The following is a 144179-nucleotide window of genomic DNA, read 5'->3' on the forward strand; positions in this document are numbered from 1 at the left end:
CTGGCATTCATTAGTTAGGGTTAGGTTTAAAATCTAATTTCAGAAGATAAATTGTGGAAATGGGCAGGGTTTAGCAATCATTTTGACTTTATGACTGTGTTAAGTTGTCATGGTTGTCGTAAGGAGAGGACCAAAACGCAGCAGGGAAGTGTATACTCATCTTCTTTATTGACGGGAAAAGAAGGAAAAACCAAACAAACACGTATACAAAAATAACAAAACGATGAACGACGAACAACAGTCTTGAAGGCAACACAGCAATCCAAAAACAATCTCCCACAAACACTTAACCAAACACATACCCATATATAGGACTCTCAATCAGAGGCAACTAGAAAACACCTGCCTCCAATTGAGAGTCCAACCCCAATAAACTAGACATAGAAATACAAAAGACTAGAGACCACATAGAAATACAAACATAGAATATAAGCCCGGAACTAACTAAACCAACACCCTACTAAATAAATCACCACCCGAACCACATAAACAAAATACCCTCTGCCACGTCCTGACCAAACTACAATAACAAATAACCCTTATACTGGTCAGGACGTGACATAACTAGTGAAGATGACAAATACTTTACTCAGTAAGGTCACTCCTATATAATTGTATGGTCACTCCCACTAAGACCAATTTTGAATGGTTGATATCCTAGGCTTATTCATTATATGCTGTGTGTGCAAGAGCTTTTGGACGATGTTACGTCAAGAGACACTTACCTTGATGAAAGCCCCCAACATAAAGAAATTGAAAGTGTCTTCTGGAAGCAAGTTACAAGTTCCTCAGTACACAAACATGCACACAACAAAAACAAGCCCTACCGTGGGGTGCTGGGCCCATTCAGGTCTTTGACACATTCACCTACTCCCCAGCTTAAAGATCAGTCACAAAATGTTGTCACCATTGTAACAGATTGTAATCAAGCCCTGGTCTCCAGCATGGGAACAGAAGAGGGATACCTGGTGTGGTAGTCTCAGGTTGGAATACTCCAAATCATCTTGGTTCTAACCAGTGGCGTAAAGTACTTAACTATAAATACTTTAAAGTACTACTTAAGTAGTTTTTTTGGGGTATCTGTACTTTACTTGACTATTTATATTTTTGACACACTTTTACTTCATTACATTCCTAATGAAAATAATGTACTTTTTACTCCCTACATTTTTCTTGATACCCAAAAGTACTCGATACCGAATGCTTAGCAGCACAGGAAAATGGTCCAATTCTCGCACTTATCAAGAGAATATGTGGTCATCTCTACTGCTTCTGATCTGGTGGACTCACTAAACACATGCATCGTTTGTAAATTTTGTTGGAGTGTGCCCCTGGCTATCCATACATTTTAAAAATAAGAAACTGGTGCCGTCTGCTTTGCTTAATATAAAGAATTTGAAATGACTTTTACTTTTGATACTTAAGTATATTTGATCAATTCCATTTACTTTTGATACTTAAGTATATTTGATCAATTCCATTTACTTTTGATACTTAAGTATATTTAGAACAAAATACTTTTAGGCTTTTACTCAAGTAGTATTTTACTTTTACTTGAGTAACTTTCTATTAAGGTATCTATACTTTTACTCAAGTATGATAGTTGTGTACGTTTTCCACCACTGGTTCTGACACACACACACACACACACACACACACACACACACACACACACACACACACACACACACACACACACACACACACACACACACACACACACACACACACAAGTTTTGCAGGTCCATCAACCCATTTAAATACCTCTAACACCCTACAGTAACCTGTAGATTGATCATGAGATAACCTTCATAAATCAGCAGAACGTTAATAACCTATTTATTGACACTTTATGTAGTGTCCTGTAATACTTCGTTTGAAGTGAGACACCTTCGGTCTTTCATAACAAATCCATAAATCCTTAATGACGTAAACACAAATGTATATCTCTCATGACGCTGTACTTAATTTAAAGTCAGACCCCCTTGGTCATTTATAACGCATACATAAATGCCTTGTATCATATGACGCTGTACTTACTATAAAGTCACACACCTTTGGTCATTCATAACACATACATAAAGGCTTAATGACGTAAACCCAAATGTATTAACACTTAGGGAATTATCACTAACAGCCAAAACAAATAAACAAAGACATATTTAAACTATACATTTCCTTTTATCTGTACATTTTTAAACAATACAAATACATGAAGTTTCAAAAAGTCCAGCAATGTAATTACATTGAACATTACACAGGTCTGTGAATAGTGGAGGAATGGGTCTTGCCTCCCTTCCTGCTGGAGGCACTACATGTTGATTCCAACCTTAAAAGTAACAACAAAGAAAGTTAGCAGGTCTGTTAGGAAATGCCTTTGTCACACTATTTGGACAAGGGTATTCTGTGCTGCGCCAGAAACTCTAAATGGGAAGATGGGAAACTTCATTCAATTCGTATGATTATATTCCTCTTTCATTGACAAATCTCATGATGTGACTATGAGACGGGGCTGTATCTAGGGGATTTGTATTTAGCTGAGCTTGATAGCGAGCAAAATTTTGGCTAGCTAGCAATTGCTGTGAAGTCACACAAAATTATTTGAAATAGCGATTGAGTTAGCTACAGTATGTAATCTAACTCAACACTTAACTACTACAAACAAATTTAAATTACAATAAATAAAGGTTAACTTATTTGTTTTTCGCTGTCCAGTGGCAGCCCAAGTGGGCATTTGATTTGCGAACTCATCACATGATCAGCGTCTCAACAACAACACTAAAAAAGTACTACTGGGTCACAGAATTTCAGACATTTTCAAAATAAAAGTGCCCCACATAATAGTAGAAAAGTGTTAATAACCATTAATTCATGAAATATGAAAAATAATTGTCTTACATTAACAATCATTCATATTTGTTCCTATTTAAGTGACATTTGCATTTAATGTGGGGTTTAAAACATGTTCCAAGGTCAAATAAATGCCTCCAATGTGAATCACTGTATATGGAATACATATTGGCTTAGAGCAAGAACTGTTCTGGGTGCCGCAGTAAAAGTATTGCAGGGAATACTCAGAAGGGTCTGTAGAATTGATATATGGTGTCATTTCATGGGGCTCTGAATAATATGGAGTGTTGCTGGCCTTTTATTCCACCCATTCCATTGGTGGCCGAATCACATCACATGTGCGCTTACTGCACTACAGAAAACCCTTTAACCAAACAGTGCAGGGCATGCTCACTGAATTAAAGGGCAACTACACTCAAAACTACACTCCCAGACCCAAAAAGTCATCCTCTGAAGTGGTTTAAGCATTGTTGTGATCACAGAAAATCGAATTGTATTGTTTTTCTATTACAAATGTGTGAAAAAAACCTGGGGGAAACGAGAAAAAAATGGGGGAAATTCGAAACCTGGAAAAACAAAACCAAGAAAAAAAAAATTGTCCCAAAAAAAAACAGAAGTAGGCAAAAAATACAAATTGATTTTAAAAGGCCCTACCAACTTTTGAGTGTGTGTCATCCTGCAGCACAGCATTTTGGGGGAAGTTGAGGTCAGGTCCAATGTTGAATATGCACCCAAGAGGGAAAGAGGTTGCGTCATCCTAGAAATATTTTTGTGAAATATAATATATCATATTTAGTAGATGCTTTTATCCAAAGCTTGAGTCATGCGTGAATACATTTTTACATATAGGTGGTCCCGGGAATCGAACCCAATATCCTGGCATTGCAATTGTCTACCAAGATGCATGACAGGGTTATAAATGCTTTGTGAAGCCTCCATTTAATATGATTCATAAGGCCTTTATTAAGCGGTCCTTATGTCACCCTTTATAAAGCACAGGTTTATGCGTCACATAGGGCGGCGCACAATTAGCCCAGCATCGTACGGATTTGGCCGGTGTAGGCCGTCATTGTAAATAAGAATTTGTTCTTAACTGACTTGCCTAGTTAAATAAAGGTTAAATAAAACTTTTTTTTTAAATGTCATATTTGACATAGTGAGTTATGTCACATTTGACATTGTTTGTTATGTCACACAGTTATACCACAATTAGAGAACTCTTTATAAAGCATGACATATGATTATAGATGCTTTGTAAGACATTTATGTAGTTCTTATCAAGGCATTATGAATTCTTTATAAGCTGGACGCAATTTAAGCGGGACCGATTTAAGAAACAGGATTTGTTTACACTTCAAGGTTATCCATACAAGATGCGTTTTCGACTACCTCCGGAGTCAGGAAGATCTAATCACAATCGATCACAATTTATCTTTTGATTGTCTACACCTGTGTGCCTCTGCTACATAGCCTCTCTTTCTTACAGGTACATGTTATTTTCCTTTATTGTCAATGTAGCTCTTCAATGTAATTCAGTCTATTTTTTCATCCCTTGCTGTTACTCGAATGGACTTCTTCCCTTCTCTCACTTCCTTGGCTGCTCTCACAACAATCTCAAGGGGGGCCAGACCCCTGCTTGTTTTACATTTGTAACATGGGGCATGGTGATGTCTGCTCTGTAACAATACAAATGCACATCTTGAGTTCATATCTATAACACATTACAAAAATACTATGCATATTATGCATAAAACTGATCAAATCTACTTTGGTTTAGACACAAGCATTATGAAACCTATAACACAATAAATTCATTTGACTTCCTAGAAAATCAGTTTTGGACATAACTTCCTTACCACTTTTTCCATGTGGTTTCTTCCTTGACAAACTCCATGAAATGATGACCTCATCCTAAATATTTGGTCACATGATTAATTTTGTCTATGGTTTCCTAGAAACAAGGTGTGGCTCAACTAACCCTTTGGCTCAACTAACCCCACTCTCCCATACCATAAGCTCATGCCACAGCTAGCTTGAAATGTCGCCGATGGAGCTATTGAATTAGATTGTTTTTGATAGCTCAAACGGTTGGCATGTTGCCAAGGAGGGCCGTCACGTGTGCTAGCAAAGCAGAGGTCCTGGGTTCGAGCCTCGGTGTCAGCCAAATCAGGAGGAGGAGGCACTCGATAAGCAAGCAGCGTGATGTCTGTAACACTCACAAACCAGTCTTCAATTTCTGCTAACTGCCATGCCTCCTAACGATTAAATTTAGCATAGACTTGCATCTCCGCAAAGCCTGGGCTTAACAACTCAGTACCTCCACTGAGCTTGACAACTCCATCCACCCATGAAACATCTTGGCTCCATCCATCCTTGCCTATCAGCTCCACACAGCTTGTATTTAGAGACCCTATTTCTCTCCGGCAAGATCCAAGGAATAGGCTGCTGGAGCGGTTAATGCTAACTCAATTAGTCTGCAGTTCAGTCGTTATGCTACTGTAGCTAGCTAGCTACCTCAGGTCACCAGCCCTTCAAAGAGCGGGAGAATAGTCTATTGCACATTACAAGATTCCACACGCTAACTTCAGCACTCTCTCTGCCACATTGACCTTTCCGGTGCTTTTGTATTGTGTGACCTAATTAGCTTAGTGCAGCAGCTGCTACAACCCACCATTTCCCAATCATCCAACTCAGCCCCATTATGAATATACCACTAATGCCTCAGATCAAAGAAGACAACATTAACACGCACTGAAGGGTGGTGGCTGATAATTCTTCTCGTCCACCGTGGCATATACCAATTGCTCTCAACCTCTTTGAGGTCCGCCAGATAACTCCTATCTACGGATGTGTTAATTGGTCTTTCAGCAGGAAGTCGGCTTATTAAAGCAGTCTGAGGGGCTAGTGTACACACCAGACCAAAGCCTCGGGAAATGAGACGTGCTTTGAGCTGACCTTCAGCTAATGTGCAGTCGAAAGGACACGTCTAGGACTGGATTTGCATACACATATAGACGGAGTGGAATTAAATGCAGGGAAGAAGGGGGATAAACCAAGACATTCAGCCATTTGTAGATGTTAATGTTAATGCTAATGCGACTTTAATCGTCATTCTAACATTATATAAAAAGTTGGCATCAGTGGTGTACAGAAAGTTTTATTTGAACTCGATATTATACATTTTTATTTGTTTGCATGTTAAAGACATTATACATTTGTACATCTACATAATTCAACTGGCTGGTGAAGACCAGAGTAGGATCAGGACATAACTGGGGTAAACAGTAGGCTACTCAGTACAGAGCTAAAATCAACACTACACAATGTGATCATAATGCCTACACAACCTAATAACAGTCTGTGACAACTGACTTGACACTTATGACAACTGACATGACACTGTTCTGATGTATAAAGTTGTGCGATATTGAACAAAACTATAAATATTCACCATTTCATACAGCAAAACAGTGTATGTAATAAGTGTAAGGCTACACATAAGCAAGTTAAGCAAGCATTTGGACCGCCATTTCAAGTGTCTCTAGACTACCCCTGTCATTATCTACATTATTGCACAGACGGACAGTGGGACCTAAGGCAGAGCTATTAAACGTTCTTACAACCAATGGGAGACTGATGCTTCACCCTTTGAGTGATCACAGAAAAGCTGCGCCCAGATTGAGGTCTATGAACCATCGATCTCTGACTACGGTCACCCTTAAATTGTGACATCTGACCAGGGCACTGCAGGACTAGCAGGTAGGTGTTCTAGAGATGATGAATTGGACATATTTTACATAGCATATGTGATGGAATGAGACCGACTTTGATGAGAGAGTAGAGATAGTAGAACAGACATACTGTATAATCCATAGTGCCTTCAGAAAGTATTCATACCCCTTGACTTATTCCACATTTGCTGTGTTACTGCCTGAATTCATATTGGATAAAATATTTATTTTTCTCACCCACACAATACCCCATAATGACAAAGTGGAAACATCTTTCTAGAAATTCTTGCTAATTTATTGAAAATTAAATACAGAATTAAGTATTCACGCCCCTGAGTCAATACATGTTAGAATCACCTTTGGCAGCAATTACAGAGTCTTTCTAGGTAATTCTCTAAGAGCTTTGCACACCTGGATTGGACAATATTTGCACATTATTCTTTTTAAATTCTTCCAGCTCTGCAAAGTTTGTTGTTGATCATTGCTGGACAGCCATTTTCCAATCATGCCATAGATTTTCAAGCCTATTTAAGTCAAAATTGTAACTAGGTCAGGAACATTCAATGTCGTCTTGGTAAGCAACTCCAGTGTATATTTAGCATTGTGTTTTAGGTTATTGTCCTGCTGAAAGGTGAATTTGTCTCCCAGAGTTTGAACCAGGTTTACCCTAGGATTTTGCCTGTGCTTTGCTATATTCCGTTTATATTTATCCTAAGCAACTCCCTAGTCCTTGCCGATGAAAAGCATACCCATAACATGATGCAGTGCTTAAAAATATGACGAGTGGTGTGTTGGATTTGCGCCAAACATAACGCTTTGTATTCAGGGCATAAAGTTAATTTCTTTGCCACATTTTTTGCAGTTTTACATTAGTGCCTTATTGCAAACTGGATGCATGTTTTGGAATATTTTTTATCTGTACCGTCTTCCTTCTTTTCAGTCTGCGGTTTAGGTTCGTATCAATGTTGTTGATCCAGCCTCAGCTTCTCCTATCACAGCCATTCAAATTAAACTTTGAAACAGTTTTATAGTCACCATTGGCCTTATGGTGAAATCCCTGAGGAGTTTCCTTCCACTCGGGCAACTGAGTTATATCTTCCAAGTGACTGGGTGTATTGATACACCATCCAAAGTGCAATTAATAAGTCCACCTTGCTCAAAGGGATATTCAATGTCTGCTTTTTCTATTTTTACCCATCTACCAATAGTTGCCCTTCTTTGTTAAGCATTGGAAAACCACCCTGGTCTTTGTGGTTGAACCAGTGTTTGAAATTCACTGTTTGACAACTGAGGGACCTTACAGATAATTTTATGTGTAGGGTACAGAGATGAGGTAGTCATTCAAAAATCATGTTAAACACTATTATTGCACACAGAGTGAGCCCATGCAAATTATTATGTGACTTATTAGGCACATTTTTACTCCTGAACATATTTAGGCTTACCATAACAAAAGGTTTGACTACTTACTGTCTCAAAACATTTCAGCTTTACATTTTTATTTAATTTGTAAACATTTCTAAAAACATAATTCCACTTTGACATGATGGGGTTTTGTGTGTAGGCCAGTGACACAAAATATACACTTTATCCATTTTAGATTCAGGCTGTAACACAACAACATTTGGACAAAGTCAAGGGGTTGTGAACACTCTCTGAAGGCACTGACTACTATATATATGGTCATGACTACATGACCATATATATATTATATATATATATATATATATGACTACATGACCAAAAGTATGCGAACACCTGCTTGTTGCACATCTCATTCCAAAATCAAGGGCATTAATATGGAGTTGGTCCCTCCTTTGCTGCTATAACAGCCTCCACTCTTCTGGGAAGGCTTTACACTATATGTTGGAACATTGCTGCAGGGACTTGCTTCCCTTTAGCCACAAGAGCATCACTAAAGTCAAGCACTGATGTTGGGGGATTAGGCCTGGCTCTCAGTCGGCGTTCCAATTCATCCCAAAGGTGTTCGATGGGGTTGAGGTCAGGGCTCTGTGCAGGCCAGTAAAGTTCTTCCACACTGATATCAACAAACCATTTCTGTATGTACCTCATTTTGTGCACGGAGGCATTGTCATGCTGAAACAGGAAAGGGCCTTTCCCAAACGGTTGCCACAAAGTTGGAAGCACAGAATCGTCTAGAATGTCATTGTATGCTGTAGCATTAAGATTTCCCTTCACTGGAACTAAGGAGCCTAGCCCGAACCATGAAAAACTGCCCCAGACCGTTATTCCTCCTCCACCAAACTTTACAGTTGGCACTATGCATTGGGGCAGGTAGCGTTCCCCTGGCATCCACCAATCGCCGATTCGTCCATCGGACTGCCAGATGGTGAAGCGTGATTCATCACTCCAGAGAACGCATTTCCACTGCTCCAGAGTCCAACGGGGGCGAGCTTTAAACCACTCCAGCCGACGCTTGGCAATGAGCATGGTGATCTTAGGCATGTGTGTGGCTGCTCAGCCATGGAAACCCATTTGTTGCTCCTAGATGTTTACACTTCACAATAACAGCAATTACAGTTGACGGGGCAGCTCTATCAAGACAGGAATTTGACGAACTGACTTGTTGGAAAGGTGGCATCCTATGAAGGTTCCATGTTGAAAGTCACTGAGCTCTTCAGTAAGGCCATTCTATTGCCAATGTATATATACTGCTCAAAAAAAATAAAGGGAACACTTAAACAACACATCCTAGATCTGAATGAAATAAATAATCTTATTAAATACTTTTTTCTTTACATAGTTGAATGTGCTGACAACAAAATCACACAAAAATAATCAATGGAAATCCAATGTATCAACCCATGGAGGTCTGGATTTGGAGTCACACTCAAAATTAAAGTGGAAAACCACACTACAGGCTGATCCAACTTTGATGTAATGTCCTTAAAACAAGTCAAAATGAGGCTCAGTAGTGTGTGTGGCCTCCACGTGCCTGTATGACCTCCCTACAATGCCTGGGCATGCTCCTGATGAGGTGGCGGATGGTCTCCTGAGGGATCTCCTCCCAGACCTGGACTAAAGCATCCGCCAACTCCTGGACAGTCTGTGGTGCAAAGTGGCATTGGTGGATGAAGCGAGACATGATGTCCCAGATGTGCTCAATTGGATTCAGGTCTGGGGAACGGGCGGGCCAGTCCATAACATCAATGCCTTCCTCTTGCAGGAACTGCTGACACACTCCAGCCACATGAGGTCTAGCATTGTCTTGCATTAGGAGGACCCCAGGGCCAACCGCACCAGCATATGGTCTCACAAGGGGTCTGAGGATCTCATCTCGGTACCTAATGGCAGTCAGGCTACCTCTGGTGAGCACATGGAGGGCTGTGCGGCCCCCCAAAGAAATGCCACCCCACACCATGACTGACCCACCGCCAAACCGGTCATGCTGGAGGATGTTGCAGGCAGCAGAACGTTCTCCACGGCGTCTCCAGACTCTGTCACGTCTGTCACGTGCTCAGTGTGAACCTGCTTTCATCTGTGAAGAGCACAGGGCGCCAGTGGAGAATTTGCCAATCTTGGTGTTCTCTGGCAAATGCCAAACGTCCTGCACGGTGTTGGGCTGTCAGCTCAACCCCCACCTGTGGACGTCGGGTCCTCATACCACCTTCATGGAGTCTGTTTCTGACCGTTTGAGCAGACACATGCACATTTGTGGCCTGCTGGAGGTCATTTTGCATGGCTCTGGCAGTGCTTCTCCTGCTCCTCCTTGCACAAAGGCGGAGGTAGCAGTCCTGCTGCTGGGTTGTTGCCCTCCTACGGCCTCCTCCACGTCTCCTGATGTACTGGCCTGTCTCCTGGTAGCGCCTCCATGCTCTGGACACTTCGCTGACAGACACAGCAAACATTCTTGCCACAGCTCGCATTGATGTGCCATCCTGGATGAGCTGCACTACCTGAGCCACTTGTGTGGGTTGTAGACTCCGTCTCATGCTACCACTAGAGTGAAAGCACCGCCAGCATTCAAAAGTGACCAAAACATCAACCAGGAAGCATAGGAACTGAGAAGTGGTCTGTGGTCCCCACCTGCAGAACCACTCCTTTATTGGGGGTGTCTTGCTAATTGCCTATAATTTCCACCTGTTGTCTATTCCATTTGCACAACAGCATGTGAAATGTTTTGTCAATCAGTGTTGCTTCCTAAGTGGACAGTTTGATTTCACAGAAGTGTGATTGACTTGGAGTTACATTGTGTTGTTTAAGTGTTCCCTTTATTTTTTTGAGCAGTGTATATATAAACTCTGCAAAAAAAGAAACGTCCCTTTTTCAGGACCCTGTCTTTCAAAGATAATTCGTAAAAATCCAAATAACTTCACAGATTTTCATTGTAAAGGGTTTAAACACTGTTTCCCATGCTTGTTCATTGAACCATAAACAATTAATGAACATGCACCTGTGGAACGGTCGTTAAGACACTAACAGTTTACAGACAGTAGGCAATTAAGGTCACAGTTATGATAACTTAGGACACTGAAGAGGCCTTTCTACTGACTCTGAAAAACACCAAAAGAAAGATTCCCAGGGTCCCTGCTCATCTGGGTGAACGTGCCTTAGGCATGCTGCAAGGAGGCATGAGGACTGCAGATGTGGCCGGGGCAATAAATTGCAACGTCCATACTGTGAGACGCCTAAGACAGCGCTACAGGGAGACAGGACAGACAGCTGATCGTCCTCACAGTGGCAGACCACAACACCTGCACAGGACTGGTACATCCGAACATCACACATGCGGGACAGGTACAGGATGACAACAACAACTGCCCGAGTTACACCAGGAACGCATGGTCGGATTCGCATTTATCGTTGAAGGAATGAGCGTTACACCGAGGCCTGTACTCTGGAGCGGGATCGATTTGGAGGTGGAGGGTCCGTCATGGTCTGGGGCGTCGGTGTGTCACAGCATCATCGGACTGAGCGTGTTGTTATTGCAGGCAATCTCAATGCTGTGCGTTACAGGGAAGACATCCTCCTCCCTCATGTGGTACCCTTCCTGCAGGCTCATCCTGACATGACCCTCCAGCATGACAATGCCACCAGCCATACTGCTCGTTCTGTGCATGATTTCCCGCAAGACAGAAATGTCAATGTTCTGCCATGGCCAGCGAAGAGCCCGGATCTCAATCCCAATGAGCACGTCTAGGACCTATTGATCGGAGGATGAGGGCAAGGGCCATTCCCCCCAGAAATGTCTGGGTACTTGCAGGTGCCTTGGTGGAAGAGTGGGGTAACATCTCACAGCAAGAACTGGCAAATCTGGTGCAGTCCATGAGGAGGAGATGCACTGCAGTACTTAATGCAGCTGGTGGCCACACCAGATACTGACTGTTACTTTGATTTTGACCCCCCCTTTGTTCAGGGACACATTATTCAATTTCTGTTAGTCACATGTCTGTGGAACTTGTTCAGTTTATGTCTCAGTTGTTGAATCTTATGTTCATACAAATATTTACACATGTTAAGTTTCCTGAAAATAACACAGTTGACAGTGAGAGGACGTTTATTTTTTTGCTGTGTGTATATATATATATATATATATATACACACACACACACACACACACACACACACACACACACACACACATACAGTTGAAGTCGGAAGTTTACATACACTTAGGTTGGAGTCATTTAAACTCGTTTTTCAACCACTCCACAAATTTCTTGTTAACAAACTATAGTTTTGGCAAGTCGGTTAGGACATCTACTTTCCGCATGACACAAGTAATTTTTCAAACTATTGTTTACAGACAGATCATTTCACTTATAATTCACTTAGTCACAATTCCCGTGGGTCAGAAGATTACATACACTAAGTTAACTGTGCTTTTAAACAGCTTGAAAAATTCCAGATAACTGTTTGGAGGAAAAAGGGGGAGGCTTGTAAGCCGAAGAGCACCATCCCAACCGTGTAGCATGGGGTGCTTTGCTGCAGGCGGTACTGGTGCACTTCACAAAATAGATGACATCATGAGGGGGGAAATTATGTGGATATATTGCAACATCTCAAGATATCAGTCAGGAAGTTAAAGCTTGGTCGCAAATGGATCTTCCAAATGGACCAAATGCATACTTGCAAAGCTGTGGCAAAATGGTTTAAGGACAACAAAGTCAAGGTATTGGAGTGGCCATCACAAAGCCCTGACCTCAGTCCTATAGAAAATTTGTGGGCAGAACTGAAAAAGTGTGTGCAAGCAAGGAGGCCTACAAACCTGATTCAGTTACACCAGCTCTGTCAGGAGGAATGGGCCAAAATTCACCCAACGTATTGTGGGACGCTTGTGGAAGGCTATCCGAAACGTTTGACCCACGTTAAACAATTTAAAGGCAATGCTACCAAATACTAATTGAGTGTATGTAAACTTCTGACCCACTGGGAACGTGATGAAAGAAATAAAAGCTGAAATAAATCATTCTCTCTCCTATTATTCTGACATTTCACATTCTTAAAATAAAGTGGTGATCCTAACTGACCTAAGACAAGGAATTTTTACTACGATTAAATGTCAGGAATTGTGAAAAACTGAGTTTAAATGTATTTGGCTAAGGTGTATGTAAACTTCCGACTTCAACTGTATATACAGTACCAGTCAAAGGTTTGGACAGACCGACTTATTACAGGGTTTTTCTTTATTTTTGCTATTTTCTACAATGTAGAGTAATAGCGAAGACATCAAACCTATGAAATAACACATATGGAATCTTGTAGTAACCAAAAAACTGTTAAACAAATGAAAATATATTTTATATTTGAGATTCTTCAAAGTAGCCACCCTTTTCCTTGATGACAGCTTTGCACACTCTTGGCATTCTCTCAACCAGCTTCATGAGGTAGTCACCTGGAATGCATTTCAATTAACAGGAATGCCTTGTTAAAAGTTAATTTGTGGAATTTCTTTCCTTCTTATTCGTTTGAGCCAATCCGTTGAGTTGTGACAAGGTAGGGTTGATATACAGAAGATAGCCCTATCTGGTAAAAGACCAAGTCCATATTATGGCAAAAACAGTTCAAATAAGCAAAGAGAAACGACACTCCATTATTACTTTAAGACATGAAGGTCAGTCAATACGGAACATTTCAAAAACTTTTAAAGTTTCTTCAAGTGCAGTCGCAAAAACCATCAAGCGCTATGATGAAACTGTCTCTCATGAGGACCGCCACAGGAAAGGAAGACCCAGAGTTTCCTCTGCTGTAAAGGATAAGTTCATTAGAGTTATCAGCCTCAGAAATTGCAGCCCAGATAAATGCTTCACAGAGTTCAAGTAACAGACACATCTCAACATCAACTGTTCAGAGTAGACTGCGTGAATCAGGCTTTCATGGTCAAATTGCTGCAAAGAAACCACTACTAAAGGACACCAATAAGAAGAAGAGACTTCCTTGGGCCAAGAAACACGAACAATGCACATTAGACTGGTGGAAATATGTCCTTTGGTCTGATGAGTCCAAATTTCAGATTTTTGGTTCCAACCGCCGTGTCTTTGTGAGAGTATGTGAACGGATGATCTCCGCATCTGTGGTTCCCTCCGTGAAGCATGGAGGAGGAGGTGTGATGGTGTGGGGGTGCTTTGCTGGTGACACTGTCAGTGATTTATTTAGAATTCAAGGCACACTTAACCAGCATGGCTACCACAGCATTCTGCAGCGATACGCCATCCCATCTGGCTTGAGCTTCGTGGGACTATCATTTGTTTTTCAAAAGGACAATGACCCAACACACCTCAAGGCTGTGTAAGGGCTATATGACCAAGAAGGAAAGTGATGAAGTGCTGCATCAGATTACCTGGCCTCTACAATCACCCGACCTCAACCCAATTGAGATGGTTTGGGATAAGTTGGACCGAAGAGTGAAGGAAAAGCAGCCAACAAGTGCTCAGCAGATGTTGGAACTCCTTTAAGACTGTTGGAAAAGCATTCCAGGTGAAGCTGGTTGAGAGAATGCCAAGAGTGTGCAAAGCTGTCATCAAGGCAAAGGGTGGCTACTTTGAAGAATCTAAACACTTTTTCTAATGTAACACTTTTTTGGTTACTACATGATTCCATATGTGTTATTTCATAGTTTTGATGTCTTCACTATTATTCTACAATGTAGAAAATAGCATAAATAAAGAAAAACCCTTGAATGAGCAGGTGTGTCCAAACTATGTATACACACACACATACATACATACATACATACATACATACATACATACATACATACATACATACATACATACATACATACATACATACATACATACATACATACATACATACATACATACATACATACATACATACATACATACATACATACATACATGTGAAGACGGCAATTGCCATGAGAACTCATGGCTAGCAGGGTGGTGTTGTTATTCATACTTGGGAGGTGTTGTTGCAGAACAACCAGACAAGTCAATTATGTTTGATGTTTTGGGAGTGGACAGGAGCTGAGAAACTAACCAGAAAAACACTGACTGTCACTATAGCAACAGGGATGATGGTCTGTCATCATTGAAAGGAAGGAAGGGAAGGGTGAGATGCACTAACAAACAAACACATACACACACAAACACACACACACCTGTAAGACATAACAGTAGCGGCAGCTTAGCAGATAAATAGAGATGAACGCTCGATAAAGCAGCACACAGTGTGCTTTTTAGATGTTTATCTAGCACATGCGGATGTGTGAAACTTACACAGAAGCCAAACCGGCTGCACGCGTGCTCCATCTTGCATAAATGTATTTTGTCCCCCCAAATCAAACTTGCAGCGCGATCTGCGTCACAAATAGAACTGACTTCTATTTTAGCCCTTGGCAATGCAGACGCTCGTTGGCGTGCGCGAGCAGTGTGGGTGTAATAATTGAATAATATAGATTACAAAATGTATTTTGCAACGCTTGCGCACACGACGCGACCGGTGTAGTCAGGGTATTACTCCTCAACCTGTAGTGTTCCCACTTGCGCCAGCAAATAACTAGCTTTGGCGTGGCGCCGACGGGTAAAACACTTCAGGAGGGCGGTCATGTGTGCAGAGGTCCTGGGTTTGAGGAGGAAGCTGTACTCGCTAAGCAAGCAGCGTGACATCCTTTACACTTACGTAACTCGTTTTCTTTTTTTCTCGCCATGCAACAGCCTCTATTGATCATCAGCCCACAGCATGCCAAAGGGGGAGAGAGAGATCATCCCACCAGACAACACAACATGGCTCAGAGACTCATTCGCAGGAGAAAGACAGGCAGATGAGAGGGAGGAATGAGCGAGCGAGAGAGAAAGGAGAAAAAGGTGAAGGACAGAGAGTGGGAAAATTGGGTGGCTGGGGGTTTGAGGAGCCTGGAGTGAACATGGGATCTTTGAACACTTGTGTTGGAATTGCTTTGGTAATGTTATGCAGTATGAATGTGTGCAGTAATACAGTAAAGCAGTAATTCAGTAAAGTACTTGATTGAATTGAGTTGTGAGTAAGGCGAAGGGGACTATTGATGGTCAAGATGTGCTCAGGTCATGATGGGGTCACGGTGTTCAGAATGTGCTCAGGGAGAGACATTACAAGTGTTAAACAGTACTATTCCAATGGGCCCTGGTCCGATCCCTCCCAACACTCTAAAGGCTACTACTGTCCACCAAATATCGTCCCGGGCTCCTGCACCATGATTCACCACTACAGAGCATTATCTTTTTATAGCTTTCATATACTGTACATACTTTGCCATATTTCTTTGCTACATACAGTGCATTGCTCTAAAAAGAACATAAAATCCTGTAACCCCTCCCAGTAGTAAAACTAAATTAGTAAAGCTACATGGTTGAACTACCTGACGATAATACAGTGTACCACTTCACATATGAAATATTTACAGTATAAAGTCAATTTTCCCTTTTAACATCTCTCCCCCATTACAAAGAGCGTGTGATTTAGTTGTTCAAACACACACATACACACCCATATACATACACACCCACAGTCCCCCCCCCCCCCACACACACACACACACACACAAATAGCGGGTATAAAATAAGCAATCCCTGGACTCTATTCTATAACAGCTTCCAAGCATTTGAATGTCAATATAATAAATCATTTATTTTCACACCTGAAGATACCTGTGCCTGTATGAGCCAATGAGCACACAGTATGAAATGTGTCCTTTTAAACTGTTTGTCTACCAGAGGAAATCACTTGTAATCCTAATAAGGAAGTCATTGTGAGACAGGAAGTGACCCGCTAAGATGTCCTGAGATAATGGGGAATCTCATTTGGATTTGCTCAACTCCTGTGTCCTCTCTCCTGCGTCCTCCCTCTCTCGCTTACTATATATGAAACAAGACTCTCCACTCGCACAATATTAGGCAAATTATGTTTACATGGGTGGAATCATAGAGATATATGTTATATATCCATGGGTGGAATCCCCAAAATAAATGTTTGAAGTGATAAAAAACTAATTTAGATAGTTGTGCAAGACATTTTATAGATAAAAGGATAAGTAGCATATCGTTTTTAAATGTTTGCATGCTTTTCTCCTTCAAGAAAACAACAGCTGATTCAAAGGGGCAGGTATTAAAATACTTCCGCGCTTGCCACCACGAGGATACTCTTGTGCTTCCTCTGCAGAAGTAGGTAATCGAGGAGGTGAGCAGGCTCCTTCTTTCGCCTACTAACGAATTGACACTCTCCTCCACCACTCGAACACTTATTGGTTTTCGGATCATGGAGAGAGGATGGAGGAGTCGAGGAGAGGACGAACTTTTGCCCAAATTAGAATCTCTCGATGTCTGACAGCAAGGTCCTGTCTCAGTCCAGACAGTCTAGATGAGCAATGTCCTGTCGTCATAGTAACTGCTCCATTGGAGAGTCACTTTCAAATATTTTCTTCTTTTGAAAAACAATCCTTCTCCCCTATTGTCCATAGCTATTTTCACACTTTGGAATGTCCAGAAAATCTGTGAGATCCCATTGGTTCAGCAATATGTCAGCTAGAAGATCAGTTTTCCCTATTGGATCACTGGCCCTCAGATCAGCTACTTTAAGTCACCTGACCAGCTAACGTTTCGGCCTCCCGAGGTTAAATATATTCATAGAGAGAGAGAAGCGGAGGAAGAAAGAGAAAAAATTGAGAAATGAGGGAGAAAGGAGAGAATAGATGTGACGTCAGAGAGCATTGCGTCTTTCTACCAAACTCCTTGTTTTGAAATGGCTAGCGTTGTTCTTTTGTTAGCATCATTAGCAGTGTTACTGTGTGGGCTTAGAAGCAAAATGGCTGAACGGTGTCAGTCAGTGGACTCTTGAATGTTGCTTCTCCGACTCATAGGTCACAAATCAAAATGACAAACGCATGCTCTAGTGATGACTCGTCCTATAGTACGCTGCTGTGAGTGATGATACCAATTTCTGTGGCACAGTCAGGAATTTGACATTGGGGTTCTTCTCGGCAGCGTTGTAATACGTCAACCTTTCACTCCAGTCTCAATGGCAGTCGCTATTACTTTGCACAGCTTCCTATCGCTGTGGCAACAGCCACAAATACTGCTGCTCATCCCCTCATTCTCAGACACAGATCTCTATGGCAGTAGCCATCACCATCTGGCTCTTGGTCTTCTCCCGGCCCGGAGAAGAGTGGTGCTGGCCAGGAGACTCCTCCTGAGGGGAATGGGTGTCAGAGAGGACACTCCTCTTCAGGGGCGCTGGGCGCAGGAGTGAGGTCGTCCCAGGGGGGGTGGAGGGCTCTGGGTGTCTGTGGGAGCGTGATGAGGAGGAAGACGAAGAGGAGTTGGAGGTACAGCTTGCGGAGCATACGCCAGACGAACTGGACCTCTCGCCTCTCTTGGCTCGGCAGGAGGCGCGGCGTCGGAGCTCGCTGACCAGTTCGTACTTGACAAAGCAGAAGACGTCCTTCACGCCGCAGCGCTTCTCAGGCTCGGCAGCGAGCAGCCGCTGGAACATGCGTAGGGCGTCATCGGTGAAGCGGCGCCACTGGGACGGGTAGGCAGCTGTGGGGCAACCCGCTCGCTGCCAGCGACGGAATTCCTCGTAGAAGGCATCGGCGGGCAGCGCTGCCTCCCAAGGGAAGTTACCTGTCAGCATGCAGAAGACAAGCACACCGAAGGCCCACACGTCTAGACTGGTGGTCACCAGGAAGCCTTCGACACGACTGGCGCGGCACACCTCTGGCGCCGTGTACGGGATGGTGCCGCTCACACGCTTCACGCGACAGCCCACGCGCCGTGTCATGCCGAAGTCAGCCAGCTTGATGCGTCTGCACTCACGGTCGAAGAGGAGCACGTTCTCGGGCTTGACGTCACGGTGCACCAGATTCTTGCTGTGCATGAAGTCCAGAGCCAGACCCAGCTGCTGCATACAGCGCTTCACCATCTCCTCCGGAAGACCAACCTACAAGGAGGAGGATAGGAAAGGAGGAAGGAGGGAAGAAAGAAATAGGGGTGAACAGATTTGTTTTAGTGTACAGTGGAGGGGAGGAAAACTAAGTGCAATAAATTAAATGACAAAGAAACCGAATAGGGGTGTAGAGGGAGTAAAGTGGGACAAAATAGGTTTTGTTAAGCATTATATTTGCACTCAGCTTTAACAACCTAGAGTAAGAACCTTTGAGTCAAAGGTAGCCCTCCACTGAAAAGCACTGGAATTAAACGAGAGCCTTACAGTACACACTAAAGGAGCATGCAGCTCAAATCTGAGTAGGGACTTAGACAAGGCTCCAATCCCAGAAGGGCTTGTTAAAACCACATTGCTTTGAAACACTGCGCTTGATTGGCTAAGGTGTGGGAGAACAGTGATTGGTGGGCAGATGATAAGCATGATCCAGAACAGTACCTGGGGGGGAATGATGTCGAACAGGTCTCCCGCGGGGGCGTACTCCTGTCCGAAGACGTAGCTATCCTCGGTCTCGAAGAGTACATCCAGGACTTTGATGATGAAGGGGCTGCAGCTCAGTGTGCCCGTCAGGCTGTACTCCCTCAGGAAGCTCTTCAGCTTCGTCTTGCTCTTTGTCACAAACTTCAGAGCCATTTTGGTGCCTGATATGTTCACACAGAGAAGAACAGAATGAATGAATGAATACTTGAATGTCCCATGGGAAAAGATGTTTGGCAACACTTCAGAAGACAGACTGTATCAAAATACTGTACAGTATCAGAGCAATATTTTAGAGTCAAGGCAAATGTATAAACTAAACTGACATTTATTAAGTGAATTGAACTAAATATGCCAGTGCAATCTGATTCTGTGTATCTGAAACCTCCTCCACTCCCCTCTCTGTACCAGCTGCCTCTGTGCTCTGAAACACACCCTCAGCTGTTGACTAAGCACACAGCTGTGCAATCAGGGCTTCTTAGAAAGCTCCCACTGCACTTTAACCCGGTCTAGTGCCCTCTTCACCTTAATGGCATGTAACCTTTTAATGAACTCTCAACCTAAAGAGCCTTTTCACCCTAAAGTCTTACACTATCGTGACCTTTGACCTCACAAACACTCTGTCACTGTGGTGCCCAGTTTCATTGAACTCTTGATTTAGCCTACATTCTATTGCACCATCTGGCTCTCTGGTCCTGTTGTGGTATGACCGTGTAAACTCTATTGAAACCTTTGCTCCCAACAATGTCCCTTCGCCACACCCATGCATTCCCTCTGACTCACCCTGTGTGCGGTGTGCCACCAGGTCCACCTTGCCGTATGTGCCCTTGCCCAGCTTGCGAATGTGCTCGTAGTGTTTGGCCACATCTGCAGCCGACAGGGAGGTTATGGCCAGAGCCTGCATGTCCTCCACAGGCACACCGCCACCACCGCAGTAGCCAACCTTGGAGGTGGGAGAGCCCCTGCCGCTGCCCACCTGGCCCGGCCCCGACGGAGACAGAGACAGGCTCGCCTTGACACTGTGGGGCACACTGGGGACAGAAGAGAACACACAAACATAAGATTATGTCATGTCTGAGACAATAAAGAGTAGGAGAGTTTCCTGCTAAATACAGCAAGCTTATTGGCGATCCCACACACACGTGACAACTTTGACTTAGTTTGTGTGTGTGTTTGTGTGTGTATGCGTGTGTGTGTGCTTGTTTGCCTATGTGCAAGTGAATGACTACACTGAGGTGAGAGCTATGATCCCTTATTGATGTCACATGTTAAATCCACTTTAATCAGTGTAGATGAAGGGGAGGAGACAGGTTAAAGAAGGATTTTTAAGCCTTGAGTCATGGATTGTGTATGTGTGCCATTCAGAGTGTGAATGAGTAAGACAAATTATTTAAGTGCCTTTGAACAGGGTATGGTAGTAGGTGCCAGGCGCACCTGTTTGAGTCAGTCAAGAACTGCAACGCTGCTGGGTTTTTCACGCTCAACAGTTTTCCGTGTGTATCAAGAAAGGTCCACCACCCAAAGGACATACAGCCAACTTGATACTGTAGGAAACATGGTGCAGCATCCCTGTGGATGCTTTTGACACCTTGTAAAATCCGAATTGAGGCTGTTCTGAGGACAAAAGGGGCTGCAGCTCAATATTAGGAAGGTGTTCCTAATGTTTTGTCCACTCAGTGCATAACCGACAGGTTCGAGTACATCTTCATTTGCATACAATCAATGCAGTGGCAGGGGAGCAGAAGGGGATTGGGTTGTGTGCCTGGTAGTGGAGGCTGGTGGGAGGAGCTATAGGAAGACAGGCTCTGTGTAATGGCTGGAATGGAATTAATAGAATGGAATCAAACATGGTTTCTATATGTTTGATGTGTTTGATACGGTTCCATTGATTCCATTCCAGCCATTACAATGAGCCCGTCCTCCTATAGCTCCTCCCACCAGCCTCCTTTGGTGCCTGGTAAACATATTGGACATAGAGTCCCTCTGGGAAGTTAGACATGGGTCTTAGACTGGGTCTAAGGGTCGCTGATCTTCTAGGAACTCATGCAGATAATATTGACCTTGACAGTACACGAAAATGGAGCTGGGCAGTTGGATGTAGGGATAGAAACAGCTGACACAGAAATGGTAAAGACAGTGGTGGATATAATGTAATAATAATAATATAATCCAGATTATATTCAAGTGCCTTTTCCAATAGAAATGCATTTCCATACAATCGATAGCGTGAAGGAAGAAAAAGGGATTACTTTAGTTGTGCCCAGTAAATATATTTGGCTTGTAGTGGCTCTGGGCTAGCTGCCGACTCAATTTGCTGAACCCTGAAAAAGTTGTCGCTGAGATGTTTGGTAGTACTTTGCAATAGGGCGGACTGACCATTGGAGGACATTGTGGTCGTATAGGGCATCAACACTTTATTACACTCTATGACACAATAGATAAGCTTATTCGGAATGCAAGGCTGACCTAAAAAACAAACAAATGTATTCATCTCTACCATTGTCATTATGTGTGACTGTTTGTACGTGCTGTGTGTTTACTTGTACTGTACACACAGATAGGGTTATTGATAAGGCAAGGCTGATCTCACATGGAGATGTCGTCTATTGTGCATGAATATCAACACACACACAAACCCCAACAGTGTGTACTTCACACAGAGCTGGAACATTGGAAAGCGAGCACTCTGGCTCTCTCTCTCACACACACACAGACACACACAAGTTCACTGAAGGCTCTTTCTCCTCTCCCTCCCTCCACAGCCCAGCTTTTTGTTCTTCCTCTCGTCCATTTGAGATTACTCAGCTATATCTTATGAGAAGAAAGTAATAAATATTGTAAGATGAATTAGAGGGAGGAAACTGAAATAGGACACAGCTATTTGGAGCCACCTTAATTTCTAAGACGTTCACATTTTGTATTTGTTTTTGTTTAACCTTTATTTAACTAGGCAAGTCAGTTAAGAACAAATTCTTATTCACAATGATGGCCTACCCCGGCCTCCCCTAACCCAGACGACGCTGGGCCAATTGTGCGCCGCCCTATGGGACCCCCGATCACGGCCGATTGGGATACAGTTCGGGATCGAACCAGGGTCTGCAGTGACGCCTCTCAGGAGCCATGCTGAGAATAAACAAGGCCAAATGATAAAAGTGTGCCTCGCTAAATATCTTCCATAAGAACACAAATACTAATTTATCAGTCACGATTAGAGAGAGATATATAGACATACTGTAAGTCGCAGCATGTCTTCTACCTAGGAGTGAAAACTGTATTGCACATTGTCTATGCAGTGTATTTATTTTTTTATTTCACCTTTATTTAACCAGGTAGGCTAGTTGAGAACAAGTTCTCATTTGCAACTGCGACCTGGCCAAGATAAAGCGTAGCAATTCGACACATACAACAACACAGAGTTACACATGGAATAAACAAAACATACAGTCAATAATACAGTAGAACAAAAGAAAACAAAAAGTCTATATACAGTGAGTGCAAATGAGGTAAGTTAAGGCAATAAATAGGCCATGGTGGCGAAGTAATTACAATATAGCAATTAAATACTGGAATGGTAGATGTGCAGAAGATGAATGTGCAAGTAGGGATACTGGGGTGCAAAGGAGCAGGGTAAATAAATAAATACAGTATGGGGGTGAGGTAGGTAGATAGATGGGCTGTTTACAGATGGGCTATGTACAGGTGCAGTGATCTGTGAGCTGCTCTGACAGCTGGTGCTTAAAGCTAGTAAGGGAGATATGAGTCTCCAGCTTCAGAGATTTTTGCAGTTCGTTCTAGTCATTGGCAGCAGAGAACTGGAAAGAAAGGCGGCCAAAGGAGGAATTGGCTTTGGGGGTGACCAGTGAGATATACCTGCTGGAGCGCATGCTACGAGTGGGTGCTGCTATGGTGACCAGTGAGCTGAGATAAGGCGGGGCTTTACCTAGCAGAGACTTGTAGATAACCTTTAGCCAGTGGTTTTGGTGACGAGTATGAAGCGAGGGCCAACCAACGAGAGCGTACAGGTCGCAATGGTGGGTAGTGTATGGGGCTTTGGTGACAAAACGGATGGCACTGTGATAGACTGCATCCAGTTTGTTGAGTAGAGTGTTGGAGGCTATTTTATAGATTACATAACCGAAGTCGAGGATCGGTAGGATGGTCAGTTTTACGAGGGTGTGTTTGGCAGCATGAGTGAAGGATGCTTTGTTGCGATATAGGAAGCCGATTCTAGATTTAATTTTGGATTGGAGATGCTTACTGTGAGTCTGGAAGGAGAGTTTACAGTCTAACCAGACACCCAGGTATTTGTAGTTGTCCACGTATTCTAAGTCAGAGCCATCCAGAGTAGTGATGCTGGACAGGCGAGCAGGTGCGGTCAGTGATCGATTGAATAGCATGCATTTAGTTTTACCTGCGTTTAAGAGCAGTTGGAGGCCACGGAAGGAGAGTTGTATGGCATTGAAGCTCGTCTGGAGGTTAGTTAACAGAGTGTCCAAAGAGGGGCCAGAAGTATACAGAATGGTGTCGTCTGCGTAGAGGTGGATCAGAGAATCACCAGCAGCAAGAGCAATATCATTGATGTATACAGAGAAGAGAGTCGGCTAGAGAATTGAACACTGTGGCACACCCATAGAGACTGCCAGAGGTCCGGACAACAGGCCCTCCGATTTGACATACTGAACTCTATCAGAGAAGTAGTTGGTGAACCAGGCGAGGCAATCATTTGAGAAACCAAGGCTGTCGAGTCTGCCAATAAGAATGTGGTGAGCCTTGGCCAGGTCGATGAATACGGCTGCACAGTGATGTCTCTTATCGATGGTGGTTATGATATCGTTTAGGACCTTGAGCGTGGCTGAGGTGCACCCATGACCAGCGCTGAAACCAGATTGCATAGCAGAGAAGGTACGGTGGGATTCGATATGGTCGGTAATCTGTTTGTTAACTTGGCTTTCGAAGACCTTAGAAAGACAGGGTAGGATAGATATAGGTCTGTAGCAGTTTGGGTCTAGAGTGTCACCCCCTTTGAAGAGGGGGATGACCGCGGCAGCTTTCCAATCTTTGGGAATCTCAGACGATACGAAAGAGAGGTTGAACAGGCTAGTAATAGGGGTTGCAACAATTTCGGCAGATAATTTTAGAAAGAGAGGGTCCAGATTGTCTAGCCCGGCTGATTTGTATGGGTCCAGATTTTGCAGCTCTTTCAGAACATCAGCTATCTGGATTTGGGTGAAGGAAAAATGGTGGGGGCTTTGGCAGGTTGCTGTGGAGGGTGCCGGGCAGTTGACGGGGGTAGGGGTAGCCAGTTGGAAAGCATGGCCAGCCGTAGAGAAATGCTTATTGAAATTCTCAATTATAGTGGATTTATCGGTGGTAACAGTGTTTCCTAGCCTCAGAGCAGTGGGCAGCTGGGAGGAGGTGCTCTTATTCTCCATGGACTTTACAGTGTCCCAGAACTTTTTTGCGTTAGTACTACAGGATGCAAATTTCTGTTTGAAAAAGCTAGCCTAAGCTTTTCAAACTGCCTGTGTATATTTGTTCCTAACTTCGCTGAAAAGTTGCATATCACGGGGGCTATTCGATGCTAATGCAGAACGCCACAGGATGTTTTTGTGCTGGTCAAGGGCAGACAGGTCTGGAGTGAACCAAGGACTATATCTATTCCTAGTTCAACATTTTTTGAGTGGGGCATGCTTATTTAAGATGGTGAGGAAGGCACTTTTAAAGAATAGCCAGGCATCATCTACTGACGGAATGAGGTCAATGTCATTCCAGGATACCCCAGCCAGGTTGATTAGAAAGGCCTGCTCGCAGAAGTGTTTTAGGGAGCGTTAGACAGTGATGAGGCGTGGTCGTTTGGTCGCAGACCCATTACGGATGCAGGCAATGAGGCAGTGATCCCTGAGATCTTAATTGAAAACAGCAGAAGTGTATTTGGAGGGCGAGTTAGTTAGGATGACATCTATGAGGGTGCCCGTGTTTACGGATTTGGGGGTTGTACCTGGTAGGTTCATTTATAATTTGTGTGAGATTGAGGGCATCAAGCTTAGATTGTAGGATGGCCGGGGTGTTAAGCATGTCCCAGTTTATGTCACCTAGTAGGATAAGGGTACGGCTAAAGGCTATACGAACTGGCCGTCTAGCACGTTTGGAACAGAGTGTAAAAGGAGCAGGTTTCTGGGCACGATAGCATAGATTCAAGGCATAGTGTACAGACAATGTCACGTTCTCTATCTTCAAATTCCCTCCAAACCCTCAAGCTGCATACTGGACCCTATTCCAACTAAACTACTGAAAGAGCTGCCTCCTGTGCTTGGCCCTCCTATGTTGAACATAATAAACGGCTCTCTATCCACCGGATGTGTACCAAGCTCACTAAAAGTGGCAGTAATAAAGCCTCTCTTGAAAAAGCCGAATCTTGACCCAGAAATTATAAAAAACTATCGGCCTATATCGAATCTTCCATTCCTCTCAAAAATTTTAGAAAAAGCTGTTGCACAGCAACTCACTGCCTTACTGAAGACAAACAATGTATACGAAACGCTTCAGTCTGGTTTTAGACCCCATCATAGCTGCACTGGACCTCGGCGTTACTCTGGACCCTGATTTCTCTTTTGAAGAACATATCAAGACTGTTTCAAGGACAGCTTTTTTCCATCTACGTAACATTGCAAAAATCAGAAACTTTCTGTCCAAAAATGACGCAGAAAAATGTATCCATGCTTTTGTTACTTCTAGGCTGGACTACTGCAATGCTCTACTTTCCGGCTACCCGGATAAAGCACTAAACAAACTTCAGTTAGTGCTAAATACGGCTGCTAGAATCCTGACTAGAACCAAAAAATTTGATCATATTACTCCAGTGCTAGCCTCCCTACACTGGCTTCCTGTTAAGGCAAGGGCTGATTTCAAGGTTTTACTGCTAACCTACAAAGCATTACATGGGCTTGCTCCTACCTATCTTTCCGATTTGGTCCTGCCGTACATACCTACACGTACGCTACGGTCACAAGACACAGGCCTCATAATTGTCCCTAGAATTTCTAAGCAAACGGCTGGAGGTAGGGCTTTCTCCTATAGAGCTCCATTTTTATGGAATGGTCTGCCTACCAATGTGAGAGACGCAGACTCAGTCTCAACCTTTAAGTCTTTACTGAAGACTTATCTCTTCAGTAGGTCCTATGATTAAGTATAGTCTGGCCCACGAGTGTGAAGGTGAACGGAAAGGCTGGAGCAACGAACCGCCCTTGCTGTCTCTGCCTTGCCGGTTCCCCTCTTTCCACTGGGATTCTCTGCCTCTAACCCTTTTACAGGGGCTGAGTCACTGGCTTACTGGTGTTCTTCCATGCCGTCCATGGGAGGGGTGCGTCACTTGAGTGGGTTGAGTCACTGACGTGGTCTTGCTGTCTGGGTTGGCGCCCCCCCTTGGGTTGTGCCATGGCGGAGATCGTTGTGGGCTATACTCGGCCTTGTCTTAGGACGGTAAGTTGGTGGTTGGAGACATCCCTCTAGTGGTGTGGGGGCTGTGCTTTGGCAAAGTGGGCGGGGTTATAGCCTGCCTGTTTGGCCCTGTTCTGGGGTATCATCGGATGGGGCCACAGTGTCTTCTGATCCCTCCTGTCTCAGCCTCCAGTATTTATGCTGCAGTAGTTTATGTGTCGGGGGGCTAGGGTCAGTCTGTTACATCTGGAGTATTTCTCTTGTCTTATCCGGTGTCCTGTGTGAATTTAAATATGCTCTCTCTAATTCTCTCTTTCTCTCTTTCTGTCTTTCTCTCGGAGGACCTGAGCCCTAGGACCATGCCTCAGGACTACCTGGTATGATGACTCCTTGCTGTCCCCAGTCCACCTGGCCGTGCTGCTGCTCCAGTTTCAACTGTTCTGCCTGCGGCTATGGAACCCTGACCTGTTCACCGGACGTGCTTGTTGCCCCCTCGAAAACTAGTATGATTATTATTATTTGACCATGCTGGTCATTTATGAACATTTTAACATCTTGACCATGTTCTGTTATAATATCCACCCTGCACAGCCAGAAGAGGACTGGCCACCCCTCATAGCCTGGTTCCTCTCTAGGTTTCTTCCTAGGTTTTTGGCCTTTCTAGGGAGTTTTTCCTAGGGAGTTTTTCCTAGCCACCGTGCTTCTTTCACATGCATTGCTTGCTGTTTGGGGTTTTAGGCTGGGTTTCTGTACAGCACTTTGAGATATCAGCTGATGTACGAAGGGCTATATAAATACATTTGATTTGATTTGATTTGGTTCCGCGCCATGGATCATCACTGGAGGCTTTGTGCCATGGATCATCCCTACAGGCTCCTGGCCATGGATCATCACTGGAGGCTTCGTGCCATGGATTATCACTACAGGCTCCGGGCCATGGGTTATCATTACAGGCTCCGGGCCATGGATCATCACTGGAGGCTTCGTGCCATGGATTATCACTGGAGGCTTCGGACCATTGATCATAACTGGAGGCTTCCTACGGGGAGCTGGAACCGGTCTCACCAGACTGGGGAGACGCACAGGAAACTGGGTGCGCAGAGCAGGCACAGGGCACACTGGGCCGTGGAGGCGCACCGGAGGTCTGGAGCTCAGGGCTGGCACACCCTGTCCTGGCTGGATGGTCACTGTAGCCCAGCAAGGGCGGGGCGCTGGTACAGGACTAATAAGGTTTGTGCTGATGAATGGTGTTACCGTGCGTAGAGCTGGCGCAGGATAACCTGGGCCGAAGAGACGCGCTGGCGACCAGGAATGCTGAGCCGGCACACTTCTTCCTGGCTCACGGCCAACTCTAGCACGGGAACTGTGAGGAGCTTGCACCGAGTGCACCGGGCTGTAAGTGCGCACTGGCGACACAGTGCGAATCACCGCATAATATGGTGCTTGCTCGGTCACTCGCTCCCCACGGTAAGCACGGGGAGTTGGCTCAGGTCTCAACCCCGACTTCGCCAATCTCCCCGTGTGCCCCCCCCCCCAAATAATTTGCCGCTGCCTCTCGGGCTTCTGTTGTTGATTCACCCCGGTCCAGCTCGTCCTCCCAGTCAGCGCACGCTGCTTGGCCTTCTTGTGGTGGGTTATTCTATCACGTTCTCTATCTTCAAATTCCCTGTCATATATGAGCCAAGGCGCAGCGTGTCGGTAATTCCACATCTTTATTTGAAGAAAACCGAACCAAAACAATAAAAAGGTAAACAGCAAGAAACGTAACGCAACTGTGGCGTGTATACACACAACATGCACAGAAGTAATAATAACCCACAAACACAGGTGGGGAAAAGGCTGCCTAAGTATGATTCCCAATCAGAGACAACGAATGACAGCTGCCTCTGATTGGAAACCATACTCGGCCAATAAAGAAAAAACAACATAGACATACAACACATAGAATGCCAACCCCATGTCACACCCTGATCTAACCAAACAGAGAAAAACGACTCTCTCAGGTAGGGCGTGACAGACAAAGGTAAGGTAGGATGTGAGTACATTGGAGGTAAACCTAGGCATTGAGTAATGATGAGAGAGATAGAGTCTCTGGAGACGTTTAAACTAGGTGATGTCATCGCATATGTAGGAGGTGGAACAACATGGTTGGTTAAGGCATATTGAGCAGGGCTAGAGGCTCTACAGTGAAATAAGACAGTAATCACTAACCAGGACAGTAATGGACGAGGCATATTGATATTAGAGAGAGGCATGCATAGCCAAGTGAACATATGGGTCCAGTGATTGGTTGGGCTGACTGGGGACACGGCGATTCAGACAGTTAGCAGGCCGATGCTAACAAGCTAACAGTTAGTAGGCCGGGGCTAAACAAGCTAGCACTTAGCAGACCGGGGCTGGCAAGCTAGCAGTTAGCAGACCGGGTTAGCAAGCAAGCAGTTGGCAGACCGGGGCTAGCAGTTAGCAGACCGGGGCAGGCAAGCTAGCAGTTAGCAGACTGGGGCTAGCAAGTTAGCCTTTGGGGGAAGTTGCGATGGGGGTAAGTCTGTTTTTGCCTCTTCGTGCGGAGACGTCGATAGACCTGTTGTGGAATTAGTAGGGTTCCAAGTAGCTCTAGATTGCTAGCAGGCCGGTTAGCAGAATGGGCCTTCAGCGGACGTCGCGCCTGAGGGGCCTGTTGGAATCCTCGGGCAGATTATGTCGGTATATAATAGGTCCGTTAAGCTCTGGTTTGAGTCACGTTGTTCGAACTGGCGAGAGCTTTCTGAGCTAAAGGTTAGCTGATGACAGCTAGCAATGGTTTGATGACTGATAGCTGGTAGGTAGTTAGCTGGCTAGCTTCAGTTGAGGGATTCCAGATTCGAAGTAAATAGATCCACGCCACATTGGGTGAGGCGGGTTGCAGGAGAGTATTTAGAAGTTGAGGTTTAGGAAAATATTTTTTAAAGATATGCGAAGAAAAGGATGTAAAAATATATATACAAGGGACACGAAATGACAAAGACGTCTGACTGCTACGCCATCTTGGATTTATATCTATTTTGCTCATTTGTTGCTATCAAAAAACAGCTTTGAACAGGTTTGGTTCAATTGCCCAAATAGCCTTTGAAAGTTAGAAACAGATTGACTAGACCGGATCCCCCATCCCGCTCCTGATCCATCAATCATAATGAATGTTTGTTTACTGGCTCTCCTTCAGCTCTAGCTTGCTAGTTGCAGCCACCTAGGGCTCCACGGGGGAACATGTAACGCTCCGGCATCAAGTCTAATCGCATTACTCAGCCTCCACTAAGACAAAAACACCCCCGAACCAAAGACTCTGCTACCTCATTTCCTTTGCAGTGTATGATTAAGAGACCCAGAATGTGATGAAGGGAAGAGATACATCAGCTGCAGCCTAAAGTTCTAAATGGGAACCAGGAAATGGGAACCTGCAAAGTGCTTTGTGGGTGTGTTGATGGAGGGTTATGTGTGAGTCTGGGTTTGAATGAATGTGTGTGTGCATAAGTGTGTGACTGAGCTCAGTTTGCATGTGTATTGGTTTGTGTGTGAGCGTCTGTCTATGTGTGTCTGTGCACTCATTTGAATATGTGTGTGTGCCCCCATACACACAGTCCGGCAGTGACACTATCAAAGGGCCATTGTGTTTTCTATCTCTCCCAGAGAGCAGCTGCGACGCTGCATGAGGGAGGCAGAGCTTCTCCACCGGGTCTCTTTCCTCACGACTCAGCGTAAATGTTCAGTTAAGGCCACATGCCACACTGTGCTCCCATACTGCTCTCTGATCCCACTCTGTCTTCAGCAGCTATAAAAGAGTGGCACCATGGATATATACGGATTTCACGGGTGTGAGATCCTTATGTCCCTTGCTTTATTGAGCCAGTGTATATCATTAAAATAACTGAATAGAGTCTACACACTCAAATGATCCATACACATATGTACATTTGAAGTCGGAAGTTTACATACACCTTAGCCAAATACATTTAAACTCAGTTTTTCACAATTCCTGACATTTAATCAGAGTAAACATTCCCTGTCTTAGGTGAGTTAGGATCACCACTTTATTTTAAGAATGTGAAATGTCAGAATAATAGGAGAGAGAATGATTTATTTCAGCTTTTATTTCTTTCATCACATTCTCAGTGGGTCAGAAGTTTACATACACTCAATTAGTATTTGGTAACATTGCCTTTAAATTGTTTCACTTGGGTCAAATGTGTTGGGTAGCCTTCCACAAGCTTCCCACAATAAGTTGGGTGAATTTTGGCCCATTCCTCCTGACAGCTGGTGTAACTGAGTCAGGTTTGTAGGCCTCCTTGCTCGCACACGCTTTTTCAGTTCTGCCCACACATTTTCTATATGATTGAGGTCAGGGCTTTGTGATGGCCACTCCAATAGCTTGACTTTGTTGTCCTTAGTCCATTTTGCCACAACTTTGGAAGTATGCTTGGGGTAATTGTCCGTTTGGAAGCCCCATTTGCGACCAAGCTTTAACTTCCTGACTGATGTCTTGAGATGCTTCAATATATACACATCATTTTCCTCCCTCATGATGCCATCTCTTTGGTGAAGTGCACCAGTCCCTCCTGCAGCAAAGCACCCCCACAACATGATGCTGCTTCACGGTTGGGATGGTGTTCTTCGGCTTGCAAGCATCCCCTTTTTCCTCCAAACATAACAATGGTCATTATGGCCAAACAGTTCTATTTTTGTTTCATCAGACCAGAGGACATTTCTCCAAAGTGTACGATCTTTGTCCCCATGTGCAGTTGCAAACTGTAGTCTGGCTGTTTTATTGCGGTTTTGGAGCAGTGGCTTCTTCCTTGCTGAGCGGCCTTACAGGTTATGTCGATATATGACTTGTTTTACTGTGGATAGAGATACTTTTGTGCCTGTTTCCTCCAACATCTTCACAAGCTCCTTTGCTATTGTTCTGAGATTGATTTTCACTTTTCGCACCAAAGTACGTTCATCTCTAGGAGACAGAACTCCTCTCCTTCCTGAGCGGTATGACGGCTGCGTGGTCCCATGGTGTTTATACTTGCATACTATTGTTTGTACAGATGAACATAGTACCTTAAGGCATTTGGAAATTGCTCCCAAGGATGAACCAGACTTGTGGAGGTCTACAATTTCTTTTCTGAGGTCTTGGCTGATTTCTTTTGATTTTCCCATGATGTCAAGAAAAGAGGCACTGAGTTTGAAGGTAGGCTTTGAAATACATCCAGAGGTACACCTCCAATTGACTCAAATGATGTCAACTAGCCTATCAGAAGCTTCTGAAGCTATGCCATCATTTTCTGGAATTTTCCAAGCTGTTTAAAGGCACAGTCAACTTAGTGTATGTAAACTTCTGACCCACTGGAATTGTGATACAGTGAATTCTAAGTGAAATAATATGTCTGTAAACAATAGTTTGAAAAATTACTTGTGTCATGCGCAAAGTAGATGTCCTAACCGACTTGCCAAAACTATAGTTTGTTGACAAGAAATTTGTGGAGTGGTTGAAAAACTAGTTTTAATGACTCCAACCTAAGTGCATGTAAATTTCCGACTTCAACTGTATCTACTTAGATCAAAACACTTAAATAAAGGTATGTTAGTTAAATAATACAGTATGACTGCCATTAAAATGGGTGAGCAGATTGCAGTGAGAGATCTATTCCAGTTTCTCATTCCCAATTCATGTCATTCTTAGCACCTCTGAACCTTCATTGCTCTAGACCAGTGGTACTCATTACGTGTCCCGCAGTCCGCTTGCGGTCCGCAAGCCCTTAATTTCCGACTCACAGTGATTTTCCGATTTTCCATTCATAATACATAACAATGATACAATTTCAATTCAATGTGTTTAATGCAGGCCTGAATCACTTCATTGAATATATCTATTGTTCCCTGGATGGCAGATAGATGGCAGTATAGCACAGCTGTTGAACAGTAAGGCCGAAATAGAACATTTGCCGAAATAAAACGCAACTGCTCAGCTACAGCAACCGACACATATCAGTTTGCTACTAGCTAATTTTGCAGTCTGGCGACATGGATCGATTTATTGTAAAAAAGAAACGTAAATCTATTGACAAAGAAAATGAGGGGGAAGAGCTGGAGAATAACGTGACAGCTATGAACAAACAACCACCAGAGAACCAGGAAAATGAGGAAGATGGCGGCGGGGAAATGCAGCTAGCTAACATAGCTAACATAGCTAATGTGGCTTCGATGGCTAAGAGAAGGAAATCGACCAAAAGTTCCAAGAGAAATGGACAGACAAGTATTTTTTTCAACTGCATGATGGGACCAGCTCACTTTGTCTTATTTTCCCGAAGGCAGTCAATAGTTTTAAAGGAGCAAATGTAGAGTGACATTTCCAGTCACATCATGCCAACTTTGACAAAACATATCTGCCACAAAGCAACATCGGAAACAACAAAATAGCGCAGCTCAAAGGACAATAACAAATGATGGACAGATCTAGCACTGTTGCAGAGATTGCTTGGATATTCGCGAGAAACAAGGCCTTCACAGACGCGGAAATTGTCAAAGAATGTTTTTTTGGCCTCAGCCAAAATATTGTATGCTGATTTCACAAACAAGGAAGCTATTTTAAAGCAAATTAAGGGACTGCAACTCTCAGACTCGACAATAACAAGACGGATAGAAGACATTGACGAGGACATCGGTAAGCAACTGATAACTGACATATCCGTGGCGCTGTGTTTTAGTATTGCGCTTGACGAAAGCACTGATGTAAGTGACATTGCCCAATTATGTGTTTGGGTCCGCTTCCCTCAAAATGAGTCGTTCAGAGAGGAACTTCTATGTTCACTGCCTCTTTAGGGACAAACACTAGGAGAGGATATTCTGAAAGTCCTTGTTACATTTTTTGCTGATAATATTGACTGGTGAAATCTGGCATCTGTGTGCACTGACGGTGCCCCAAACATGCGAGGAAAGGAGAAAGGACTCATAGGTCTGATGAGAAAGAGAGAGGATATTCCCGAATTTGTTACGTTTCATTGTATCATTCATCAGGAAGCACTCAAAGACTTACAGAATGTGATGCAGAAAGTCGTGTGCGTGGGTGAACATTATTTTTGCGAGGGCACTGAATCACCGGCAATTCCGCGAGTTGCTGGAGGAATGCCAGACAGAATACGACGACTTGATAATTGACAACAAGGTGAGATGGCTGTCTCGTGGCAGAGTTTTTGGAAAGATTTCTCTCTCTCCTCCCTCAAATCCGTGAATTTGTTGCAAGCAAGGGGAGAGAGGAGTCAGAGCTGGATGATCCACAGTGGATATTAAAGCTTTCTTTTTTAACTGACATCACCTGCCACCTGAACATGGTGAATCTCCAGCTCCAAGGGAAAGCTAAAACTCCGGGCAAAATGCTGAGTGTGGTCACAGCATTTCAAAATAAAATCACCACACTGTTTGTTTGACAGACAGTTTGTTCATTTCCCAAAGCTCAGAGCAGTCACCACATCCAACCCAGACATACTGCAACATTTTAGCTATGATGCATTTGTGCGTGTGTTGGAAGAGTTGACAGAGTTTGAGTCAAGATTCAAGAATATCATGGAGTTCGAGTTTTTCAACTTCATTGAGAACCCCTTTCATGTGCCAGTGTCATCTCTGACCCCAGTCATCACAGCCCTCTGTCCTGACCGTGCTGGAATAGAGAGTGAGATAGTGGAGCTGCAGGCACATGACAAATTGCAAGGTGAACTAAGATCAGGTGTTACACATTTCTGGAGCCTTGTGTCAGACACAGTGTATCCACTTCTGAAGCAGTGTGTGCAAAAGGTGACACAATTTTTGGTCAGCACTTATTCACGTGAAGCAACATTTTCAACAATGAACATTGTGAAACAAAAACAGAGAAACAGACTGACCAATGCACACCTGGATTGCCTCACAAGGATAACAACAACAGACTACACATTTAGAATGAATTCAGTCAAGGAGCAGAAGGGACATTTTCGCTCATCCAACTACTGAGGTAACCCTTAATATGGGTCTTATACATGTGATGTAGCCTATTTGATGTGTGTATGTATATATTTGTGAAGTGCTGTACATCAAATCAATTGCATGTGCTCTATTGCTCTGAATTTTCTCTCAATTGATAATTGATAATATTGGAAGAAAAAGTACAACAAATGAAAGATCTGTGCGGCCCTCTGAATAATTGTCTCAACCCAAAGTGGCCCCCTTACAGAAAATAGCGAGTAACACTGCTCTAGACTCTAGAGATCACCACATGCAGCCATTAGGTATTTTCTGCAATGTTTCCTGTGCTGTGAACTGCAAAATGACCTCTAGCAGCCATCAGCGCAGAGGTCGTCTACTTCGCTAACCCTAACAGATAAGACATCCCCTTTAAAGCCCAGAATGCCCTAACAGACAAAAACATACCATTTAAGGTCCAGAATAGTCCACACTAACAGACAGAAGAAACTGCGTGAACAACACACACACACAAACATTTCTGCTAAATTGCAAAAACTGTATTATTATATTAAAATGGTCTACAGTAACAGCCTGGACCTCCATACGCCCAGACACGAGATGGCTAGTGAAATAGCCAGACGACCTTTACTGAACAAACTCTTGGCTTGAGATGAGAATAGAGATGAACCCTGCGAGACTAATGCCAAAATGTTTTATTTTTTGTTTCAGTTTGTATGGCTGGGACACTCAAGGACTTTCACATTCTTGTGAAGCCAATCCAGCATTGCTTTGGCTGTATGCTCGGGGGTCATTGTCCTGTTGGAACGTAAATCTTTGCCCCAGTCTAAGGTCGTTTGCACTCTGAAGCAGGTTCTCATCAAGGATTTCCCTGTATTTGGCATTCATTGTTCCCTCTATCCTTACCAGTCTCCCAGTCCCTGCCGCTGAAAATCATCCCAATAGCATGATGCTGCCACCACCATGCTTCACAGTAGGGATGGTGTTAGACGGGTGATGAGCTGTGCCTTGTTTTCTCCAGAAATAGCGCTTTGCATTCAGGCCAAAATGTTCAATAGTATCATCAGACCACAGAATATTTTGTCTTATCTCAGAGTCTTTCACGTGCTGTCATGTGCCTTTTTCTCAGGAGTGGCTTCCATCTGGCCACTCTCCCATAAAGCCCAGATTGGTGAAGTGCTGTAGAGACTGTTATCCTGGCCAAGGAACTCTGTAGTTCTGTTAGAGTGGTCATTGGGTTCCTGGTCAACTCTCTGACCAAGGTCCTTCTTGCCCGGTTGCCCAGTTTGGGCGGACAGCCAGCTCTAGGCAGAGTCTGCGTAGTTCCATATTTTTTTTACATTTTCATATGATGGAGACCACTGTGCTCTTGGAAACGGAACACTCTAGAAATTGTTTATGTAACGCCCTGGCCATAGAGAGGGTTTTTTGTTCTCTATTTTTGGTTAGGCCAGGGTGTGACATGGGTCGGCATTCTATGTCTGTTTTTCTATGTGTGGGATTGCTTTGTTTCAGCCGGGTATGGCTCCCAATCAGGAACAGCTGTACATCGTTGTTGCTGATTGGGAGTCATACTTAGGCAGCCTGTTTTTCCTTTGGGTTTTGGTGGGTGAATATTTTTCCTGTTTAGTTTTGTTAAACCTGACAGAACTGTTGCTGGTCGTTTTTGGTTTATTTTTGTAAAGTGTTCATTCGGTCCATTAAAATGATTCATGATGAACACATCCTCCGCTGCACCTTGGTCTCATTTTGACGACGGCCGTTACAGTTTAATAGCCATCCCTAGATTTATGCCTCATCCCAATTATATCTTGGAGATCTACGGACAGTTCCTTGGACTTTATGGGGGTATATTTTCTGCTCTGACATGCACTGTCAACTGTGGGACCTTATATAGACAGGTCATGTCCAAACAATTGAATTTACCACAGGTGGACTCCAATCAAGTTGTAGTGACATCTCAAGGATGATCAAAGAAATTGGATGCACCTGAGCTCAATTTGTAGTGTCATAGCAAGGAGTCTGAATACTTATGTAAATAAGGTATTTCTGTTTTTTATTTGTAATAAATGTGCAAACATTTCTGAAAACGTGTTTTCACTGTGTCATTATGGGGTATTGTCTATAGATGGGTGAGGATTTTTTAAATCTATTTAATCCATTTTGAATTCAGACTGTAACACAACAAAGTGTGGAAGAAGTCCAAGGGTATGAATTCTTTCTGAAGGTACTGTATGTCTCCTTTGTTCTTTACTAAACTTAGCGTTGTTTTGTGTAAAGATTGTTTTGTCTTGAATCTATAATTGATCCCTCGTGCCTCATCTCATCCTTTTCCCATATTCACTGTAATGTTCTATCTGTACAATATTGGCCTCGTGTTTGAGTGCCTATTCATCTCCATTCATCTCAACATGAGAACACATCAATAATTAGGCTCTTTTGTCTTTCATATTGGTGTTAAATTAAAGGCCCAGTGCAGTCAAAAATATGATTTCCTGTGTTTTATATATATGTCCACACTATGAGGTTGGAATAATACTGTGCAATTGTGAAAATTGATGATGCCATGTTAGTGTAAGAGCTGTTTGAAAAGACCGCCTGAATTTTAGCCTGTTTTGGTGGGACTGAGTTTTGGTCTGCCTGGTGACATCACCAGGCAGTATATTAGTTAATAAAACAATGGGAAAGAGAGTTTCAAACCTCTCTGCCAATAACAGCTAGTTTTCCGTTTTACCCTCCCCACGTTTTACCCTTAACCTCCTCTCCCCACGCACTGGGCACAGATGTCAGTGCAACGTCTAGTTTTGATTTACATTTGGTTGAGTTGTCAACTAACATGAATTCAATGTGAAATCAACCCAAAAATACGAAATTCCCTTACGTTGATGCGTTTTTGCAAATTCAATTAGTTTTCCACATCATCACCAAAGACATCATGCCCATAGGGGACACAGGGGCACATGCCCACTCAGATTTGTCCTGTTTAAAAAAAAAATGGTATTCGTATTTTTGGTTGTTGTTTCTCTGTAATATTACTAGCCACCTAGCAATTTTATGAAGTTGCCTTTAGGTAGCCCAGATAGGTTCCCAATCTCGCAACCTCATAACTAGCTACCAAGAAGCCATTTCAGGCTATCAATCAAGTTAGAGTAGCTGGCTTGTCTAACTATCTTAGCTGGCATGCCTGCTGGCAAGGTTGGTAGACTTTAGAAAAGCAATTACTAAATGTACTGAATAAGATTCACATTCCTTTCAATCATTTACAATTTTTGCAAAGATGCAGAGAAACATATTTAGTTTAAAAAAACAGTCAGGAGGATACAGACAGCTCAAGAGGTATGCTTAGATATGCAGAACAATATACTTTTTTACATGGAATTAAGCATAACGATTTTGTCTCTAGATAGCAGGAAAAAGCTGTTTCAGATTTTTGAAAAATGATGCCCCTGGTCATCACAATGAATTTTGGGTTGAAATGACTGGAAACAATGTTGATTCAACCAGTTTTTGTCCAGTGGGCACTCCCAGACAGTCCTAGCAAAATTCTTGCTTGAGAAATTGCTCTTTGCAAAGAAGCTATTTTTGTAAATTTTTGACCATTTTAATTGAAAACAATCACAGTAGGGTACTTAATTGTTACACAGAAATTATTTGATATTGAGATAAAAACGGCTGCATTGGACCTTTAACATTACATTTCCATGGGAACCGTCTCCCCTGATAATAGACGCAGCTTGGCAACTTCTAGTGGACAACTCTCTCTTAGACTTTAATACTGCAGTAGGGATCTCATCTTCACAGTAGCATCCTATACTCTGAGTCTGGCCATTTAATTAAAACTGTTTGAATAACGCAATCAGAGTTAATTGTAGCCTGTGAGAAAAAAGTTCATTCTGTGATGAAGGTCATGTCATAAGCTTGAGTTGAGGCGAATCAACCGATATAAAGAATATTTAAAAAAAAAGCTTAATTTAAACGCTATGGTGAATTGCCTGTAAACTGGGGCACTACTTTGGACAGCTCACGTTATTCAATCATAGCTGTATTAATGTCATCATTAGGTCTACTTTATCTGCTGTGTTAGAGTGGTCAAAAACCTTCAATGAAATGAAACAACATGGCCGCTCTTTACATTCCATTCTGAGGAAATGGCCTACTGATTCTAAAAAGTGGGTGTCTGACACAGCAAATGTCCACACAGCAAATCAATATGGAGAGTTTGCGCTCTTCATAGGTTCTAAAGTCCACCTTCTCAATTCCCTCTTCTCTATTCTTGAGAAATGTAAACAGGAGACTAATGAAAGAAATAATTTGATTTCATAGTCTGACTCACTTCTCTCTCCCAGGCCCTAATGGACTCTACCTTTTGTCTCAGCTGAAAATTCATAATCTCTCACTCACACACGCGCGTGCATGTCGGTAGGTGCCACTTTCTATTACAGCATATTGGATGACCGTCATTCATATGACATTGATAGGTGATAGGACTCACATTTGCCGTATACCCATCATGCGGTTGCTACAACCTAGCCTACAAATAAAAGTTCATAATGTAGGTGCACAGGTCGAGAGACAAATTGAAGTAATCAGGGTGACAGACAGTGACACGTTCAATACCGTTTTGCACACTCTTGCCTGTATCTAGCTGATCTGAGGGGTAATCATTAGTCCAAATAGTTGCATTCCGTTTTGCAACTAAAACGAGAGTTTCTATTGGACAAATTCAGGTAGGTTCATCCAAGTTTCGTTTCACTTGCTTCTGTTTAAGAAATGTTTTGCAACCGAATCAGCAGAATGAATACACCCCTGATCACCCGCACACACATTTCACTTTCATAGGAACCACATACAGCATCATCACTTTGCTCGTTGTGTAATTCTTTCTCGCATCTACGCACTCTCCTCCTCCCAGCTTTTCCCTTCACTTGTGGATTTCAGTGCACAACACAACGAAATATAGCTAGCTCTCTCCCTCTGCTGCATCTCCTTAATTTTGAAAGATAAATGAATTTGCTCAAAATTGTTAAACTATTGTCCTTCTCTCTCTTGAGTCAACAACTCACCATACTGCAGTGCTAGCTAGCTGTAGTTTATGCAGCTTATGCTTCCGTTAATAATAGAGTAATTTTCTGAACCTTTGATTGCGTGGACAACATTTCAGTTCATGCTGCAAGAGCTTTGGTAGGTTGGAGGACGTCCTCTGGATGTCGTCATAATTACTGTGTAAGCCTATGGAAGTGGGTGAGAACCATGAGCCTCCTAGGTTTTGTATACAAGTCAACCTACCCACCGGAGGACAGAAAATAGCTGTCCTCCGGCTACACCATTGGTCTACCCTAGAGGGTGCTGTTGAGCCTACTGTAGACCTTCATTGCAAAACAGTGTTTTAACCAGTTATTACTGACCATCCTACCGATCCTCGACTTCAATACCCTACTCAATAAATTGGATGCAGTCTATCACAGTGCCATCCGTTTTGTCACCAAAGCCCCCATATACTACCCACCACTGCGACCTGTACGCTCTCGTTGGCTGGCCCTCACTTCATACTCGTCGCCAATCCCACTGGCTCCAGGTCATCTACAAGACCCTGCTAGGTAAAGTTCCCCCTTATCTCAGCTCGCTGGTCACCATAGCAGCACCCACCTGTAGCACGCGCTCCAGCAGGTATATCTCTCTGGTCACCCCCAAAGCCAATTCCTCCTTCGGCCGCCTCTCCTTCCAGTTCTCTGCTGCCAATGACTGGTACGAACTACAAAAATCTCTGAAACTGGAAACACTTATCTCCCTCACTAGCTTTAAGCACCAGCTGTCAGAGCAGCTCCCAGATCACTGCACCTGTACATAGCCCATCTATAATTTAGCCCAAACAACTACCTCTTCCCCTACTGTATTTATTGATTTATTTTGCTCCTTTGCACCCCATTATTTCTATTTCTACTTTGCACTTTCTTCCACTGCAAATCTACCATTCCAGTGTTTTACTTGCTATATTGTATTTACTTCGCCACCATGGCCTTTTTTGCCTTTACCTCCTTTATCTCACCTCATTTGCTCACTTTGTATATAGACTTATTTTTCTACTATATTATTGACTGTATGTCTGTTTTACTCCATGTGTAACTCTGTGTTGTTGTATGTGTCAAACTGCTTGCTTTATCTTGGCCAGGTCGCAATTGTAAACGAGAACTTGTTCTCAACTTGCCTACCTGGTAAAATAAAGGTGAAATAAAAAAATAAAACATTTGGTGACGTGAATATGTTTAGTATAGTTTCAACTTAAAGAAAATAAAAAAGGAAATTCACTGAGTAGGATGGTCCTCCCCTTCCTTCTCTGAGGGGCCTCCACTGTCACACACAAACGCACTGTATCACAGTTTGTGAGCACCGAGGACATGCTTAAGAGGAACAACAAAACACTTTATTCAATATAACCTCAATAAACACCCTGTTCAATTGGAGCGCCCTGTGAGTGAGTGTTATCTAGCTCCGCGGTCCACCACTCAGTTGTAAATAACTGAATCATCTACCATAACAGCACGCGTGCCAGTAGAGCCAGGTACGAGGAGAGCCAGCTACAGTAGCACTCCTCAGTTCTCCTCACACAGGCCCGTAACCTTGGAGACTTCCTGCTGGCCGGTGATTGGACAGACCAGCAGCCGGGGCCACATCCACTCATTTTGACAAATCACCTTCACTCTGCTGATCCGGCTCTCTCTTCTCTGTCCTCCACCCCCCCACTGAGCCTGTGGGCCGTGCGGGCGCCACTTGACTCCCTCTCTCTTTCTCTCTCTCATGCCTGCCTCAACACCTGCTGCTGCTGCTGAGAGCTGTCAGGGACGGTCAGGGACGGTCAGGCACAGTAAGGCATCACCTCGCCACCACGCGGAGAGGGACTGGACAACACGGACCGCAGCACAGAGCGGTAACCCTACCCGAGGGTAAACACCCAGAGAGCAGTCAACTGTCCATCTATTATTGCTCTATTGTGAGCAGAGCAGCTAGATTCAAAGAAACTACACAGTCTGCTACTGCTAACTACAATGGATTGAACTACAAGGATGTAGTGCACCATTCAACATGAAATGACTAGTCTACATCATACAAAAGCAATTATCAAAACAGTAGAGCCACACAAAACCACTCAACAGACAAAAAGCTGTGCTCAGCCAGCCAATAGGAAAATATACTGTATACCCCCTCACCCTGTGTGCACACTACAGTGTAGGAATGTTTAATGTCATGACTGACACTATAGGATTGAGGACATGAAATGGGAGCGAAACACAGCAGCCTTCCCCAAGGCAGGGAGGATAATTAATCTCTTTGATATGAAATGGAAGGGTAACCGTGACTCCACAGCTGTACTGACAACAACTGTAGTAGACTAGAGTCTAGAAGAGTCTAATACAGGCTGGGAGAGAGACACAGTTTGGCTGTATTATGATGAGGAGGATCTAAAGAGAAACTTGGCCATTGGCTGGAGGGGACCACTGTAACCAGAGAATCAGGCCTTGATGTATTACCATGACGATGGGGGGATTCTACCGCCAAACACCAACCCTGTGGTGACATCAGGCTGGATTGATTGCTGAGGCTGCTGTGATCGCTGAACCAGATGGGCTGCAATCTAATCAAGTCCAATCCTCTCACTCGTTCCTTCCCCTTTCCTCTGGCCTCATTGACTTCGGATGGGATGCCGCCGCTGTAGATGCCGCTGATCTAACATCACGCCTTTCCATTCAGTTAAGCACATCAATTTATCTGCCACCAAAGTGTGTCATGATTTACCAGCCCACCAGGTCTCTCGTGTCCAACCTGCCCCCTGTCTACCCGCTACACAGGGCATAGGCTATACAGTAGGTGTACTGCTCAGTGCACTGTGTTAATTGCCAAACAGGGCAGAGTGGTGTGCATACTGTCGACAGTACAGCGTGTTCTATTATATATATGGTACGCTACAGTGTCTGATAGGCTACCATGAATTATACAGTATGGGATTTAACTATTTTCCAGTATATAGAGTGAAAATGTAGTGTGATTTATTCATATAGTCCAGTAACATACTGGCTTCACAAAGTTGTTAAAGAACACTTTACAAAGCTGTTAGTGAACAATGGTCCTGTGATTGCCCTGCAAGGTAAAGGAAGTAAAGGCTTTATCATCAAGCAATAAATGGTGAGTAAAATGAATGTCCAACTCTTCACCGTCATCATGTTCCATTACACCCCAGAAGGCTCACTGCTTTTATTGTTTTTTGTTCAATAAAGTCAGACACTCATTTAAATGTATTACATGCCATTATCAGTGAGACATTAACGCCACTAACCAGAGTGTACACTCGCTTTATGGTGCTTCCGAGTGCCCATTTTGTTACTCTGTTAGTGCATAATGGTGCTAAATAACAAATGCAAAGTGCTGGCTGGGAAAGGAAATCCTGCCTGATTTAAAATGTACATGCACTATGGAAATGTGTGGAGGGAAACTCAATCACATCCACCTAGAGAGAAACACACATTCAAGTTCACCTGGAGAATATACTGAATAGCCCGTCTACCTTGAAGGTATGCCTGTGCTCATCAAATCGTTTTTATTGTAAAAAAAAAAAAAAAAAAAAAAAAAAGGAGATAGGTACAATAGAGACAATTTTGAACCTTTTCCTCAAAGAAAACATATTGCATAGGTGAATAGTGAAAGCCTGGTGAATATGGTTCTTCAAATCTATGTGAAATAATGATCACAATTTGTTGAATGAATAGTCCACAATCCACTTGCAAATAAATAAAGTCCACTGAAAATCTTTAGAGACTAGGCTACACTAAAAATTATGCACATAGCCTAAAGCACAATACATAGAAACAAACAAGCAAACACAGACTGACCAATAAATAACGGTTCATTGCGTTTATGATTCAAGTTGCCATTGCATCATATTTCCCAAGATGTATGCATATGCTAATGATCTGTGTTTGTGATAATGAAGTCCAATCAGAGGTTGTAACTTAACTCACCTGCTGGCGACCTGTCTGTCTCCTCCATGGTCCTGCATTTGCGCAGCGCGAGGAGCCCCTGCGCTCTTCAACTGACCGGTTGATTCACCGGGGTTTGGTGGCAATAAACCGACGAGATCTCCTGGTTTTTTTTAACTATTCTATTTTAAATGAAATGAATCGTATTTCAACATCAACGAATGAGTCCATATATGACAGTTTTCTTTTTAAACTGCAGTTGTGTTTTTGTTTCAATTATGCAGGGTTCTCTTGTCTGAAAAATGAATAGCCTATAGTGTGAACTGACTTCGGGTCCGTCTTTGTGTCTTGTTTTCTCGTCTGTGTTGGTAGTAATTCTCTGTTCGGTTCCGTGCGTAAAGGCGCTCTTCTATTTAGGGTTATTCGGTGCCAATGGAGAATTGACTCCGTTATCTTCTATGGTTTGGCGATGGTCGGTAAGATTGCCCGTTCGTCTCTCGAAAGCGCACATCCACCCTCAACCTGCGAGGCAACTAGGGGCGGGTGTGTGTTTATCTTTCGCTCTTCTTGGGGTCTGTATGACCCAATTCAACATCACACCAAATCCATTCATTTGCACCATACTTTTCAGCCTGCGTGGAAAATGACCCGACTCTCTATCTGCACCTATTCACAGTTTCTCCATTTGTCCTCTTTGAATCAGGGTGCTATTGTTGCTTTTCACTCTCCCTTTCACAACTGTTCCCAATCTCTCTGCTGCTTAGCACTACCAGCCAGCTCTTTCATTGTTCCCCTCCCGTCTCGTCGTCTCCACCACTCCACCTTCTGGCAGCAGAAGCGCGCTCTCACGTGCACTGGGTCCTAGCGCCTGGGGTTTGTTCCCAATATGTCTTTGACTTACCACACCAATGACTGTTGCATAATTCAGTAGTTTATGGCCTCAAGTACTGTCAATGAATTTACTGGTTGGTGGTTCCCTGGCCATGTTTAACAACAGGCAGGCATGCAGGGATCTTTGTCATCCTGAATAGATTGGATTGGTGGAATGGGATTAGAATAACAGGGATAACCTTATCAACCTTAGCGCATAGTCCCCCACTAATCCTTTGTGAGCATCATCAGAAATCACGGATCAGAAAGGTTGACGAGTAGAGGAGTTGAATGGTTGGGAACTCGTCATCGCCATATCCCCCTCAGGCTGGCCATTTGTTCCACTCAAGACCCACTGCTCCAGAACTAAGACAGCCTAGGCCTGCAGGGTGTGGAAGATAAACTGGTTACACACATAACCAGGACAGGATCAGCCCATGGAAGAGGAAAGAAAAAGGAGCTTCAGCCTCTGTAACAACTACACGGCTAATTTATTAGGTACACCACCCCATTCACGAAAATGGATTGCTCCTACAGACAGTGACTCGCCTGGCCATGGCTTGCTATATAATGCAGGTAGACAGGCATTGAGGCATTCAGTTACTGTTTGATTGAACTTTAGAAGGGGGAAAAAGAGTGACCTAAGTAACTTTGATCGTGGTATGATCGTCGGTGCCAGGCTCGCCGGACCCAGTATCTCAGAAACGTCCGCCTTCCAGGGATTTTTACGCATGACAGTGTCTAGGTGTTACCGAGAGTTTTGCCACAAACAAAACATCGAGTCAGATGAAGTCCTGTGGGCGAAAACAGTTTGTTGATGACAGAGGTCGAAGGAGAATGGAAAGAATCGTGCAAGCTAACTGGCGGGCCACAAACCGACAAATAACGGTGCAGTACAACAGTGGTGTGCAGAACGGCACCTCGGAATGCACAACTCCTCAGTCATGGATGGGCTTACGCAGTAGATGACCACCCCGGGTTCCACTCCTATCAGCTAAAAACAAGAAGAAGCGGCTCCAGCGATCCCCAACACTGGACAACTGAGGAGTGAAAAAACATGGCCTGGAACATGACAGCAAGTTCAGTTAACTTGAGTGGCCTGAGCAGTCCCCAGATCTCAACCCAATAGATCATCTTTCAGATGAGATGGAACAGGCTGTTCGCAGCATGAATGTGCGGTCGTTCAATCTGCAGCAACTGTGTGATGCCATCGTGTCAGCAAGGACCAAGGGCCCTGTGGAACGATTCTGACACCTTGTAGAATGCCCCAAAGAATTCGGGCTGTTCTGGTGGCAAAGGGGGATCCGACCCGGTACTAGATGGGCGTACCTAATAAAACTGTTCGGTGAGTGTATGTCAGTACTGAGAGTATGTCTGCATCTACCTATGTCTTGAAACAATATCAGTGACCTCAGGGTATTCTATTGCAGTCTTTTCCTGTTCAAGTAACATGTATTGAAAAGACAGTTTGTTGATGAAGTATCATCAGTTCGATGATCTCACCTTTTGATAAGTTCAAGACTTCTCACACTCTTTGGGAATTGTGCAAGAAGCAGTGAGGCAGAGAGTGAGAACTAGGCTGTCATAAATCATGTTGAAGGTCAAGTACTGTGGACTGACAACAGGGAGCGGTGTGGGTGAAGTAAATCCAGGGGGGCTTGAGCCGTGAACAAATAGAGCAACACCACTTGTCTGCTCTCCCCTCTCTCCCTCTCTCTCACACTCTTTCTCTCTCCAGAGAAGTTGCTCTGTATCCTTCCTTCCTTCCTTCCTTCCTCCATCTCTCCCTCTCTCCTCTTTTTTCAGACACCAGACCTTCATTGCTCTTGTCCTAGTTTTCACTTTTGTGTGTCACCTCTTCCTCTCATTTACAGGGGTGGCCTCCTTTCTCTCTGTTCTCAAACTTGTTTTCTTGTTCAGCAAAGTGAACTATAAAACAGTGGACTGTTTCACTGCACTGTTTTTCTTTCTAAAAGGATATAATAACATCAGTGGCCTGTCATGCTTACATTTGTTCTCTAATTCCACTGAAAATAAATCAAAGCTTGGCAAAAAATGTCATCATGAAATGTAATCTTCCTAGCCTTTATTGTCTCTCTCTATTTCCTATTGCCAGTGCAAGAAGGTCTGTGGATATCCATCCTTGCCCCATACATTGTTTGTAATGTCCCAGTGTTATATAACAAGAGGAGAGTGATCAAGGGGAGGGTGGTCTAGATATGGAGAGCTTAGATGTGTGTTATAAACAGGGGTGCAACTTTGGTTTTAGAAGTGGTGGGGACATACTTTTTTAATATACTTTTTTATCCAGTCGGATAAACACTCCAAACAGCCTATCTGACCGCTCGGAGGTGTCCGCATGGTCCTAAAACACACTGTTGCCTCGTTTTGTATCACATTCCAATGATAAAACTGGGGGGGACAAAAATGCAATTTCAGAATGTGGGCGGGGGGGACATTTCCCCCCTGTCCCCAGTGAAAGTTGCACCCCTGGTTATAAATGTGGCTTAGACACTGAGCTGTTCTGACAGCATAGGAGACTTGTTTACTCCACTGATGTTGGGTCAGCTTGAGAGGACGTGTCTGGGATCATCAGCATCTCTTTAGAGAACATCAATAAGACATGTCCTAATGTACAATGCGGACAGGGGGTCACCCTGTACCAGAGAGAGAGAGAGAGAGCAAGTGAGAGCAAGAGCGAGCGAGAGAGAGAGACAGAGAGAGAGAGCGAGCGAGCAAGAGGTCATAATAATGGCGTTAGAGCCATAATAAGGAAAGAATAATAAAAGCCACATTTACATTTTACATTTAAGTCATTTAGCAGACGCTCTTATCCAGAGCGACTTACAAATTGGTGCATTCACCTTATAATATCCAGTGGAACAACCACTTTACAATAGTGCATCTAAATCTTTTAAGGGGGGGGTTAGAAGGATTACTTTATCGCCAAAATGTATTTTGTTTGCACTGGACCAAAGCCCTGTGTGGGTGTGACTGTTAAAGTTTTTTTTGTTAAAGGCACCTACCAGAGATAGTGTAACACCTACAGTAGATGTTAGTACAATAAACACATATTCAAATCAAATGTTATTTGGCACATGCTTCGTAAACAACAGGTGTAGACTAACAGTGAAATTCTTACTTATGGATCCTTTTCAAACAATGCAGAGTTAAGGATAAAAATAGAAATAATGACACGAGGAATAAATACACAGTGAATAACGAAAAACAATAACGAGTAAAAATAACATGGCTTTATACAGGGAGTACGAGTACCGAGTTGATGTGCAGGGGTACGAGGGAATTGAGCTAGCTATGTACATATAATAACGCTAAAGTGACTAGGGAAAAGGATAGACAATAAACAGCAGCAGCAGCGTGTGTGGTGAGTATGAAAAGTGTGTGTGTGTGTGAGTGTTTGTATGGCGTCAGTATGCATGTGTGCACGTTATGTGTGTGTGGGCATATGTAGTGTGTGTGTTTACCACAGGAGGTTGGTGGCACCTTAATTGGGGAGGACGGGCTCGTGGTAATGGCTGGAATGGTATCAAATGCATTAAACATATGGTTCCATGTGTTTGATGCCATTCCATTACTTCATTCCAGACATTATTATGAGCCGTCCTCCCCTCAGCAGCCTCCAGTGGTTTGTATGTATGTGTTAGTGTGTGGGTGGAGTCCAGTGTGTGTGCATAGAGTCAATGCAAGAGAGTCAGTGCAAAAAAGGGTCAATGCAGGTATTCTGGGTAGCCATTTGATAATTTATTTAGCAGTCTTGTTTAGTGGTCTTATGGCTTGGGGGGTAGAAGCTGTTCAGGGTCCTGTTGGTTCCAGACTTGGTGCACTGTTACCGCTTGCCGTGCAGTAGCAGAGAGAACATTCTATGGCTTGGGTTGCTGGAACCTTTGACAATAGTTTATGCCATCCTCTGACACCTCCTGGTATAGAGATCCTGGATGACAGTGAGCTCAGCCCCAGTGATGTACTGGGCCGTACTCACCACCCTGTGTAGCACCTTGCGATCGGGTGCCTTGCAGTTGCCGTACCAAGCGGTGATGCAGCCAGTCAAGATGCTCTCAATGGTGCAGCTGTAGAACTAGTGTTACACTTTCACAAAGATTTAATTGATGGTTGTTCTTAAAAAGCACTAAAAAACTGACAAACGATACAAATATAGAACAGCTGGGAAACATGTACAGACACTAGTTTATAACCCATCACAAGAGTGGGAATATCAAAATGTCACACCGCACTTCAGGCTTCTGCAGGGGTATTCGTCAGTTGGGACACCTACTCCAAAGACTTAGATTTAATACCAAGTAAGCCTAGTTCTTCTTCATTTGCTGAATTAGAATGTTAACATCATAGAGTTCCTATTAAGTATTCTAATGACTAATTCTGTGGTTAAAGGTGCAATATGTATCTTATTGTGCACATGTGAGTTATAAATCTGTCATTCTCATTGAAAGCAAGTCTAAGAAGAGGTAGATCTGTTCTATATGTGCTATTTTTATACTTCTGGTTCATAAGTTTAGTTTTTGGCCCTAATAATGGGATTCATTGTCCACAAGGCAGCACTATGGGCTGTCTATTTCCTGCCTATCCTTTCTTTAGATTGGTGGATGCATCTCCGCTGAATTGGGCCTCGCTCTTCCTCCTCCTCTCTAGCTGAAGAAGATTGTGTCATAGAACAAAATGTATAAGATCCTCCACAGCCCTTATTTTCGGGGTTTATTCAAAAACCCTACAAAAACGCCATTCAATTCCCCATTAGCTTTGTCCAACTAACCATTGTCGAGTTAGTGCCTACAAAAATACGTCATTACTATTTCTCTCCATAGCACCTTCAACATTTTGTCTTACAAGAGAGTAACGCCACAGTTCTAAATATATATATATATATATATATAAATAACACTATAAGTCCCATAATGCTATTGGCGAATGTTTTCGTTGTGATTGGTCAGACGCCTGTGAACTGGTTGACGTGTATTACCATGCGCCTTTAACCTTGTCCATGAGGATATTATGATAGTCTCCTGTTTGTTCGCGGTTTTATAACCTGTCTTATGTTATTTGTGTGTGTAAACCTTCGTAAACGATGAGCAAATATATTCTGCCCGTCTCGGTCTTTGGAACAGTGTTTGGGTGCGCTGTTTTATTGAAGTGAGTAGCATAAGAAATTCCTTCTCAAAAAGCTAGATGAATCTTAACAACTATACCATCTGCCATCAGCTGATACTTCTGTAGTATTATGCACCTGGTTGACAAAGCTCCCCAATCCATCAGGAGTTTGATGTTATGAAACTGCCAGTGTCACAGTTAAAGATATATAATGCACAGTGCTATTTAACATTGCATTGCATGTTGTAATGTGTAGCCAAAACCTTTCTAAACCATCTCTTACAGCTTGTGTGTCACTCTGAATTATGATTGTGTCATTCTCCCCATAGGAACCATGTTACTGGAGGCCCTTGTCCCAGTAAAGCTAAAATACCAGGGAAGACCGTAGTCATAACAGGAGCCAACACTGGGATCGGTAAAGAGACAGCCAAAGAACTGGCCAAGAGGGGTACAGAGCATTTGGCTACATCAGAGCGGCAACTAACCACTTATTTTACTCAAGGGCTTATTAGTAGGCTACAGAGCACATATTTAGACAATGCAATTATATTCCATTCTGGTCACTGGCTATTATTATAGTATTATTATTTAATGTTTGTCTTTACTATTTTGTGATTGGCTAGTTGTTACAAGTTATTCAAGCAAGCATAATTGCTTGAGAAAATAGCCAGAACGACTACCTTAGTATTCATTATGAGTTAACCTACAGTTGAAGTCGGAAGTTGACATACACCTTAGCCAAATACATTTAAACTCAGTTTTTCACAATTCCTGACATTTAATCCAAGTAACAATTCCCTGTCTTAGGTCAGTTAGGATCACCACTTTATTTTAAGAATGTGACATTTCAGAACAATAGGAGAGAGTGATTTATTTCAGGTTTTATTTCTTTCATCACATTCCCAGTGGGTCAGAAGTTTACATACACTCAATTAGTATTTGGTATAGTTGCCTTTAAATTGTTTAACTTGGGTCAAATGTTTTGGGTATCCTTCCACAAGCTTCCCACAATAAGTTGGGTGAATTTTGGCCCATTCCTCCTGACACAGATGGTGTTTGTAGGCCTCCTTGCTCGCACACGCTTTTTCAGTTCTGACCACACATTTTCTATGGGATTGAGGTCAGGGCTTTGTTGGCCACTCCAATACCTTGATTTTGCTGTCCTTAAGCCATTTTGCCACAACTTTGGAAGTATGCTTGGGGTCATTGTCCATTTGGAAGCCCCATTTGTGACCAAGCTTTAACTTCCTGACTGATGTCTTGAGATGTTGCTTCAATATATCCACATAATTTCCCTTCCTCATGGTACCATCTATTTTGTGAAGTGCACCAGTCCCTCCTGCAGCAAAGCACCCCCACAGCATGATGCTGCCACCCCCGTGCTTCACGGTTGGGATGGTGTTCTTCGGGTTGCAAGCCTCCCTCATTTTCCTCCAAACATAACGATGGTCATTATGGCCAAACAGTTCTATTTTTGTTTCATCAGACCAGAGGACATTTCTCCAAAAAGAACAATCTTTGTCCCCATGTGCAGTTGCAAACCGTAGTGTGACTTTTTTATTGCGGTTTTGGAGCAGTGGCTTCTTCCTTGCTGAGCAGCCTTTCAGGTTATGTCGATATAGGACTTGTTTTACTGTGGATATAAATACTTTTGTAGCTGTTTCCTCCAGCATCTTCACAAGGTCCTTTGCTGTTGTTCTGGGATTAATTTGCACTTTTCACACCAAAGTACGTTCATCTCTAGGATGAGCGGTATAACGGCTGTGTGGTCCCATGGTGTTTATACTTGCATACTATTGTTTGTACAGATGAACGTAGTACCTTCAGGTATTTGGAAATTGCTCCCAAGGATGAACCAGACTTGTGGAGGTCTACAATTCTTTCCTATGGTCTTGGCTGATTTCTTTTGATTTTCCCATGATGTCAAGCAAATAGGCAGTGAGTTTGAAGGTAGGCCTTGAAATACATCCACAGGTACACCTCCAATTGACACAAATTATGTCAATTAGCCTATCAGAAGCTTCTAAAGCCATGACATCATTTTCTGGAATTTTCCAAGCTGTTTAAAGGCGCAGTCAATTTAGTGTATGTAAACTTCTGACCCACTGGAATTGTGATACAGTGAATTATAAGTGAAATAATCTGTCTGTAAACAATTGTTGGAAGAATTACTTGTGTCATGCACAAAGTAGATGTCCTAACCGACTTTCCAAAACTATAGTTTGTTGACAAGAAATTTGTGGAGTGGTTGAAAAACTAGTTTTAATGACTCCAACCTAAGTGTATGTAAACTTCCGACTTCAACTGTAGCTACTTTTTCCCATTTCCTATCCTCTTCCATCCAATCAGGTGGTCGAATCATTATGGGGTGTAGGGATATGGAGAAATGTGAGGCGGCTGCCAAAGAGATCCGAGGGCAGACACTGAATCCTCATGTTTACGCACGCCACATAGACCTGGCCTCCATCAAATCCATCCGCCAGTTTGCAGAGAGAGTCAACCAAGGTGAGTTAAAATACGCACTGGAGAGACATCAACTCAAATGAGACACATTGGAAGTAATGGCCACTTTAGCAGCTTTTGCACCTTTATGAGTTGAGCTACACCTTATTCTCAGACGTGTGTGTCTCTCTCTCTCTCTCTCTCTCTCTCTCTCTCTCTCTGTCTCTCTGTGTGTGTGTTTTCTTCATGTTGTTGCAGAGGAAAAGCATGTGGATGTGCTGATAAACAATGCAGGAGTGATGAGATGTCCAGCAGGGAAGACAGAGGATGGGTTTGACATACAGTTTGGAGTGAACCATTTAGGTAAGCTTCTGAGTTCCCGAATACTCCCAACTAGAGTGCGCTTTCTACAGGGTTTTATTTCGTACTGTTGCTTTACGTTGTATTATAAATACATAGCTATAATATAGGAGCATATGGACATTGTCATATGTTCATGTTACTGTGTTCCTTTGTTCAGGTCACTTCTTGCTGACCAATCTGCTGCTGGAAAAGCTGAAGGACTCTGCCCCTAGCAGAGTGGTCAACCTGACCTCTCTCGCCCACATCGTCGGGGAGATCGATTTCAACGACCTCAACTGGGACAATAAGAAGTTTGACACCAAACGGGCCTACTGCCAAAGCAAACTTGCCAACGTTCTATTCACAAGAGAACTGGCTCTAAGGCTAGAAGGTAAGTCCAGTGTGTGTGTATGTGTGTTCTCTGTGTGGGTGGATAGGTTTGTACTCTGTTTGGGTAGGTTTGTTATTTTTGTGTTGTTGGGTTTGTATTTTCTATTGATTACTGTGTTCTTAATTTTTGTTGTGACAGGTACTGGGGTCACTGTGAATTGCCTACACCCCGGGGTCGTTGCCACAGAGCTAGGGAGACACACTGGCCTCCACCAATCGCAGTTCTCCAGCTCAGTGCTCAGTGAGTCCGCCGCCTTCTCATTGTCTATTACACTTAGAGATCCACTCACGTGAAAATGTTTGCTAAACCATCATATCAGTTTAGATGAATAGGCTCAGTAGGTCATAGTTGAAGCTCCCAATCACTCAGGAAAAGTTATTCACAAAATGCTCCAAATGACCCCTACTGTCTCTCCCTGCAGGTCCGTTCTTCACCCTCCTAGTGAAGGGGCCAGAGCTGGGGGCCCAGCCTAGTGTCTATCTGGCCGTGGCCGAGGAGTTGGAGGGGGTTACGGGCTGTTACTACGATGTCATGATAGAGAAGGAGCCAGCACCCAAGGCCCTCGACCAGGAGGTGTCCCGGAGGCTGTGGGAGGCCAGTGCCAGGCTGATGGGGCTGGAGCAGGAGCAGGCACCATCAGCAGCAGTGCCAGCCTCAAATGGGGCCCAAGAGAAGCCCAGCACAGACCCAGACACAAAGATCAGAGCCAAGCACCCACTGTCAGTGCTTGAGCAAACAGGAATGAACCCTGCAGTATGAGCCCCGATATGGGAAGAGGTCACAGTGAACGGTTGACTTTGCATAGGCGCCATTTTCTCTCGACAAGAGAATGTACAATATGAAATCGGAGCTAGTTGGGGATTTCGATTATGGCTCGTGAGACATATGCATATGCTACAGACTAATGCTTGATTTCACCTGGTTGTCCAGTGTTCATACATCTGGAGATGTTCTCGAGGCAATGATCCAGAAGTGACTTGTCCAACAGCACAGTGAGTGTTGGCTTACAGTAGGTTCCAGAGGGAGCAGGTTTTCATTCCAACCACTGTCAAGTTATATTTTAATGTTAATTGAAGGTCTTGAATAATTATGGAAACATTTCATGCCCAGATACTCTGAGACGGAATGAAATGGAAATCACTGTTATTAAAACAATTGTAATGTGTTATGAACTGAACTACACATGCAATGAGCTTGAGCCTGTGTGTAATGCGGTACAGTATAATGTTGCCTCATCTGGCCATGATGAGGCTCAAGGGAAAGGGTTCCCCTGTCATATTATTTTTTACATTTAACATTTATTTAACTAGGCAATTCGGTTAAGAAAAAAATTCTTATTTACAATGACGGCCTACTCCGGACGACCATGGGCCAATTGTGCGCCGCCCAATGGGACTCCCAATCACAGCCGGATGTGATACAGTCTGGATTCGAACCAGGGACTGTAGTGACGCCTCTTGCACTGAGATTCAGTGCCTTAGACCGCTGCGCCACTCGGGAGAAGCAGTTGCTTATCGTTGATTATACTATTATTCACTGAGCTAATCTAACAATACTAGAGTGACAGTCGGAGTCAGAAGTGGATACGCAATAATGAGATACCTAGAGTTGCATTATACATCCAACACTTAAAAATATATATTCTCGGATTACTCCCACAAGACATGATTAAGATAAGCACATACTGTGGAATCTGGAGCTGTATTTATGCTTTAACCCTGTCATGTTTGTTTGGGCTGGTTTATGTATTATTAATTGTTTGTGAGGAAGAGGGTTAGTATTCTACAGGCTCTGCTAGTGTTTTAAAAACTGTAATCTGCCAATTACCACCACCTAGTGGGGAGCTATCAAACTCCAAGGGAAAGACATTTTGACCACTTATGTAATGAAGAAAATGGAGACCAAAGAAAACATTTCTTAACCCCCACAGAGCTTCTGCAAGCTTTGACTGTGTCTCACCAAAAATGTTACTTACATGTCTTGATGTTTTCCTGTAGCTGCATTGTTGCTTTATAACAACACATCATCTCACTATCTGGAGTCAGAAAACTGTTGATAAATCTGTCCAGGCTGGCATGCATTAATGGATACTGTTGGCATACATACAGCCTAAGTGCTTTGGATATATTAGCCCTGAACTATCTGAGGGATCCATTTCACAGGGCTCTTCCTGTCAATAAAATCCCTAAATTCAGATTGAGAGAAAGCCATCCACCATCCGAATGTACTCTGATGAGCATCGATCCCTGGAAACTAATACCATTCACCAGCCAAATCTGGTGTCAGTTTACCAGCAATGACACTCCCTGGTGCCATGCTAAAAAGCTGAGGGTAATAGGAGATCAAGGGTTTTCCTCATCCCTCTGATTTGGAAAAGCAGGTAATGTTTTGTGAAGTGGAATACCAGAAAGACTTTTACATATGGTTATTAAGGGCCATAAAAGAGACACTGTTATTGCTCTCCCTAAACATGCACAGATACATTTAATAAATGCTTTATATTCTTTAATGGCCACCTAGAATATGGTGTTACTGAAACACTTTTGACAATGAGAACAATTACCTTTTTGTTTCTGTATCTTATCTGAAGGTTCTGCAGTGATTTATTCATTCTTGCCTTGAGGTAGAATTTAGAAACATGTCTATAATGTCTGAGTGAGCCTTGAGGCATTTGTATACTGAACAAAAATGTAAACGTAACGTGTTTGTCCTATGTTTCATGAGCTGAAATAAAAGATCCCAGAAATTTTCCCTACGCACGAAAAGCTTATTTCTCACAGATTTTGGGTACAAATTTGTTTACATCCCTGTTAGTGAGCATTTCTTTGCCAAGATAATCCATCCACCTGACAGGTGTGGCATATCAAGAAGCTGATTAAACAGTGTAGTCATTACAGGTGCACCTTGTGCTGGGGACTATAAAAGGCCACTCTAAAATGTGCAGTTTTGTCACACAACACAATGCCACAGATGTCTCAAGTTTTGAGGGAGTGTGCAATTGACATGCTAACTGCAGGAATGTCCCCCAGAGCTGTTGCCAGAGAATTTAATGTTAATTTCTCTACCATAAACCGCTTCTAACATCGTTTTAGAGAATTTGGCAGTACGTCTAAACGGCCTCACAACCGCAGATCAAGTGTAACCACGCCAGCCCAGGACCTCCACATCTGGCTTCTTCACCTGCGGGATTGTCTGAGACCAGTCACCGAAATTAAACTGAGGAGTATTTCTGTCTGTAATAAAGCCCTTTTGTGGAAAAAAACTAACACCCATGGCTGCGCCCCTGTCCAGTCTTGGTAAATGTGTTACGAACATAGTGGACTAAGTTTAGTAGACTTTAATTGTTGCTGAAGTTTTTTTTTTAAATGGTGATGTTTAGTAGTGCAAGGGCACTTCACAGACTATTGCACACCAGCACTTCAGACTGCCCTCCCAGGCCCACCCATGGCTGCATCCCTGCCCAGTCATGGGAAACCGATAAATTAGAACCTAATGAATTCATTTCAATTGGCTGATTTCCTTATATGAAATGTAACTCAGTAAAAATTATTAAATTATTGCATATTGCATATATATATATATATATATATATATATATATATATATAAAATTGTTTCAGTATAGTTTAAGCATCTCAACAGAAAAAAACAACACTAGATATTCTATCCCAGCATTTTTATGAATAAGCAAAGAACACATTTTCTATCCTCTGCATGGATGGGAAACTCCTGTACAGAATGACAGCATGAGTATGACGTTTGCGCTCTTGAACAGACCCCTCTTGAACTACATATCCCAAAATGCACTTGTCGTTTCACAAAAAATAGGTTCAAGGTACAGTATTTTCATGACCAGAGAGCAAATTTGCTGTTTGACAATTTAGTGAATTTGTAAACGTCTTCAGTCGCAATTTGTGAAGTTAATCTGCAACAGAGTGCATTTGGTCGTCGAGAGACATTTGTGCGTCGGTGTCATTACAGAGCAAACGCTTACAACAGAAAAAAACACAACAACACTTTCGGTGAGTGCAACTTTACCATAGATAGAACAATAAGCCAGATGTTTTACCGGATGTAGAAATCTGAAGCATCCGGTTGGAGTTTCCAATCAACACCAAATATGGTGATGAGAGGAAGCCCAGTGGCCGGCAGTGGGAGAAGACGGAGCGAGATGGATTTTGGACGACATTCTGCAAATTTTCTCATCGATGAAACGTTTGATCTCAATACAGTGTTCTGTTCCCAAAACTAAAATATGTTACGAACATACTACTTTTTGCCAAAGTTTCAAAACAAATTCCGTTGTTTTGTAGTGCAAGGGCGAATTGAGATTCAGACTAAGCGTTCTCTAACCGAAATATGCAAATACATGCTAGAACGCGCCAGTAGGATCTCGTTAGCTCGTGCTTGTTCTGCCTACTATGATTCATTTGCTCCCATTGGAAACGATTGGCTGTGGTCTATCTTTGGGTTATAAAAAAATCTTTGACCTTTGTCAACTTTAAATTCTTCCATGCATCTTCAGTCTGCAATGCAGTCTGCAATGCAGTCTATATCCCAGCGATTGCTACATTGCACAAAGTGTGCCTTAGAAGTGTAATAAATGAATATTTTTGTTACAGCCAGGCACCTTTGGAACATCAGTATGGCAGAGCCACAGAGGGTGGGAGAGTTGCCCGAGGATGTAGACACAGATGACTGCATGACTTCATACACTCACATTTACAGTCCAGATTTACTTAAGTAAGTGGAAATACAACCTTAACGTACCAACTGTACTTGAGCTGTGCATTGTCATTTGGAACAAAAGCAATGGCCAGTAGATTTTATAGGGACATGTTATCACCATAAGTGATGTAATAGGAAAAGATGACAGACATAGGGCGCTTTGTATAATACTGGTACTTAACATCATTTTTTAACAATATCTTTTCACAGAGACCAAGTGGCGTTCATAACTGGAGGGGGAACTGGAATTGGACTGCGCATAGCTGAAGTGCTCATGAGGTACTGTACCTGGAGTCTCTTGACGTACTACTCCATGCTCCCTGAGACTGTACTTTAACCCTCTGGTTGGGTTATCACTGCCTGTGTCTGCCTATCTTCTCTTACCTATAGAGCATATTACTCTTCACCTAAGACCTTGAATGATGCCTCTGTCACCTTTGGCTTCTCAGTACACCACATGATCTCAGCCTTAAACTTGCACCTTTCACTTGACATGTCCCTGCACCCCTCACCCCTCATCTATCACATTCCCATGGCCTTGTACCCTGCCTACACCTGGGACGGCTCACCTTATGCCACTGTGTTCTACCTATAGCTTCCTTGTGTCATCCGCAAACCACCATTAGAGACAACTAAAACCTTATGCCGCATGTCATCACACACGGAACATCATGCCCCTCACCCCTAACCTCTCACCTTTTGTCTCTTTCAGGCACGGCTGTGACACAGTGATTGCCAGCAGAAACTTGGAAAAGCTGACAGAGGTCGCTACCCTTATATTGTGTAGTAGACCAAACAAAAAAACGATGTTGATTTAATGTTGAATAAACGTTGAATAAATGTTGATTTATCATGCTGATGTATAGTCTGTGTTTTCTTCCAGGCTGCTAAGAAGCTGATGGCAGCGACGGGACGCCACTGTCTCCCTCTGACCGTTGACGTGCGACAGCCCCAGACCATCTCCGCTGCAGTGGACGAGACGCTGAAAGAGCTGGGCAGGATTGATATCCTCATTAATAGTATGTAGAACACACACATGTGCACAGACAGACATGCGCATGCACCCATACATTAACATTGTAGGTTGGGGTGAAATGAAATTGGCTCTGCTGTGAAATTGTGTGCGAAATTGATTTTAATGAAGCTATGATGGGGTGAAAGCAGTGTCATTTTGTTTTAATTATTGAATTTTCTCAAGCTATGTCAATCTCTCTTTATCAACTGTTATCATATAGGCCTATTTCAGATCACGAAGTCATCATCTGTTCTGCCTTTAATCATTTTTGTTACGTTTCTAACTTGATTTGCATTTCACAATATTTCAATCTCAGTCTTTCTTTACATTTGTACATTTTCATTTTAATATCCAATTTCGAATGGAAACGTGTTAATATTGGTTGTTTGAAATATGTAAGGAACTGTCTAGCGATCTATTTTATTTTATAGATGCTGCTGGAAACTTCTTGTGCCCTGCAACCTCCCTCTCCTTCAATGCCTTCAAGACAGTCCTGGAGATAGACACCATGGGTACATTTAACACCAGCAAGGTGGTCTATGAGAAGTGGTTCAAGGTACGGCACACTCTCAGTATGCACTGAGATTTTTCAATCAATTTCCTTCAATCTAACTACCTACCTTTTCGCATGACTTGCATGGATATTCCTGTTTGTTTTTCATTGTTGTGCTATTACCTCAGATAGTCATACTTCTGGTAAAATGTATGGATAGATAGACTTGATCATGTCTGATGTTTGTGTTCAGGACCATGGGGGTGCCATTGTAAACATCTCTGCCACCCTTGGCTACAGGGGTCAGGCTCTCCAGGTGCATGCTGGCTCTGCCAAGGCTGCCAACGGTAAGAAACGTTACAGTGTTATAACTACAGTTGAAGTTGGAAGTTTACATACACTTAGGTTGGAGTCATTAAAACTTGTTTTTCAACCACTCCACAAATGTCTTGTTAACAAACTATAGTTTTGGAAAGTTGGTTAGGGCATCTACTTTGTGCATGACACAAGTAATTTTTCCAACAATTGTTTACAGACAAATTATTTCACTTATAATTCACTGTATCACACTTCCAGTGGGTCAGAAGTTTAAATACACTAAATGGACTGTGCCTTTAAACAACTTCGAAAATTCCAGAAAATGATGTCATGGCTTTAGAAGCTCCTGATAGGCTAATTGACATCATTTGAGTCAATTGGAGGTGTACTTGTGGATGTATTTCAAGGCCTACCTTCAAACTCAGTGCCTCTTTGCTTGACATCATGGGAAAATAAAAAGAAATCAGCCAAGATCTCAGAAAGAAAATTGTAGACCTCCACAAGTCTGGTTCATCCTTGGGAGCAATTTCCAAATGCCTGAAGGTACCACGTTCATCTGTACAAACAATAGTACGCAAGTATAAACACCATGGGACCATACAGCCGTCATACCGCTCAGGAAGGAGACACGTTCTGTCTACTAGAGATGAGCGTACTTTGGTGTGAAAAGTGAAAATCAATCCCAGAACAACAGCAAAGGACCTTGTGAAGATGCTGGAGGAAACGGGCTCAGAAGTATCTATATCCACAGTAAAACGAGTCATATATCGACACAACCTGAAAGGCCGCTCAGCAAGGAAGAAGCCACTGCTCCAAAACCGCCATAAAAAAGTCACACTACGGTTTGCAACTGCACATGGGGACAAAGATTGTTCTTTTTGGAGAAATGTCCTCTGGTCTGATGAAACAAAAATAGAACTGTTTGGCCATTATGACCATGTTATGTTTGGAGGAAAAAGGGGGAGGCTTGCAAGCCTTAGAACACCATCCCAACCGTGAAGCATGGGGCTGGCAGCATCATGTTGTGGGGGTGCTTTGCTGCAGGAGGGACTGGTGCACTTCACAAAATAGATGGCATCACGAGGAAGGACAATTATGTGGGTATATTGAAGCAACATATCAAGACATCAGTCAGGAAGTTAAAGCTTGGTCGCAAATGGGTCTTCCAAATGAACAATGACCGCAAGCATACTTCCAAAGTTGTGGCAAAATGGCTTAAGGACAACAAAGTCAAGGTATTGGAGTGGCCATCACAAAGCCCTGACCTCAATCCCATAGAAAATGTGTGGGCAGAACTGAAAAAGCGTGTGCGAGCAAGGAGGCCTACAAATCTGACTGTTACACCAGCTCTGTCAGGAGGAATGGGCCAATATTCACCCAACTTGTTGTGGGAAGCTGGTGGAAGGCTACATGAAATGTTTGACCCAAGTTAAACAATTTAAAGGCAATACACTCAATTAGTATTTGGTAGCATGTAAACTTCTGACCCACTGGGAATGTGATGAAAGAAATAAAAGCTGAAACAAATCATTCTCTCTACTATTATTCTGACATTTCACATTCTTAAAATAAAGTGGTGATCCTAACTGACCTAAGACAGGGAATTTTTACTCTGATTAAATGTCAGGAATTGTGAAACTGAGTTTAAATGTATTTGGCTAAGGTGTATGTACACTTCCGACTTCAACTGTATATGATTGTTACTATATTGTTATGTTTTTATGTGGTTCCATGTATTTGGTAGAAGTAGCTGTAGTCTTTTGATTCGGCACTATTTCTCAGATATAACAGCAAGCCCACTAACAACTTCCCATCTCTTTATTCATCCCACTACCATTTTTCTTTTCACATCTCTCTCCCCCAGATGCCATGACCAAGCACCTGGCTGTTGAGTGGGGACCAAGTGGGGTAAGGGTTAACACCCTGGCACCAGGTCCTATTTCTGGGACAGAGGGCTTCCGTAGACTGGGTAAGGATCTCTGGCTGCCTGGCTCGGATTTGATAAACATGTTTGATTGATTAAGCCGTGTGCCAAACTCACATATGGCCACACATACTTTTTAGTGATAAATTTTGCCACTCTTCTCTACCTTTTAATGAAGTATGTTTTTGTATACACTTAAGTAGATCTGGGTAATTCTGTGTTATTTCTATGCTAGTGAGGTCAAAGGTATCAAGAGCAGAGCCTTAGGAGAGGTAAACTAAATTAAGTCCTCTTCAGTCTCATTTTTTCTTTGCCCCAAATACTTGTTCTCACCCCCCCCCCTCCCCCCCCTGTATTCAGGTGGCAACAGAGCAGACAGCATGGGCGCCTTCTCATCCATTCCGCTGCAGCGGGCAGGCAACAAGACTGAGATGGCCCACAGCGTGCTGTTCCTGGCCAGCCGCGCCTCCTCCTATGTGACGGGCCACATTATGGTGGCTGACGGCGGGAGCTGGCTCACCTCAGCCAATGACGTGTCCTTGCTGCTCGGTATTGCTTCCTCTCAATCTGCTAAACTCTGACACGGCCCCTCTCGCTGTCCCAGGTGTGTAGTACAGGAAAGGAGGTGCAGCTGTAGGTCTAGGGGAAGAGGACGTTGTGAAGTGTGTTGTGGATAAGTAGAGTGCATTTATCTTTAATCTAGAAGAAAAAAACATTCTGTACTTTGTGACATCGGCTGATGTAAAATTTGATTGATTGGAGTAAGTGGCATAGTTATAGGGGTAGTGTTTTGCCCTGAGTTGGGCAAAATTGATTGCTTAATTGTCTGGCTTGTGTTCCATTTTCTTCTGTGGCCTTTCGCCTAAAGACACTTTAGATAGAGAAGCATCGACTGTTATTATTTGATATGCAGATAGTCTTCAAATTAAATTGTGTTTATTTTGCTTTCAGGCTATTGGTCAGCTGAACTGAAGAGAGACAAGTAGATGGTGAAGATGAAGATGAAGTGGCAGATTTGGAATAATCTGCAAAATATAAATCAATGGATTTGCCATGTACGATCTTTGAGACTGGAAAGCTACCATAGTTTATAGTGGTTAAGTGGACAGTAGGAGGTAAACACAAAAATATTGACAGAATTTTTTTTACCTAAAAAGAACATCACAGCCACATGTTGAAAACGGGATAGATTGGCCAAATCATGTTTCAAGCGTTGGATAATGAGTTAATCCACACCATTTAAAAAAATTCTAACTACAATAACTACTTTGGATTAAGAATCAATATGTTGATGAACGTGATTAGTAAAATCGGCTTCTGTAGTTGTTGAATCATGTAGGCTAGTTGTTGAAATTACATTGTAAAGCACTTACAATTTCCATACACAATGTCCAGAACTTTTCCTAATAAACCTTGACATAATGACATTTTAAAAACTGCCTCCATTTCGAATATCACAACACTTTTCTAACCTCATCATACATGTACTGAACATGAGTATTCAAAATGACTCCTCCAAGCAAACACTGAGTTTTCACATTGCATGCCCTACTGTATGACCATATTGCTCTAGATAAATGGCGAACAAAACAGTAGCACCAATAGTATAGCCAGAAAGATAATACATTTATTATTAATATGCATTAACTAAAATCTGCCACAGGGGGGCGCCAATGTACAATGAAGTAGAAATTGGCACCTTTGCTTTGGATTCAATGTGTGTTGTGTTGCTAAGATGTTGAACTTGCCAATATACCCTTTACATTATTCGTTCACTATTATTATGCTAAACAAAGCCCAAGAAAACCAAGTACATTTAATCTATTGCCTACATGAGAAAGGCTGGGTACCACTCAATCACTGTTGGTGCTAGGTGAAGTCTTTTGGAGAATGTGCATCGCCATGAATGTAAAAATACACTACATTACCAAAATTATGTGGACACCTGCTCGTGGAACATCTCATTCCAAAATCATGGGAATTAATATGGAGTTGGTCACCCCAAATGTTGGAACATTGCTGTGGGGACTTGCTTCCATTCAGAGCTTTAGTGAGGTTGGGCGATTAGGCCTGGCTCGCAGTCAGTGTTCCAATTCATCCCAAAGGTGTTTGATGGTGTTGAGGTCATGGCTCTGCAGGCCAGTCAAGTTCTTCTACACCAATCTCAAAAAACAGTTCTGTATGGACCTCGCATTGTGCATGGGGGCATTGTCATTCTGAAACAGGAAAGGGCCTTCCCCAAACTGTTGCCACAAAGTTAGAAGCACAGAATTGTCCAGAATGTCATTGTGTGCTGTAGCATTAAGATTTCCCTTCACTGGAACTAAGGGGCCTAACCCGAACCATGGAAAACAGCCCCAGACCATTATCCCTCCTCCACCAAACTTTACAGTTGGCCCCATACATTGGGGCAGGTAGCATCCACCAAACCCAGATTCGTCAGTCAGACTGCCAGATGGTGAAGCGTGATACTCCAGAGAATCCATTTCTACTGATCCAGAGTCCAATGGCAGTGAGCTTTACACAACTCCAGCCGACGCTTGGCATTCGCATGGTGATCAAGGGCTTGTGTACGGCTGCTCGGCCATGGAAATCCATTTCATGAAGCTCCCGATTAACAGTTATTGTACTGACGATGCTTCTAGAGACAGTTTGGAACTCTTTAGTGAGTGTTGCAACCAAAGACAGACGATTTTTACACACTAGTGCTTCAGCACACAGCCGTTGTGTGACTGAGCTCTTAAGTAAGGCCATTCTACTGCCAATGTTTGGCTATGGAGATTGCATGGCTGAGTGCTCGATTTCATACACCTGTCAGCAACGGGTATGGCTGAAATATTTGAATCCGCTCATTTTAAGGGTTGTCCACATACTTTTGTATATATAGTGTATGAAATAAACAATGGTTAGACAATGCAATTAAAAGCCTACACAGGTATTTTGCATCGTATTTTGGACTGCGGTTCGTTCTGTGCGCGTGCGTGAAACGTCACCGCTGTATGCGGCTGAGGGATGGCAAGGGCCGGGCATTTGCTGCTGATGCTGATGACAGTGTGAACGGCCTCTGCGCTCCTTTATATCGTTATACCTCAGTGCTGTAATCACGGTTAAGAAATGTGGCAACGTATTTTGTATGTTTGACACATACAGAAGCATCTTCAGACGGAGAATCATGTCTTTGGAGAGCGTTAGGATGGTAAATACATTTCGGGAGGCCGGGAGAAGCTGAAGACATTTTAAGCAAGCAGACTGAATTTGTTCCTGACACAGGTGGATGATTGTTGGATTCGAAACGTCTGGAGAAAAAGACAAAACGCGGATGTAAATGAGAATTATCGTCAGAACGAATAAACTGACTTAAATGGGAAAAGGAAATTAGCTGAAGGTCTTCATATTCAGTCTAATTTTGCTTCAGAATCAGAGACTGACGAATTGGCTCGTTAGCTAGCTAGTTAACAAGCTAACTAGCCCGAGCTTCCTTCAGGATATTATAGGGATGCTTGGACGCCTTAGTGTTAAATCAATGTTAATATTGCCAAACACGTTATTGTCAGTCAGCAAGCATTGCCATGCTTTACATGGAGTTCAGCGTTGCTAGCTAACTAAGTTAGCAAGCTAGCTATTTATTTACTCGAAGGTTGGCGTATTATAATCCACTGTCAAGTTAAACACATCTCGCATTGGCTAAAAGCTAGCTAGCTAGCTGGTTAACCAGTTGACGTTAGCTACAGTCACACTTTGAAACCAAATTGTCGATAACCCAGTGGCACATATTAGTACATGTTAAAAGTAGTTAAACGTTGGTGATATTTAGATATTATTGCATCCAATGTATAGCATGAATCCCATGTTCAGCTTATTTTCAGACTGAAGTGTTTGGCAGTCAGCTGTATTAGCAAGACGATGCTTGACAACAACCGGGGCAACTGACAGCTAAAATTAGTCCGTCCCAATGATGCTTGAGATGGGGACAGTGAATTTGTTTTAGATAGCACGCCGTGTTTATCATTTGCTTCCTTTTTCCTTGGTCAGGTTTGACCATTTTCTATCAAGCTAAACTGATCAATTCCCTTACTATCACAGGAACTCATCTTTTTGTGTGTGATGTCACTTCATATTTTCTTGTAATATCATAGTCCTTGTATGACATTGGCATGGAATTAGAATACTAACTATTTGAATAGAGTAATTTAATAGGATCGATATGGACATTAGCCTGTTGCCCCAGTAATAGTTTGGTTCTTAGAACATTTCTATTTAGTCTGTGCTATTTTGTGAAGCCACATGTCACCAATGAATGTTGCATTCTAAAGTATACATCAAAGTTCATAATTCTATGGAATGAATTATACGTTTTTCTGAAAATGCACATTGGATTAGTTGTTGAAAACATTTTAAAAAATGCATGGTTAGTCACTGTAAATGCACGAGTAGTGGGTCATTTAAGGCAACATCAACAATTATGGCAAGTAGACAAGTCAATGAATATAGGGAGTGCGCTGGTTATAAGCGCTAAGGTGTTTACACAGTGCTGAGATGTCATAAATTCGGAGCTAGACAGGCAGGTTTTTATTTACCATCATGCAAAATTTGCCAATTGATCTAATCAAGGATGTCAACTACCATGTGTAGAATAGCAATATTGAAATTGAGAAAGAATTGGATTTTGACTTTCAAGTAAGAGGAATTATAAGCTTTCTCAAATTTGCTCCGGAATTATCTACTTAAATGGAACAGACTCTGATGTCTAGCCCTCTGGGGCGTTCTGAGTGGGATCCAGAAGGCACAAGCTCCCATGGATTCATCCTCTTGGATTCAGACAAAGGAGCCATAATGCCTCAGAGAAAAGGTGGTCAGACAGCTTTGGATTTTCAGAAAGTTGACCAGGATGTATCTCTATGCCTGGAAGAGCTTTTCCAGGAGAACGCCTTAAATTTAGACAGTCTTTTCAGGACCTCCAGTTACTCTGGTGGAGACAAGATTTTGCCATGGGAGGGAGATCAATCTAATCATTCCCAAGATGTTCCCCTGGACAAACCTTCAGAGTTATCGCCTCTCAAAGACAAAATTGAGGAACATAACAATGTAAGCGACAGTCCTCTACCTTGGCTGTTATTCTCCAAAACCACTGATTTGCTCAGGGACAACTCAGTGTGCGAGGAACTAAATTCCCTGCAAGATCCACCTGTGAGTTACACAGACTCTGTTAACAGCCACAAGGAGCTGATAACCCTCAGTGAACCTCCTTCCCCTGTGAAGGTTTCAGATAGGACTCCAGATACCAACACAGAGGCTTCCTCTTTGCTGGTAGATCACCTCTCATCTGAACACTTCCCCTTCTCCCCCAGCCCTGCCCCTTCAGGTGAGGTGAACCCACAGGGTGTCAGTAAGGAGCTTTTACTCCTATCACTGGATGAGGACAGTGGCTTCCCTCCTCCCTTACAGGGCGGGGAGACTGTGTCACCTGAAACCGGGGACAAAGGTTTATTCCAGGAACCTGTGACTGATCTACCCACAGTCAGTAACAGTACCCCTGAAGGTTTACCTGAGAGCAGCTTCTCACACGACGCCATCCCTACTGACTGCGCTAGCGAATCGCCAGGGGTTCAGGTGGGATCTGTGCCTTTGCTGGATCTGGAGGTTCCTGACTGTGACAGCAGCCTCAGCCTCTGCCCTACTCCTCTTGAGTCACCTACCTACACGGGTGCATCGCCTGCAGAGGATTCAGAACAGGAACACACGTTGGCTACTTCAATCCTGACTCTATCAGAGCACAGAGGTGAGGGGGACTCGTCCCTCCTTCTGAACTCTTCACCATCGATTGAACCCCCGTCGCCAAAGTTCCTCTCCAACGGAGATGCTTCGGTCCTTGGTCACCTGCCCAGTGGCTGCAGCTCCAAGGAGAATGGCCCCCAAGATTTGATGGAAGACAAAATTATCTTTGATTTTACCAAACATGAGGGAGAGGAGGAAATGGCTCTGGATCAGTGCTTAACCTCAGACGCGCTGCCCGATGAGGAAACGTGGGACTTGAAACCACCTGGGGCTATACAGGGTGACAGTGTTCCTGCCTTACAAACTGAACAGCGTGATGGGGAAAGGTTGGCAGACTTGGACCTGTTTGCCGGAACCATGGGTTGTCACAAACGTGATAGTTTTGATTGCCCAGTTCTGGAGTTGAATGGTTTGTCTTCTGACTCTGGATGGACTAGTGAACAAACAGTAGAGACGCTGTCACTCTCTAAGATGGTGGGGTCTGACTCCATGGTCCCTGTAGTGAATCAGAGAGAGGAAGACCCGTCACCTCTGAAGGCAGTGTTTGACGCTCTGGACCAGGATGGGGATGGATTTGTACGCATTGAGGAGTTTATGGAGTTTGCTGCTGCCTATGGGGCTGACCAGGTGAGACGCACCTCTTTTTAGATTTTTGTCTGTGCATTGTTTTTGCTATTCAGTTCCCAGTCAGTGCATGAGGCAGTTTTAAGGTCATGGTGGATTGGTCATCTGAAAGGGTTCTGCATGCGTGTTAACTAGAGGTCGACCGATTAATCGGAATGGCCGATTTATTAGGGCCAATTTCAAGTTTTCATAACAATCGGAAATCGGTATTTTTGGATGCCGATTTGGCCGATTTTAACTTCTTGGGGCTATGTGGGACGCTAGCGTGCCACCCGTGGTGCACCCTATCAACAGCAGGTGCATTTCAAGAGCAGCAAATTTGAAACCAAATAAATGTCAAAATTCAAATTTTTCAAACATACAACTATCTTACACCCTTTGAAAGATAAACATCTCCTTAATCTAACCACGTTGTCCGATTTCAAAAAGGTTTTATGGCGAAAGCATAAAGTTAGATTATGTTAGGAGAGTACATTGACAATAGCTGTGTGTAATGTTTTGTCAATTCAAAGACAGGGTCACCAAAACCATAAAACCAGCTAAAATGATGCACTAACCTTTTACAATCTCCATCAGATGACACTCCTAGGACATTATGTTAGACAATGCATGCATTTTTAGTTCTATCAAGTTCATATTTATATCCAAAAACAGCGTTTTACTATGGCATTGATGTTGAGGAAATCGTTTCCCTCCAATAACCGGCAGTCAAGTCAGCACCACAAATTAAATAATTAAAATTAGAAAACATTGGTAAAATATTATATTGTCATTTAAAGAATTATAGATTTACATCTCTTGACCGCAATCAACTTGCCAGATTTAAAAATAACCTTACTGGGAAATCACACTTTGCAATAATCTGAGCACTGCGCCCAGAAAAATATGCTTTGCTATACAGACAAACGGCCATGTTGGAGAGATCTAAAATCGAAAATACTATGTAAATAATCCATTACCTTTGATTCTCTTCATCAGATGTCACTTCCAGGAATCCCAGGTCCATAACGAATGTAGTTTTGTTCAAAAAAGCTCATCATTTATATCCAAAAAGCTCCGTGTTGTTAGCACATGATCTAAGCCAGCCGGACTTCTCGTCATGAACGAGGGGAAAAAATATATTTACGTTCGTTCAAACATGTCAAACGTTGTATAGCATAAATCATTAGTGCCTTTTTTAACCAGAACATGAATAATATTCAAGGTGGATGAATGCATTCTCTTTTATAACGTATTGGAACGAGGGTACCCAACATGAACTCGCGCGCCAGAGTCTAATCGGCCATCACCGTTCCATGGCTCTTGTTCGGTCAGATCTCACAGTAAAAGACTCAAAACACTTTGTAAAGGCTGGTGACATCTAGTGGAAGCAATCGGAAGTGCCAAAACATTAATCAACCCCTGTGTGTTTCAATGGCATAGGCTTAAAGGTAATTCAACACATCAGGTATCCACTTCCTGTCAGAAAATGTCTCAGGGTTTTGCCTGCCAAATGAGTTCTGTTATACTCACAGACACCATTCAAACAGTTTTAGAAACTTTAGGGTGTTTTCTATCCATATATAATAAGTATATGCATATTCAAGTTACTGGGTAGGATTAGTAACCAGATTAAATCGGGTACGTTTTTTTATCCAGCCGTGAATATACTGCCCCCTAGCCCCAACAGGTTAAATAAATAAATAAAAAAATATATTTTTTTAAGACCTTTATTTACCTAGGCAAGTCAGTTAATTAAGAACACATTCTTATTTTCAATGACGGCCTAGGAACGGTGAGTTAACCCCTGTGCGGCCTCGACATCCAGCGAAAAATCATATCGCCATTAGCATAATAACATTTTATAATTTTTTTTTTTCAATTTTTAGCGTTTTATAGATACACCTCTCCTGAATCGAACCACGTTGTCCGATTTCAAAAAGGCTTTACAGCAAAAGCAAAACATTCGATTATGTTAGAGGAGTATATCGTAAAAGTAGCCACATAGCCATTTTCCGACCAACCACATGCATCACAAATAACCAAAAAACAGCTAAATGCAGCACTAACCTTTGACAATCTTCATCAGATGACACACCTAGGACATCATGTTACACAATACATGCATTCTTTTGTTCGATAAAGTTCATATTTATTTATAAAAACAGCATTTTACATCGGTGCGTAACGTTGACTAACTATTTTCCCTCAAATGCATCCGATGAAACAGAGCTACAATTTACTAAATTACTATTCGATAACATTTTTAAAATGTAATATTGTCATTCTAAGATTTATAGATGAATATCTCTTGAAAGCACCTGTAATGCCAGATTTAAAATGAACTTTACTGGGTAATCATACTTTGCGATGAAAGGGGATGCGATACTCAGAAAAATAGGCTAACGTTACAGGTCAGCGCCATCTTGGAACAATCGCATATCACATCTAGTCTTGTATATTATTGTCAATAATCCCTTACCTTTGGTTGTCTTCATCAGAAAGCACTTCCAGGAATCCCAGGTCCACAACAAATGTATTTTCGTTCGAAAAAATTACTCCTTTATGTTCCAAGAGCTTGTTCTTGTTAGCGCGTCTGAAGGCTGATCCAAATGCTCCATTGGCCGCGGGACAGCCATTTCGAGAAAATGCATTTTTTTTCCATTTAGGTTCGTTCAAACATGTCAAACGTTGTATAACATAAATCTTCAGGGCGTTTTTCAACAAGAGAGCCAATAAGATTCGAGGGGGACGATTGCATTGTGTTTCAAAACGTTTCGAAAGGGGAGGGTAACCAGGGGCGCCGGCGTCATAATGGTGATGGCCCTCTCCGTGTGACCACGTTCCACAGCGTCTCATTCATTCAGTTTTAACAGTAGGAGACTCAAACCACTTTGTAAAGACTGGGGACATCTAGTGGAAGCAATAGGAAGTGCTCAATGAACCATAGCTCATGGTGTGATTAATAGGCAACGTGATGAAGTTGAGTTCGCAATTCAGAATTCCACTTCCTGTTTCGATCTGTCTCGGGGTTTTGACTGCCATATGAGTTCTGTTATACTCACAGACACCATTCAAACAGTTTTAGAAACTTTAGGGTATTTTCTACCCACAAGTATTAATTATATGCATATCCTAGCTTCTGAGTTTGAGTAGTAGGCTGTTTAAAATGGGCACACATTTTTTTCAAAATGCGCTGTGGCGCCCCCTATCCTAGGCGACCGTCAAGAGGTTAACTGCCTTGTTCAGGGGCAGAATGACAGATTTTTACCTTGTCAGCTCGGGGATTCAATCTTACAACCTTACGGTTAACTAGTCCAACGCTCTAACCACCTGCTTTACATTGCACTCCACGAGGAGCCTGCCTGTTACACGAATGCAGTAAGAAGCCAAGGTAAGTTGCTAGCTAGCATTAAACTTATCTTATAAAAAAAAACAATCAATCAATCATAATCACTAGTTAACCTGTTATGGCTAGGGGGCAGTATTTTCACGGCTGGATAAAAAACGTACCCGATCTGGTTACCACTCCTACCCAGTAACTAGAATATGCATATACTTATTACATATGGATAGAAAACACCCTAAAGTTTCTAAAACTGTTTGAATGGTGTCTGTGAGTATAACAGAACTCATATGGCAGGCCAAAATCTGAGAAGGTTTCATTCAGGAAGTGGCCTGTCTGACAAGGTGTCGTTCTTCTTGTCTCTGTTTATTGAAGAGTGAGGATCTTAGCTGTCCCGTGACACTTCCTACGGCTGCCATAGGGTCTCAGAAGGCGGTAAAAAGCTGAATCGTGGCTTTGCAGGCTCTGGCTGAAAAAAAGTAGCGCGTTTGGGTAGTGGCTGGTTACAGTACTGTGAGACTCAGGCTCGTGCCCGCGTCGACCGAAAGCTTTGTTTACTTTCCTCTGTTTAGCTAAATGGACATTCCCGGTCGGAATATTATCGCTTTTTTACGAGAAAAATGGCATAAAAATGGATTTTAAACAGCGGTTGACATGCTTCGAAGTACGGTAATGGAATATTTAGAATTTTTTTGTCACGAATTGCGCCATGCGCACGACCCTGATTTACCATTTCAGATAGTGTCTGGGACGCACGAACAAAACGCCGCTATTCGGATATAACGATGGATTATTTTGGACCAAATCAACATTTGTTATTGAAGTAGCAGTCCTGGGAGTGCATTCTGACGAAGACAACAAAAGGTAATCAAACTTTTATAATAGTAAATCTGATTTTGGTGAAGGCTAAACCTGCCGGGTGTCTAAATAGCTAGCCCTGTGATGCCTGGGCTATGTACTTAGAATATTGCAAAATGTGCTTTCACCAAAAAGCTATTTTAAAATCGGACATATCGAGTGCATAGAGGAGTTCTGTGTCTATAATTCTTAAAATAATTGTTATGCTTTTTTGTGAACGTTTATCGTGAGTAATTTAGTAAATTCTTAGCAAATTCCTCCGGAAGTTTGCGGGGGGTATGCTAGTTCTGAACGTCACATGCTAATGTAAAAAGCTGTTTTTTGATATAAATATGAACTTGATTGAACAAAACATGCATGTATTGTATAACATAATGTCCTAGGTGTGTCATCTGATGAAGATCATCAAAGGTTAGTGCTGCATTTAGCTGTCTTCTGGGTTTTTGTGACATTATATGCTAGCTTGAAAAATGGGTGTCTGATTATTTCTGGCTTGGTACTCTGCTGACATAATCTAATGTTTTGCTTTCGCTGTAAAGCCTTTTTGAAATCGGACAGTGTGGTTAGATAAAGGAGAGTCTTGTCTTTAAAATGCTGTGAAATAGTCATATGTTTGAAAAATGTACGTTTTTGTATTTTTGAGGAATTTGTAATTCGCGCCACGCCTATCATTGGATATTGGAGCAGGTGTTCCGCTAGCGGAACGTCTAGATGTAAGAGGTTAACTACACATGGTTGATGATATTACTAGTTTATTTAGTCTGTCCTGCGTTGTATATAATCGCTTAGGTACACGTTGCTCCAACCATAAACATCAATGCCTTTCTTAAACTCAATACACAAGTATATATTTTTAAACCTGCATATTTAGTTAATATTGCCTGCTAACATGAATTTCTTTTAACTAGGGAAAATGTGTCACTTCTCTTGAAAACAGAGTCAGGGTATATGTGAACTGTGAAGACTATAAATAATGAAACATGTTCTATTTGGTTTAAATAATGCAAAAACAAAGTGTTGGAGAAGACAGTAAAAGTGCAATATGTGCCATGTAAAAAAGCAAACATTTAAGTTCCTTGCTCAGAACATGAGAACATATGAAAGCTGGTGGTTCCTTTTAACATGAGTCTTCAATATTCCCAGGTAAGAAGTTTTAGGTTGTAGTTATTATAGGAATTATAGGACTATTTCTCTCTATACGATTTGTATTTCATATACCTTTGACTATTGGATGTTCTTATAGGCACTTTAGTATTGCCAGTGTAACAGTATAGCTTCCGTCCCTCTCCTCGCTCCTACCTGGGCTCGAACCAGGAACACATCGACAACAGCCACCCTCGAAGCAGTGTTACCCATGCAGAGCAAGGGGAACAACTACTCCAAGTCTCAGAGCGAGTGACGTTTGAAACGCTATTAGCACGCACCCCGCTAACTAGCTAGCCATTTCACATTGGTTACACCAGCCTAATCTCGGGAGTTGATAGGCTTGAAGTCATAAACAGCACAATGCTTGAAGCATTGCGAAGAGCTGCTGGCAAACGCACGAAAGTGCTGTTTGAATGAACGCTTACGAGCCTGCTGGTGCCTACCCTCGCTCAGTCAGACTGCTCTATCAAATCATAAAGTTAATTCTAACATAATAACACACAGAAATACGAGCCTTTGGTCATTAAAATGGTCGAATCCGGAAACTATCATTTCGAAAACAAAACGTTTATTCTATCAGTGAAATACGGAACCGTTCCGTATTTTATCTAACGGATGGCATCCCTAAGTGTAAATATTGCTCTTACATTGTACAACCTTCAATGTTATGTCATAATTACGTACAATTCTGGCAAATTAATTACGGCTTTGTTTGGAATAAATGGACTTCACACAGTTCGCAATGAGCCAGGCGGCCCACACTGCTGCATATACCCTGACTGCTTGCACGGAACGCAAGAGAAGTGACAGAATTTCCCTAGTTATAAGAAATTCATCTTAGCAGGCAATATTAACTAAATATGCAGGTTTAAAAATATATACTTGTGTATTGATTTTAAAGAAAGGCATTGATGTTTATGGTTAGGTACATTGGTGCAACGACAGTGTTTTTTTTCGCAAATGCGCTTGTTAAATCATCTCCCGTTTGTCGAAGTAGGCTGTGATTCATTGAGAAATGAACAGGCACCGCATCGATTATATGCAACGCAGGACACGCTAGATAAACTAGTAATATCATCAACCATGTGTAGTTTTAACTAGTGATTATGTTAAGATTGATTGTTTTTTTATAAGATAAGTTTAATGCTAGCTAGCAACTTACCTTGGCTTCTTGCTGCCCTCGCGTAACAGTTAGTAAGCCTGCCACGCAGGCTCCTCGTGGAGTGCAATGTAAGGCAGGTGGTTAGAGCATTGGACTAGCAACCGGAAGGTTGCAAAAACGAATCCCCGAGCTGACAAGGTAAAAATCTGTCGTTCTGCCCCTGAACAAGGCAGTTAACCCACTATGTGTTCTTAACTGACTTGCCTAGTTAACTTCTCTAGGGCCAGTGGGACGATTTCGGCCCACCTACGTAACAGCCAGTGGAATCCCGTGGCGCGTTATTCAAATACCTTAGAAATGCTATTACTTCAATTTCTCAAACATATGACTATGTTACACCATTTTGAAGACAAGACTCTCGTTAATCTAACCACACTGTCCAATTTCAAAAAGGCTTTACAACGAAAGCAAAACATTAGATTATGTCAGCAGAGTACCCAGCCAGAAATAATCAGACACCCATTTTTCAAGCTAGCATATAATGTCACATATACCCAAACCACAGCTAAATGCAGCACTAACCTTTGATGATCTTCATCAGATGACAATCTTAGGACATTATGTTATACAATACATGCATGTTTTGTTCAATCAAGTTCATATTTATATCAAAAACCAGCTTTTTACATTAGCATGTGACATTCAGAACTAGCATACGCCCCGCAAACTTCCGGTGAATTTACTAAATTACTCACGATAAACGTTCACAAAAAACATAACAATTATTTTAAGAATTATAGATATAGAACTCCTCTATGCACTCGCTATGTCCGATTTTTAAAATAGCTTTTCGGTGAAAGCACATTTTGCAATATTCTAAGTAGATAGCCCGGCATCACAGGGCTAGCTATTTAGACACCCACCAAGTTTAGCCCTCACCAAAGTCAGATTTACTATAAGAAAAATGTTATTACCTTTGCTGTTCTTCGTCAGAATGCACTCCCAGGACTTCTACTTCAATAACAAATGTTGGTTTGGTTCAAAATAATCCATAGTTATATCCAAATAGCGGCGTTTTGTTCGTGCGTTCAAGACACTATCCGAAGGGTAAAGAAGGGTGACGCACCCGACGCATTTCGTGACAAAAAAATTCTAAATATTCCATTACCGTACTTCGAAGCATGTCAACCGCTGTTTAAAATCAATTTTTATGCAATTTTTCTCGTAAAAAAGCAATAATATTCTGACCGGGAATCTGTGTTTTAGTACAAAGAGAGATAAAATTAAAACATGGGGTCGCCTCGTGCACGCGCCTCAGTCTCATTGTCCTCTGATAGACCACTTACCAAAGGCGCTAATGTTTTTCAGCCAGGGGCTGGAATTACATCATTCAGCTTTTTCCCGGGTTCTGAGAGCCTATGGGAGCCGTAGGAAGTGTCACGTTACAGCAAAGATCCTCAGTTTTCAATAAAGAGAGTCAAGAAGAACAAGAACTTGTCAGACAGGCCACTCTTCTCAGGTTTTTGCCTGCCATATGAGTTCTGTTATACTCACAGACACCATTCAAACAGTTTTAGAAACTTTAGGGTGTTTTCTATCCAAAGCCAATAATTATATGCATATTCTAGTTTCTGGGCAGTAGTAATAACCAGATTAAATCGGGCACGTTTTTTTATCCGGCCGTGTAAATACTGCCCCCTAGCCCTAACAGGTTAAATTAAAAAAAAATATGTAAAAAAAAATCGGCAAATCGGTGTCCAAAAATGCCGATTGTTATGAAAACTTGAAATCGGCCCTAATTAATCGGCCATTCCGATTAATCGGTTGACCTCTAAACTAGACTACAATAGGTCACAAAGGGTTTGTGAACACACTATTGAAACATGATCAGACAAGGCTTGAGAGTAATTTCATGCTCTATAGCTTAGGTTTGAAATGAATTATCTGAGGATGATCTCGGGTCACTTATTCCCGTTAAACCCAGAGAATGCTTGTTGGCCAATGGATTTGAGAATAGATTTGGCCAACACTGCCACTCATTCTTAACCTTGTTTGGATTAATATTTTGCCTAATCTCTCATTGGTCAGTGTTCAATAGCTGGGATTTGGCATGAAAATCGTGATAAATCTGAAGGAAATTATACAGGCTGAAATTAATTCTGACAGGACAGGCCTGGTACCTCCAGCCCTCTTATTCTGCAAAACAAGCCACGAAGATGATCAAATCTGCCCATAGGCAACATACCTCACTCCATTGTACTGCATAATCTCATGTGTAATGGCTGCGCCTTCCTGCCCCAGCTATGACCTTCACCCATTCTCCATCCCAGGCATCTTGCTTTACACCCGAAGTATCACTTAAATTCTGCGGTTTTACTTCGCTAGGAAGTGAGGCCAATTAAAGAAAAACATTAAAATGCCTTCCACAGCTGTTGGGCGGTGAAAGGTGTAAAATAAATAATTTGATTGGCCTCCATCCCTTTTTGTGAAAATAATTGTATGTGGGTATAGGCTAGAGTTTCCCCCTTTAGTTTTTTTTCATAGTCCTTTGGTTTTACTCAGAATCCACCCTGCTTTATTTCTCTGCAAGACCATGGAGTTCATTTTATTATTTGTCTACGAGGACATGGCTGGGCCAAGGTGTTGGATGTGGTTATATGTACACAAACTCGGTACATAAACAATAAAGTTAAAAAAGGTGTCAGGTTCATTCCTCTGTCCAACATTCTTGCCTTTTGTGCCAGTCACAAAAGTATGTTTATAACAAGTAGTCCTTACTTCCTGTAAGCACCCAACCTTTCAGTTGCAAATAATAGGCGAAAGGTTGGATGCAAATACCATTGTAACTGGTGACACACACATTCACGATTTAATTATCTTTTCAATGATTACCATTCCGTATAGGCCTTCTTCAGCACATTTAGCCTATCTTGCCAATTGTAGGCTAGAACAGAATTTCAGGACTGACCCTGAATGTGGTTGCTGAAAGGAAGATCTTGGAATGTGGGGGGGTTTAGGCAATTAAAGAACTTCCATTGTAGCTTTATCCACAATTCTTTCAGAGGAGACATTCTATTTTGTTAACCTCATTTCCCTGATTTTAGATTTTACCATGGCATTTTAAGCACAGATGCACTCAACATTATACAAGTTAGTTAGTGCGTAGTGGTTGGCAAACAAAAGTCACTCGAGTCAAACCACCATTTAGGCCTAGTCAAAACATTGACAGTGATTTCTTTGCAACGGGAACAGGATAGATTAGCAGGCTCTATTGCTGGCTGACTAATCGTCTCTTTAAATCCCCTTCCCCCAGTTCATAACACCATTGTCAGCCCTGTTTTTTCCTGTACACCCCGTAGGTATCTCTGGCTCCCCAGACTGAGTGGTTAGGGAGGATTAAGTAGAACGTTGTATTTCCCCAGAGTCAGGGGGGCTGAAATGTGTAGGATACCGAAATGTGTAGGGTACCGTCACCTCCCTACGACCCCGTTTTCTGAGAGGGAGGGGGGACTGCTTCACTCTGGACCATCACCACGAGGTACCATATCTTGTTTTTTTATGGAGAGAGATAAATTAACATGACATTTGGGAAACCCTCCTAGATCGCTGGTGTAGTCTAACTCAGTGTTATTCCATGGTGTTTGGTTTCTGGTGGCCTCTTCCATGAGTAGCTCCATAGTATCCTTGTGGTTTTCCTGACATCCATGTTTATCAAGGATTTGTTTTGGATCGCAAACCAGGTTGTGCAGATTTGATTACCTCAGTGTCTCTCGTTGAGCTGAGGTATTGCATGTCTGGTTTCCATGAGCTGTGGGAAAGCTTGCGCCCTTTACAGCTTATTCAATTGCTTCTCAGATGTCCGCCTGGCCTATCATGACTAGAGAGAGAAAGATGGGCTTAGATGGTTTGCGTTCTTCATTAAGGAAAGTAAGCAAGCAGTAGACAGACTTATCTGTAGAATTTGAAGAATGTTATTTAATGACCTTATGAGTGGGTTTGGTATTTGTCGATTCAATGACAGTTTAGCATAGTCATGTGAAGGATGCCATTTCACAAACAAAATATACCCTATAAAAAGTCAATAGAAAGTGGTGTTCAGCATGACAGTGTGGGCAATGGGCATATAACATTTGTTTACAGCAACTTATTTTATGTGGTACATTTTGTCTGTCCTTGTGGATTTTTATTGTGCCTGTAAGCTTCACAAATCACTTTATTTTCCTTGTGGTGGAAGCTCTTGGCAAATCTCTCATGTACCTAAAAATGTTTCACAGGTAGGTCTGAGCAGAGGAGAATTAATATCTAACCTAGCTAACTTTACACTGCTAGGCCTGCATAGGACATTCTCTGCGTTGATAGTTGTAGACGAGGGAAGCTATTGCATGTACGGTGTGATATCTGATATTTGCATGGATGTCCTAATCCGTTAATGGGGCCTCAGAGTTGAATGCAAATCCCATCCCGGAAACATTCCAGGAAGAGGTGTGGGACAATCAGGCAACAGTGTGGATCGGAGGAAAGAAAAGGGAACAAGAAGAATTTGTAGAACATGGCGCTTGCAATGCCAGGGTTGTGGATTCGATTCCCATGAGGGACCAGTACGAAAAAAGTATGAATGTATGAACTCACTACTCTGAATAAGAGCGTCTGGTAAATGACTTGAATGTAAGTGTATATACTCCATCACAGAATGACCTTTGACAGTGGCTAAGCCCCTATACTGGGGTACTGATGTAAAAAGTATTTCTGTCTGTAATAAAGCACTTTTGTGGGGGAAAATCATTCTGATTGGCTGCGCCTGGCTCCCCAGTGGGTGGGCCTAGGCCCTCTCAGGCCCACCCATGGCTGTGCCCCTGCCCAATCATTTGAAATCTGTAGATTAGGGAATAATTAATTTATTTCAATATACTGATTTCCTTCTATGAACTGTAACTCAGTAAAATCTTTGAAATTGTTGCATGTTGCGATTTTACATTTTTGTTCAGTGTAGAATAGGATGATCTATTTTGGATGCAGTTTAAATGGAGTTGGAGAAAGACTGCGAGATTGTGCTCACGTGAGTGATAGGCTGTTTTTAAAGCTCTGCAGCTGCAATTACAAAAAAAAAAAACATCTTTACAATTAAAAAAACAAGGTGACCCCCCGAAAGCCAGATGGAGATGGATAAATTAGACATACATTCGGTCTTTGTATTACTGTAGCATAGACTATGCTGCAGCAAATGTAGGCATACCTGTTCCAAGAAAAACCATGAGATGATAGGTCTACATGCATTGTGAGCTGCGTTCCATACTGAGATGGGCTGTCTGTCTCCACCATGACCGTTGGTGATTCATCATGCAGAGGCCATAGAGAAGCCAGATTTAGACTTTGCATATAATTTAACCGTTCCAATTCACGCTTTTTAAATCTCGGTAATCGGGTTCCCGCCATTCAACCCTAGATCTGAAGGGTTAGACAAGTTAGTGGCAAGGGACAAAAATGTAACTGGGCTGAGAAAAGAAGACTGAGATGAAGGAAGAGCCTGAATGTGATGATGTGGAGTCAATGAGAATGAGAGGGAAGAGCGGAGCAAATGAAAGAGATGAGACTGCAGGCGGGGATTCATGATGTAGCCAGTCTAGCCACCTCAGCCTTTTAGTCTGTCTCACAGTTGTTTTGATTTCCCTGAGGTCTGATGATCAGAAAATGTTACAGTAAATAAGTAACTTGCGTGTATTGTACAGGAAGCCCTGCTGCATAACTCACAGCCACAATCCTAACCCTCCGTTATCGCACATTGATCACCCTCAAAATAAGGTCACCCCAGGAGTGAAGACATGGCTTTATCAGGGAATTGGAAGATCACAAATTGGACAAGGTTCTTTTCAACCAACACTCCAGTGGGTTTTGACCTAGTTTCCACACAAAGCCCTTGGCCCTGCATTGTGGTGGTGGCAGGCAGCTCTTGTCCATCCACCTCCCTCTCCCCTCTACAGACAGCCAGCCAGTCAGCCTCCCCTGTCCTGCTTTTACGTACATTCCCACTAATCCTCAGCGGAATGTCCGATGCCCTGTCCCAAACCCCCATCCTGTCTGTGTGTGTGTTCCATTGTTGTTCACAGAGAGAATCTCCCATTAGCTCCATCTCCCTATCCATCTAGGCAATTGCTAGTGAAGTGTCAGTAATAGTTATTCAGCACAGTAATACTCTGTTGAAGACACGCTGTTGTGAAACCCCCCATAGGAATAAGCATCTCACTCTCGGCATGTTACTGCGTCTTACTGCACAACTGTGGTCTGCGTGGAACACTGATTAGACACAAATAGAGGAAACCCAGAATAACCACCATCCATCCAGGCTCTCACTGCCATGTAAATGGAAGGACATGCCCATTTTGGCCCATGAGATATTATGACTAGTGCTTTCCCCAGACTGTCCCCCCAGGGCCGTTCTCGTTGGGTTACTGTACATATGGTGGGGTCTTTCTTCCCTGCCTTTTTTGCTGTCAGGACTACAAAAGCACAGCACTGACAGTAGTGAAACCCCCACCTACATGTGCTGGTCTCACCTATTCTCTAACTGGAGGTGTGAAGAGAGGTGTTTCCTGTGCTGTGGTGACCCTGCGCTCCGGTTGTCTGTGGCCTGTTCTGAGGAGGATCGAAAGCTCAAGTGCAGGGAGACACCCACTCACTCTCACCTGTCAAATGTCAATCTCCATCTCATTTACTGCTGTTTATAACTTCCAACCGCTTTAAACGACCCATCTATTCACCGCCATCCACTTCCTGACCAACCTAATTTATGAAAGATTTGCATAGCAGCGAGCGCTTGGCTATCAAATTTAACCTGAAATCTTATATCAACATTTCAGTGTTAAACCACCAATAAGGCAAACAAGTCTGATCTTGCCTTTAAAACTTCAGTTGTGTTTAAAGACATGCTCTGGAACTTTGGCAACTTGTATTTTTTTAAACCTCCCGCTTTGGGCTGGATGTGTCAATGTGTAGTTTGTACGTGCATAATCTATGAGCAGAATTACTGTTTTACCTCAATTAGCCACGAAATCTCTGATTTGAAAGCAACTGTTTACTGGAAGTTGTTCAGTTCCATTTTACCCCACCTGGGCCAGCCCCCTAGAAATTTGAGTTCCAGCCAATGAGGTTCAGCCCCTCTTCATTTGAGTTACAGCTAGCAAGATGCACAAACAGCAGAGCGTGAGAGCGCAATGACGTGGTGCACATATCTGCATGTGGCTCGTGAACGCTACTTTCAGAACTGCTGGCTAAAAAGTATACAAAAGTACTGGAGAATCTAATATTCAAGCAGGTAAAGTGAATCGGTCTATCACCTTGAGGGCTGTAGTTCTCAGGCTAAGTCAATCCACAGTTTGCTAAGAGTTTCAGCTGCTACCTCTTTAGATATAGCTTATGTTTGCTAAGCAGATCGACTGTTTGGGTGTGTGTAACTGATACAAAAGTGCCGAACAGGAAAGTCTATTCACAAAGTTAAAGCCTCTGTTGAATGGCCATGTTAAACCCAGTCAGATTTGTTCTATGTTATCTATTGTGGTACTATGTCATCTATTGTCTCGGTTTACTCTCATGTTGAATGTTTTCCCAAGGCTTCTGCTTGTGTTTTGCCCACAAACTTCCTTTAACCTCCCAGCTAATTGTAAATGATACATGTATGGAATGACAGCATAATGAGTATGGGATGTGTAATTGCAACATACTGCATTTGTATCTAAAACTTTATAGAAATTGGGTCACGACTAGCAGTGATATTATTTCTTGGAGCCTATTCTTTAAAGAGAACTGCCTCCTAGAACCAACTTCTCTGGTTATAAATGTGGTATCGATATGAGTCAGAAACATTACAAAGTGTAAATAGGATCATTTTGGTCATGAAGTCAGTCTGCCTTCACTTGTAGCCTGTGAGAAAGACCTGATCACTTGACAGAGAGCCATGTGAGTGAGAGGTGCTTCGGCACACAGCCAGGAGAAGGTCATTATAATTATTATATTCAGCCCAAGGGCACAATGGCCACTGGCCACAAAATGCATGGATTTTAGGGGGCATTACAGCCACACAAATGGGATGCAGGTGGAAATTTGAGGCATTATGAAATGCTTGTCAAATTGTGAGTGAGAGACTGATGAAGTGTGTATAGCCTGCGCAAAAAACAAAGCAGAGCTCATGCCTTTCATGCGACTTTTTCAAATCATCATCAGTCTCATCAAAACATATAGCCCAACATTTGTATCACCTACCAACATTTGTATCAACATTTGTATCAACTAAAGTTACATAACTCTAAATTAAGCATATATAGGAGGACCTGTTTCTTTGTTAACCGCTCAACACAGAGCACACTCCCCCAAATCGTTTGGAGAAAATATCCTTTCTAGTTTATTCAGCTATGTTCAATTGTATTCTTCATACTATTAATAATGCCACGAAATTCTAAGCAAATCTTGTTTGCTGCTGAGTGGAAGAAGTAGCACAGACCCTCTGCTGGTGCAGAACACTGAGCAGTCAATAATGTATGTACAGTGGCAAGAAAAAGTATGTGAACCCTTTGGAATTACCTGGATTTCTGCATAAATTAGTCATAACATTTGATCTAATCTTCATTGTAGTCACAACAATAGACAAATACAGTGTGCTTAAACTAATAACACACAAATTGTATTTTTCTTGTCTATATTGAATACATAATTTAAACATTCACAGTGCAGGTTGGAAAAAGTATGTGAATCCCTAGGCTAATGACTTTTCCAAAAGCTAATTGGATTCAGGAGTCAGCTAACCTGGAGTCCAATCAATGTGATGAGATTGGAGATGTTGGTTAGAGCTGCCCTGCCCTATAAAAAATACTCACAAAATGTGAGTTTGCTATTCACAAGAAGCATTGCCTGATGTGAACCATGCCTCGAACAAAAGAGATATCAGAAGACCTAAGATTAAGAATTGTTGACTGGAAAGGGTTACAAAAGTATCTCTAAAAGCCTTGATGTTCATCAGTCCACGGTAAGACAAATTGTCTATAAATGGAGAAAGTTCAGCACTGTTGCTACTCTCCCTAGGAGCGGCCGTCCTGCAAAGATGACTGCAAGAGCACAGTGCAGAATGCTCAATGAGGCAAAGAAGAATCAGCTAAAGACTTACAGAAATCTCTGGAACATGCTAACATCTCTGATGAGTCTACAATACGTAAAACACTAAACAAGAAGGATGTTCACGGGAGAAGCCACTGCTGTCCAAAAAAAAACATTGCTGCACATCTGATGTTTGCAAAAGAGCACCTGGATGTTCCATAGCAATTTCTGGCAAAAAAGTAAATCTCACCGGAGAAAGTCTCCGAGCAAATGAAACAGCACTCCTCTGTTCATTTAAATAAATATATTAGGCCCTAATCTATGGATTTCACATGACTGGGAAGAGGCACAGCCATGGGTGGGCCTGGGAGGACAAAGGCCCACCCACTGAGGAGCCAGGCCCAGCCAATCAGAATTAGTTTTCCCCACAAAAGGGCTTTATTACAGACAGAAATACTCCTCAGTTTCATCAGCTGTCCGGTTGGCTGGTGTCAGGTGATCGTGCAGGTGAAGAAGCCGGATGTGGAGGTCCTGGGCTTGTGTGGCTACACATGGTCTGTGGTTGTGCGGCCGGTTGGACGTACTGCCAAATTTTCTAAAACAACATATGGTAGAGAAATGAACATTAAATTCTCTGGCAACATCTCTGTTGGATATTCCTCCAGTCAGCATGCCAATTGCGTGCGCTCCCTCAACTTAAGACATCTGGGGCATTGTGTTGTGTGACAAAATTGCACATTTGTGACCGGCCACCTTGATTCGGTCTTCTGTAGAAAAATTTGAAATTGTGTTATTTTACATTAGATAAAAGCAGAGACAGCGCTACAAAATGGTATATCATACACTGCATTTGAGGAACAATTGGAAAGTAATTCTGCTTTGAATGTTGATCAAATTGTGAACTCTACTTTTTAGAAAATGGCCTTTGAATGTTTTGGTATCTACTGGAGAACTCTCCTTTGTCTACACCCATTCAGCATTGTTCACACCCTCTTAAGCCAGTCCCACCCATCTCTTTAAGGATTCACATGTGAGGTCATGTGCTAAACAGTGAGTAGTGTAGTAAAGATTAAGACTAAAAGTGGTAAAATTAGTAGCCTACAGTAAGGAAAAAATTCAGTGTCCAGATAAAAATATTTTATAACTATTAGATGACGACACACTGGGTCGTGAAAATGCAATAACCCCAGCCACATCTTGCTAAGTGGATGGGTCTCTACAGAAGGTGTAAACGGTACAGCAAAATGGTTACGCCGTGTTAGACAGGATTACCTACACATTCTGACCAGATCAAATAGACAGAAGCGTGCTATATAGCAGACCAATCAAAACTCACCATGTCCAGCCTACTCATTAACTTAGCCAATCATGGCTAGCGAGAAGGTTGCTGTCTTTTTCTGTGACTTAACCAACTGGGCTTGTAATTTAACAATTTTATTTGTATTTACAGATGGCATACACGTTTGTTATGAAGGCACATGAAAGTTCACGTGTTAAAAAAAACAAAAAAACTTTACTTTCAAACAGCTCTCCTGTGAAGTCATGACCCACAACATACTCCTAGTTTATTGAAAGGGGTCACATTTAAGAGTGGCCTTTTATTGTACCCAGCACAAGGTGCACCTGTGTAAGGATCATGCTGTTTAATCAGCTTCTTGATATGCCACACCTGTCAAGTGGATGGATTCTCTTGGCTAAAGATAAACGCTCACTAACAGGGATGTAAACAAATTTGTGCACAACATTTGAGAGAGAGAAGCTTTTTGTGGGTATAGAATATTTCTGGGATCTTTTATTTTTGCCACCGATGTAAACACAATAACCCACAATGTCAAAGTGGAATTTTGCTTTTTGAAATGTTTATAAATTCATACAAAATTAAAAGCTGAAGTGTATTAAACTCCTTTATGGCAAGCCTAAATATGTTCAGGAGTAAAAAGTCACATAATAAGTTGCATGGACTCGGTGTGCAATAGTAGTTGTTAACATGATTTTTGAATGATTATCCCAGCTCTGTACCCCACACCCAGTCACTACAAAGATACAGGCGTCCTTTCTAACTCAGTTGCCGAAGATGAAGGAAACCGCTCAGGGATTCATCATGAGGCCAATGGTCATTTTAAAACAGTTGCAGACATTGTAGTTACTCCACAATACTAACCTAAATGACAGAATGAACAGAAGGAAGTCTATACAGAATACACATTTTCCAAAACATGCATCCTGTTTGCAATAAGGCACTGAAGTAATACTGCAAAAAAAATGTGGCAAATTAACCTTCTATCCAGAATACAAAGCATTAGCAAATCCAACACAACACATCACTGAGTACCAAGTTTCATATTTTCAAGCATGGTGGTGGCTGCGTCATATTATGGATATCCTCGTCATCGGCAAGGACTAGGGAGTGGTTTTAGGATAATACATGGAATAGAGCTAAGCAACAGACACTAGGAGGCATTCACCTTTTCAGCAAGACAATAACCTAAAACTCAAGGTCAAATATACACTGGAGTTGCTTACCAAGACAGCATTGAATATTCCCGAGTGGCTTAGTTACAGTTTTCACTTAAATCTGCTTTAAAAACTATGGAACGACTTGGCTGTCTAGACAGAGCTTGAAGAATGTTTTTTTTTAAAGGCAAATATTGTACAATCCAGGTTTGCAAAGCTTTTAGACTAATCGCTGCCAAAGGTGACTGTATTGACTCAAGGGGTTGAATACTTATCTAATCAAGATACAGTCTATTATTGTTTTATTTTTCATTAAACTTAAAAAAAAAAAATGTCAAAGCAGCAATTGATAAAACAGGACCATGATTGCAAAACAAGTGTTTCTGAGCTTATGTCAATATTACACAGGTAAGCTAACGGTTAGGGAAATCAGGAATGCAGACAGGCTCAATAGACCTTTAATAAATGAGGGACTGTGTCCACACCACCTAGTGTTGTGTTGGGCACCTACTGACCCCAAAAAGATTTTATGATTTTTTTTTTCTTCTCAATGACATGTATTGCTAAATAAAAATGTTTTAAGGATATACAGTTAGGCACCACATTACAACAAGACAAAACAGCTTGCTGAATCAAGTCTTATAGGTATAAAAGCAAAGCTTGTTTTCATAGAATAAAAAAAGCTTGAAAAGGTAATGGAATGGGATTAGTGTGGTGTGTAAAGAATCCAGTACTTTAACTTATGCGGTACAATTCACATTATTGTGGGAGCACCTCCTCTAAGAGTATGAATTAGGCGATTTGAGAAGCATTCACATTGTTTGAAGTACAATAGACCAACATCGCTACTGTAGTAGGTCAAAGCTGTGTGCTGGAAAACCTTAGTAGAGCATGGGTGGAGTAGGCATTGTGGTGCTCATGTGAATATAATGCCTTTTTCTCACTTAAAACCATATATTCTTTTGTTTTAAATATACATTTGTGTTGACAGCTGAGCTGACTGAAGACCGGGAATTCAACTCGCAGTTGTTGTCATTTCCACGGTAACATGTCTTTAGATGATGTGATAAAACTTGAAGTTGCAAGCTACTCTAGTAGCAAGGTGTTGTCGAATGAGTGTCTCATGAAACACATCCCAGACACTGGTACTTCTTGCTATGTTGATATAACTGGGATTTGACAGATAAATATTGCTATGCTAGCTAGCTATCTAAATACTGCCAGGTTGGCTAAACATAAGGTCAGCGCAGGCTTTAGCCTACACCTAGAACTGAACCAGCAGATCATCTTGAGATGGTGAGTCTGTCAGGAGGGGAGACGTCTTCAACATCAACTTGTCTCCTTAGCAAAGCTAGCTTAGCTTACCTCACCTCGCTGTTACTGAGTTACTCACTACTGCCCTTGTTTGTTTGTTGTGATTTGAATGGCAAGGACACACCCAAGATACACCCACATTAAGCCATACCCCAAAGACGACTCTCGTTTGGGCTTCAGTAATGGCCGCTGAATCTTTTAATGAGCACCGGAAGAAACACATGCGGAATCAGTGAGTGCAGTTCACCTTTAGGAAAACAAAACAATGAAGCGCATTCCATATTCCCCCATTCCACATTTCAGCCCCACAACAATGTTTATGTTGGCTGTTCGGTCTAGTTCTTATACATTAGGGTGTAAAGTGCACACACACTAGTAGGCCTATCTCCTTGGATACCACCTCTTGTTGCCAGGTTACCCGGGGAATGGATACAGGGACATCACATAACTGATTGTATCTTGTCATTTGAGTGCCAGGTTAGGTGCACTCTGTCTCTTTGTGTATAGAAATCTTTATTTAAGTTGTAAAATGCAAGTTGTGGTAGCAAGGTTTTGCATTGTGTGTGTGTGTGAGAGAGAGTGCATGCGTGTGTGTGTGTGTGTGTGTCTTTTGCTTTGAGTAGGCTTATAGAGACGTGTTGGGCTTGTGTTGAGGGAGGTGAGACACTTGAGCTCAACCCATAAGCTCACCTTGTCTGAGGACACTGCAGTCCTGTAAAATTGAAGCGCATTCCCGTGTACCTTTTATGAAAGAGTTACGAAATCAGAAATATGTCTACGTGTGCAGAAACGTATGATTCTGTGGAGGTCAGAGCACTTTTTTATTGGTTCTTATTATCTTGTCTTGAAAAGAAACATCATCCCAGTTGAAGGAGCCTAACCACAGAAGGCTCAGTGAGACAGTTCAATAATTTTGCCGAATTTTCAATGATGTTTTTGCCGTCCCTGACAAATTTCCATTACGTGACCAAGCTCAATGAAATCAGTAATTTTAGGTAGTCCATTTGTTTTAATGTCCTTTGCGTTAGCAAAGCTACAACCTTTCAATTTGAATGCATTCCGCTGTTCCTTAATTCTATTCGCTAATTTTTACCATGTGTAAGCATTGCCCGTACATCACGTTAATTTGGACAGAATGCAATCTGATTTACTCACAAAGCACTCGAGGCAACACAGCTGATTTGATTATATGGTGAAGTGAGCTTTTTGATTGCTGTGTCTAAGTGTGTTTGAAAGGTCCATCATGGCTGTCTTTATTACAGGTGAAGGATCTGACCAAGTTCCTGGATCCAAGTGGACTGGGGGTGATCAGCTTCGAGGACTTCCATCGAGGAATCTCGGCCATCAGCAATGGAGGTGAGTCAGAGGATCTTTCTTACAAAGCTGTGATGACCACGACTGCCATCATAGCTTGGACTTTTATTTGGAAACGCCTTTGAAAGCTTGAAAATGAGGCCTATGTGCTCTCACTGACATGCCAAGAAAATCGGACAAAATGGGGGCGTCTTTTGTCAATCAGTTGGTATCGCTATCCACTAGATAGTTCAAATGATGATGTATGGGAGTCTATTTGCAATTGCTATCATTTCATTAAGTCTGCTACTTCTAACAATATGGAGAGCTGTTCAGTTTTAAGATCAGGGCCACCATTGACCAGTAGCATATGTCGGTCCTATCAGGCTCTATCTATCCCAGCTTCTTCCTGATTGCAGCGGCCATTGTTCATATGCTCACATTTAGCTAAGGTGAAAGGTTTCGAGGAGGAGAAAAAAAAACAGTGACCCAATTTCATTCAGACTGCACTCAAATCACTTTGGTTTTCTTTCACGGAACATTTTCCTCCTCAGCTCATTTCATGAGTTGAGAAAAAGTGGGAAAGTATACAAAGGCCTAGCCTACTATAAACCTTCCTTTTCTAAACAATGGAAGCAATGTATCATGTGCCTGACTACTGAGTCATCAGGTTTCTCTCATCCACTTCAAGGACGAGTGAGAGATGTGTCCTGAAAAGTATGTGTAGGCCGTAGACTGCTTGTTTACACAATGTCCATTTTTCAGGCCACCCATGAAAATCATAGATTGCTGCAAATGAAACCGGTGGAATAAAAAAACAAATATTCCACTGCAATCCTGTTATGAGTCATAATATTGCCATCATTATGGTAACGAATGTCAAGCTTGGGCTATGCTGACATCATCATACTGAGACAGTGTTGACATCACACACTAGCTGTGTTAGCGTGCTGCAGAGGTTTGTGTTGATGTCATCGCAACAGTGTTGTTGCCCTGGCTGCCACCACAGCTCTTTGCTTTGCTGTTGGTCTGTGTTGGAGTTTTTCCCTGTGCTTTCTGGGTTACAACCGCTCCAGTTACCCGGACCGTTAATAAGTAATATTCTGGAAAGCATGAGACACGAGGCACATGGACTTCTGCTAGGCCAGGTTTCAGCTAGAGAATGAAGGAGGGAGGGAGAGGGACTGGGCTGAGTCCTATTCGCCTGAATAATTCAGTGTCTCTCCTCTCTCTCTCTCTCTCTCTCTCTCTCTCGTCTCTCCCCCCCACTCGTTTCTGATCGTCTCTCTATGTCTTTCTTCTCATGCCAGCTCCTTATCCATTTCATGAGACCTCACAAAGGACAGGAGAAAGAGTCACCCTTAACTTCCCAGGCCTCTCACACTTGGTTGTCAGAATTCCAGTCCATCTGTCTGTATAGCCAACCTAGCTCAGGGCTACAAGTGTTCTGCACTGGTCACCCCCACCTCGTTTCTTTGGAGTCACATCAAAAAACCTGCTATTCCAGCTCCAACTGGAATCCCAGTTCATTTACAATGTTTACTTATTTTAATTTTAACTTGGTTTCTCCTTGTCATTTCTCTGTCGGTTACTGGCTGGATGTGTTTTTAATAAAGAAAGCCTGTTGGCAGTGGAAATACCTTACCCCCCGTGGTGTCTATGGCATGTCTGGTATAGCTAAGCCAGTGTAGCATAGGGAGACGACTTGAATAAAGTCTGTCAACTCTTAGAAAATACAATATGTGTCTGTCCATTGTGACCCTTTTTGAGTCGGTGCCAAGCGAGTCCAGCGCTCTGCCGCCTTATACAGAGGGACAGGCAACCCTCTCAAGCGAACCTCCTCCCAGCACAAAATGAGACTTTATGTTCTACTTAACTGGCCAGTCATTTGTATCAGTCCTGAGCAGCAGCGGCTGTTACGTAAGACCAAGGTACAACCTGCATGTGGTCCAGCGACCGCTGCTGTCAAGAGCACTGTTTGTGTTCTTAGCTCAGCAGCAGGGTGTTATTCAGAGCTTTGTTAACTAGATACAGGAGCCTGCCCCAATGGCTGCTGGGAGTCTGGCCCAACAACCTACTGTCCACTCCCGATTGGTTGGTCTCGGGTTTCACAGCACTTATCTGCAGGTGCTTTCATTGGAGTCTCTAAATCTGAATTTGATAGGGGTCATTTCGTGTTCTTTTTATTGGTTGATTTAGCTGACACACACTTCACACACTCACACTGTGTACACGGCAGCCCTTGATATGTGACTGTTACATAATGTTGATTGTTACTCCAAGCATAAAGACTATTTTTCTAAATAGAGCAGCGAAGACATGTACGGTAAAATAAGCACTGTAGTTGACCATTGCACATTTGACTTTGTTTCAGACATTTAGTGTCCCCCCCCTTCTGTATACTTTCAAGGTTTGCACTTTTAATAAAAAAGCTGAAATTCTTTTTTGATTTGCTTGACTTATACAGTGCAGCCTATTATTCGTTCTCTAACCTGTAGTTAAATCTTTAACTCTTAGAGTTGACCCTACAGTATTTTCTCTGTTTACTGTATTACACCTGTGTAGTGGCGCTGTTCTGTCATGTTTTCGTTGGCATATTGGCTCTGTGTTTACCATAGCATTGTGTTGACTTTGTTCTGTATGTGTTTGCTGTGTGTTATTGGCCTGCGTGTGTTGACCTTGTCCTGTCTGTGTCTGCAGGGACAGAGCCCCAGCTCTACGATGTGCACTTCAGCCCAGGGGACGGAGCCGTGGGCTGCCCAGAGGAGTACGATGAGGTGGGTGATGTCATTGGATATAGTCATCGCAGTTCTTGGTTACATTACAGTTACTACCAGCAATATGACCACTCACACAGACTTAAGTACATCAGGAAAGCAGTGTGACTGACTGCACCACAGTTTATGAACCCCCAACATAAAGCAGCATAATATGGGCCAGGGTGGTGAATGAGCAGTCGTGTATAGCATGGTACACCACTGTGATGTTACAACACCACTGTGACGGTCCATTGTAATTTATTATGGTCTTGTGTGGTCCGGTTGTGCTGTTCCCATTGCCCATTTGCATAAAGCTCCCAGGCTGATGTCTCTGTGCACTCACACATCCCACAGTATTTTCAGCAAGTGGCCAGAAAAGCTACCATTACCCCACTGTGAATATTCCGCATGCTGAACACTACGGTTTGGCACCCATCGAATGACATCCGGCTGAGTTTTCACGTCGTATTTTTCTTTTGACTAAATATTGAATGGTTGGAGTCTGGTCGTACTTTACACACGCATGCTGTTATGTTTTTTCAGCTGCAGTAGACATATCTAAAATTCCTGACTCCTCTTGTGTGTGGACTTGTATATTCAAAAATGTTCTACTTCATCCTCATCAGCACCACCCAAACATCAACATGGTGAAAATGGTGGGTTTCTATGTTTGTAGTAAAAAATATAGTGGAAGATAAGTGTTTCCAATGACATCGGTGGGCATCGTGTGATTTTGACCAATTGTGAGTAGGCGTTGCCTACTAATTGGTTGATGATGTCATTGGAAATACTTATCTTTTTAATCTTTTTTACTATGAAACATAAACGCGCCATTTTCACATAGGTTGACTTTGGGGTGGTGCTGGAGATGATGAATATGAAGATTAGACCTTTTCTTTCGACTGTTTTTACATTTTTTTTATTTATTTCACCTTTATTTAACCAGTTAAGCCAGTTGAGAACAAGTTCTCATTTACAACTGCGACCTGGCCAAGATAAAGCAAAGCAGTGTGACAAAAACAACAACACAGAGTTGCACATAAACAGACGTACAGTCAATAACACAATAGAAAAATCAATGTATGGTGTGTGCAAATGTAGAAGAGTAGGGAGGTAAGGCAATAAATAGGCAGAATATTATTCAGTCAGTTTGCTTCCAACACTGTAGTTTCAGCGCCCCCCATTGGTATGGCTAATTAGTGCAGTCTGTAGTCTCAGTATAATATACAGCAGTGGTCTGGCCAGGCAAGCTTTGGCTCTAACCTAGCACTTAAACACTTAGGTCTTAGAGTTTACTTGACAGGTTGAATTAAGTCCAACCAATGGACTTTCATTTGTATTAGCCCTCCAATAATACCTATCTGGTTTGGGTACGTTTTAAATGTACATTTTAGTCCCCTGTGGGAATCGAACCTACAACCCTGGCGTTGCAAACACCATGCTCTACCAACTGAGCCACACGGGACAGGAAAATTACAACTACTAGCCTTTAGTTATTGCACACACCTCCAAAAACACAGGGAAGATAGTTGCAGAAATGGTTTGCTTAAAATCAGTTTTGGGTGTCCTCTCCATGACATTGAATTAAACATTACCTGCTGTATCACTACAGTATACATTTCTAACAAATGTCTTGCCCTAAGAAATAGTGGTAGCCGTATTGGACGGAGTTTGGGGAGAGTTGATGGTTGGTGCTTTTAATATCGACGCCACACCTGTGTCCCTGAACTCGTTGTTTTTCCCCTGGGGTCCTGGCAGTAAGGTTCCTCACTCAATGGCCACACTGTTCTAACCCTGTTTGCTCTCAAAACAGGAGAGGTGAGGTAGCTGGGCGGAGGGCCTGCTTGCCTTGAGAAAACCAAACACTTCACCCTCCTCCTCCTACTTTTCCTCTTCCTGGTCCTTCCCGCTCTCAGCCGGCTTGTTTACGTCCCCAAAAACACCCAACCAGTGTGTTTTCACCCCTTGTTATTTTGAGAGTATCTCTCCCTGTCAATACTTAGCCATTGTGGCCAAACCTCTTCTTATAAGGAAGAGATGCATTAACACAGCCAATCCAGACTCCTCTACTCCAATGGCTCGAACTCTGTGCTTACAACTTGCTGGTTTTGCCTCCTTAAAGGTCCAATGCAGCCGTTTTTAACTCGGTATCAAATCATTTCTGTATTAACAATTTAGTACCTTACTGTGGTTTGTTTTTAATTAAAATGGTCAAAAAAATAAATAAATGCTTTTTAGCAAAGAGACATTTCTCAAGCAATAATTTTGCTAAGACTTTTTGGGAGTGGTCTGAATGGGTAGGGGAAAAGTAAAAACTAGCTGTTATTGGCAGAGAGGTTTGGAACTCTCTCTCTCATTGTTCTATTAACTAATTTACGGCCAAAACGCCGTCCCACCAAAACAGGCTGACGTGTATATATATATATATATAATGTTTTACTGCACTGGGCCTTTAAGGTAAACAACTAGTCAGTTTACGGCTATGCACGTACAGTTTATATGGCCCTCTTCATCACATCATACAAGCCTGTAAAGACAGGTAGAACAGGCGGTGGCTTAATGATTCACCCTGTCACATTGGTCCAGGAACTAGAGACATTGAAGTAGAAAAAGTTAAAGGGGACATTGCTCCCGTTCATATGACATTTTAATCATCAAATTCCATGAGAGGGGTAGTTGGGGTGGTAGTGGCAGTACGTGCTGTACCCTTGCCTTCCCCTACCCTTCGGACTCTTTCAGTCTCCAGACTCCACCCCTTTTGAGAACCCACTGGAGCTGAACTTTGTGTTGGGCATTCTATGTTTTACACTCTTGCTTTCTGAGATTGAAAAGGAGGAAGCGCTAGGAGGTGAAATTACTGGGGGGTTTCATTACAGGCCAGTCTTCCTGCCCGTGAGCCCCAGGCAGACAGCATGGTTTTGGGCATGGTGGACAGCCTTCTGGGCCCGGTTCCTCCTGGAACTCCACACAGACAGGTATGGGAGGCTCTCCCATGATGGCTCTCTTGCTCTGGACTCATTGAGACTCACCTGGCAGGCTCTTGTTATAGCTAAAGGTCTTGTGAAGTTCTATTGGGTATCTATCTGAACATTTTGATGTTTTTTGTGCTTCGAGCTTTAGGAAGTGAAATCTCTGTGTTAGTCAATGTTGACTCAAGGTGTTGACACAGTAGGCTTTGCTTGGCACGGACATCTGAAACCTGACAGGTTGGATCTGAAATGTGTTTATGCCGCATCAGTTGTTTGGACGCGGCTCTAATTGGCTTTTCACTGCCATTGGCAACAGTTGAATTGTGACTACGCTCTCCTATGAGAATACTGTTCCTTTGCTTGTTTTCTTTGATGAACCGTCTATGATTGGTGATGTGAAGTTTTTAACAGGCTTATCTCAAGATTTACACAATTTGGCCTCTACAATGTACGACGATCTGTTCTGCTTGGTTTCATGATATACGTAACAGCTTGTTAATCATTACCACCGTTTGTTTCTTTCCGTATCTGCTCAGGATGCGTCACAGATAAACATCTTTCCTCTGGAGTCATAATTGATATCAATGCATGCTGTCAGCAAAATTATAACTCGGAAAAAAGTAGGCCGTAAGAGTCAACCGTGTCCAGTACAGCCTCTAGTCATCAGCTCTGAACTGGGTGTTGATTTGCTTATACAGTCCACCCACACATTAGCTACTGTATGTACAGTGCATTCGGAAAGTATTCTGACCCCTTGACTTTCTTCTCATTTTGTTAGGTTACATCCTTATTCAAAAATGGATTAAATAGTTTTTTTTCCTCAGCAATCTACACACAATATCCCATAATGACAAATCAAAACCAGGTTTGTAGAATGTTTTGCACATTTATTAAAAATAAAAAACGGATATATCACATTTATATAAGTATTCAGACCCTTTAGTCAGTACTTTGTTGAAGCACCTTTGGCAGCGATTACAGCCTTGAGTCTTCTTGGGTATGACGCTACAAGCTTGGAACACGTATATTTGGGGAGTTTCTCCCATTCTTCTCTGCAGATCCTCTCAAGCTCTGTCAGGTTGGATGGGGAGTGTCGCTGCACAGCTATTTTCAGGTTTCTCCAGAGATGTTTGATTGGGTTCAAGTCCAGGCTCTGGCCCTGCCACTCAAGGACATTCAGAGACTTGTCCCGAAGCCACTCCTGCGTTGTCTTGGCTATGTGCTTAAGGTCGTTGTCCTGTTGGAAGGTGAGCCTTCGCCCCAGTCTGAGGTCCTGAGCGCTCTGGAGCAGGTTTTTATCAAAGATCTCTCTGTACTTTGCTCTGTTCATCTTTCCCTCGATCCACACTAGTCTCCCAGTCCCTGCCGCTGAAAAACATCCCCACAGCATGATGCTTCTACCACCATGCTTCACCGTAGGGATGGTGCCAGGTTTCCTCCAGATGTGACGCTTGGCATTCAGGCCAAAGAGTTCAATCTTGGTTTCATCAGACCAGAGAATCTTGTTTCTAATGGTCTGAGAATCCTTTAGGGGCCTTTTGGCAAACTTCAAGTGGGCTGTCGTGCCTTTTACTGAGGAGTGGCTTCCGTCTGGCCACTCTACCATAAACGCCTGATTGGTGGAGTGCTGCAGAGATGGTTGTCCTTCTGGAAGGTTCTCCCATCTCCACAGAGAAACTGTTGACCTCTGTCAGAGTGACCATCAGGTTCTTGGTCACCTCTCTGACCAAGGCCCTTCTCTCCCAAATGCTCAGTTTGGTCAGGCAGCCAGCTCTAGGAAGAGTCTTGGTGGTTCCAAACTTCTTCTATTTAAAAATGATGGAGGCCACTGCATTCTTGGGGACCTTCAATGCTGCAGACATTTTTTTGTACCCTTCCCCAGATCTGTGCCTCGACACAATCCTGTCTCGACACAATTCAAGTCTCATAGAAAAGGGTCTGAATGCTTATGTAAATAAGTTTTAAACATTTCTAAAAAACTGTTTTCACTTTGTCATTATGGGGTATTGTGTGTAGATTGATGAGGATTTGTATTTTTTTAATACATTTTAAAATAGCGCTGTAACATAACAAATTGTGGAAAAAGTCAAGGAGTCTGAATACTTTCCGAATGCACTGTACCTACCAGACATCATACTGCTGTTTTTAGTCACCTGTTAATGATTTCTCAATTCAAATAATGTCCACTTAACTCTCTTTGTGTACCAGGGCGGCAGGTAGCCTAGTGGTTTAGAGCGTTTGGGCCAGTAAATGAAAGGTCGTTGGTTCGAATCCGGGAGTTATGTAAAACATCTGCCGATGTGCCCTTGAGCAGGGCACTTAACCCTAATTGCTATGTAAGTCGCTCTGGATAAGAGCGTCTTGCTAAATAACAAAACATGTACATACTTTAGACCACAATTGTGACGTTATACGATTACTAACTTTGTCTTATAGCATAACTAAAAATGTCCTACTTCCCTCCTGTAGCAAAACGAGGTGACGGACAGTGCATACCTGGGCTCGGAGAGCACTTACAGCGAGTGTGAGACGTTCACCGACGAGGACACAGGAGCCCTGGTCCAGCCAGAGATGCACGAGGATGTGGAGACGGACAGCGGCATCGAGGCCACACTCCACGACCCTGAGGACAGCAGCAACAGGTCAGTTCTGGCTTACTTTTGCCTCTGCATGGTCATTTGCAGTTTTCTCAGTACAGGCCCCTGGCCCAATAGTTAGTCCTGATCGTCAACTCTAACCTCCGGCCCTTAACTCGACCCATATACGGTTGAGCAGCACAGCGGTTATTGCGATGTGCGAAATGCAAGACACTCGCACGTAGTCGCACACAGTATCTGCTCATGTGCACGGGTACGCTTCATGATTTTACAACATGCTAGCCACGGGACCAAAACAGCGACGAAGTTGAGCCTCTCTCTTCAACACTCTTAGTTGCTACGGATATTGATCCTCCGTGCAGTTTACTTTCTGCGTCTACGTCATATCGCTGAGTCTACCTTTAACCTTCAGCTAAAGTTGTAATTTCGTATGTAGCTAAATCGAGGTGAGGCAAAGGTAGGTCGAAGCTGTCCTGAATACCACCCACGTTGAGTCACTGCTAATCACTCAGACACCAGGGTTTGACTGTAACAGTATTGTACATATAGGTCGAAATAGTAATGGTAATTAACTAGGATAAGTCAAACTAACGCTAGCTCCAGTCATCACAGCCTCGGTATCATCAAGCCTCTGTATCCCGTCTTAGTTTCTAGAGACGACTTGGAGTCTTATGTGGGTCACCAGACAGATTAAAGAGAGGCAATAATAGCCACCATTGTAATGGCCCTGGGCTTAAAATACCTTTCGTCTACCGAGAACAAAACGTCTTATCATATCAATCTAACTGAAGACGCCTTTTGTTTATGGTTGCTCCAGGGTGGTTGGTCCTGGCTGCTCCTCAAGTGCATGCAGGCTCTAATGTGCCTCTAGTCTAATTACTATGGTTTGTATTGATCAGTTAACAAATTACATAGATCATGTTATTGTCTTACTATTGGACGATTACTGTTGGCCAGATGTGTTTTGAACTCTTAGATTTGCAGTGGGACCTGTCTTCAACACATGGCAGATAACTTGCAAGATAAAGCATTATAAAGTGATGATTGTGATGAAATGCAGCACATGGTTATTTGAGGAACAAAGCCTGGAGATCATAGTTATTTTGAGTGACGATTGTATTTATTTGCTTAGGACCAGATGGTAGAGAATAGAGATCTAAGGTCATCGACATCATTTTCAAAGGCGTAATAGATCACTGACAGTTTGAAATTAACTTGCTTACCCCGCTATTAAACTACACTTTGGTTGTTGAACATTCTGCCCTTGTTTTTTTGTTGTTCTGGTGCTGCACGATATTCGAGATGACCTCACACTCAGACACAATGTAAAATCCAGAGACCTTGAAGAGACAGCTACGTGTGCCCTGATCTATCCACTGTATGTTTGAGTTTGTCTTTTGGTTGACTGTGAGCTTTGAGACAAGTTGATCTTCAGTGGCCGAGAGTTATGTGTTGCTGCAATGATTACAGTAAGTTCATCTTCTATGTTGACTTTTACCTGCACTTTTACCTCAACTTTTCTGGTTAGTGGAAATCAGGCAATAGCATGACACCTTTTTTAGCTCTATTTGTGTAGTATTATCAATGCCCAACAAGTTTGTTTCAAGTCGATGCTAATTTGTTTGTCCCCTTAGTGCAAAAAACTAGACATATTGTCCCTTCGGGGAAAATACTGATAACATATTACCATTGTCTTGCGCTCTTTGTCTAAGGATTTGTTTTGGTAGGGTTCTTCCACCCCTAAGGATTTAATTAAGTCAATGGTTAGAATGAAGCAAAGATTATTAGCTGTGGTCACTCTGTAGTGTGTACCCCCAACACCCTGTTCCTAAGATGTCAGATTAGTGCTCGCAACCTGTTTGGAACAGCCACTTGACAACGTCTTTTTCACAGGCAGTTCCAGATATCTCTGTCAAGAGCTTATGCGTTTAAGTGTTTGATACCTAATTGTAGAAGTTTACATCAACTCATTTTTGATGTAGGCTAACTTGATTTTACTTTTGGCCAGGGTTCCCCAACTGGTGGCCAGCGTGCCGAATTTGGCCCACGAGGGATTTTATATGCCCCCCAAGTAAAAACAGCTCCAAGTGATTTTAATTTTGGAAATCTGTTCCAAAGTATTCCCTTGCATAATAGAGAGATACATTTGATCAGACACAAATGTAAGTAAGGTTTGAAATTATTATGTGTTAGTCATCTTATATCTGTTTGGGCTTCTTGCGGTCAATATGCAGTCTACAAATGATTTGGAATTATGTTCTGGCCCCCTGACCATCCGCTCAAGAAAGTAGCTACTGTTTGGGGTCTGTATTCTGACTGTTTTAATTAGTTGTTTTTGCCTGTAGTGCTGGGGTCAGTCACGAGGGAGGAGGAAGTGTAGAGGAATGAGGTCTTATCTGCTGACTGTGTAACCTGTCTGTCCGGGTAGATGACGGATCTGGGGGGGGGGGGGGGGGGGTGGACCAGTTAACAGGGATGTGTTTGGACTTCCTGTCAACAGATGTGCCTTGAATTCCAGGAAGTGTGGAGTTTGCTCTTTTTTTGCTCTTTTCCTTTTTTTCTGGAAGGGGCCCTATCTTTCCTTCATGCTGATGGGGGCCAAAGCGCGGCCGGCAGGCGCTTCCATTTTCTCCTGTTTCAGCAGTCCTGCACTATCAGCGGTTTGCCAGGAATCATGGAAGGTCGTCCCCTGACTCACCAGGGCTGAACTTCCCAAGAAATAAAGGACTTTCAGTGTATTTTGACCTTTCGCTGGGCTGAATCGTGTTGACACATTTTGAATAGAAATGTATTCCACTGCCAAACTGCAAAGTCTATCCAACATCCATTTTCTACTCTGCTATGTCAGATCATGCCCCTGTTACTCTTGCCATACAGGTGTTTTCTTATACAACTTTCTAGATTTCGCTTGTTGTGGCTATCTCAGGCCTCACCTATCAATTCTTCCTTGAGGCAGATTCCTCTGCGTTTCAGCTCAGTTCTTTCTTTGAGTTCCATATTTCCTGTTTTGAATTGCCCTGTCTGTCACTGAGTCAGAAGATCACTGCAGGTGAGTTACACAAACCAACCACAACCATTTTGAGTTGACGTCACGGTGAAAAGGTTTACAATTGGTGTCATCGGTGGGATCACAACAGTCCCCTTTGACCATCAGAGGTAAAAAAATAAAAAAAATAAAGAATTATGCAGCAATCAGATGTGCTACTCTAAAATTATAAATTGGCTTCATGAAAGACGCTGCATTTGTTGTACAGCAGCCCTATGTGTGTATCTCATATCATATTCCACTGGAGTCCACTGGAAACGTGTGATGAGTCCCATGATGATCCTGCCCCATAAAAAAAAAAAACGAATTAAGTGAATCAGAGCAATAACAACACACTCCCACCTCCCTGTCATGTGCTCTTGCATAAAGACCTAGACAAATGTTCTATTCCTACACATGATGACTCAACACTGTGTCAGTAACATTTAACAAAATGTTTAAGCTTTGGTTTTTCAACACCTCCTAGTAGTTTCTGTGCCCCGGGAGACGGCCGTTACATGATTGAGTCTATGCTCTTGGCTGGGGATTAGGAGTTTAACAGGATTACCCAGCCCCAGCCCGTCTGCCCCTCGTGTCCTACCCCAGCACTACCTCACTCGGCTGGGCCCGGGCCGGTCACCGCACCTGCCTGGTGCCTCTGCTTAGCCCTTAATCGTATTAACCCTCAGCCACTCACAGCCTGCCTCCCCGTCTTGCCTCAAGTCTACGCGGAAGAGCCAGTGGTAACAGGGGACAACCGGCTGGTCACTTGTAAGGGCTGATCATTTGTGGTTACAGACTGTGAGGAAGACTTTCTAGTCGACCAAGTTGGTGGTAACCTATTAAACGTGCAAGGACAGAAGAGTGTGCAACTATCAGTAACATTTTCTGGGTACCATGGACTAATCCCTTGAGTGGACAAGGTCTTTGGGATCGTCTCCTAACTGAAGAACTGGGCAGTACTCCTCTTGGGTTGGTGTAACCAGTGAGCATTCAGGATTCCGCTCTGGTTGACTGGAGGTCGTCTGTCTCCAGTTGCTCCGAGGTTGAGACGCGGGGGCAGCGGACGGCGTTTAAAGATGCGGTCTCTCTCCTCACCTGCCCTCCATGTGCGGGACCTTACTAGGGACCTCAGTGTTGGGCTGAGTAGTGGGTAAGTGGGTCCGAATGTTGGGTTGCGAGTCAAATGTATTGAGGTTGAGATTTTGAGTGCTATGCTAAAGTGTTCAAGTGTTAGGGTGTTGCAAGTGTTGTGCGTTGTGCTGAGTCGGTGTTAATTGTTTTTTAATGTTGGGTTGAGAGAGGCTGAAGTGTATCTGAAGTTGATCAGTGTCTAAGTGCAGGCTACCCTGTCGGTGGTTAGCGTAAAGTGAATTTGAAGGTAGGATTGAGTGGGTTAAAAGTCTGTTGACTCTGTATGTGTAAACACAAGAAATAGAACTAGGCTTTGTCATTGGATGACAGCAACCCTTGGAATGGTGCTGAGGTGTATATCCTGTGTGTATGTAGCTACAATCCAGCCACCCTTCATGTCCTGTTGGGGTACAAAGGAAAGTCTGGCTATCTAATACCCTTTCTTGTTACAGAAAGCAGGGCCACTGTACTGTATATCATCTGAACTCAGGTGAACCTACCAATTTAGCCGTCGCAGACCAGCCAAGCATGACGATTTTGGTGGCTAAACATGGCTAACTTTAGCTTTCCATGTATTTGTGTGAAGATTTGCCTGCTAATTTTAAACTTGACGAGAAGCTTCGCCCTGTCTCTTCTCAATTAAGGTCACCCCTCAAGCTTACCCTACATAGAACCCAGTGAAAGCTCCACGCTCATGCAGCAAGTGTAGCTAGACATCAGATGTACATTGCCGGTGGACCACAAACATTTAAATGTGCTTCATCTTGACCAAGAGTCTGTGGGATTAATGAATTATCAGATTACCCTTAAAGACAACTGATTTTAAAACTTGTCCAGATTGCCGGGCGCTTTGTAGGGCTGTCTTAATCTGGGATGCCAAATATTCTATTTGTTGGATTTAGGCTCGTTGCTTTCAAGGCATCACAGTTCAACACAAACTGTGTTCTAAAGTCTGCATATAGAACTTGGAACATATCCACACTCGTACTGTAATAGTTGAGCGCTTCTAATTTGGTTGAAGCCGTGTTAAAATAGATTGTCCGTGTTACGGAAACGATGCCTCCGTGGTCTGTTGGTGAAGGAAACCCAGATCTGTTTTTACAGTGAAGTGATAAACAGAGATAGTCAGGTGTAAAAACTAAGCTCTAGCCCTAACCTTAGCCCGTAAATGAGTTTGTACACAATGTAAGGAACAAACGCACATACAGGCATAGAACCACAAACCATGAGTAGGTAAATTCCCGATTTTTCTGGCATTTCCACCCGAGACACCATTGATACAGACACCAATACAGGCACAAAGTTGGGTAAATGTATAAAAATACCTCAGTGAACGTGGCTATATGCAATTCCTGTGTGTGTACCTGAAGGGGTATTCTTCCTCCTATGTTTCTCTCTCTCTCTCACTCTCTTTTATACACAATCATCCCTCTTTTCTCTCTCCCTCAGGTTCTCCCTGAGCTCTGAGTTGCACAGCCACACCCTGGTGACAGTGATTGGCGGGGATGAGGAACATTTTGAGGACTTTGGGGAGAGCAATACCTCAGAGCTGCTGCTGGACACCACCGAGGAGGGAACCGAGGGAGAGGGGGACTCATCCCACCTCCAGACCCCCAACCAGAGCAACTGCTCCTCCCTGCTACTTTCTCCCAGGTACGGGCCACCCTAAAGAACAGCAGCCAGGGTCATACTGAGCACTCAAAGTAAGACTGTGACAGCCTACACGTTCATATATACGACACAACTGCTGTTTTTAAGTGCCACAAATCAGTTCAAAACTCTGGCGTGTCGGATGAAGGTCACCCACAGTAGCTGCCACATTGTTACCAACAATAACATTACTTTTTCCTAGGGTATCGTCTCTAAAGTCAAACACACAGTGCAGTTGTTGGTAGTCTTCATCATTGGCTCCTGTCAGGGAACAGGGAACGTGTTGTCTTGCTGGATAGAGTAGCACGGTGGATTTAGTCTCTGGAAATGGTGGTGGCACATTCCCAGCTACATTCTCAGCTGCAGTGTCCTAGCCACAACCTTCCCTGGTGCTGTTATAACAAGACTGACTGGCTGTATGTTTGGAAAGACTGGAGGTCAAACATGGATAAGAACTCTCTGGAGACCTCCTTTCCAGTCCACTCCCACTGACTCCTGCTCCTGAAGGGCGAGGTAAAAGGGAACAAGGGCAAAGTTCACTTACTTACAACTCTTCCTGTTGCTGCTTACTCTTTAGAGCTACTGCAGACCAGACACTTACACATATCCAGTCATTAAGGGGAGACATAACCAAGCGTATTTATTGAATGGAATTCAACCAAAACGGAGAGTTATAGGCTTTCCATAGGCTCGCTAACAAAGCTGGCGTTTGAGCCAGCCAGTATGGACTGTGTTAAGTCTGTCTCACCTGACCACACCTGATCACTCACTCCCCTCTCTCTTTCTTCTGACACAGTACTGCTCTGCCTGAACACTCCTGAGCACTTCCTCTCCTCTTTTTCTGCAGTCGCTCCACCCCCTCCTTCTCCTACACTCTGTTTTCATCAGAGACCCTAAGCCGGATAATGCGTAATTCCCATTTGGGTGATATTTTTCCCTATCTTTCATGCCTGCAAATTCTTAGCCAGCTAACTGCCTAGGTTTTTCTCGGTCACAATATGGAAATAAGCCGGCCTAAATGGATTGGCTTTAATGATTCCTTCCGAGTTACCAGTAATTCTAAACCTTTCCCTCCCTCTGTAAGTCAACCTTACAACCGTAAATTCCTTCCAACTAGAATGAGTGGGCACTAAGGCAATTTGAATGAAGCCATTGTGATTCGTAGTGTGTTGCAGGAGCATTGTGGTTAGTGCAGTAGTGTAGGCGGTGATGCCGAGAGACTTACTACTGATCAGAGCTGAAGTGTAGAATTTCTCTGACCCTCTCCACACTGCTGTGTGTAAACACACTCCTCTGTACGCACAGGATGCTAACCACTCTCCTCATCTTACTAGACACACACACACCTAGGTGTTATACTGCTGCTTCACTGCCACTCTGTCTACAAACCCACACTTCTGCATCACTACTACTGCTACACACAAACCCTACTGCAGCTGTTACTTCACATAAGTGTCCTTCACTACAGGCCAGCCAGCAGAACATGCTTGAGACAGCACAGCAGTGATTCTCAGGAACCTATGACCACCTTGAGACACACACGCCACGCATACAGGAATCGACGCACACGCCACGCATACAGAGGCGCACTCTTCTGAGTAAATAATCAGCCAGAAAAGGTGACGTGAGGAGATGCTGCGGCGGGCACACACACACCTGTTAACTATTGATGTTTGTTTGTGTGCTAGTTATAGTGAAGTGAATATGAACCTCACTGCAGCTCCTCGGAGCCAAGTCACTAAAGTAATACATGAATGTACAGATAAAAGTGTTCCCCATGACAGTAGCCCTTCTGTTGAAGGGACGGGAAGAACCCTTGGTTGGAACAGCGCTCTTAGACGGAGTCCATCCTTTCAGTTTACCCCCACACAGCTCAATTACTCACAAAGTTTCACTTTTCACAAACTCTCATGATCCTACACTCTTGATCCCTGACGCTTTCTCTTCTCCATCACGGTGCACCTCCCTTTTCCGTCACTCACTCCCCTTCTCCTCCTTTCCTCCTCTCTTTCTCTCCCCAGCACCCCCACTACTCTCCCTGCCAGCTTTCAGAGCTTCCTCAGGGAGGAGGCGCTGGACTTTTTCTGTAACCAATGTCACAAACAAATCTCTCGCCTGGAGGACCTCTCCACTCGCCTCAATTTCCTAGAGATGAATAGGTAACATTCCCCACCACCACTAAAGTTATCCTGTGTGTGTGTGTATTGCCGTGTTGACTAGGTAACACACACTGCTCTCGCTCTCTGTGCGTGTGCTGTCCTGTTGTGTTCCGTTTGTAAGATGCACACAGGTGTGTTGTGTTTAATACTGTCAAACAGACGGACACATGCACAGAGTTTGACAGCATTTGTGCGTATGTTTTTGAATAGGTCGTCACACACATCTCCACTCCAATCATCTTGACTCTTCAGTGCACGTTTGTGTGTGAGTTGCGGTGTGTTGACAACGTTAGTGCTTGGTTCGACTCAGCTTTGGGGAGAACCTCTCACTCAAACTCAAGCTTGCTCATGGTGTCTGTACTGTGGCGTTATAAATAAGGTTTCTAAGGTTCATAATCAATGTTGGTAAAGGTGAGTTTGGTGGACCGCCACGCTTTGCTCTAGCTGTTGGTGCCAGGTGGCCAACAGAATGTCTGCCCAGAGTTCCCATTGCTCGTATCATTGCATGCCTTATGAGTTCCATGCATACATATCTCGCATCCTGTCAAGGTCATGGAAACAATTCCATGTGTGCAGTGACAAACGTTGCAACAACAACAAAAAAATATGCTTCACCTGAATTAACTTCCAGGTAATTGACGTCATTGGCAGTGATGCATGGCTTATATCATTGCTCTCATATTCCATGTAAAGTACTCACTCTATTACAACCTTACAAATGGACTGAATCATCTTGTACCTGTTCAAGCATGAGTGCTAATGGAAAAAACAACCTTTTTAACTGATACACATGCTTTTGTGTCTGGGTTGTGTTCATTAGGCACCAAACGGATGAAAATGGACTGAAAAAGGGAGTGTCTAGGCCTACCTCCTAGACCAGTCCAATAAAAAACATGCATTTTTGTTTTCGGTTTCATTTCAAATGCGCGTGTGTATGTGTTTTATTGCTCTGGCGTGTCTGCAGATGTGCATATGAACATGTACCTTACATTAGGATCCTATGCTCCCGGTATGACAACCTCTTTATCCCTCTGCTTTTTGGAGCGAGGGATGAGGGGGTGGGGCGGAAGGACACCAAGAGACAGACGTTGTCTCTTTCATCTGTTTTTTCTCCCTTCTTGACTGGTTTTCTGTTGTTCTATCCCCCCCCATTCAGCTCCAGCAAGAGGCTGTCCAGCAAGAAAGTAGCACGGTTGGTCAAAATTAGTTAGTTTAATCAATTCAGTAGGAAATTATTTTAGATTGAACGTGAAAATATGGTTGATTTTGACAAACACAACTAGTTATGTTCACTTATCGTGAAATTGTAAAGTGAAAGTTTTCCAGGACGGAACAGTTTTGAGCTGCTTTCTTTATCACAAACATTTATTTCTTCTCCCTGGCATTTCAGACACCTCCTCCAGAACAGCTCCATGACGCTGGACAGCATGAGTGAGCTGTCCCGGGACATACTGGACCTGGCTGACACCGACATCACTGACAAGGTCAGAGTTCAACATCACAACACAGCCATCATAAGATTATACGGCATCATACCGAGTTTATCAACAGTGTCAAACAGCGTTATACAGCACTGTATGTCAATGTAAAGGAAAGAGTTCAGCGTCAAACAACACATGCCGTGTATGATACACAGCATTATACTTCATTGTTGGGTTTAGAGCTCGCAAGAAAGGCATTTCACTGTAACTGTGCATTTGACATTAAAACTTGAAACCACTGAACATTAAATACAAATATCATTCAATTCTCAATAGCATCATTTAAATGCAACAAAGCACCGGTCAATTCTACACAGTGTAGTGGCACTTGTAGCCCCCCCGCCCATTGTGGGCTTAAAGAGATCGTAATAAACAAACAACACTGTTCTGTGCTAACCCTCACCCCGTCCTCCTCCCAGGTGCTCCTGCTGGAGCGTCGCGTGGCGGAGCTGGAGAAGGACTCGGAGGCCAGTGGGGAGCAGCACGCGCGCCTCCGCCAGGAGAACCTACAGCTGGTGCACCGGGCCAACGCCCTGGAGGAGCAGCTCAAGGAGCAAGAGCTCCGCGCTGAGGACCACCTGCACCAGGAGACCCGCCGCCACAAGGACGCCCTCACCAAGCTGGAGCGGGAGAGGGGCCTGGAGCTGGAGAACCTGCAGGCTAGGTATGTGGGGGGTGGGTGTGTGATGTGCGTGTCCAGTAAGACGAGGAGAGTGGTTAGCATCCTGTGTGTAGCATCCTCAGCTCTGCCCAGGTACTCTGTGTGTCTGTGTGTGTGTGTGTGTGTGTGTGTGTGTGTGTGTGTGTGTGTGTGTGTGTGTGTGTGTGTGTGTGTGTGTGTGTGTGTGTGTGTGTGTGTGTGTGTGTGTGTGTGTGTGTGTGTGTGTGTGTGTGTGTGTGTGTGTGTGTGTGTGTGTGTGTGTGTGTGTGTGTGTGTGTGTGACTGTAGCAAGGGTGTCCAGCAGGTGTGCCTGGTACATAGGCCTTTAGAGGCTGTGATTGTCAACACTGCTCCAATGATTGTGTCGGTCAGTGACATTGTGGGGCTTCACTGACACCTACTGGTTTACAGCTGATTCAAATCGTCAAAGCTTGATGATGAGTTGGTTATTTGAATCAGCTGTGTAGTGCCAGGGCAAAAACTGTGCACCCAGGGGGGGCCCCAGGACCACCCTCCCAAAGCCCTTGAACCCAAAGCTGTTTCTCAGTAGAGTAGACTTGTAACAGGTAGCTGCCAAAATAAAGGAAACACTTGAGTAAATGAGGGTTCTGGCAGCTCTGTTATCGGGTGCATTTTCCTGGCATGGTTTAGGTCCACTCAACTCCATACAGGGCAAGGTAAATACACTGCCATTCTGAGTGATCACCTTCAACCTATGGTGAATCATTTTTATCCTGATGGAAGTGGTCTCTTCCAGGATGGCAATTCCCCCATCCACAGGCACCGAGTGGTTAGTGAATGGTTTGATGAGCATGAAAACGATGTAAACCATATGCCATGGCCGTCTCAGTCACCAGATCTCAACCCAGTTGAACACTTATTGGAGATTCTGGAGCATCACCTGAGACAGCATTTTCCACCACCATCAACAAAAACCAAATTATGGAATTTTTCATGGAAGAATGGTGTTGCATCCCTCCCATAGAGTTCCATACACTTGTAGAATCTATACCAAGGCTCACTGAAGCTGTTCTGGCGGCTCGTGGTGGCCCAACTCCTTATTAAGATACTTTATGTTGGTGTTTCCATTATTTTGACAGTTACCTGTAGGTGTCACAGCAGGTCAGTTGTTGCCTGACAACCCAGACTCCTTGCTTTGGCCAAAGGCCACGCCCACGGACGTTAGTTTCTTCTCCGCATTGAATCTGAGTACTTCCCTGACCCTTCACCAAATGCAAAAGCATTCGGGGCTGTCTGATTGGTCCAGAAACCGATGGGTTGGGCCTGAGCAAGAACACGTGGGTAAAGCGGTGGTTTGAAAACGTGTCATTGGCTTTGATAGTTGATTGGTTAGAGACGATCCAATCTCTGATGACTTTGTTTTGTACAACACCCCTCGTGCCCCTCGTCACCACAAACGGCTTCAATGATGGCAGTCTCAGACTAAAGCATGTCGCGAACCACAGAGCAGAGGAAGAATAGAGCGCGAGTCGTCAGGCTAGGTCAGTTGTACTGTACTGTATCTGCTCAGCTGTGAATGTGCCAGTGTGTGGAACAGAATGTTAATTTAATTTGTTGAATGAATGATTTGAATAGATTGAATTGGTTTTGTCAAATGTGTTGTGTATCGTGGCTCTAGCATTGGTGAATGTAATTTAACTGCGCAGTTTTCTGCCCTAGGCTGCAGCAGCTGGATGAGGAGAACAGTGAGCTGAAATCCTGTGTGCCCTGTTACCGCGCCAACATCGAGAGACTAGAGGAGGTAAGAGTGTTCTCTCCTCCTCCTCGTCTTTCTCCCCCTCTTTCTACTCCTCCCTTTCGTCTTCTTTCACCTCCCTATCACCTCCAGTTTCCTTCTCTTCCCCATCTCCTTTCTGTTCCCTCCAATCCCTTGTCTATTTACCTCTCCTCTCATCCACCTCTTCTTTCATCTACCTCAACCCCCATTTTCCAAGTTTCCTTCCCTCCCACTCATCTGTCCTTTCTCTTCCCTCCCATACCTTGTCTATGTATTTCTCCTATCATCTCTCATTCCTCCTCCTTGTCGTTCGCTCATCAGGAGAAGAGGAAGCTGGAAGACGAGGTGGAGGACGTGACGGAGCGGCTGAACGAGGAGCTGGAAACCCGGAGGAAGACTACCGACAAGCTGACCCACGAGCGCCACCAGAACCAGAAGGAAAAGGAGCACACGCAGGAGGTGAGAGGTCACGAGGTGACACCTGTACGTCGACAACTGTACGTCCGTCTGACTCTGAATGCACGTAAAATGTGGAGGGCTATCCTGTCCGTCGTTTAGTTTTGGTCTGTCGATGAGTAGGGTTCCTTTTCGCTTTTCGTTATTTCTCTGCTGCTGGGTATGTAAAAAAAGGTTTTCTATTTTTCAACCTACCCCTCCAACAGTTGGTGACTAGTTGCTCTTGCAGTATCTCTCACTATTGCGGTATCTCTCTGTAACAGCGGTCTTTCTCTCTCTCTCCTATCCCCCCTTCTCTCCCTCCACCAGCTGATTGAGGACCTGCGGAAGCAGCTGGAGCACCTGCAGTTGTACAAGCTGGAGGCAGAGGCTAGGAGAGGACGCTCTCCCAGTGCCGGGCTGCAGGAGTACCAGAGCCGCACCCGCGAGGCCGAGTTGGAGCAGGAGATCCGACGCCTCAAGCAGGACAACCGCAGTCTGAAGGAGCAGAACGATGAGCTGAACGGCCAGATCATCAACCTGAGCATCCAGGGAGCCAAGAACCTGGTGACGGCCTCCTTCTCCGAGTCGCTGGCTGCCGAGATCAACTCTGTCTCCCGGGGAGAGGTGAGTCACAATATAGATAGATACATGGAAACAGTAGATACACATAGATGTACATGCCATAGATATACAGAGAAGGCCAAAAATGTAAAGGCCATAAATATACAGTACCAGTCAAAAGTTTGTACACACAGCTGGCAGATGCAGTGCAGGTATAGCCTACGTGATGAGATTATTATGGGCAAAAGGACAGAGCGAGATTATTTTAATTTGTCAAACAGCAGCCAAGCATCGATCTTAAAGTCACCAGAATAAGACCCTCAATATTTATTGGAAAGCAGCATCAAGCTCATCACCTTGCACTTTCACCACCCTGTGAAGTTCATCATAACTTATTTCATCTGTAACCTAATAAACTGCATGATTTCCCGCGTCGTAGTGGGAGGACCACACGTCATCGCAAGTTTGCTTCGATATTCTGGTTATTATATCAATGTTTGTGCATAAAAGCGTTTCTACTGCCATTGGATAGAAATGTGGTTAGTGAGACTAACGATTAAAGCAGCCCCCCGCACCTCTGATTCAGGGGGGTTTGGTTAAATGTGGAAGACGCATTCAGTTGTACTAATGACTAGGTATCCCCCTTTCCCTCTTTTAACCTTGATGATTAAAGGTGGAATAAAATACATTTCTTAAGACTCCTGGTGCCCAGATGGCGGCCCCATCACAATTCTGAATCTTTCACGTATATTGCTGAACTCTTTATTGTATATCTTGTTGTGTCGTTTTACCATCTTGAATACTTTTTCAGTGCAAATGAAAAGGTCTCAATAAGTTACTATCCTTGTAAACATTAGATCTGTTTTTTTTGTTTTTGCAGTTGATGGAGGCCATCCGCAAGCAGGAGGACGTCAACTTCCGACTACAGGACTACATCGACCGCATTATCGTGGCCATCATGGAGTCCAACCCCTCCATGCTGGAAGTCAAGTAGAGGTGGCCAACTTGGAGTAGAGCAGCCTGGCGGCCTCTCCGCCTCACTGGACTGCCATACTAGGAAAGACTGGCTAAACACTTAAAGACTGGCTACTGACACTGACCACAGAGAGAGCAATACCTATTGAACTATATTAGGTGGTAAAAAAGTACTCCAATTACCGTTAAAGAAGATTAAAGAAGATTTATTTTTTTGTCACCGTTGGTGGCTGTTGTCTATGAGAAAATAAGCCACATGGTTTAACGTCCCTGGGATTTGAGCTTTGCTTTGTGTGTGTGTGTCTGTTCCCCCTGTATGCAGTAGGCTTTGGTTCTAATGACTTCCCTGCATTTGGGTAGAGGGATCTGAGTTTTCCTTGTGTGTCTGAGGTTGTGTGTGCAAATGTGTTTTCTCTGAGGAACTCTTGGAATCCATGGAAGACCTGGTTAACGTGTCACTGTCCCCTTAAATATCTTCTTGGCAATGAAATCTTATGAGCCCCAGTGCTAGCATGATTCTAAAAATGTATTGTCCTTGCACTACATATCAGCCGATACCGTCTTTCACCATGAGCTCAGTAAATGAACTCCTGGGGTGTTTGGCAGCGTTCTCCTGTATCGGACTGAACCGTGTTTAATCCATGTTTAAAACCGTATGTAGCACTGGTCAGGGGACGAGGTCAGATGAAGTTGACCCTGGCTGCTCTCTTGAACACAGACTTGCGGTGCCACCTACTACATAAACCGTGTCACGTTTGCAGTGTAAGTCTTTATCCTGGTTTGACTTTTGACTTGGATTATATTCCCAGTGTGAGTTAACACAACCCAGGTGAGGGACATTTCCTGGGGTAGAGGACAAGAAATGCCCTGAGGGTTTATGTGTGTGTGAGTGCATGCATTTGTGTATGTGTGTTTTACGTTATTTTGTGTTGCTTGCAATACTTTGTTTTGAAAAAAGGTTAAAAAGGTTTGGTGACTACAATAGTAACACGAATGACATGTTCATTCTTGTGAGCCTCAATGTCTCCACAGTGAAGCTGAGTGGCTTATTGTTTGCTGCATCTCCGTTTGTTTTTACAATGAAACAGAGTCCTAGGGGGTCAGGTGGGCTAAATACTCCAATACGAGAACACTTCTCCACCACATCAATTCCTTTTAATGTAAGCTCTGACTTTGGGTTAGTTAAAAACTGACAAATACTGACATAAATGTTGGTCATACTGACAAGAAATAATTGGATGGTTTAACTTGGACACTAAATCAAATTGAGAGAAAATGTTGCTATGTTGTTTTTATTTGAACTGAGTGTGCTGGGATGTGTTGTTCTTTATAGTGTGACTGACCCACCTGATCCTTCTGGACCCTTGCTGAGTGAAAGTAAAAGGGAGCCAGTTTATCCAGTGGGAAGGACATGTCTGGTCTGCTTGTAACCAAAAACATTTACTGGATAAGTGACTTACTTTCCATAAAAAAATTTCAGACAGATAATGCTGAATAATTTGACATGTTTTATTGAAGGAATAGAATCGGTTCATTTATTTTTTGTGTTTAGACAAAAAAAGTATTGTTTGTAAAAAAAAAATGTTTAAAAAAAGTTTATTGTGAAGGGATGTAATCCTAATATGACGATATATTGTTTTAAAACAATATGAATTCATTAAGAATGCGGAATTGATTTGAAAACTGACCTTTTTCGAAGAGGTTACATGTCGTTACTCTCCCGCAGCTTTTTGATGTAAAGGAGCAGAACATGTTTAACACTTAGATGAAGCAATAACGTTTTGAAGAACAGTGGGGAACGAAGAAGAACAGACTTCATGGACAAACGGACGTCAGCAAACCAACAAAACTCCCTTCTTTACTGTATGAGCCTCAGTTGACTAAGCACCAATCTGAATTTCCCGGAACTTTTCGCCACATTTCTGGACGTAAGCAAGAGGAAATGAGAATGGAAGACGATTAATACGCGTCATCAGTGCTGCCTATTGGCTAATGCACTCCATGAGACTGAGATACTGGACATATTGAAGGATATCACTGTTGCTGACTCTTACTTGCTGGAACTGCTGACAGCTTGTGGTTTGTCTCTGGGTGAAAGGGATGAACATCAATGCATACTGTACCAACCAACGCAGCTATACTAAAAAACTAACGCAGCCACCTCCACCACCTATAAAACTTTTGCTACAGTATGTCACCATGCTTTTCTCCTCTGCAGCGCTCCATGGAAAATGGCCTTGGATGTAAACGACTTGTACATGTCATTTTTTCCCCGAACCTTTAGATTCTAGGTATTTTTCTAGTTGAGGGGGGAAAAAATGAATTTTTCATCATTTTCTTTTTGGTCTTCTGCTGAACAATAATATGATCCTCCCCCATGGGAAGGTCTTGTGTATGCCGCTCTAGCATGTAGCCCGTACACGTCAATTTCTCCCGTCTGTGAATCACATCCAGATATTTATTCTACAGTTCACTTCACAGTCTCTGCCCTGTTGTTTCTCTCTAATAGCAGTTGTTTTTGAGGGAAAAGTTTGTAAATAGTTTTGGAATCTATGGATTCTCAAGGGAAACTGGCATTCAGTGGATTTAATGGTTGAATGCTACTCGAGGGGAAATTGTTGATTTGAGAAAAATATTTGATTATTTTAGATTGAAATGTATATCTTGTACTCAAGGCATTGAGCACCAATTGAATTGGCAACACTGGTGTGCTTCAGTCTCGTCTGACCAATTCAAAATATCTGTTTATGGTGAGGTCATTCCACTTCAACCCAACTGAAGTGTGATCCACTGTAATGCTGAGGTTGCAGACAGTAGCCTCTTAAAGGACTTTATCTTTATAGTTAACGTCAGTGACACATGCCAACTCTGTTATCGCCCCAGCTGAGAACAGGCACTGCACAGAACTACTGATCACTATTGTATATCACTTTCTGAATCTTTAAAACCGATCATTAGGTTCACCGATCCATATCATATGGAGGTCAGTGGAGTTGCGCTGCGCCTGATGCCTCGTGACAGATAGTGAGGCCTCAGAAAGCCAGCCCACAGAGGGCTGAACTGTCTGAGTGGTTCAAGTCATTCTGCCTTTAAGTGTAATAGGTTGCTTTCCCCAGCAGATATGAGGCTCAGGAGGCTTCAGCCAATCATTTACTACTACAGTACCCAGCAGCCAGTGATGCATTAGTAGGAGGAAACCGTAAGACATATCTTCCCACATATCTTATCTGGATACAGCAGCAGGATTACCCTATTTTCTGTTTATTCCTTGTTTATTTTTTATTTCAGACTGTCTACTGTAGTTTAGACAGCTAGTTGTGAGACTTACAGTAGCATGATTGCTAGCTGACTGATTAGACTACGGCCAGAGTTCTGTCCAGACATTAAACTTGGTTCAATGGGATTCTCTAATGCACTTTAAACACGTTCCAATTTCTTTTTAACCACATCATTTTAAAACTGACCAAAGAACAGAAGTTTTACTTCTCACTGACCATTTTAACTATCGGCTCACACTCTCTTTGCTGAAATTTGAAAACGTTATCATCAGAAAAGTAATTCATTATCATTGCTGAGTCCAACTCTGCCCTGAAAAACTGGCCTGCTAGTCTTAACACTGTGCCTCTCTCTCATAATTTTCCCTCTTACTAACCTGATGACGAGCCCTTGGAAAGCACTGACCGTATGTGACTGTCAGTTTGTTAAATTATAATTATAAAAACTTTAATGTGTATATAAAATGGTATGTGAATTTTTTGCTCTCACACTAGCTTCCAATGTCCAAAGAAAGTTTTGCTCAAGGCTCAAACATCACTACTATAGTAGTGCATGGCTTGCCATTTAAAATGAATGGGAAGGGAAAAAGAGAACATTGTAGAGACAAGAATTGTACAACTGAAGTTTATTCTTATTCTGAAGGATAATGTATTGTTTACTGCTCTGTTTTTCTTTGAAGATCCCCTGAATGATGTACTCCTTGTTGTTCTTGGGGAATTATCATTTCAAGTCATTGTAAAAAGGTAAAAGAAAACAATGAAGTAAGATTAGAAAATAAATCAAATAATAAAATGATATCTCGTTATTTCGTATGATATTGCTCATCACATTTCCAAGACTGCATACATGAAGACATACGTGATGAAGACACAGTGGTATCTTGTAACCATGATAAGAATGTGGTTTCCATGGAGAGAGAATGCAGTGTACTTCGAAGTGTCTTGACCAATAGTATTTGTGATGTAGACAATTATATTTCCTGGATTGCGGCTCATTGGAGGATTGTACCACTAATCTATTTTCTCACGTCATTTTGCTGTAAATCCAGAGATTGAAAAAGTAATGTCCCTCTATATGACAAGGGAGAACTGAAATGGTAAGTTCCTTAGTAAATTGTTCAGGCATTCTAAAATGTTCCCAGTGTTATCTACAGGTTATTTAAAGCAGCCTGAGTGTACAAAATATTAAGAACACCTGCTCTTTCAATGACATAGACTGATCAGGTGAAGGCTATGGTCCCTTATTGATGTCACTTGTTAAATCCACTTCCATCAGTGTAGATGAAGGGGAGGAGACAGGTTAAAGAAGGATTTTTTTAAGCCTTGAGACAATTGGATTGTGTATGTATGCCATTCAGAGGATGAACAAAAGACTTTAAGTGCCTTTGAACGGGGTATGGTAGTATGTGCCAGGCTCACTGGTTTGTGTCAAGAACGTCAACGCTGTTGGGTTTTTCGTGCTCCAAAGTTTCCCATGTGTATCAAGAATGGTCCACCACCCAAAGGACATCCAGCCAACTTGACACAATTGTGGGAAACATTGGAGGCAACATGGGCCAGCATCCCTGTGGAACTCTTTCGACACCTTGTAGAGGCCATGCCCCGACAAATTTAGGCTCTTCTGAGGGCAAAGGGTGATTAATAGTAGCCTATACAGTGCATTTGAAAAGTATTCAGACCACTTGACTTTCTCCACATTTTGTTACATTACAGCCTTATTCTAAAATTGATGACATTGTTTTTTTCCACTCATCAATCTTCACACAATATCCCATAATGATAAAGCAAAAACTGTTTTTTAGATATTTTTGCAAATATATATAAAAAATAAAACTGGTATCACCTTTACATAAGTATTCAGACCCTTTACTCAGTACTTTGTTGAAGCACCTTTGGCAGTGATTACAGCCTTGAGTCTTCTTGGGTATGACGCTACAAGCTTGGCACACCTGTATTGGGGAAGTTTCTCCCATTCTTCTCTGCAGATCCTCTCAAGCTCTGTCAGGTTGGATGGGGAGTGTCGCTGCACAGCTATTTTCAGATCTCTCCAGAGATGTTAGATTGGGTTCAAGTCCGGGCTCTGGCTGGGCCACTCAAGCACATTCAGAGCCTTGTCCCGAAGCCACTCCTGTGTTGTCTTGGCTGTGTGCTCAGGGTCGTTGTCCTGTTGGAAGGTGAACTTTTGCCCCAGTCTGAGGTCCTGTGCACTCTGGAGCAGGTTTTCATCAAGGATCTCACTGTACTTTGCTCCGTTCATCTTTCCCTTGATATTGACTAGTCTCCCAGTCCCTGCCGCTGAAGGACATACCCACAGCATGATGTTGCCACCACCGTGCTTCACCATAGGGATGGTGACAGGTGTCCTCCAGACGTGATGCTCGGCATTCAGGCCAAAGATTTCAATCTTGTTTCTCATGGTCTGATAGTTCTTTAGGTGCTTTTTAGCAAACTCCAATCGGGCTGTCATGTGCCTTTTACTGAGGAGTGGCTTCCATCTGGCAACTCTACCATAAAGGCCTGATTGGTGGAGTGCTGCAGAGATCGTTGTCCTTCTGGAAGGTTGTCCCATCTCCACAGAGGAACTCTGGAGCTCTGTCAGAGTGACCATCGTCTTCTTGGTGACCTCCCTGACCAAGGCCCTTCTCCCCCAATTGTCAGTTTGGCTGGGCGGCCATCTCTAGGAAGAGTCTTGGTGATTCCAAACTTCTTCCACTTAAGAATGATGGAGGCCACTGTGTTCTTGGGGACCTTCAATGGTGCAGACATTTTTTGGTACCCTTCTCCCGAACTGTGCTTCGACACAATCCTGTCTCGGAGCTCTACGGACAATTCCTTCAACGTCATGGCTTGGTTTTTGCTCTGACATGCACTGTCAACTGTGGGACCTTATATAGACAGGTGTGTGCCTTTCCAAATCATATACAATCAATTGAATTTACCACAGGTGGACTCCAATCAAGTTGCAGAAACATCTCAAGGATGATCAATGGAAACAGGATGCATCTGAGCTCAATTTCGAGTCTCATAGCAAAGGGTCTGAATACGTATGTAAATAAGGTACTTCTGTTTATTATTTTTTATAAATGTGCTAAAATGTTGCTTTGTCATTATGGGGTCTTGTGTGTAGACTGATGAGGAATAACAACGTAACAAAATGTGGTAAAAGGTAAGGGATCTGAATACTTTCCGAAAGCACTGTCTAAGTTTTGAATAAAAAATACTTTGTCTAATACAATGGCTTGGTCTTAGCTCTCTCTTGTGTTGCCCATTCAATCCAGAGGAAGCCTTTCCTTTTTTATCACCCACTCCCCTGACCTATGGATACCCTCTCCATCCCAAGAACCAGAACCCCCCCAGCCAGGTCCCTGCCTTTCCCACTATGGGGTGAAAGGTAGCCTAGTGGTTAGAGTGTTGGGCCAGTAACTGAAAGGTTGCTAGCTCGAATCCCCGAGCTGACAAGTTACAAATCTGTCATTCTGCCCCTGAACAAGGCAGTTAAACCACTGTTCCTAGGCTGTCATTGTAAATAAGAATTTGTTCTTAACTGACTTGCATAGTTAAATAAAGGTTAAATTAAAAAAACGATCAGCCTTCTCAATACTGGACCCCTCCATCTCCAACCCATCATCCCCACCTGCAGGCTATGGACATGTACTACCAGAGCCCACAACAAGGCTCTGCCCAGCACAGTCTTAGCTTTACTGGCTATACACCATCCTCTCATACTGAGCAACAGTAAGGCAATCTGTCCCATGGAGCTCACTACCATACAGTATCAGGGGGCTCCATTCTCACCACCAGCGATAAAGGTACCACAGACACCCACCTACAGTATGACAAGCGTGTGTTGGAACAGATAGGGCCTGTGTGTCCTCAGATGGAAGTCATGATGGTGGGAAGTATACCAGTGGTCCCTGTGGTTGGGATAGGCTTGGGCAGTGTGCGGTTAACAGTCCAACGGTTCATGAAAATTAACCCATGTTTTAATTTTTTTATTTCACCTTTATTTAACCAGGTAGGTCATTTGAGAACAAGTTCTCATTTACAACTGCGACCTGGCCAAGGTAAAGCAAAGTAGTGCGACAAAAACAACACAGAGTTACACATAAACAAACGTACAGTCAATAACACAAAAGAAAAGAAAAATAGAAAAATCAATGTATAGTGTGTGCAAATGTAGAAGAGTAGGGAGGTAGGCAATAAATAGGCCCTAGAGACGAAAAATAATTACAATTTAGCATTAATACTGGAGTGATAGATGTGCAGATGATGATGTGCAAGTAGAGATACTGGGGTGCAAAAGAGCAAGAGGGTAAGTAATAATATGGGGATGAGGTAGTCGGTGTGCTATTTACAGATTGGCTGTGTACAGGTACAGTGATCGGTAAGCTGCTCAGACAGCTGATGCTTAAAATTAGAGAGGGAGATATAAGACTCCAGCTTCAGAGATTTTTGCAATTCGTTCCAGTCATTTGCAGCAGAGAACTGGAAGGAACGGCGGCCAAAGGAAGTGTTGGCTTTGGGGATGACCAGTGCAATATACCTGCTGGAACGTGTGCTACGGGTGGGTGTCGCTATGGTGACCAGTGAGCTGAGATAAGGCAGGGCTTTACCTAGCAAAGACTTATAGATGACCTGGAGCCAGTGGATTTGGCGACAGATATGTAGTGAGGGCCAGCCAACGAGAGCATACATGTCACAGTGGTGGGTAGTATATATGGCTTTGGTGATAAAAACAGATGGCATCCAGTTTGCTGAGTAGAGTGTTGTAGGCTATTTTGTAAATGACATCGCCGAAGTCAAGGATCGGTAGGATGGTCAGTTTTACGAGGGTATGTTTGGTGGCATGAGTGAAGAAGGCTTTGTTGCAAAATAGGAAGCCGATTCTAGATTTCATTTTGGATTGGAGATGTTTAATGTGAGTCTGGAAGGAGAGTTTACAGTCTAACCAGACACCTAGGTATTTGTAGTTGTCCACATATTCTAGGTCAGAACCGTCCAGAGTAGTGATGCTAGTCGGGCGGGAGGGTGCGGGCAGCAATCGGTTGAAGAGCATGCACTTAGTTTTACTAGCATTTAAAAGCAGTTGGAGGCCACGGAAGGAGTGATGTATTGCGTTGAAGCTCGTTTGGAGGTTTGCTAGCACAGTGTCCAAAGAAGGGCCAGATGTTTACAGAATGGTGTTTTCTGCGTAGAGGTGGATCAGAGAATCACCAGCTGCAAGAGCGACATGTACAACCAGAGGGAAAATAATTCTAGATCACCTGTACTCCACACACAGAGATGCGTACGATGCTTTCCCTTGCCCTCCATTTGGTAAATCCGACCACAACCCTATCGTCCTGATTCCTGCTTACAAGCAAAAATGAAAGCAAGAAGCACCAGTGACTTGGTCTATAAAAAAGTGGTCAGATGAAGCAGATGCTAAACTACAGGATTGTCTTGCTATCACAGACTGGAACATGTTCCGGGATTCTCCGGATGGCATTGAGGAGGAGTACACCACATCAGTCATTGGCTTTATCAATAAGTGCATCGAGGACGTCGTCCCCATAGTGACTGTACGTATATACCCCAACCAGAAGCCATGGATTACAGGCAACATTCGCACTGAGCTAAAGGGTAGAGCTGCCGCTTTCAAGATGCGGGACTCTAACCCGGAAGCTTACAACAAATCCTGCTATGCCCTGCGACGAACCATCACACAGGCAAAGTGTCAATACAGGGCTAAGATTGAATCATACTACATCGGCTCCGACGCTGCCCAGTGACACGAGCCTACCAGACGAGCTAAATCACTTCTATGCTCGCTTCGAGGCAAGCAACACTGAGGCATGCATGGGAGCATCAGCTGTTCCGGACGACTGTGTGATCATGCTCTCCGTAGCCGACGTGAGTAAGACCTTTAAACAGGTCAACATACACAAGGCTGTGGGGCCAGACGGATTACCAGGACGTGTGCTCCGGGCATGTGCTGACCAACTGGCAGGTGTCTTCACTGACATTTTCAACATGTCCCTGATTGAGTCTGTAATACCACCATGTTTCAAGCAGACCACCATAGTCCCTGTGCCCAAGAACACAAAGGCAACCTGCCTAAATGACTACAGACCCGTAGCACTCACGTCCGTAGCCATGAAGTGCTTTGAAAGGTTGGTAATGGCTCACATCAACACCATTATCCCAGAAACCCTAAACCCACTCCAATTTGTATACCGCCCAAACAGATCCACAGATAATGCAATCTCTATTGCACTCCACACTGCCCTTTCCCACCTGGACAAAAGGAACACTTATGTGAGAATGCTATTCATTGACTACAGCTCAGCGTTCAACACCATAGTACCCTCAAAGCTCATCACTAAGCTAAGGATCCTGGGACTAAACATCTCCCTCTGCAACTGGATCCTGGACTTCCTGACGGGCCGCCCCCAGGTGGTGAGGGTAGGTAGCAACACATCTGCCACGCTGATCCTCAACACTGGAGCTCCACAGGGGTGCGTGCTCAGTCCCCTCCTGTACTCCCTGTTCACCCACGACTGCATGGCCAGGCACGACTCCAACACCATCATTAAGTTTGCAGACGACACAACAGTGGTAGGCCTGATCACAGACAACGACGAGACAGCTTATAGGGAGGAGGTCAGAGACCTGGCCGTGTGGTGCCAGAATAACAACCTATCCCTCAACGTAGCCAAGACTAAGGAGATGATTGTGGACTACAGGAAAAGGAGGACTGAGCACGCCCCCATTCTCATCGACGGGGCTGTAGTGGAGCAGGTTGAGAGCTTCAAGTTCCTCGGTGTCCACATCAACAACAAACTAGAATGGTCCAAACACACCAAGACAGTCGTGAAGAGGGTATGACAAAGCCTATTCCCCCTCAGGAAACTAAAAATATTTGGCATAGGTCCTGAGATCCTCAAAAGGTTCTACAGCTGCAACATCGAGAGCATCCTGACTGGTTGCATCACTGCCTGGTACGGAAATTACTCAGCCTCTGACCGCAAGGCACTACAGTGGGTAGTGCGTACGGAACAGTACATCACTGGGGCTAAGCTGCCTGCCATCCAGGACCTCTACACCATGCGGTGTCAGAGGAAGACCCTAAAAATTGTCAAAGACCCCAGCCACCCCAGTCATAGACTGTTCTCTCTACTACCGCATGGCAAGCGGTACAGGAGTGCCAAGTCTAGGACAAAAAGGCTTCTCAACAGTTTTTACCCCCAAGCCATAAGACTCCTGAACAGGTAATCAAATGGCTACCCGGACTATTTGCATTGTGTGCCCCCCCAACCCCCCCAAACCCTCTTTTTACGCTGCTGCTACTCTCTGTTTATCATATATGCATAGTCACTTTAACTATACATTAATGTACATACTACCTCAATTGGGCCGACCAACCAGTGCTCCCGCACATTGACTAACCAGGCTATCTGCATTGTGTCCCACCACCCGCCAACCCCTCTTTTACGCTACTGCTACTCTCTGTTCATCATATATGCATAGTCACTTTAACCATATCTACATGTACATACTACCTCAATCAGCCTGACTAACCGGTGTCTGTATTTAGCCTTGCTACTTTTATAGCCTCGCTACTGTATATAGCCTGTCTTTTTACTGTTGTTTTATTTCTATACTTACCTATTGTTCACCTAACACCTTTTTTGCACTATTGGTTAGAGCCTGTAAGTAAGCATTTCACTGTAAGGTCTACACCTGTTGTATTCAGCGCACATGACAAATAAACTTTGATTTGATTTGACATCATTGATATATACAGAGAAAAGAGTCGGCCTGAGAATTGAACCCTGTGGCACCCCCATAGAGACTGCCAGAGGTCCAGACAACAGGCCCTCCGATTTGACACACTGAACTCTATCTGAGAAGTAGTTGGCGAGGCAGTCATTTGAGAAGCCAAGGCTATTGAGTCTGCCGATAAGAATGCGGTGATTGACAGAGTCGAAAGCCTTGGCCAGGTTGATGGAGACGACTGCACAGTACTGTCTTTTATCGATGTACTTTGGCATCATTGCAGAGTTCTGAGGAGGAGAGATACTGGAGTGAAGGATCATTCCTTGTACAGTAGTCATATTCCTCTTGGCCAGTTTGGCCACTTCACTAGATAAAGCTGGTAGAGGATTGTACAATAAAAAATCATTAGTAGAATATTGAGGTTTCTATATGACCAGTACAATATTATCATATAATTGTATATGTATTTTTAAATCATTCAAAGTAGCCTACCGCTGTACAAATAAAGATGTTGAGTATTGCTTATGCTAAATTGCACCTAGTATGTTTATTCATGTTTTCAATTCAGGTTCATTCAGAATAAATGAAAAGTCTGAATAAAAACTCTGACTTGTTACCAACATGAATGCTATTAAAAAAATCCTCACCCGAAATGTCCCTTGCTTGATACACAGTATGTACTTTTATTCAGTAAGGACGTTTTTTGTTAGCGCACTCATTGAGCGCAGGAGGCGATTTTTACCATCGTGAAAAATAGCTAGCTAATACTAGCTAGTTAGAATAATAAATAATAACTTTTTCAAGCAATTTGAACCTTAGCTTGTTTTCGGCTATAGTATTTGTTCATTTATGTTCATTCACTGCTTCAAACCGTTTAAAATGTGTCGTTTATCACCCACGATGTGGAAATACAACCTGTCAGCCTGCCTAACGGTGGCTACTGGCTAGCTAGCTAAACATTCAGGTGAGTGCCTATTAAGTGTCTATCATTAGCATCCCCACGTGGGACCTCTTCTGTTGATGTCTGTGTGATGGTCAATAGCAATTGGTCCAATAATAGCAATTATGGGATTGGGCTGTCAGTAGTTACTTAAATAAAATCTCATTATGCTGTTACCAAATGTATGTATACTGAACAAAAAATATAAACGCAACAATTTCAACGATTTTACTGAGTTACAGTTCATATAAGGAAATCTGTCAATTGAAATAAATTCAGTAGGCCCTAATCTATGGATTTCACATGACTGGGTATGTGCACAGCCATGGGTGGACCAGGCCCAGCCAATCAGAACGAGTTTTCCCCCACAAAAGGGCGTTATTACAGACAGAAATATTTCTCAGTTTCATCAGCTGTCCTGATGGCTGGTCTCAGACGATCCCGCAGGTGAAGAAGCCGGATGTGGAGGTTCTGGGCTGGCATGCTTACACGTGGTCTGCGGTTGTGAGGCCGGTTGGACCTACTGCCAAATTCTCTAAAATGATGTTGGAGGCGGCTTATGGTAGATAAATTAACATTACATTCTCTGGCAACAACTCAGTCAGCATGCCAATTGCACGCTCTCAAAACTTGAGACATCTGTGGCATTGTGTTGTGTGACAAAACTGCACATTTAAGAGTGGCCTTTTATTGTCCCCAGCACAAGGTGCACCTGTGTAAAGATCATGCTGTTTAATCAGCTTTTTGATATGCCACACCTGTCAGGTGGATGGATTATCTTGGCAAAGGAGAAATGCTCACTATCAGGGATTTAAATAAATTTGTGCACAAAATCTGAGAGAAATAAGCTTTTGGTGCGTATGGAACATTTTTGGGATCTTTTATTTCAGTTCATGAAACATGTGAACAACCCTTTACATTTTGCGTTTATATTTTTGTTAGGTATATTTAATATGTAGCTAGGTAACTAGCTAGCTAAGTTATTTAGATAATGTATGCATTGAAGCTCATCTTGTCCCGACCAGGTGCAGTTGAGGGATGCAGTCCCTAACCCCAGATGTTGTTCAATGCTCAGTGGGCCAATGTGTCCGAACTCTCAATACCTCCAAAGAGAAGAAGGTGACCAAAGCTCTACACACACTAACCAGTTACCTGGACAGTGAGTCTCAGAGTACAATCCCCTCAGCTCAGCGAGCAGAGTTCAGTCGAGCCCACTAACACCCGGGTCCTACAGTTTCTCATCATTAACATCAATGCTGGTTCCAGCTTCTTTCCGCTGCCCAGCACACATAATTGTGTTAGTGCTGATGGATGGTATCGTCGCAATGAGGTGAGAAACATGTTGGAAGATGTTGATAGTGTATACTTGATCCTCGAGAATCCAAGGGGCCATTCCAGCCCTCTCGGATTCTTATTTGAGCCATGGACCTCAGCGCGGCCAATGTGTACAACAGTCCCAATGTGTACAACAGTCCCAATGTCTTAATGTTAATCCTCGCTTGCAAGACGGTTTTGGAAACTTTTGGAACTTCACTTTCATATCATCAAGAAAGAATTTTACAAATACAAAAGATACACTTACTGTAATTTTATGTTGTTAAAAAAAATCTCAGTGGTATTAAAGTTCCAAAGTTTGCTGAACTCTATTGAAAGCGATGATTGTTAACATTTAAACAAAAGTCTGGGCTGTTTACACATTCTCCGTGACAGCGAGACAGGAAGGAAAATTGCATTACAATGCATTGAAAGTCAATACAATGGGGCTACTGGATACTATGAAGAACTGTGTCTTTACTGGTGGGGACCTGTGTGGTAATGATATACTCATCTCGTACATGTCCCTGAGTGAGTGTGAGTGAGTGATCGTCTATCTCCAGCAGCCCCAGTGCAGGTCTGGACCGTTTGGTCAGCATCCTAGAGCGGGTTCCTTCAGAGCGGTCCTCTGACAGTCCTACAGTGGTCCCGCTGTCAGGCGACTGGTCCCCGACTGGTGGCTCTGCCTGACCTGACAGCCAACCAGCTACACCACCACAACAAGACCCTTCCTCCCCCAGCTGTACTACCTACTACTGGCCAGAGGAATGCTCACCGCGCTGGAGAGAACCTGCCAGGCTCTGAGAGGTTTGTATGTCTACTTTATTTATTGCAGAAGATAGTACATTCTGTTTTAACTTTAACTGTCCTATCGGAAATGTATGTTATTATGTGTGTCACTCACTGTCAATACACTGTTGTTCCTAGATGGAAAAGACTGCTCCCTGACGTTTGTGGCCAAGGCACTGGGCAAGGTCTGTGTTCAGGGACATGTTGGTAAGCAAGGCAGCATTGATGATTGTCCTGCATTGATGATTGCCTACTGCAACACTTTCCCATTGTATAATCAGAAAGGTTACATCATTATGTGTTTCTCTCTGCAGGGTTAGTATTTGGGGTTATGGCCCCTCGCCTCTCCTCCTGCATGCGTTCAGACATGGTGTGGCAGAGGCTGTGCTGGAAGCTGTTGGCTAGAGTGTGCTCACTGGGCTGGTGCAGGCTGTCAAACGGTGAGAGAAAGGGAGATGGCTAGAGGTTATCGAAAGGTGTCAAAAAAGTATTTATCTTTCTCTTGTAATGTAAGTCCTCTTTTTCCCCTAGGCCTGATGCTCTGTCCAGGATCATGGCGAACCTGGTATTGAAGAACATAAAGGCTCAGTTTGTTGTCACCTGTAAACTGCTGCTGCTCCAATACAAGTATGAAGTGAGAAGGTGAACTAGACTATGAGTCTAGTCAATCTGTCATTGTTGGAATTGGAAAAGCCTCTGTAATAGCAGAAGTCTTCATCTTATTTTCTTCCAGACTCGTGTGTTAAGGATTCTTCTCGGCTACCTGGCACAGGATAGGGAGAGAAGGTCACTACTTATATAGGTGAGTGTACAACAAGTAAGTATCAGGATAAGGTAAGACCCAGATGCAGACCGTGTCAAAGTAACAATGTTTATTACAGCAACAGAGGCAAAGGTACAGGATGGCAGGCAGGCTCAGGTCAGGCAGAGGTCAGAACTCCAGATAGGGACAAAGGTACAGGACGGCAGGCAGGCTTAGTGTCAGGGGCAGGCAGAGTGGTCAGGCGGGCGCATTCAGGGTCAAAAATCAGGAGGGCGAGAAAAAGAGAGGCTGGAAAAGAACAGGAGCTGACAGAACAAACGGTAGTAAGCTTGACAAACAAGACGAACTGGCAACAGATAAACAGAAAACACAGGTATAATCGGGAAGATGGGCAACACTTGGAGGGGGGTTGAGACAAGCACAAAGACAGGTGAAACAGATCAGGGCGTGACAGTACCCCCCCTCTAGGGGCGCCACCTGGCGTCCTACCTGTGCGCATACCTGGTTGACTGGGGTGCTGGCGGTGGAAGTCCGCGATGTGGGCTGGGTCCAGGATGTCTCTAGCAGGGACCCAGCACCTCTCCTCCGGGCCATAACCCTCCCAGTCAACCAGGTACTGGAAACCCCTGACCCGTGGTTGAACCCTCAGGAGGCATTTCACCGTGTACACTGGATCAACGACACGGGGAGGAGGGGTGGGCCTGGAAATGGAAGACAAGGGACTGTGAGACACGGGCCTGATACAGGACACATGAAAGGTGGAGTGTATACGAAGGGTATGGGGCAACAGAAGACAAACAGCAGAGGGGCTAATGACCTTGGGGATGGGGAAAAGGCCGATAAACAGGGGGGATAGTTTGCGAGACCACCCGGGGGGGCAGATCCCGGGTGGAGAGTCATACCTTCTGCCCGAGACGATGCCGGGGTCCGATGGCAATCCGCTTGTCATCGATACCTGGAGGTGGCCTTGAGGAGGGCCGACCGGGCTCTCCTCCAGGTACGATGACAGCGGCGGACAAACATCTGGGCAGAAGGTATGCCGACCTCCTCTTCCTGCTCAGGGAAGAGCGGGGGCTGATACCCTAAGGAACACTCGAAGGGACATAGGCCAGTGGCAGAGCAGGGAAGGGTGTTGCGGACATATTCCACCCACAGAAGCTGCTGGTTCCAGGTGGTGGGGTTGGCGGAGACCAGTCAGCGCAGGGTGGTCTCAAGGTACTGGTTGGCTCGCTCCGACTGGCTGTTGGACTGGGGGTGGAACCCGGAGGACAGGCTGGCCGACGACCCAATGAGGGTGCAGTACGCCTTCCAGAACTGGGACGAGAACTGAGGACCCCGGTCGGAGACCATGTCCACGGGCAGTCAATGGATCCGGAAGACGTGCTGCACCATGAGCTGGGCCATCTCCTTGGCAGAGGGTAGTTTGGGGAGAGGAATGAAGTGGACGGCTTTGGAGAACCAATCCACCACGGTCAGGATGGCGGTGTTACCATCAGATGAGGGAAGACCTGTGACAAAGTCCACAGATATGTGAGACCAGGGACGGTGGGGGACAGGCAGAGGTTGTAGGAGACCAGCCGGAGCTTGCTGGAGAGTCTTGTTCTGTGCACAAACTGTGCAAGCGGTGACGAATGCGGACACGTCCGGGAACATGGTAGGCCACTAAAAGCTCTGTCGCACAAAGGCCAGGGTCCGACATGTGCCCGGATGGCAGGCCAGCCTGGAGGAGTGGAGCGGACAGTGTCGGGAACGAACACCCGGACCTGCTTCCCTATTCCCCAGCTGAGTGCCGTTGCCAGGCATGAGGTGGGAAGGATGGTCTCGGGTTCCGGGGTAGTAATCGTGGGGCTATAGCGGCGGAACACTGCATCCGGCTTGACATTCTTGGATCCTGGCCGGTATGAGAGGGATAAATTGAACCCTGTGAACAGCAGGGCCCATCTGGCTTGCCTGGAGTTGAGGTGCTTGGCAGTGTGGAGATACTCCAGGTTCTTGTGGTCAGTCCACATGATGAACGGATCTAGAAAGATAAGGGTCAAAATTATTTGCACCCCTGTTTTCAATACAAAGCTGTCATCAAGGCAAAGGGTGGCTACTTTGAAGAATCTCAAATACATTTTTGTTTTGTTGATTTGAAAAACACTTTTTTGGTTACTAGATGATTCCATATGTGTTATTTCAAAGTTTTGATGTCTTCACTATTATTATACAATGTAGAAAATAGTAATAATAAATTAAAACCCTTAAATGAGTAGGTGTGTCCAAACTATTGACTGATACTGTATGTGTTACTGTGTTACAGCCACTATGTTGCATTTTAGATCATACCGGCTGTATTTCTGTATTTTGAAAGTTATGTCTTGAAAACTTGATTGCTGACATGCCAAACATTTTGGGACTAACTCAACAATGGACTAATGAAACAAATACCAAAAGATTGTTTTTGGGTGGAATTTTCCTTTAAGAAAGCATGGTGTAGTAGTGTTGTATTAACTAGGCTCTATGTCCCTGTCCTTTGTGTGTTTGAGCTGGTGATGATGAGCTCACCCCTTATGACATGTCAGCTGACCAGGAGATGAACCAAGCCTCCGAGACTGTCTGGAGGGTAAGATACAGTATCTCTCGATGGGTGGAAGATGGACATTAAAGCTTATCTATGCTCTCTTAATTTTACTGACTTAATTGAATGATTGACCCATCCCTCCATCTCTCCCCAGCCTTCCTCTCCTCTGTGGAGCTCCGTCTGAGAGCTGTTGATGGTCTGGTAAGGAAGAACATGTCTACAGCCAGAGAGGTGACAGGTCACACACTGTTTACTACAGTGGAGGCTGCTGAGGGGAGGACTGTTTAAAATAGTAATATTTAAGACTCAAACCATACTGTACCTAAATCTGATCAGTGTTAAGATGTGTTCTGTTTTGCCGTCTCTTTAGGGTGTCACCCGCCCCCCAACCAAGCCTACCTCAAACCGTTATGCCCGTTGCTGGACACTTCTTCTTCCCCCTCCTCAGGAACTATGACAGGTGTGTGTGTGTGTGTGTGTGTGTGTGTGTGTGGTGTGTGTGTGTGTGTGTGTGTGTGTTTGTGGGTCATTAACAAGTGAGATTGAGGCAATGAGAGAGAGTGTGTGTGTGTGTGTGTTCATTTGAAGTATAGTGTATTTGTGTTACACCTTAGTTGTATTTGAGATCTTGTGTTCAAGTGAAAGACATTGTTGTTCCATGACTAAAACATTCCTCCTTGACCTTGACTCCTAGGCCTCAGGTGACCTTTGACTTGCTGGGCATTAACCACCTGGTCCTGGGGAGACTGATACACACGCTAGCCCTTCTGACGCACCTAGCAGTCAATGCTCCAGTAGGCTCCATTTCTTCTGGTATCACCTTTCTACAAAGCTCAGTAATTTCTCCTTTGCTAAACTAGGCTCGTAATTTAAATGTTTTATTCATATTTACAGATCCCATACAAGTTTATCATTAAGGCATATGAACGTTCACATGTTCAAGAAGGCATTTCTGAAGAGAAAAAATATGTTTGCCCTACTGTGAAGTAGGAAATGCCATCAAAAACCTACGATCCTTAATCTGGTCACATATGTCCCCCTTGCTGTGACTCGACTAGTATGTGACTGAGTGAGGTGTCGAAACCTGTCCATCACTTCCTACTCTACAGTGCCTTCGGAACGTTTTCTGAACCCTTGACTTTTCTCCAGATGTGATACTTATCATTCAGGCCGAAGAGTTCATCAGACCAGAGAATCTTGTTTCCTCAGTGCCTTTTACTGAGGAGTGGCTTTCGTCTGGCCACTCAACCACAAAGGCCTGATTGGTGGAATGCTGCAGAGATGGTTGTCCTTCTGGAAGGTTCTCCCATCTCCACAGAGGAGCTCTGGAGCTCTGTCAGAGTGACCATCAGGTTCTTGGTCACCTCCCTGACCAAGGCCCTTCTCCCTCGATTGCTCAGTTTGGCCGGGTGGCCAGCTCTATGAAGAGTCTTGGTGGTTCCAACTTCTTCCACTTCAATGCTGCAGACATTTTTTGGTACCCTTTCCTAGATCTGTGCCTCGATACAATCTTGTCTCTCTGAGCTCTACGGACAATTCCTTTGACCTCATGGCTTGTTTTTTGCTCTGACATGTACTGTCAACTGTGGGACCTTATATAGACAGGTGTGTGCCTTTCCAAATCATGTCCAATCAATTGAATTTACCACAGGTGGACTCCAATCAAAGATTATCAATGGAAACAGGATGCACCTGAGCTCAATTTTGAGTCTCATAGTAAAGTCAAATCAAATCAAATGTATTTATAAAGCCCTTCTTACATCAGCTGATATCGCAAAGAGCTGTACAGAAACCCAGCCTAAAACCCCAAACAGCAAGCAATGCAGGTTTAGAAGCACGGTGGCTAGGAAAAACTCCCTAGAAAGGCCAGAACCTAGGAAGAAACCTAGAGAGGAACCAGGCTATGAGGGGTGGCCAGTCCTCTTCTGGCTGTCCCAGGTGGAGATAACAGAACATGGCCAAGATGTTTAAATGTTCATAGATAATAATAATAAATAATAATAATCACAGTGGTTGTCGAGGGTGCAACAGGTCAGCACCTCAAGAGTAAATGTCAGTTGGCTTTTCATAGCCGATCATTCAGAGTATGGGTCTCAATTCTTATGTAAGTAAGGTATTTAAAAAAATAATAATAATAATAATTATTATTATTATTAGCAAACATTTCTAAAAACCTGTTTTAGATTTGTCATTATGGGGTATTGTGTGTAGATTGATGAGGTAAAAAAGTAATTTAATACATTTTAGAATAAGGCTGTAACGTAACAAAATGTGGAAAAAGTCAAGGGTTCTGAATACTTTCCCGAATGCACTGTATAACCTGTTGTGACCTCATAAGATGTCACCCTTGTTGTGACTAGACTAGTATGTGACTGAGTGAGGTGTCTTAAACATGTCCATCATTCCCTACTGTGTATTCTGGTGTCGCCTCAGACAATGTCCTCATTGCTGGGACTTGATTATGTGATTCAATGGGGTGTCTGGTGTTTTGCAGATGGCCACTTAGATGGGCAGAGCTCTGTTGGACTTTGTCTGGGCTGTACGCTACTGCGATGACCAGTGAGTATATCTGAACACAGGTCATAAATAGGAAACTGTTTTCGTCTTTCGTCCAATTGGTCTATGGTTTACCCAACCTCTTTATTCCTAACACAGGATGGTGTGGCGAGGAGTCCTATTTTCTGTCTGCTCTGTCTTTCTGAGCATGCCAAGTCAGAATTTTCTGGTGGAGCTCCGTGATCAGCTATTTGAGACCAGAGCATGGCTGGCAGGTGAGATAGAATATAGCTACTACATGCAGTAGTGGAGACCAGCCTACTGTATCTCAACGTATTGGGCGGAGTTGGAGTTAATTTAGTTTTACCCAGCCAATTCAGGATGTACGTTTATCGACCATAGTAGTAGTTTATTATGAATATTAAATGTAGGCCATATTTGGCAGCTAAGAGCTGAATTGCAGTACATTGCAGTGAATGATGATCATTCAGTTGGCTGCTGGTATGATGTACTGGGAGAGGTTAGTTCGGGTACCAGCCGGAGTCATGTTAAATTGCTCTCTGGTCCCCAGGTGATCCTCAGTCCTCTTCAGCTTCTCTACATCCACACGGGACTTTGTAGGCGCACTCCTCTAATAATGTGCAGCACACACTAGGGTGATGCTTAAGCTGCCACTGGCGCTAAAACGCTCAAAGCAGTGGTCATCTACGTGTTCCTTGCTATTTCCACACTGCAGTCCCACTTCTTAAAAATAATGATTTTGTTGATGACCTGAAAATGGCAGATTTGTTTTCAGGGTATTTCTGACCCTAAGCCTACTGCTGGGTTGCTAGCATGTCACATTAGCGTTGTAGGTTTTACACATGCTTGATGGCATCATTAAGGGCTGATCTTGTGTGTATCTTTGGGAAGAATGTGGTTAAAAGAGCACAGTCCACATGTTCATGCAGCTGCTCAGTGTGCGTCAGTCAGGGAATCCAGGATATCCTGTCCTGCAAAGTTTGTCGGTGACATCGTTCACTTATCAATGGGAATTTTAATTTTCCCAAGGATATTACCAATAGTCCAGAAGTCCAATTGCAGGATCATGGAAACTTTAATTTAATGTACACGTTTTCAATGTGAATCAACTGTGTTAAATGTAGCCTTGCATTTAAATGGCCACACCAGTAGAATTCCACTTTTTTAAGCTGGAAAATGATGGCCAGAGCTTGCCCATGATATTGCACAACGATGTAAGTCATCGTTTTAGTCAAAGTATGATATTTCAGGCTTGAAGTGACAAAACCGAACTCCCCGCTTCGTGCAAATTGGTGCCAATGATGTGTCTTTTTCCTATGAAATGATGTGTAAATTCTTTGTGAGTCAACGTTTGTTTCAGGGCTGGGTTTTATTTTAATGATACCACCCACCATCATGGCATTGTTTATTAATCAGAAACATCTGCGAAGTTTGCGAGTTGCGACTGAGCTGAGCAATATAATAGATAATCTTGGGCTACAGCAAAGATGGTGGATTAATGAAGAGTTGTCAGTTCCGGTCTACTTAACGGAATGGGTCTCCCATAGACACCAATGCAATAGCAACTGGGTCTGATCTACTTAGTTCATTGACTTTCATTGAACCAGAAAAAACAACAGCAAGTGGGGTGTCTTGCTTTCTTCTCCATCTCTGCCTACAGCTTTTCGCTGTACCCTACACTTGGCTGCCTGGGCCAATGTGCAAATTAGGTGGCAAGGGTAGGCAACAACACGTCTGCCAAGCTTATCCTCAACACTGGGGCCCCTCAGGGTTTTGTACTTAGTCCCCTCCTGTACTCCCTGTTCACCCACGACTGCGTGGCCAAACACGACTCCAACAACATCATTAAGTTTGCTGACGACACAACAGTGGTAGGCCTGATCACCGACAACGATGAGACAGCCTATAGGGAGTTTTGCCAGGACAACAACTTCTCCCTCAATGTGAGCAAGACAAAGGAGCTGATCATGGACTACAGGAGAAGGCGGGCCGAACAGGCCTCCATTAACATTGATGGGGCTGTAGTGGAGCGGGTCGAGAGTTTCAAGTTCCTTGGTGTCCACATCACCAATGAACTATCACGGTCCAAACTAGAGGTCGCCCGATTATGATTTTTCGCCGCCGATACCGATTATTGGAGGACCAAAAAAGGCCGATGCCGATTAATCGGCTGATTTTTATATATATATATATTTGTATTAATGACAATTACAACAATACTGAATGAACAGTTATTTTAACTTAATATAATACATCAATTAAATCAATTTAGTCTCAAATAAATAATGAAACATGTTCAATTTGGTTTAAATAATGCAAAAACAAAGTGTTGTAAAAGTGCAATATGTGCCATGTAAAAAAGCTACCGTTTAAGTTCCTTGCTCAGAACATATGAAAGCTGGTGGTTCCTTTTATCATGATTCTTCAATATTCCCAGGTAAGAAGTTTTAGGTTGTAGTTATTATAGGACTATTTCTCTCTATACCATTTGTATTTCATATACCTTTGACTATTGGATGTTCTAATAGGTACTTTATTATGGCCAGCCTAATCTCGGGAGTTGATAGGCTTGAAGTCATAAACAGCTTGAAGCACAGCGAAGAGCTGCTGGCAAATGCAGGAAAGTGCGGTTTGAATGAATGCTTACGAGCCTGCTGTTGCCTACCACCACTTAGTCAGACTGCTCTATCAAATCATAGACTTAATTATAATATAATAACACACAGAACTACAAGCCTTAGGTCATTAATATGGTCAAATCCGGAAACTATAATTTAGAAAACAAAACGTTTATTCTTTCAGTGAAATACGGAACAGTTCCGTATTTTATCTAATGGGTGGCATCCCTAAGTCTAAATATTGCTGTTACATTGCACAACCTTCAATGTTATGTCACAATCATGTACAATTCTGGCAATTACGGTCTTTGTTAGGAAGAAATGGTCTTCACACAGTTCGTAACAAGCCAGGAGGCCCAAACTGCTGCCTGTACCCTGACTCTGCTTGCACAGAACGCAAGAGAAGTGACACACTTTCCCTAGTTAAATAAATTCATGTTAGCAGGCAATATTAACTAAATATGCAGGTTTAAAAATATATACTTGTCTATTGATTTTAAGAAAGGCATTGATGTTTATGGTTAGGTACACATTGGTGCAACGACAGTGCTTTTTTCACGAATGCGCTTGTTACCTTTTCTGGGCTAGGTGGGACGTGACCGTCCCATACTATTCAACAGCCAGTGAAATAGCATGGCACGAAATACAAAACAGCAAAAATCTCATAATTTCATTTTCTCAAACAATCAACTATTTTACACCATTTTAAAGAGAAGACTCTCGTTAATCTAACCACATTGTCCGATTTCAAAAAGGCTTTACGGCGAAAGCATAAAATTAGATTATATTAGGATATAAACTTCACAAGAAAATCCACACAGCCATTTTCCAAGTGAGGACATGCATCACAAAAACCAAAAGTACAGCTAAAATATTCACTAACCTTTGATGATCTTCATCAGATGGCACTCATAGGACTTCATGTTATACAATACATGTATGTTTTGTTCGATAAAGTTCATATTTTGTCAGGGATTTCTTCGTCGGAGGACGATATGGCGAAATCATCATCGGAAAATGAGGACCAATATGCAGCAGAGTTGAGATGGTTCATTTTGAACTTTTAATAAATTCCAAAACGAACATACAAAATAACAAAAACGAACACACAATACACTGACAGTCCTGTTAGGTTTACACACACTAAACACGGAACAATCTCCCACAAATACACAGACAAACACACCCAACTAATATAGGACTTCCAATCAAAGGCAATACCACACAGCTGCCTTCAATTGGAAGTCCACCCCAATTAACTCAACATAGAAACAGATCAACCAGACTACACATAGAAATACATCAACATAGACCATAACTCAAAACCCGGAAATAATAAATCAAACGCCCTCCTAACTAACACACCACCCTGAACCACATAAAACAAATACCCTCTGCCACGTCCTGACCAAACTAAAATGACAATTAACCCTTATACTGGCCAGGACGTGACATATTTATATCCAAAAACAGCATTTTACATTGGCGCGTGATGTTCAGAAAATGTATTCCCACCAAAACCCCCGGTGAATGTGCACATCAATTTACAAAACTACTCATCATAAACGTCGATAAAATTTACAACAGTTATTGAAATAATTACAGATACACTACTCCTTGACGCAACCGCTTTGTCAGATTTCAAAATAACTTTACGGAGAAAGCACATTGTTCAATATTCTGAGTACATAGCTCAGCCATCGAAGCAAGCTATACAGCTACCCGCCAAGTTCTGGCATCAACAAAACTCTGAATTAGTATTATAAATATTCTCTTACCTTTGCTGATCTTCGTCAGAATGCACTCCTAGGACTCCTACTTCCACAATAAATGTTATTTTTGTTCGAAATAATCCATATTTATGTCCAAATACCTCAGTTTTGTTCGTGCGTTCAGATCACTATCCAAAGGCATAACGCGCGAGCCCAGTACCAGAGACGAAAAGTCAAATAGTTCCATTACCGTTCGTAGAAACATGTCAAACGTTGTTTACAATCAATCCTTAGGTTATTTTTTAACATAAAACGTTGATAATATTCCAACCGGACAATAGCGTATTCATTCAAGAAGAAAAAGGAGAGGCGCACTTTCGGGCTCGCGCATCACCAAGTCCTTTGTCCCATAGGCAGTCCACTCATTGACTGAGCTCCTATTCTCTGCCCAATAACAGGAGAATGATGGAAAAACTTTCTGAAGGCTGTTGACAGCCAATGGAAGCCTTAGGAAGTGCAACATGACCCCACAGACACTGTAGTTTCGATAGGGATTCAAAAGAAGAACTACAATTCTCAGATTTCTACACTTTGTTAAGGCTGCGTCAATTCAATTCTGGTATCAGAACAAAATTTAACACTAGGCTACTGAATATATTTTCAGCTGTTTTTTAATAGAATTAGTCAAGCAGAATAAATGGTAAATGCAATTTCCGTATATACGGGTTCACTTTAACACCTCGCAGGGCAAACGGAGAACTGAAAATGACATCATAAGTTCTTCATTAAATACTCTGACAGAGATAGTTCCCGCTCAATGCTGACCTGTTAGAGGGAGGATGAGCGTGGTTTAAACTTACTCATCCTATCGTTGGCGTGCAGGCTGGTCCCAGCCTCTAGACGCATCTTTGTTGCCAAGCATAGTTGTCTTCTAGCTTATCTTCATGTGTGTACCCGAGAGTCAGACACCCAAGGACAGTGCCTGTTTTTATGCTACAGTTAGGACAGTTTCTGCTTTTGTGCTACAGCCATCTTCCATTCTACCAGCCCCTCCCGTACACCTGTCCTTGAGCGGCCCCACAACCAGGCATTGTGTGTGTGTGTGTCAAGAGTCTACTCAGCCTACACTCCTACTAGCCAGCAACCCTCCAGTTAGTCATGTCTATTATATGTTGCTCAATCTATGTTAATACAATATAAACCTCTTAGTGCATTACAGTCCATTCATACTTAGGCCTACATCTACTGTAAAAGGTAATGCATCACATCTAATAAGTGAAATAAAATCCAACAACTTCCTGGTTGGATTTTTCTCAGGTTTTTGCCTGCCATATGAGTTCTGTTATACTCACAGACATCATTCAAACAGTTGTAGAAACTTCAGAGTGTTTTCTATCCAAATCTACTAATAATATGCAAATATTTGACTCTGGGCCAGAGTATTAGGCAGTTTACTCTGGGCATGCTTTTCATCCGAAATCAAAAATACTGCCCCCTATACCCTAAAAAGTTAAATCACCCGTTTGGCGAAGTAGGCTGTGATTCAATGATAAATTAACAGGCACCGCATCGATTATATGCAATGCAGGACAAGCTTTGAAAACTAGTATGAAAACTAGTAATATGATCAACCATGTGTAGTTAACTAGTGATTATGTTAAGATTGATCGTTTTTTCTAAGATAAGTTTAATGCTAGCCAATGGCGGACTGGCCGTTGGGAGCACCGGGAGAGTTCCCGTTGGCCTGTGGGTCATTTTGGCCTGCAGTGAGTAGTCAACTTGATCAGCGATAATATAGCAAGCAGGAATGAGTTGATGGGGAATCCACGTATCAGGTGCGACTCTCACTCTCTCGCTGCGATGTCCCCATGCCAAAAATGACATCAGGTCTCTCCGCGACGCACATAGCAACCGTCTACCTGCTTCTCTACGGATAATATTTTAGACAAGTTGCACGACGAAATGGACGGTCAGAAAAGGAAAGGTGAAGCAGAGAGGGAGAGAATAAAAAAGAGAAACGCCCTTGTCACAGACGCAGCTAAATGCTGCAAAATAAGCGACATGTTCACCAGTAAGGGACCAGGTCAGTCAAAAATACTAGCTAAAACACACACTGACACACACACGACACAGAGCATGGCTAGTAGCCTAGCTAATAGTAGTGACACAACGGCTGGTAGGCTAAACAGTTTGCACGTCTTACGTTTTCGTGGCAGTGTTGCCAACTTAACAACTTTATCGCTATATTTAGCGAGTATTCAGACCCCTCTAGCGACACATTTTCAAAAAATCGACTCGCGACAAATCTAGTGACTTTTTCTGGTGTTATTGGAGACTTTTGGAGACTGACGTGAAAGCACGTATCGTTCTTATTCTTCTCAACGAGCAGCGGGTGCTGCCGTGGGCCCCACCCCTGTCCCAAAGCACTCACAGGAGGCCCAGTCCTCACGCAGTAGTCCCTCCCAGCTGCAGTCAGAGCAGGAGATGTTCACCCCTCCGCGTCCAGACTGCAAATGAATTGCGTATGCGGGAAGCCGCCGCTGGCTGATCCCGCCCTGGATGTAAATGTAAAATGTTCTTTGTCTAAAATAAATCATTGCACAAAAATAAATCACTGCATTTGACTCACACAGTCTGTCATTTACTCACCTTGTCCACTGTGTGTGTGCCTCTCTGTGACATAAGCTAAACATCTAGCTGGCTAGCTCATCATGTCTCAGTCTAAACTGTACACTAAAAATACAGAAAGGATTTGGAATCAAACCCTGAATTCAAAGGCTGGTTGAAGCCGTTTATTGGAGTTGATACATGGGCATACTGCCTGTATTGTAAGGCTGATTTCTACGCCAAACTTAGTGATGTAAAAAAACACATGACAACTCAAAAACATACTCAAAAGGCAAAGCCTTATTACAGTTCCACCCAAACAAACTGCCATTTATGGTTAAAGAAATTGACTCTGCAAAAAAGGCTGAGGCCACCATGGCATTAGCTATCGCTGAACACTATTCCATGCTGGCATGTGATCACATTGGAGAAGCATATAGAGCTGCTTTCTCAGACTCCACTGCTGCTACCCACTTCAAAATGCACAGGACAAAGTGCACAGAAATGATTCATGGTGTTATAGCACCATACTTTCTGAAAAAGTTGATCGCAGATGTGGGTGACCAGCGTTTCAGCCTTCTCCTCGATGAGTCCACGGATGTAAGTGTTTCTAAGTACCTGGGGGTTGTGATAAGGTACTTTAGTGACACCAAGCAGACAATTGTATCAACATTTCTGGGGCTTGTTGAGTTGGAGGGAGGAGATGCCAAATCTATAGCCTGTGCTGTTGTGGCTTTCCTCGAGAAGTGTTTTAAAAAAGAGAAACTCCTGGGGATAGGGACTGACAATGCCTCTGTTATGACGGGGATTAACCTCTATGGGCTAGGTGGGATGCAAGCGTCCCACCTACTCAACAGCCAGTGTAATCCCGTGGCGCGATATTCAAATACCTTAGAAATGCTATTACTTCAATTTCTCAAACATATGACTATTTTACACCATTTTAAAGACAAGACTCTCGTTAATCTAACCACACTGTCCGATTTCAAAAAGGCTTTACAACGAAAGCAAAACATTAGATTATGTCAGCAGAGTACCCAGCCAGAAATAATCAGACACCCATTTTTCAAGCTAGCATATAATGTCACATAAACCCAAACCACAGCTAAATGCAGTACTAACCTTTGATGATCTTCATCAGATGACAATCCTATGACATTATGTTATACAATACATGCATGTTTTGTTCAATCAAGTTCATATTTATATCAAAAAACAGCTTTTTACATTAGCATGTGACTAGCATGTGACTAGCATTCCCACCGAACACTTCCGGTGAATTTACTAAATTACTCACGATAAACGTTCACAAAAAACATAACAATTATTTTAAGAATTATAGATACAGAACTCCTTTATGCACTCGCTATGTCCAATTTTAAAATAGCTTTTCGGTGAAAGCACATTTTGCAATATTCTGAGTAGATAGCTAGCCTGTGATGGCCGGGCTATTTTGACACCCACCAAGTGTGGTACTCACCAAACTCCGATTTACTATTAGAAAAGTTTGATTACCTTTGCTGTTCTTCGTCAGAATGCACTCCCAGGACTTCTACTTCAATAACAAATGTTGGTTTGGTCCCAAATAATCCATAGTTATATCCAAATAGCGGCGTTTTGTTCGTGCGTTCAAGACACTATCCGAAAAGGTAAATAAGGGTGACGAGCATGGAGCATTTCGTGACAAAAAATGTCTAAATATTCCATTACCGTACTTCGAAGCATGTCAACCGCTGTTTAAAATCCATTTTTATGCTATTTTTCTCGTAAAAAAGCGATAATATTCCGACCGGGAGTCGTTGTTTTCGTTCAAAGAGAGAGAAAGTAAACATGGTGTCGGCTCGTGCACGCGCCTCCAGTCTCATTGTCCTCAGATCGACCACTATCAAAATGCGCTAATGTTTTTCAGCCAGGGCCTGCAAAGCCACCATTCATCTTTCTGGCGCCTTCTGAGAGCCTATGGGAGCGTTAGAAAATGTCATGTTATGCCAGAGATCCCCTGTTTTGGTTAGAGATGATCAAGAAGGCCATGAAATGGTCAGAGAGAGCGCTTCCTGTTTGGAATCTGCTCAGGTTTTGGCCTGCCAAATGAGTTCTGTTATACTCACAGACACCATTCAAACAGTTTTAGAAACTTTAGGGTGTTTTCTATCCAAATCAACCAATTATATGCATATTCTAGTTACTGGGCAGGAGTAGTAACCAGATTAAATCGGGTACGTTTTTTATCCGGCCGTGCAAATACGGCCCCCTATCCCCAACAGGTTTTAACAATGGGGTCCATGAACTGCTGAAGGAGGAGTATGGCCTCAAATATCTGGTTCTTATTCGCTGTGTGCCACTCTCTACAGCCTGCTTCCAATGACACCATCCCCCGTAGTGTGGAGTACTTAGAATGAGAGACTTATAACTGGTTTTCAGTGTCTCCAAAGCACAGGGAGGCCTACAAGGCCCTATATAAGACCATGAACTGTGGGGACAAACCTTTACAGATAACCAAGGTGTGTGCCACACGTTGGCTCTCCATTGAACCCACGGTTTCACGCATTTTGGACCAGTGGGAGGAGCTTAGGCTGCATTTCGCAGTCACCAAGTCCAGTGAACACTGCTACATGGCTGAGGTTTTATACTCCATGTACAGTGATCCTCAAAACATATTGTATCTGACTTTTTTGAAGTCAGTGCTGGGTGGGTGAGGTACAGTTGGCCATCAAGGCTCTTGAGGGAGAGCAAGTAGATCCTCTTAAGCTACTTGACAGCTTGGTTAGCCTGATAAAGTCTGTGAGCAGCAGGGTGCTGAATCCACTGGCAAATGTTGATGTACTCAAAGGGCCAATAGATGGATACATCAGTCCCAAACCGTACCTTGGTTACCTTTTTGAATCAAAGGCAGCTGAGCTCCACCTTGCACCTGAGGATGAAAACATTGTCCGAAAGCGGTGTGTAGCCTTCAGCATCTCCCTCACTAATGAGTTGAGGGTGAGACTGCCAGACAACATCAAAGCATTGCAGTACATGTCAGTTTTCAATGTGGAGGAAACTCTAAAGCACAATAAGAGCCCTGGAGGAATAGAAACAATACCCAAGCTCCTTGGCTACGCCCCTGCAGAGATAGACAGGATTGTCCAGCAAGAAAACACAAGAACTTGCCATGGCTGCTGTGTCTGTGTTGTCCTTGCCACACTCGAATGCTGAAGTCGAGAGAGTATTCAGCCAGATGAGTGTGGTAAAAAGCAAACTTTGAAATCGGATGTCCTTGCAGACCCGTAACTCCATCCTGTACATTCGATATGGACTGAAGCTGTCTGGTGAGGCTTGCTATGAGCACCAGCTGCCTGATAATGTTTTGCAGCTTTTTGGCACATCAGCTGCTTACTCATTACTTACTCATCAGCTGCTTACTCATCTGCTTACTCATCTCTCTGGTCACCCCTAAAGCCAACTCCTCCTTTGGTCGTCTCTCCTTCCAGTTCTCTGCTGCCAATGACTGGAACGAACTACAAAAATCTCTGAAACTGGAAACACTTATCTCCCTCACTAGCTTTAAGCACCAGCTGTCAGAGCAGCTCACAGATCACTGCACCTGTACATAACCCATCTATAATTTAGCCCAAACTACTACCTCTTCCCCTACTGTATTTATTTATTTTATTTATTTTGCTCCTTTGCACCATATTATTTATATTTTATCTCTGAACTTTCTTCAAACTACAAATCTACCATTCCAGTGTTTTTCTTGCTATACTTTATTTACTTTGCCACCATGGCATTTTTTTGCCTTTACCTCCCTTATCTCACATCATTTGCTCACATTGTATATAGTCTTATTTTTTTTTCTACTGCATCATTGATTGTATGTTGTTTTACTCCATGTGTAACTCTGTGTTTTTGTATGTTGTCGAACTGCTTTGCTTTATCTTGGCCAGGTCGCAATTGTAAATGAGAACTTGTTCTCAACTTGCCTACCTGGTTAAATAAAGGTGAAATAAATAAATAAATAAAATTTAAGTCAGCTCCCTCAGTTGCTGAACCTGCCATAGAGAGCCTTGACCAAAATGAAGATGACCCACTCTTTCTGTGAGCCAGCACAGCCTGTGTGTGTGTGGAGGGGGGTCTGGAAAAAAAAAAAAAATTAACCTGAATTAGGGCCAGACTAGTTACCATCATTTTCTCACATTGCCATTGACAGTTTTTTCTATTCTCTCTTTTTGGTCCATTTAGATTGTTAATGTAGATTGTATACAATTTTTTTTTTTAAATGTTATGGTTAAAAATGTTCATGTTTTACTGTGACTTGTTGCAGGCTCCTAAGTGGACCATAAGGTTAAAAACCAAACCAAATTAAGAAAACTAAACTAAAAAACTAAAAAATTAAAAATATAATAAAAACTAAGTAACTCTGCCAGAGTGTCTCTTTTGGGTCACTTTTGCCGGTCCCAAGCCCGGATAAAGGAGGAGGGTTGGAATTGTGACATAAAAAAAAACAAGAATCGACAGAAGAAAGTTCATTTGTAGTTCTAAATATATTTAGGGTGTTTTTTTACTCACTTTTTGTCTCTCCCACAACGTTATTCCTCTCTCCTACAGCGTCCATCACAATTACATGCACATGGCCAATTATGCAAATTAGGTGATGACGTCATTTAGCGACTTCTAGTGACTTTTAGGACAGCCAATAGCTACTTTCCTAACTGAGGAGTTGGCAACACTGCTTCGTGGAGGAATTATATCATAGCAATGAGTGCAACATAGCGATCATAATATGACTTTGAAGGCAATATGTTTAATCTAGTAAAACATAGTAAACCTAGACTATGGACTTGCTAGCATTCGGTCATGACTCATGCCACATAAGCCAGGGAAAGTGCACATGCACTGTACAGCAAAACAGGCTACAGTAACATAACCATAATACATCCATGAACGTAACACAGTAGCCTGTGTGACACAGCACAGGCAATGACAAAGATCGTTTGCGCCATTAGTACCACCATTACAAGTTACTACAATAATATACAGCTCTGAGACCACTCCAAATTAAGAGACCACGCTTTATGGACACCAGTGAGTGAACTATGTAATGTACATTTTTTTGTAGAGGAGTGCTTTTTCGACTTTTGTACTATACTTACCTACATTGTTGTAGCGTATGTTCAAGTTCAGCGAATGTGTGTGTGAAGTTTTTTGATACTTTTGATATGCTTGAATATAAAGATAATCATTTGAACATTTGAGCTAACTCTGTATATCTCATTCTCTTTTTAAAAAGTGTAGGATAATTGTTTTGTGTGTCTAGCCTTGTACATTTTGTATGTGTTATGATTGGTGTATTCTTAGTGAGTTTTTGAGGGTGCACCCATAGCCTTAGCATGAAAACTCTGTTCTGATAGGCTACTTGTTGGTCAGTCCCAAATGTTTGTATTTTGTAATGTGGATAACTTTATTCCCAGATTAACATAGTGGACAAATGTATAACTAGTTTTATACCCGTTACATCAACAAATAGGGTTGGCCTACAAAATTTGCGGTCTGGTGGTTTGTGTGAACAGGGTGGCCTGGGATGGCCTGAATTCCCGGCCTGAATTATTGTTTCAGTCCGCCCCTGATGCTAGCTAGCACCTTACCTTGGCTCCTTGCTGCACTCGCATAACAGGTAGTCAACCTGCCACGCAGTCTCCTCGTGGAGTGCAATGTCATCGGCCATAATCGGTGTCCAAAAATGGCAATTACCGATTGGTATGAAAACTTGAAATCGGCCCTAATTATTCGGCCATTCCAATTAATCGGTCGACTTCTAGTCCAAACACACCAAGACAGTCGTGAATAGGGCACAACAAAACCTTTTCTCCCTCAGGAGACTGAAAAGATTTGGCATGGGTTACCAGATCCTCAAAAAGTTCTACAGCTGCACCATCGAGAGCATCCTGACCAGTTGCATCACCGCCTGGTATGGCAACTGCTTGGCATCTGACTGTAAGGCGCTACAGAGGGTAGTGCGTACGGCCTAGTACATCACTGGGGCCAAGCTTCCTGCCATCCAGGACCTATATAATAGGCAGTGTCAGAGGAAGGCCCATAAAGTTGTCAGACTCTGGTCACCCAAGGCATAGACTGTTTTCTCTGCTACCGGACGGCAAGCGGTACCGGAGCGCCAAGTCTAGGACCAAAAGGCTCCTTATCAGCTTCTACCCCCAAGCCATAAGACTGCTGAACAATTAATAAAATGGCCATTTACATTGACACCCCCCTCCATTTGTTTTGTATACTGCTGCTACTCGCTGTTTATTATCTATGCATAGTCACTTCACCACCACCTACATGTACAAATTACTTTAACTAAGCTGTACCCCCGCACACTGACTCATTACCGGTACCCCCTGTATATAGCCTTGTTATTGTTATTTTATTGTTATTTTTAACTTTAGTTTATTTGGTAAATATTTTCTTAACTTTTCTTGAACTGCACTGTTGGTTAAGCGCTTGTAAGTAAGAATTTCACGGTAAGGTCTACACTTGTTGTATTCGGCGCATGTGACAAATAATGTTTGATTTGATTTGAAATTAAAATAGGGGGTGCAAAGTTATGTTTTTGCTCCTCCACTTTTTTACCAGCAAATTATCATAATCCACTGGATAATTTGTCAAGTTTTACTTATTTTTGCGGTAGTCTTTATATGATTGATTGCATTTCTGAACCCCGCTCCCCCCGTCGCCCCAAGAT

At 43.1% G+C, this 144179-nt stretch overlaps 4 protein-coding genes across 9 annotated transcripts; 3 read left to right on the forward strand and 1 right to left on the reverse strand.

The window, feature by feature from the left end:
- Window positions 1-12154: 12154 nt before the first annotated feature.
- sbk1 (SH3 domain binding kinase 1) lies at window positions 12155-44648 on the reverse strand. The gene is made up of 4 exons (XM_014158895.3): window positions 43880-44648; window positions 20241-20488; window positions 19419-19621; window positions 12155-18977 (listed from the first exon to the last, which is right to left on the reverse strand). Exons 1-4 carry the CDS (start codon window positions 43915-43917, stop codon window positions 18135-18137), a joined length of 1332 nt encoding a protein of 443 aa, XP_014014370.1. The 5' UTR covers window positions 43918-44648; the 3' UTR covers window positions 12155-18134.
- Window positions 44649-49680: 5032 nt separating this feature from the next.
- LOC106579211 (retinol dehydrogenase 13) lies at window positions 49681-55761 on the forward strand. 2 transcript variants are annotated; one of them, XM_014158897.3, is made up of 7 exons: window positions 49681-49873; window positions 50161-50246; window positions 52181-52336; window positions 52532-52636; window positions 52794-53006; window positions 53145-53246; window positions 53428-55761. In XM_014158897.3, exons 1-7 carry the CDS (start codon window positions 49809-49811, stop codon window positions 53763-53765), a joined length of 1065 nt encoding a protein of 354 aa, XP_014014372.3. In that variant the 5' UTR covers window positions 49681-49808; the 3' UTR covers window positions 53766-55761. The 2 variants fall into 2 exon arrangements, with proteins under 2 accessions (XP_014014372.3, XP_014014371.3); XM_014158896.3 differs by having other exon boundaries at window positions 49682-49873; window positions 50161-50279.
- A 1040-nt stretch (window positions 55762-56801) lies between these two features.
- Window positions 56802-62919, forward strand: decr2 (2,4-dienoyl CoA reductase 2, peroxisomal). Of its 3 annotated transcripts, none has more exons than XM_014158506.3 (10): window positions 56802-57027; window positions 57628-57748; window positions 57944-58012; window positions 58446-58497; window positions 58617-58752; window positions 59180-59304; window positions 59495-59588; window positions 61424-61528; window positions 61844-62087; window positions 62435-62919. In XM_014158506.3, exons 2-9 carry the CDS (start codon window positions 57651-57653, stop codon window positions 62062-62064), a joined length of 900 nt encoding a protein of 299 aa, XP_014013981.1. In that variant the 5' UTR covers window positions 56802-57027; window positions 57628-57650; the 3' UTR covers window positions 62065-62087; window positions 62435-62919.
- A 1574-nt stretch (window positions 62920-64493) lies between these two features.
- LOC106579209 (rab11 family-interacting protein 3) lies at window positions 64494-114673 on the forward strand. Of its 3 annotated transcripts, XM_014158894.3 has the most exons (13): window positions 64494-67885; window positions 88425-88518; window positions 91156-91232; window positions 96653-96825; window positions 102389-102592; window positions 104611-104748; window positions 105905-105940; window positions 106139-106232; window positions 106649-106893; window positions 108571-108652; window positions 108950-109087; window positions 109394-109690; window positions 110508-114673. In XM_014158894.3, the coding sequence occupies exons 1-13, from the start codon at window positions 66212-66214 to the stop codon at window positions 110619-110621; spliced, it is 3366 nt and encodes a 1121-aa protein (XP_014014369.2). In that variant the 5' UTR covers window positions 64494-66211; the 3' UTR covers window positions 110622-114673. The 3 variants fall into 3 exon arrangements, with proteins under 3 accessions (XP_014014369.2, XP_045558503.1, XP_045558504.1); XM_045702547.2 differs by lacking the exon at window positions 104611-104748 and having other exon boundaries at window positions 64495-67885; XM_045702548.2 differs by lacking the exons at window positions 64494-67885; window positions 88425-88518; window positions 91156-91232 and adding an exon at window positions 93880-94189.
- Window positions 114674-144179: the final 29506 nt, after the last annotated feature.

This window comes from Salmo salar, chromosome 19 (assembly GCF_965601325.2).
Source record: "Salmo salar chromosome 19, fSalSal1, whole genome shotgun sequence".
NCBI lineage: Eukaryota > Metazoa > Chordata > Actinopteri > Salmoniformes > Salmonidae > Salmo > Salmo salar.

Bases quoted from the DNA above. Each gene is read 5' to 3' on its own strand.
- sbk1 (XM_014158895.3), bottom strand. From the start codon at position 43,917: ATGCAGGACCATGGAGGAGACAGACAGGTCGCCAGCAG. The intron at 20,489-43,879 runs GTGAGTTAAGTT...TTCTGTCCCCAG, and splicing joins GACAGACAGGTCGCCAGCAG to TGTGCCCCACAGTGTCAAGG. The intron at 18,978-19,418 runs GTACTGTTCTGG...TCCTCCTTGTAG, and splicing joins TCGACATCATTCCCCCCCAG to GTTGGTCTTCCGGAGGAGAT.
- LOC106579211 (XM_014158896.3), top strand. From the start codon at position 49,809: ATGAGCAAATATATTCTGCCCGTCTCGGTCTTTGGAACAGTGTTTGGG. The intron at 52,637-52,793 runs GTAAGCTTCTGA...TCCTTTGTTCAG, and splicing joins GTTTGGAGTGAACCATTTAG to GTCACTTCTTGCTGACCAAT. The intron at 53,247-53,427 runs GTGAGTCCGCCG...CTCTCCCTGCAG, and splicing joins GTTCTCCAGCTCAGTGCTCA to GTCCGTTCTTCACCCTCCTA.
- decr2 (XM_014158505.3), top strand. From the start codon at position 57,651: ATGGCAGAGCCACAGAGGGTGGGAGAGTTGCCCGAGGATGTAGACACA. The intron at 58,498-58,616 runs GTCGCTACCCTT...GTTTTCTTCCAG, and splicing joins ACTTGGAAAAGCTGACAGAG to GCTGCTAAGAAGCTGATGGC. The intron at 59,589-61,423 runs GTAAGAAACGTT...TCTCTCCCCCAG, and splicing joins CTCTGCCAAGGCTGCCAACG to ATGCCATGACCAAGCACCTG.
- LOC106579209 (XM_014158894.3), top strand. From the start codon at position 66,212: ATGGAACAGACTCTGATGTCTAGCCCTCTGGGGCGTTCTGAGTGGGAT. The intron at 91,233-96,652 runs GTGGGTGATGTC...TCCCTCCTGTAG, and splicing joins GCCCAGAGGAGTACGATGAG to CAAAACGAGGTGACGGACAG. The intron at 109,691-110,507 runs GTGAGTCACAAT...TTGTTTTTGCAG, and splicing joins ACTCTGTCTCCCGGGGAGAG to TTGATGGAGGCCATCCGCAA.